Source organism: Lynx rufus, unplaced genomic scaffold (assembly GCF_022079265.1).
Source record: "Lynx rufus isolate CCGP_SWC_20201006 ecotype Redwood Valley unplaced genomic scaffold, mLynRuf1.p SCAF_11, whole genome shotgun sequence".
Taxonomy (NCBI): domain Eukaryota; kingdom Metazoa; phylum Chordata; class Mammalia; order Carnivora; family Felidae; genus Lynx; species Lynx rufus.
Genome location: NW_025814825.1, coordinates 5,211,611 through 5,355,789, shown reverse-complemented (window position 1 = coordinate 5,355,789; position 144,179 = coordinate 5,211,611). Strand labels below are relative to the sequence as shown.

The 144,179-nt window shown below is 36.5% G+C and overlaps 1 protein-coding gene across 1 annotated transcript; it reads left to right on the top strand.

Annotated features, from left to right (window-relative positions):
* The first annotated feature begins 57,734 nt into the window (after positions 1-57,734).
* On the top strand, positions 57,735-130,283 carry RTKN2 (rhotekin 2). The gene is made up of 12 exons (XM_047072825.1): positions 57,735-57,873; positions 64,727-64,923; positions 77,595-77,653; positions 82,810-82,863; positions 84,187-84,304; positions 86,427-86,621; positions 97,727-97,821; positions 108,247-108,353; positions 109,273-109,404; positions 122,097-122,262; positions 126,540-126,647; positions 127,906-130,283. Exons 1-12 carry the CDS (start codon positions 57,814-57,816, stop codon positions 128,439-128,441), a joined length of 1,827 nt encoding a protein of 608 aa, XP_046928781.1. The 5' UTR covers positions 57,735-57,813; the 3' UTR covers positions 128,442-130,283.
* Positions 130,284-144,179: the final 13,896 nt, after the last annotated feature.

The window sequence follows — 144,179 nt, the reverse complement described above, 5'->3', positions numbered from 1 at the left end:
AAGCACCTCCAAGCAAAGTGGGGAAGTCATCTCATGATGCGTAAATATGAAGAGAGACAAGTCCCAATTGCCTTTGCAAGACAGCTTCTTTTCTGCAGGACTACTCAGATTTTTTAGCACACTCATGTGCACCATGACTCTCTAGGAGACCAGGTGGAAGAGGGGTTTGAAGGACAATCTTCATTCCATACCCCTCCTCCACAGCAGTTTATAATGACTCCACCTCTGGGTCCTAGATGCTGTGGAAATATTATTTATGACTATATATTACTGGGTATAAAATCTGTAAGGTAAAAGTTTATCTATTGTTATTCATTGTACAGTTGTGTTCTATATATTTATCCTCAAGAACTTTCTTATGTGAGGACCAGAAAGGGGGTTAGGTAATGTAGTAGATTGTCTGCAAAGATAACTGTCCCTCCCACCAAGCACTTAAGACTGTTTTACTTCCCCTTGCCTCCAGTTGATCTTGGGACTTCTGTAACCTACAGAATGCATTGGGAGTGTTAGGCAGGAAGCCAGGCATTAACGACAGGAGGATGGACCTTGGACACTCTTAAAGGGAGCCCCAACCTAGGACCACCCAGGGAGCCTCCCATTCCACCCATCTACCAGTCGGTCCGGTCCGTGGTTACAGCATTCTGGCAGCGGAAGAGTTAAGTTTGTTGTGCGCGTTGCACTGGTGCAGAAAGCAGCCGCTTGTCCTTACCTGACCTCTGCCTCTAGAATAGAAATAATGTTGCGGTTTCCTACCCCTGCAGGCATTTCGAATACGTCTTGGGAAAGGACATGCGTAGTTGGTTAATTATTATATAATCCAGGCCTGTCACTCAAATGTTGCAACCCAAGGACCCACCCAAAAGAAAAAAGTGACTCAAGCCCACATCCTGGACTTTCTGGGGCCTTTGTCTCTTTTGGAGACCTGCTCCTCCCTTGAAGCGTACTTTAATAACACTTTGCTCTGCTTTGTTTTCGTTTCACTGTCCTGCGATTCTTTACTGTGGCAGTGAAAAGAACCTTGGCTTTTTTCTTTTTCCATTTCACTCGTGGTAAAGGAAGCGACATTGGGCAAGTTCTAGTGCCAGCCCCTAAGCGCTCTGGAAGTTTCTGCCTTCCCTTGTTTATCAGATGAAATAAGAGTTGAACCACAATGTAAAAGAGAGAGAGAGAGACGACCCAGTCTGCTCCTGGCCATGCTGACCACCTAGCTGAGGTGCCTGGCTTGTTGTAGGCAAAGCCATTTTGGACACCCCAGGTCACATACAGCTTCCAGCTGACCGCAGTCACAGGAGGGATCCTAGTTAATGCCAAGTGAAAAGAACCACCAGCTGAGCTCAGCTAACTCTCAGAATCATTAAAATTAAATAGATAATTGAAACCACAGTAGAGACTAAAAGAGAACCTGGAGAGAGAAAATCGTGTGAAATACAAAATGAAAACCAATTGTCAGGACAACGGTGCTGGGAATAGATGGATGGGGAAGGCCCCAGGCCAATAGGAGAGTACAAAACTCCTATCCTGAGTCCTATCCTGAGTTACGGTGCAATTGCTAGGACTGTATATTGCAGATGGAAACATTGATTTGTGGCTATAGGGCACCTGAACTATGGCTAGTACTGGGGTGCCTGGGTGGCTCAGTCAGTTAAGCATCTGACTTCAGCTCAAGTAACAATCTCAAGGTCTGTGAGTTCCAGCCCCACAATGGGCTCTACCCTGACAGCTCAGAGCCTGGAACATGCTTCGAATGCTGTGTCTCCCTCTCTCTCTGCTCCCTCCTACCCCACTCATGCTCGTTCTCTCTCTCCTCTCTCTCTCAAAAATAAACATAAAAAAATATGGCTAGTGGAGCTGGGTTTTAAATTCTGTGTAATTTTAATAAATTGTATTGAAATTTAAATAGCCCTATATGGCTAGTGACTACCATACTATAGTGCAGCTACTGTATCACACGTCAAACTTTACCCTGATGAAGGGGTGAAAATCAATAACTTGCCCCCAAATTGTGCCTTTTCATCTGCTTCTTTTTCAGAATTCTGATAGGAACCTAATTACTTACACTGTGATCTGCTTGAGTCCCAGAGAACTGCTTAGAATGACCACATATCTGTCAACATTTCCATTTGCAGAACAAGAATCAGAAGTGGGTTCCCCCTTGTAGTGGTTTCTGAGTGAGCAGAGATGAGACTGGGAATAACAACTTAAAAAAAAAATCTGTCTATGTTTATAAGTAGTCTTGAGGTGAAAGTACCTATTATGAAGGACATTTCTAAGAACTTTAAGGTACTGAAATTCAAACCCATACATACACACACACACACACACACACACATATATGGCTGTGTTTCCCAAACTTCTTTTAATATAGAAATATTTTGTGTGTATGCCTTCCATTAACCTTTTACAGCAGCAATAGGACACATTTTGGGAATGCTTTTTTAGAAAATGGCAGAATTTTTATTAAACTGGGCTAAATGTCATTATGAAATATTGAACCCTTCAACCATGAATACTACATGATAACTTTCCAAAATCAATTCCATTTCCTTAATTAGAAAATTAATCATTTGAGATTATTAAACAAATATGAGGCAAGATTAAAATGATGATTTTCATTTCCTTATGGGTTAATTTTTAAATATTTAACAAAAATAGGATAATACCCTTCTCAGGGAAGGCAAGATTTTAGCTGAGATTTAGTTTAATTATATGGTAACTAGACTCCAAAATTTTAAAACACTGTCTTTAACATTCCTACCTCCTGAAGGCAATATTGACATTCACATGAACAAAATCGTCTTTCTTTTATACCCACCACTTGGCAATAGGCCATGATTTTCCAAGGAGCCAAGGACAAACGATTATTTCAAGGACAGTTTTTGCTAGAGAAAAATTCTTGCTTTCTTAAAGAGAGAATAGAATTTGTTCTGCTTCACTGTCTGATTTAACACCCCTGAAATTGAAAATGTATTATTTCTACTTCTGTGAGTCCTCAAAAGACTCTCCTACCCTCTGGAGCTTGTCCTAACTGGATTGTCAAATTAAGGTACTCCTCCCTAAATTCCTATTCATGTGAATTTTATTGTTGGTAGCAGTCCTCAAAGATCATCTTCCTTGATGGTTCTCACGTTGGCTGCATATTGGGGGGGGGCAGCTTTAAAAATATGGATTTCTGTGCCCTACTTCAGACTAATCTCAGTGGGGAGTTGGGGAGGGTGTAGGGAGCCAGCATAGACATCCTTAAAGCCACTTGGGAGATTTAATGATAATTACACTATTGAGCTAGTCCATCCTGTTCACCTAACAGATGTGGGGACTGAGGACTAGCCACCTAAGTGAGATGTTGCCATTTTGTTTCTTATTTATGAGGCTATTAGGACTGAAGCAGCCTGAACAATCATTGGCTTCCAGCTTGTGCACAAGTTACCAGGGTTACAACTGGGTATCTCTAGGGCCACCTTGGGGGTAAAAGGGGACAGTGAGGGAAGGGGAGACTCTGATCTCCCACCAGAACATCTCTCTTAGCTGCTTGTTCATATTTTGTTTGAAGAGACGGTTCCACTGCTAAAGTATGCCCAGTCTGAAAAATCACCCCTCAAAAAATGTGAACATTGTGTGTTCATTTCTGAGATTTTTATCAAAATATCTCTGGAGCCAGACACCAGTTCAACTGTTAATGAAATGTAAAAACACTTAACAAAACAGAGGACTGTTTATTCTTAAGTCACATTTCCCCCCAAGTGTTTGATGAGCAATAAAGGGCCGTCTAAGCTCAAATATTTGCATCCATGAAAAATATGTGTACCAGGTAAGAATGTCAGGACACAAGTGCAAATTTTTAAAATGCATTTCATTTTTTTGCAACTAACTTAATTTCTATTTTATGTCCTATTACTTTGATACCTGATGCAGCCTGCTCCTGCCTGTGGTTGTGTCTAATCCAGGGGATGTCGGGAATTCCAGAGCCTCATGGAAGAGGTCTGGTCCCTGGTCCTCTTCTGTCCTGGATGGCATCCTCTGAAATATACTCTTTTCTATCTGGCCTCAGGTCATGGGTACATGTGGTTTCTATTTACTCCTCACCACAAAGTCACTTGCATCCGGCTCTATCAACAGCCTTTGTCCATACGTGGTCTCTCAGGAAAGCATTCTGTTGCTCCCCCAGTCCTCCTGGGTTTGGAGAACCATGTCAGCAAGTCTCAGGCTCCTCTATGCAAGACCCCTCCCCCACATCTACTCCATCGCTTCCCCCATCATGATGCTGAAAGGGAACCCATGAATCTTGCTGCGTTTCCTTGCTTCAGGAGGAGCTGTCCCAGCAGTGGGGACCAAGGCACAGGGTCGGTGTCCTGAAAACAAATGTCTAAGTGTGCTCTGATTCCTCTTTCTTATGGGTACTGTGGTTGAAAGGATGGGAACATTGTCTTGAACTGAGAACACTTTCTTCTGAAACCATTATTCTATACTAAAGCCTTCAGAATCCAGGCTCTGGCAACTCAAAACACCTTTCCTTCAAGACTGTTATTTCTGCTATCATTCCAAAGGTCTATTTTAATACTCAAGCACAGAGAATCGCCTACTTATTCTTCCTTTCTCTTGTGTCATCTCGTCCAAGAAGCCGCCCCTGTGGTGGTGAGGAGAGTCACAAGAGGCAAAGGAGGATGGTGGGGGTGGGCATGGGGGGGAGGGGCGTACACACACACACACACACACACACCAGTTAATACACCAATATCGTATCTTTCTACATATGCGTAAGGGGGAAAATATTGATCAGGTTTTGATCAATTTCTTGACCTCCCTTCAATGCTCATCACCATTTCATCCTTTTCCCCTTGTTCCCTATATTTTCTAATGCTTAGTAATAGGGATTCATAATATAAATTTCAGAATTTCCATATAATGGACAACTATGTAGTTATTTATAAACATATTAAGTTGATATTAAATTGCACGAAAAAACTGCCATGATTCTGGCCATTGGAAATGTTAGTGTGCCCGCCCTGACCACACCCAGTAGTAAGGGAAACAGCCCCACCCTCTCCTCTGACAGCAGGGAGTGGGAGGGGAGCTTGTTTGACCACGTGGTCTTCCTTCCAGTGTCTCTGATTGGCTAAGGAGTGAGTAACAGATGCAAGGAGTAACCAAACAGTAAACTTACCAACAACACAGCCTCTGTGCGGACTTGACGGAAAAATGAGCAGGGCAGAATTTGAAATTTGCACTAAAACCCCAGAAAATCATGAGGCAATACGGGTGAGGGCTCAGGTAAAAGGTCATAAGGTAAAATGGACACTAGAGGAGACAATGTGAGAAGTAGGAAGCTGAAAGTATGGGGGAGCAGACATGAAGAACGAGTAGAGAGAGTGGTTGAAAGAGTGAGCGGTTGAAAGCAGAGCGAAAAAGACAGAGATGGAGGGCAGCCACTAAACTCCAGCTCCCAGGGCTGAGGTCTTGGCAGCTGCTTGGGGTACAGAACTTTACTCCAGCTCGTTCCACACGGGACGTGCCCTAACCCGACCCCAGCTCTTAGATTTCCGAGACAATGTCCTCGGCATTCTTTGTAAATCATTTCAGTAAGCCCTTTACGTGGTCTATGCTCAGTGGGTCCCTAGCTTGCAACTGTTACAAGAGTATATAAACTATGAGCCCAAGTATGTTTCTTTAATGTGTGCTTACAAGTATGTGTGGATATGAAGCAGAGTCACAAACTTACTAACAATATTCTTAGATGTACCAAGACATGTGGCTCCTTTATTTCTTCATTAACTAATTTGATCACCTAAAAGGTGATAATCACTGGGTGCATCTCGGCAATGTTCCAGTATTCTGTGGCACAATGTCTCCATCCAGTTTACATATTCATTTAAAGTTCAATTACCTAGGTTTTTGTTAAAGATATATCTCGTGTAGACAAAAATGACATATTTACAAGGTCATTCATTGCACTACTGTTTGTAATAGCAAAATTTTATCTATGTCCATCCATAAGGAAAGAGTTGAATAAGTTATGAAGCATCCTTACAATGGAAGACTTTCCAAAAAGCAGTGACTACATTATATACCATACAGATATGAAAATACCACTGATGTATTTTAAATGAGAAAAAAATAGTTATGTTCCCTTTGATTTAAGAAAATGAAAAACAAGATTAAGACTATATATTCACATTTGCTAGTAATAGCATAAACTCTGGAAAGATATATCAGAAGCCAATTAAAATAATGCACTTCGGAAGGAGTGCTCTTAGGGGACTAGGAATAGGGTGGAGGGAAGCAGGTCTTTTTCCTGTAAGTCTCCATACAATTGTATCAGTTTATGGACCATGTAAATTACACTGTTATAAAAATGAGGCCTGTTTTGGGGCACCTGGGTGGCTCAGTGGGCTAAGCGTTTAACTCTTGGTTTTGGCTCAGGTCCTGATCTCATGGTTCATGGGATCAAGCCAACCCCTGTGTTGGGCTCTGCGCTGACAGCATGGAGCCTGCTTGGGCTTCTCTGTCTCCCTCTCTCTCTCGGCCCCTCATCCCTCTCAAAAATAAATCAATAAAATTTAAAAAATAAAAATAAAAATGAAGCATATTTTAAAAAGCAATTAACATCCAACCTATGAAAGTGATTTAAATAGTATCTTTGTGTGACTCTGGGTAAGAAGACTGGTTCCCTCAGACTTACCCTAATTCTCTGATTAGGCATAAATGAAGTCATCTCCCCGGGGTGGAGTGAGGGGAACTTAGATCCCTGCGGGTGATCTCTCTTTTCTGCCTGGTCATGCTTTCCTTGCTGGCATCTGCAGCTGAAGTTGGCATTTGCTGTCCTCTACTGTCTGTACTTTCTTAATGGGTCTGGCTGAGTGGTGCTACCAGGCTGACTTGGTCTTATCTTAGCACTTGCTGGTGCTCAAGACTTCCCGGGCCTCCCCCATATCCTCCCTCTGGCTCTACTTGAGTCTGATCCCACAGCCTCTGCCATAAGACCATCCTGCCCAGGCCTGCCGACTTCTGTGGAGCAATCTTCATATTTGACCCCTATCCCCTACCGCATTCCCCACCTTTACGTTCAGGAAACCCTGGGCCCAATCAGTGGCGCACAGGAACTGGAAGAGTTCTGGAAAGCTATACTTCTGTTCTCTCTGTATCTACCATGGAGAGAACTTCCCAATTGACATTGATGTGGCCTACTCCCAGGTTGGTATGTGGAAAACTTGCAAAACTATGTCCCCCAGGGACCCAAATGTGAACCTGGACAAGAGCAGCTGCCTTAGTATTCCCTTCCACTTTTCTTACACAATTGGCTTTGGCCCAGAGAGGGATTTTGTTTTATAATTTTCATTTTGAAAATGTTTTTAAATGTTAATTTTCTGTTATTATTGGAGAGAACATGAGAACTTAATGTATTATCCTTTGTACTCTCCTGAGTTTGTTTTCTTCTTCTTCTTCTTCTTCTTCTTCTTCTTCTTCTTCTTCTTCTTCTTTAATTTGAAGACAAAATATTCATTTGAGCCCTAGGTTTAATGATGTTTGGGAATCATGTTTAGAGCTATTTCTTGGGAGATAAGCTAGGATTTGATTTAGCATAATGACTGGTTTGTGAACTGCACAGGTGAGATGGGGAGGGATTTAGAAAATTAAAAATGGAAGATAACACCCCCCACACACACACCACAACATACACACACACAAAATACATCAGTCATTGTTGTTGTTGTTGTAGTTGCTGTTTTACTATCCAGAAAATTGTCTCAAATCACTAGTTATTTGACTAATTCAAATGCAGCCTAGGAAACAGATAAGGCAAGATCACTCACATGGCTCTTCCATAACTATCTTTTCTCAGGTCTCAAAATGTGGTGTTTGAAGTCCATCTGTTTGGTCAAGAGAATGCTGACTGTGTTCCTTAGTAATAGCAGATTTTATTTAAGGTAAAAATGTACTCAGAAAAACACTACCTCTTTCGAAATCTTGCAAGTCTGCCTTCAGATTTCTTTAATGTAGAAAATAACTCTTGTGTTTTTAAGCCACTGCAGTTGGGTTTCTTTTAATACCAACCCAACTTTTTTTTTTTTTTTTTTTTTTTTTTATGAAGTTTATTGACAAATTGGTTTCCATACAACACCCAGTGCTCATCCCAAAAGGTGCCCTCCTCAATACCCATCACCCACCCGCCCCTCCCTCCCACCCCCCATCAACCCTCAGTTTGTTCTCAGTTTTTAACAGTCTCTTATGCTTTGGCTCTCTCCCACTCTAACGTCTTTTTTTTTTTCTCCCTTCCCCTCCCCCATGGGTTCCTGTTGAGTTTCTCAGGATCCACATAAGAGTGAAACCATATGGTATCTGTCTTTCTCTGTATGGCTTATTTCACTTAGCATCACACTCTCCAGTTCCATCCACGTTGCTACAAAAGGCCATATTTCATTTTTTCTCATTGCCACGTAGTATTCCATTGTGTATATAAACCACAATTTCTTTATCCATTCATCAGTTGATGGACATTTAGGCTCTTTCCATAATTTGGCTATTGTTGAGAGTGCTGCTATGAACATTGGGGTACAAGTGCCCCTATGCATCAGTACTCCTGTATCCCTTGGGTAGATTCCTAGCAGTGCTATTGCTGGGTCATAGGGTAGGTCTATTTTTGATTTTCTGAGGAACCTCCACACTGTTTTCCAGAGCGGCTGCACCAATTTGCATTCCCACCAACAGTGCAAGAGGGTTCCCGTTTCTCCACATCCTCTCCAGCATCTATAGTCTCCTGATTTGTTCATTTTGGCCACTCTGACTGGCGTGAGGTGATACCTGAGTGTGGTTTTGATTTGTATTTCCCTGATAAGGAGCGACGCTGAACATCTTTTCATGTGCCTGTTGGCCATCTGGATGTCTTCTTTAGAGAAGTGTCTATTCATGTTTTCTGCCCATTTCTTCACTGGGTTATTTGTTTTTCGGGTGTGGAGTTTGGTGAGCTCTTTATAGATTTTAGATACTAGCCCTTTGTCCGATATGTCATTTGCAAATATCTTTTCCCATTCCGTTGGTTGTCTTTTAGTTTTGTTGGTTGTTTCCTTTGCTGTGCAGAAGCTTTTTATCTTCATAAGGTCCCAGTAATTCACTTTTGCTTTTAATTCCCTTGCCTTTGGGGATGTGTCGAGTAAGAGATTGCTACGGCTGAGGTCAGAGAGGTCTTTTCCTGCTTTCTCCTCTAAGGTTCTGATGGTTTCCTGTCTCACATTTAGGTCCTTTATCCATTTTGAGTTTATTTTTGTAAATGGTGTGAGAAAGTGGTCTAGTTTCAACCTTCTGCATGTTGCTGTCCAGTTCTCCCAGCACCATTTGTTAAAGAGGCTGTCTTTTTTCCATTGGATGTTCTTTCCTGCTTTGTCAAAGATGAGTTGGCCATATGTTTGTGGGTCTAGTTCTGGGGTTTCTATTCTATTCCATTGGTCTGTGTGTCTGTTTTTGTGCCAATATACCAACCCAACTTAATGCCTAACTGAAACAATCATGGGTAGGAATTTGTTCATTCCTTTATTCATTTATTCAACAGATTGTAATTGAGCATCCCGATTCCAGGTACTGTATTAAGTATTGGGTATTCTGTTACCAGATACTGGAATAATGGAGATTTAAAAAGAATAATGGTAACAATTAACGATATTATGTTGAGTCGCTTTTCTATTTGCCCCTCCAAATCCATTCTTCATGCAGCCTGCATTGTGCCCCTGGGGCAGGGGTGGCTGACCCATGTGGATGTTGTCAGTGGACTCCCTAACTCTTTGGGTCTAGATGGATTATTTTCCCCCAGCTCCCTCCGTGTGGGATTTTCATAAACTGGCTTCATCTCTCTCCTGAAAGTCACAGCTCCTGTCAGGCAGGCCTCTCCAACTATTTCGTCTTCAGGTTCTGACGAGTGTCCTTTTCTTGTTAATTTAGGCCTCAGGTGGTCATACTGTCCTGTTATACCCAGCTTGCAGTCTCACTACATTCTTCCCACGCCTTTATAAAGAGCTCCTTTCCAAACCTCTTCTCAAATCAATCAATAGGAATGTCTGTTTCTTTTTGGGAACTTAATAACACAGCCCTCATTTATCAAGAACTCCTTGTGTGCTACCCACTGCTAGGTACGCCGTTTTGTTGAATCTTGTCCACACTTTATCATGGTAGGCTGACAAATAGAGGTTCAGTTAACTATGACCAAGTTGTTGGCTAGATTCTTTTATTTTCCTAACCAGGACACTTGCAGACATAGGCTCACCCTTATATGAAACAGTATAATCAACAGTCAGCATGGGTGAACCCCTCCGTCTTGTTCCCCACCCCAGCTCCTCTTTCTGTGTCTCTTGCTCACAGTATCGTGTGCTCCCTCTTGGGATTCACTTTTGTGGTGTCTCTCTCTGGTCTGTCACACTGGCAATTCTCCTTGCTCCGACCACAGTTACCTTCCCTGTGGAAGGAGTGGCAGATAATTATTATTACCTCTCTGGGTTGGGAGGGGAGGGTAGCAAGAAGCTTAGTTGACCCATTACCTTAATTTAAACAAAGGGCTTAAACTGTACTGGTAGTTTTAGAGACCGCTGTGATGATTTAAAGACACATTTTGATGGTTATGTTCTTATTGGCTGCACACCCAGGAGTACAAGGGGGTCTTATGAGAAGACACTAGAAAAACTCTCATATTTGGTTTTGTGAAAAAATTCTGTGGCAAATCTCCATGAAAGTAACTTGATTCCTGAAATTGTCTTCCCATATGTGTCTTCAGAAATTCTGAGTTACATATTCTACATTAGGGGAGGAATTCTCCAGGCAACATGTGGATTAACAGAGGTAAAAGAGAAAATCATTTTTGGTGGTGGAACGATACTCCCTGTTACCTTTAATTTGTGTAGAAAAGCCCAGCCAAGTCCATTTATTGTTATCAAGGACAATAAGTAATTTCACTTCCAAAACACTTTCACATTCTCTTTCCGCAATTGTAATACAATTTTTAAAAAGAGCTTGTCCAAAAGTACATTCAGTATGTTTCCCCAGACAACGTACATTCTATAGTTTCAACTTATTTGTTTCTAGTTTTACTGGGAGGCAGAGGGGAAAAATCCAAATGGTTTGAATTGCATAACAAAACCTACAGGCTGAGAACTCTTTGAGTCACAATTCCAAAAGCAGCCCTCCAAATATATATGTCATGTTTCCATTATCCAAACAATTTTTGAGTGGTTTAGTGTATCCTAACTACAGAAGCCTTGTTTGTAAAGAATGATAGTGATGGCAAAGAATTCTGCCAAAAACATTCTGTAGCACAGGTATGAGGCTTGCCTGGAACATAGAACTCAAGAAACCCAGTAGTCATTGGTGAAGTTTGGAACATTTAATCCCAATATAAAATTTTCAAGGATACATGGAATCCCTTGCCATATTCTCTCCCTATGACAGTGGAGAGAAATGTACTACTCACTCCTACTTTTCCTTGACGACTGCAGTAACAAGACAGACACTGAAGAGCAGAAAGGCTTCGGCAGTTTTAAGACATGGCTGCAAATTCTTTGACACTCCCATTGAGAGATGGGAGCTCAGCCCTTCCCCTTGAATTTGAAAAGCTTGTGACAGTTTTGACCAAGAGAGTATGGCAGAAGGAATGTTATGTGATTTAGAAGTCTGGATCATAAAAGGCCATGCGAGGAAGCCTTCTTTGCTGGAACATTCTTCTTAGAGCCGTGAGTCACCATGTAAGAATCAGACTGCCTTGAGTCTGTCGTGCTGGGAAAGTTGGAGTAGGCATTCCAGTTGACTGAGTCCAGGCTCCCAGCCTATGCATCCCTGCTAAGGACACCTGAATGAAGCTGACTTGGACACTCCAGACCAGCCCACATTTTCTAGCCGAATACCATCAAGCAAACAGAAATTTCCCTAGACAAGTTCTGCCTGAAATCCTGAACCACAAAATCATGAGATGATATTTTGACCACCAAAATTTTGGGAAGTTTGTTTTATAGCAATAGATAACTAAATTATCTAGTCACTGGTCAGCACACCTATATTTAGTAGAATAGTAGAATATCTACTATAGTAGTATAGTAGAATATCTCATAGGCAAAAATCTGAACCACAATGTCATGCAGTGCCGCAGGGCTGGCGCATCATTTCAGTGATTCCTGAGAACTGTGTGTTCTTCCTTCACTATGGCATCTCTTCATGTTGGTTATAAAAATTTCAAAGTAGAATATTAAAAACAATTAAGTCCATTGGCTTTCAAATTGTGTTTTCTGGAGCCTTAGTGTTCCAATAAAGGTGACTCAAGGATAGAATTGCCAAGAAAGGGAGGTTCTGGCTCTATTTCAAACCAAATTTACTCTGCTTTCAGTAGCTGTATAAAACATACTCATATTCCACTTAAGAGATCTTTAAAAAATGTTTCATTGCTAAAACTATCAAACAAAAAAGTCTTCAGAGTAGTGATCTCATCTGAAATTCTCACTTTACAATTAAAAAGCCAAGTCTTGGGGCGCCTGGGTGGCTCAGTCGGTTAAGTGACCGACTTCAGCTCAGGTCATGATCTCGCAGATCGTGGGTTCGAGGCCCACATTGGGCTCTGTGCTGACAGCACAGAGCCTGGAGCTTGCTTTGGATTCTGTGTCTCCCTCTCTCTCTGCCCCTACCCCACTCGCACTCTGTCTCTCTCTCCCTCAAAAACTAAACATTAAAAAAAAAAAAGCCAAGTCTTGTGATTACATTTATCGTGGTGAACACTGAGTAATGTATGGAATTGTTGAATCAATATGTTGTATGCTTGAAACTAATATAACATTGTACGTTAGTTATACTTCAATAAAATAATAAAAAGCCATATCCTGAGAAACAAATATTTTATTCAGTATTATATCTAGTTATGGGCTAGTCAAATTCTTATTCCTATCATAGTGATTTTACCATGATTATACAATTAGCCTATGTCGTGAATATTAGCAAGACCAAAGATTAAGATGAGTTCATTTATCCAATTAATATTTAACTGAACACTTGTCAGGTACCAGCTCCCATACCAGGTGGAGATGAGGTGTTGAACGCGATGGGTGTGGTCATTGCTCAGAATGGGGTTACCACTTGACAGGATAGAATTATCAACCAGTAATCCATGAGCTTCTTTTCTGTAAATGGCTTTGGTTTCTGTCACCATCTTACTCATAACAAGAGACAGCAATAGGAAAATGTTAAAAGTTGTAGCATTTAGTATCTTGCTGAGGAAAAATGCTGAGTTGTGAGAGAAAGAAAACGAAGGATGCAGGGAACTATAATAATCCAGAAAGAGTAATAATTGGGTCCCAATTAAGCAGAGAGGGCCATATGTATAAGAGTACAAGGCAGTCTGGAATTCTTAAATCATTATAAAATTACCAAAATGAATTTTCAAGAAGTGTTACCCACTTCATTGAGTTGTTTATTCAATTTTGTTTGAGAATATGTCCTTAATTGTTCCAAGAATTTTTTTTAAGTACTACATGATTCAGGTAGCATTTACATAGCCTGCTCTATAAAGATTAAACTAAACTTAAGTAGGAATGTGAGACGGCTTTGAAAAAGGAATAGGCCACTTGAGAGGTATGTGAACGTCGGTAATTTCTGAGCCGCTCCAGGTACAGAGATAACATATCAAAATAGCTCGTTAATTGAGTGATAAACATTCAATCTCTTTAGGCAAACCCATTATAGAACTTATGAACCAAGTAACTCTTAATGACTAAGTTAACACCATGGACTCTTCATTTTTAAAGGTGCAAAAGAGGGGCGCCTGGGTGGCGCAGTCGGTTAAGCGTCCGACTTCAGCCAGGTCACGATCTCACGGTCCGTGAGTTTGAGCCCCGCGTCAGGCTCTGGACTGATGGCTTGGAGCCTGTTTCCGATTCTGTGTCTCCCTCTCTCTCTGCACCTCCCCTGTTCATGCTCTCTCTCTGTCCCAAAAAAAAAAAAAAAAAAAAAAAAAAAAAAAAAAAAGTGCAAAAGAGATATTTTAAACTTTGTATTTTAATTTTAATTTTAATTTTAATTTAAATAGGCAAGGGCTCTGGTTGAACTCTTGAGAAAATCTAGTTGTAGGAACAATCTTTCCAACACATTTTCTTCCTTAAAGACTCCAATTTTGGCAAAATCACCTTCACTTCATCCACAAATCTTTTACTTTGCATAACTTATCCACAACTTAAACTGAAAGTATTTTCCCTTTATAATAGAAAAAGTTCATTTTTCTGGCATCATCAACATCATAGTGTGTTACTGCAAACTAAAATTCCAGAGAGTGATTTTTTTTTTAGTTTATATAAATTATTGGTTTTCATATTTATAAAATAGAAACAAAAATATCTCACGCAAATGTATTTTTTCTTTTTAAAAATTGCTATTTTATTTGTTTTTATTGGTGTATAATTGACATATAACAGTACATTAGTTTCAGGTGTACAACATAATGATTTGACATTTGTATACATTAAGAAATGATCATTACAAGAAGTCTAATTAACATCTGTCTACCGTATATAGTTACAAAAATTTTGTCTTTTTTTTCTTTATGATGAGGACTTTTAAGATCTACTTTCTTAGCAACTTTCAACTCTGCAATACAGTCTTATTAAATATAGTCACTATGCAGTACACTACATGACCATGAACTCATTTATTTTATAGCTGAAAGTTTGTACCCTTTCACCACCATCACCCATTTTGCTCCTCCCCTCCCTCATCCTGGCAACCACCAATCTGTTTTCTGTATCTATCATCTTGTTTTTTTTTTTAATTTGTTTGTTTTGTTTATTAGAATCCACCTATAAGCAAGGTAATACAGTATCTGCTTTTCTTTGTCTGACTTATTTCACTTAGCATAATGCCCTCAAATTCTATCCATATTGTCACAAATGGCAACATTTCATTATTTTTTATGGCTGAATAGTATTACAATACATTCCTCTGTGTATAAATATCACATCTTCTTTATTCATTCATCCATATATGGACACTTAGGTTGTTTTCGTATCTTAGGTATTATAAATAATGCTTCAGTGAACAGAGGCGTGCGTATATCTTTTTGAATTAGTATTTTCTTTTTCTTTAAATAAATATCCCAAAGTGGAATTGCTGGATATGGTAGTTCTATTTTTAATTTTTTAAGGAACCTCCACACTGTTTTCCATAGTGGCTACACCAGTTTGCAATCCCAGCCAGCAATACACGATGGTTCCCTTTTCTCCATACCCTTGCCAACACTTGCTATCTCTTGTCTTTTTGATAACAGCCATTTTAACAGGTGTGAGGTGATAACTCACTGTGGTTTTGATTTGCATTTCCCTGATGATTAAGGATGTTGAGCATCTCTTCATGTACCTGTTAACCACTCGTATGTCTTCTTTGGAAAAATGTCTACTCAGATCTTCTGCCCACTTTTAATTGAATTTCTTAGTTTTCTGCTAGGAGTAGTATAAATTCTTTCTATGTTTTGAATATTAACGCTTTATCATATATATGATTTGCAAATATCTTCTATTCAGTAGATTGAATTTTAATTTCATTGCTGATATCCTTTGCTATGAAGAAACCTTTGAGTTTAATGTAGTTCTGCTTGTTTAATTTTGCTTTTTCTGCATTTTCTTTTGCAGTCAGATCCAAAAAATCGTCACTAAGACTCATGTCAAGGACCTTATGCCTGTGTTTTCTTCTAGGAGTTTTATGGCTTCAGGTCTTACATTCAAGTCTTCCAGTTTTGAGTTCATTTATGTGTATGGTGTAAGGCAATAGTCTAGTTTCATTCTTTTGCATGTGCTGTTCATCTTTTCCAACACCATTTATTGAAGAAGCTGTCCTTTCCCCATTACACATTCTTGATTTCCTCATTGTAAATTAATTGACCATATGTGCATGGGCTTCTCACACAAATTTATGCTGATGATTATTTAATAATTGATGATTCACATGGCACAACAAAAATTAAGCCTCAGTATCACATTGCAAACATTTATTCTCACTGTTTATGATAATGTAAATGATGACCAATATCAAGCCGGGTCTCTAGTAACGCATGAGTAAAACTTTGAAAAGGCCTTTAAAATAAATCTTGTATGTGAGCTTTTTACCTCCATTTGTTTAAAAAGCATCCCTAAAAATAAAAAAATAAACGTCAAACATATACACAAACACACACATAGTTACATATATTTACCTATCTCCCTGAATCAGAGGGAGATTTTTGACTACAGCCTTTTTTCTTGAAGCTTTATATATCATGCTGTTAATACAGAAGCCCATCCCAAAGACAATACTCAATAAATGTTTGTTGACAGAATAGGTAATAAATAGTACTTTCCAGCATCTCACTTACATTGATTAATTTTGTTTTGTTTTTCGCAGCAACATTATGACAAAAGAAGGCCAACACAAAAAATGAGGCATAGAATGTTTGTCACTTTTACACTCATAGTATTATTATGTGGTGGAACCAGAAGTAGACTTTCCCGACAGAATCCTAGCTCCTTTCCGTCCCTGGATACTAGTTTCTCTTGTAGAAGGAAGAAATAAAAACTTTACGTTTTTTAATTATTTTTTATTTTTTTTAATTTTTATTTATTTTTGAGACAGAGAGAGACAGAGCATGAATGGGGGAGGGTCAGAGAGAGGGGGAGACACAGAATCCCAAACAGGCTACAGGCTCTGAGCTGTCAGCACAGAGCCCGATGCGGGGCTCGAACTCACGAACTGTGAGATCATGACCTGAGCCGAAGTCGGACGCTTAACCGACTGAGCCACCCAGGCGCCCCTCAGGTTTTTAATTGTTATTGTTGTTATTCCACAAAAATGAATGTGTTAGTTCATTCATTCATTCGTTCTCTAGCACTGTGCTTTTCTCATTTGTTTCACCGCACTTACACAATTTGTAATTCTCTGTATGAGTGTGTATTTGCTTGTTTATTGCCTGTCTTCCTACTAAACTAAGTTCCACAAGAGCAGGAAGAGGGTGGTTTTCATTACCCAGAGCCCAGCCCAATGCCTTTTGCATAGCAGGCATACAAAACACACATAGGCATTCCAAAGACACTTGCTGACTGTTCAAAGTTACAGAATTGTTTCCATTCTGTCTTGAATCCCTAACTACAACGGCGTTAGGAAGCACGTTTCGGATAGGCGGCAAGTGGCACTGAGGAAATGACGGCACAGCCAGCACGAGAACCAAGCACTTAAGATCCCATCTTTGTGAACGGGTCACACTCTCAGAGCTGAGTAACTGACATTTATTCTCAAATATTAGCTTTTTGTCTCATTCAGATGTCGATTCCAATAGAATCTGACATTTTTGCCTGAGATTTATTTCCTACATAGGAAAAAAAGTTCAGAACCCTTATAACTTGGTAAGTACCTCCTGTAAATGTTGTAAGCTTTTTTAATTTTGAAAGTAAAACACACACTTGATACAAAATTCAAACAAACAATATATTAAAAATAACTCTTCCACAAAACCTGGTGTCATTTCCAGAGAATACTTCCTGTGTAGTTCCCTAGGTTTGATTAATTTACTCCTGTAAAGCATGTGGGGACATGCTTGTAAGAGTGTATGTGTGTGATTTTACAGTTTATCCACATCAGGACACTTTTTAGGGTGAAAGAAGGTGCTGTTAATAATTATGTAGGGGCAGGAAGCATAAACCAAGATTGTCCTTAGCAAACCTTGACATGTGGTCACCCAACCTTGACGTGTTACCCAAATCTTGGTAGTGCGCAACAAGGTCACAGCTGGTTCAGGGCCTGGTTTGCTGAGCTGTCCAGCTCTTCTGCCCCTTTGCTTTAGAGCTTAGCCTGTGATGAAGATTTCACTGGTCCATAGGGAAGAAAGAAGAATTAAAATCCAGTTCTTAGATTTTCTTTATAAGGCTAAAGTGATTGAATTTAAAAATTTATATCCTATTCTGAGATGATGCTCTTCCCACTCTTTTTTGGTACTTAAATGTCATTTTTTGGTTACTTTTTTTTTTGGTACTTTTTGGTACTTAAATGTCATTTCAAGTGTGTAACGGTTGTCTCTTTCATTCTTTCTTTCTCTCCTTTATTCTTTCTTTTTTTCAATGTCAATTCCAGCTTGGAATTCAATTGCAAGAAACAATAACCCATTAAAATAGGTCTAACAAAAGTTTGGAGGTAGGTAGTCATGAGCTACTATAAAGGATCAGTGGTGTCACCAAAGACCCAGGCCCCTTCTATATCTCTGCTCCACCATCCTTACCAGGAAACCTCCTCATTCATGGTAGTAAGGCAGCCGCTGTATTTCCAGGCATCACATTCAAATTCCAGGCAGAAAAAATAAAGGGACGGGCTTTCTGCTCACAATGCTTAGCTTATTAAAAATTTGGCAATAGATGCCTAGTAGTTGTTCCTTAACACCCTTTAGATGAGTCACTGACCATCAACACAGCTAGAGAAGGGACATCAGGGGACATCAAGACAGCTAGAGAGCTGTGTAAAAGCAAATCCCAGATCATGTGATGCCTCTGCTCAAACCTCCAGTGGACTCCCCATTGTGCTCAGGGTAGAAGTCAAAGTCTACCTGACCCTATGCTGTCTGACTTTCACCGCTATATTCCCTCTCTGGTCTTTTCCCTCACCCATTCTGTTCCAAATGCCCTGGCCTTTTTGCTGTTCTTTGACATCCAGCATGTCTCCTCAGGGCTGCCACGCTTGCAGTGTCTCTGCCTCAGATGCCAGTACGACTCGCTCCCCTTTCACCGAGGCTACCATCCTCCACCTCAACCTATCACGTCTTTTCTCATCTTGCTCAATTTTTCTCCCTAGCCCACCATTTCATGTACTGTATTTGCTTATGTATTTAGTAGCTGTGTCTCCTCCCACTAGAATAGAAGTTCCTTGAGGGTAGGAGCTTTGTTTTGTTCACTGCTGTATGCCTAATGCTGAGAACTGTGCCTGGTTCATAGTAGGTGTTCGACGACACATTGAATCAATGGGTGAATGAATGACCACATGGTCTAGAGTCTCATTATTCACCCTTAGGCCTGAAGGTGAGGCCTACCTTTCCTAACGGCAAGAGATCTCCCTCTCTAACTGAACAGGTGTGACTTAAGCAGGGAAGAAAATGCTGCTGAGAAGGTAACAGGCAGTGTCTGCTACAAGGCTCTTACTTAGGGAACTGAAACACTGAAAACCATCTTTGGTTCCACCCAATTAAAAAAAAACCAAAATTATAGTATCTAGAAACCTTCCTGGGCACTGACACTATTGCCTCGCTGGCTCATCTTTGTGCTGCCCTATCTACAGTGCTGGTGACCTTGGTCCTTCCCCTTCGGAGTTGGATGACACTTCTGGGACCCTTCTTAACTGTTGGCCTTCTCTGCCTTGAACCCTGACAGTCACCAGTCCCCAGGGCTTCCCTGTGAGTAGCTCCTTCTCTGCACTCCAATCTGTTGAAATTGGGACCCAAACAAACGAACCACTCTTCTTTTTGTCTTAAACATAAATTCCTAAGAAGCAAACCAACAATAAACCCTAAAGACTATATTAGTTAAAACTGAAACAAAATCTATTAGATACATTGAAACAAAATATATTAGAAGGCACAGGCAATAAAACATTTAGTAGTGAAATAATTTCAAAATTATTTAAGTTGAATTTCTGAAAGACACACTCTCATGCTCTTTGTTACGGATCCGAATCAAGATTTTAGTCCTTGGTCATTGATTGACATTGGAAATGTAATTAGATTCAAAATAACATGTTCCAAATTGTTTTTTTAACCCTCACAAATTGTTTTCTGGCTCTAAACTTTACCCCTCAGCCTCCACTCCTCCCCCCTTCCCCCCCCCCCCAGGCTGTTACTAACTTGTGTGAACAAATCACCACTATTATTAGTCTAAAATTGTTTTTTAGTAAAATGATGATCAAATGTCAGGAAATTGGTGGCATTCTGCTTAATACCGTATTGCAAAATTTGGAGAGAGGATGTATCTACGATGTGGACAACAGCCAGTGGGGTTGTGGGTGGGAGATAAGAAAAAGGAGGGCAGATTTCCCCCCATCCCTAGAGTGCACAGAACATCTGTTCCTTTATGTTAAATGGAAAATCAGGCTCACCACAGCATGATAAACCAACTTCTGAGGTATAATTGGGTATTTAATATTCAAAAGAAATAGTGTGCTCTATAAAAACAATTTTCTCTTGGCAAGTAGGACTTTACTTTTGAAATTTCATGTAAGATGAAACAAGCCTTTATCACCATTTCAACACTGGATTTCAAAACAAACCTAAAAGTGTTTTGTACTCATTTGGTCTTAAGATGATAAACAGATTGATGGGCCCATTGAGGAGAAACAATGTGTATCTTCTCATAGAATAAGGTGATGGCACCATTCAGTTGAATGTCTCCAACCCCTTGCTTTGTTCCCTGGGTGCACATGTGTATGTATGGGCACTTGTGGGGGACGTACATTCCGTTTGGTTAAATATCTACATATTCGAACAATGACAAAGAACTGATTGGAGCAAAATTTATGCACTGACCAGTCTTAACAGAACTTCCCTGAATGGTGTGGAATTCAGAGGATGGGAGATCCCTTTTGTTCAGAGTGGGAAATTATGGTGAGTTCTTTTATCCCAATATATATTAAATTGTAGTATTTTTTCTCTGTCTTGGGTGCTCCGCAAGCTGAATATCCAGTTAGCTCCATACAACCTAAGAACACTGTGTCTTAATTTTTTTTAAGTTTATTTATTTATTTATTTTGAGAAAGAGACAGAGAGAGAGAGAGAGAGAGAGAGAGAGAGAGAGAGAGAGAGAATTCCAAGCAGGTTCTGCACTCACGAAACTGTGAGATCATGACCTGAGCTGAAATCAAGAGTTGGATGCTTAACTGACTGAGCCACCCAGGTTCCCTGAGAACACTGTTTTCTAAAATAATTACCTGGGTTCATATACAAAAGGTTGAAGCTTTCCAATAAAAGCAAATATGAAGACATGGTTTAGGTAAGCTAGGTGTGCCCTCCCATAGTTTTCTATGTCAAACTCACAGAGAAAAGCCCATTATTCCTCCAAATGAGTTTTCTGATTACTTAAACAAATAGAGCATTCTGTTACTCTCATTACTTGTCATAAAGAATTTTTTCAAGCTAATGTACCACAAGGTGAATATGTATGACGTTGTTTTCTTACAGATTTGCTGTCAAACTTTGAAATAAACAGGTCTATAGTCACAAGATAGATCTATACGGTTTCAAATATTTTCAAGGCTCATTTCTAGTCCTTCTATTCTAATGTCAGAATAACAGAAGCATAATAAGTGCTTCCTTTCTTGAATATAACTTCATGAATCTAGTGAGAAATATAGGACGCTAAAAATGCTAAGCCTCATGTCTGGAATCTTCCGATATTTGTTAACAGATACTAGCTTCTCTCTCATGTTCAGAAGTTGGCTTTCACAGATAGAATTTTCTATTGCTGTTGATGTGGTTTAGAGAAGTGAGATGGAGAGGGAAAAGAGTTGAGGATCTTCTTCATTTCTGTAGGAGAAGATGCTTTCTAAGATGAAGTTCAAGATGTATATAAATGTAGGTCCATTTCAAGTTAATATGGACATTAGGACACATTTTAGGATTATGTAAGTTTAAAAGGGGAAGATTTATTTTGATAGATAAAGTCAAAAGTCAAGGAGAATAAGTATGTATTTATTAAACAAAAGACCAGAAGATATTAAGAAATAAAGTGGTGCCTTTTTTTTTTTAAGAATAGGTGTCAAGTTCAGGATGATCAGTAATCTGACTCAGATTTTCTTACACTCTTATCATAGGACCTGTCCCACGAAAATTTTCTTTTCTCAATTTTACCCTCCCTAGGTAATTTCTGTTCCCTTACTTTCTCCTTTTCATTTTCAGAACTGTACTATACTGTTCAGTGGGGTGCAATGGGGGTTTAGTAATTCAGATTTTCACAGTAATTACATGTGAAAAATGTGTGTGAATGGGTCTTTGAAGCCTCAAAGGAGGCCAAGAGAACTCCAACCTAAAAAGAAATAAGTATTGGGGCACCTGGGTGGCCCAGTTGATTGAGCCTCTGACTCTTGATTTTGCCTCAGGTCATGATCCCGGGGTTGTGGGATCGAGCCCTATGTCAGAGCCTGCTTGAGATTATCTGTCTCCCTCTGCCCCTCTCCCTAGCTTGTGCATGTCTCTCTCTCTCTCTCTGTCTCTGTCTCTCTCTCTCTCTATATATATATATAAGAAAAAAGAAAAAAGAAAAAAAAAGAAATGAATAGCGACAAAACAAAACAACTCAGGAAATGAACACCAAATGAACACCAAATACAAGAAAAAAGAAAAAAAAAAAGAAAAAAGAGATGAATAGTAACAAAACAAAACAACTCAGGAAAGCACCAAATAAGCTTTTAACTTTAAAAAGAGCTTTGTTGGTGAACTCATTGAAAGAAAAAAGTTAAATGTATCCCTAGAAAGTGGGTTGTTAACTATAAGGCAGTTAATTTTAGGGGAACATTTTCCAAACATGATGACTTTGGTTATCTGTTACTCAGTATTAAACTAAAGCCTTTTTCTGCCAGTAATTAGAAAACTGGGTCAGTTGTCAATTTCATGATGGATCAAAATTAAAAACTGTTTTTAGGCTTTTTTCACATCCACAGAGATATTTGTAACAAGACAGAATAATCATATTTTATGTCTGTCAAGAATCATGGGAAAGTCCTCCCCTATCCTCTCTTTCCCTACTTCTCAACGCACTTTCTGCTTATTTACTGATGAGAAAACATAGAGGCCAGAAAACTTGTGGAAGGCCACCAGCAGAGTTGGAAATAGCCTGGAATCAACCACAGGCAGCACAGAAGTTCAGGAAGTTCCTGATTTTGCTCAGGAAGTTCTCACCATCTCAACTTTCTAAAACTCAGCTGCCATCTTACGAACTCTTGGAATGTCTTATGGAAACCTTCACCTCACCCTTCCTCTGACATTCCTGGGCAAAACCATGACACACAGTACACGGCATCCATCTGCTATTTTGTAATCACTGATTTCCCTCTATCTCCTTCATTAGACTGTGAGGACAGATATTGTGTGTCTGACTTTCTGTATGGTCATATATTAGGATATATTAGGAGCTTAATGATCTATGTATTTAAAAGATTCAATCAGTAGAATTATAGCCTCCTTATTTCTAAGGCTACCTTTTTCTCTATACATTCTATACTTAGGCAATGTAAACATTTATTTTTATTATTGCACCAAACATTTGGATTTTTTGTTGCTTATCTATTTTGTCTACATAGCATCCATTTCCATTTTTCAGTTAGCAATATTGGGAAATAGCTCATTCTGTGTGTGGTTGGGTAGGATGGACCTCAGCTCCAGGGGTCTCAGGAGACCTGATCACTATGTTTTATGTCTTTGGCTAGAGAAATTGTTCCATGGAAGAGTACGGAACTCAAGCCATATGGATCTCACTAAATCCTAGGATGCTTTGGGAACTCTTTTGGAGGAAATTCTCCTTAAGCTAAAACTGATTATCAGTTTTAACCACCTGGGGCCACTACCTGGAGCCTGACAATGAAGCCAACAGTGAGGAAAAAACAGTTGTGAGAAAAACAGATAAAGATTTGATAATATCCTTTAAGCTTTTGAACCTAACCGTACCAGAAATCAGTAATAGCAGTTACAATGGCTTTAGCTGCAAATAACAAAACCCTTCCATTAGATGTGAGCATTTCATTTCATATAACAAAACATTTACGGGTAGATTGTTCCAGCACTGATTCGGTAGACCAAATTAGAGCTTTGGCCCCACACTTCATCTAACTACTACAGCACCACATCTCACACAACCATGACTAAAGACAGGAAAGAAAATTCTTTTATGAGGGTTCCCAGTTGACTTCTTATATCTCATTGGCCAGGATTAGGTCATAGGCCAAACTCTAGCTACAAGGAAAGCTTGCAGATCTGTTTTTTCTCACTTCCACAGAGACAGGCCTTTCCGGAAAGGAAAAAAGTGGTATGGGGTGGGGGATGGGGGAAGAGAACCACTACTAGTTGGGTCCACCATGTTGATTTTCCATGGGATTTTCAAGTATCTGAGGAAAAACAGTTTATTTATTTAAGTTACTTTGAATCAGTTTCTGTCCTTTGCAACCAATCATGTTTCATTTCAATATATCATTTTAAAACTTTATCTTTTTGCTATAAATTTTAAAATATTTAAGAGAAATTTCTTATAAATTAGTACAATATTACCAAAGAAATAAAAAATTATAAAGGTTATTTCTTTTTAGAATATGGGTTTGCCATCCATATTTTCAGACAGATGACCCAAACATTCATGTGTATTAAGTAGACCACTCATGCACTCACTGAGAAGATAGCTGAGTCATTATCTTACAAGTAGAGCTTTGGTAAAATTTCAACATAAAATCAGTTAGTATTTCATAGGGTTCTTCATCTTTATCTTGTTTTCAATCTCTGAGATAAAAATATTTTCAGAGGTTAAGATTACCGTGTTCTTTTATCTACCACACATTCTGTAAATGTCTGTCATTCCATTGTTCACTGCTTACAATTTTTTTTATAGAAAAAGACCAGAGAGCATAAAAACATAAAAGCTTAACTCAGACGACTGGCAGAATTGGACCTTAAAAATTTTCTTCTCTTCACACACGCAAACAAACAAAACAAAAAACAAAAAACAACCAAAAGCAAAACGAGGCTACTTCCAGTGAAAATTTTATTTCTTTAGTGCATTTTTTGGTGATTAACTTTTAAAGACTTGAATCATAGTAAATTAGATATTCTTTTCAATTTTTTTTCTAAGTGATGTTGCTTTATTTTTTTCAAAAGCCAGGACCAGATGGCTTGTTTATTTTCAAATTCAATTATAGCTATACATAGGGGAAACAAAATTGTTACTGCCTTTTGTATTAATTTTCTCAAAAATTTTTGGACAATTTAGGAAATACTAAATTTCCTCAGTTTTCATAATGGGTCTGGAAAATAGATATCATGTCAGCAGGGCAGCTGGACTAATTTGGAATGACTATTGTAAGTAAAAACGAATGGGGTGTTAGAGTGGCTCAGTCAGTTAAACGTCTGACTTTAGTTCAGGTCATGATCTCATGATTCTTGAGTTGGAACCCCAGGCTCTGTGATGATGGTGTGGAGCCTGCTTGGGATTCTCTCTCTCCCTCTTTCTCTGCCCCTCCCCAGCTCTCTCTCTCTTTCTCTCAAAGAGCAAATAAACTTAAAAAAATTAGCTTTGTACCCCAACTACAATTGTAGTGAGATATCAAACTCTTTTGAATATAACTATAGATTAGTGAATAAAACTATAATCTGACGAGGGAACCAAAATGAATGCTAATTCTAACTGTAGTTTAGAACTCTCTCTAAAGTCATTCTGATTTTTTTTAACTTATGGTATATTTCAACTTATGTGTTAGAAATAATTACTATTTATTTAGTGCAAACCATTAGTACCTAAAAGATGAAGATGATAAAAATAGACACACTGAGAAAAGTTGGGGATAAAAATCAAACTTGAATGTGACCTTGCCTCTAGAGTTTCTCAACCTTGGCACTATTGACAGGTGAGCCAGATAATCCTTGTTGGGGGAAAGGGGCTGTCCCATGTGCTGGAGGATGTTTAGCGGCATCCCTGGCCTCTTCCCCTTAGATGCCAGTAGTACCCCCATTCACTATGACAACCAAAAATGTCTCCAGACATTGACAAATGTCCTCTGGGGTCAAAACCGCCTGGATGGAGAACTGCTACTCTAGATCCTACTACCAATTTGCAAGAATCTCAGAGGGCAGAGGTATAGGACATGCAGTCAATAAAGCCTACAGTATGGGAAATTATAAAGATCAAATGACCTGGATTTTTCTACAAATAAATAGTAAGAAAGAGAAAAAAAAAAGGATTAGAAGAGACTTAAGAGGCCTATCAACCAAATGCTATGTATTGATCATATTTTGACCCTGATTCATACAAAAAAAGTATAAAAATGTTAGGCAATGGTAATAGAACTATGAACACACTGGCTGGATATTTGATGACAGTAAGGAATTGTTTAAATTATGGGACTGCAGTTATGTTCCTAGAAAGAGATCTTGTCTTTTAGAGAGCCTCCTGAAATACTTTCAGAAGAAGTGAGATGTATATTGATATTTGCTTCCAGTGAATCAGGGCTGGGGCTGGAAGGAGGGGAGCAACTTAAATAAAAAAAGATTGACTATGATTTGATAGTGTTGGACCCAAGTGATAGGTTCATGAGAATTCATGAAATTACTCCTCTCTCTTAGGATTATGTTTAATATGTGTCATAACAAAGAATTTAAAAACATAAGGGCGCCTGGGTGGCTCAGTCAGTTAAGCAACAGACCTCAGCTCAGGTCATGATCTCACAGTTCGTGGGTTTGAGCCCCACGGCGGGCTCTGTGCTGACAGCTCAGAGCCTGGAGCCTGCTTGGGATTCTGTGTCTCCCTCTCTCTCTGCCCCTCCCCCATTCACGCTCTGTTTCTCTCTCCTTCAAAAGTGAATAAACATTTAAAAAAATTATAAATAAACCAAAACATTCATGACTAAATTAATATATATACAGACATCTTTTTAAAACAGTTTTAAAGCATTTTTTTTAAGTTTATTTATTTTTGAGACAGAGAGAGAGAGACAGAGCATGAACGGGGGAGGGGCAGAGAGAGACAGAGACACAGAATCGGAAGCAGGCTCCAGGCTCTGAGCCATCAGCAAAGAGCCCTACGCAGGGCTCGAACTCACGGACCTCGAGATCGTGACCTGAGCTGAAGTCGGACGCTTAACCGACTGAGCCACCCAGGCACCCCTTCAAAACAGTTTTAGCCTCATACACTATCCTTGTACTAGCAGCTGAATTTTTTTACTCAGTGATTTAAGTTAATTACTAAGTGAATTGCCAAGAGAAAAACACAGTGCATTTGCTTTAATCTAAATTTTTGGCTCAATTGATCAGCTTAGGTATCGCTAAGTCACTCTCTTATCTTAAATAGAGCAAAATCTGACACAAGGCCCAGTAGGGTAGTTTTCAGGTGGTGCCCTTCATCAGTCCTAGGTTTCTACAGAAGTACTTCCAGAAAGACTTGATTCCAATTTCACCGTTTAAACATTTCCAAGTTTGTTTGTTTGTTTATTTATTTATTTATAATTTCTTTTTAATATATATATTTTTTATTTAGTTTTGAGAGAAGAGAGAGAGAGTGTGAGCAGGGAAGGGGCAGACAGAGAAGGGGACAGAGGATATGAGGCAGGCTGTGTGCTGACAGCAGAACCCTGATGCGGGGCTCAAACTCATGAACCGTGAGATCATGACCTGAACCAAAGTCAGATTGCTTAACCGACGGAGTCATCCAGGTGCCTCTCCAATTACTTTTAAAAACTGTCATTAAAAAAAATCTCAGTAGGGAGATCTATCTATCTGTTAACATGTGGGCACGTTAATTCAATTTTTCTAAGGCCAAGAGCAAAGTTACTTCTGCCATCACTGTTTTATTGAATGAAGAACACCCTAAGAGTACAAGGTGAGTGGTTGAAAAGTAGTATAATTTCCATTACTGTTTGTGTGATTCCAAGTTTTTTCAGCGTTTTGTAACCTGCCTCCAAAATGTGAATGTTTAAAATACTTTATGACTGCAACTTGCAATCATAATACCCAATATTAACATTTTGTTTATTGTTATTTTTAATCAATGTACTATTATAGAAATGTTTGTATATATAATAAAACAATTTTATGCTAATCAAGTCCTGAGTTGTTTCTATGTTTGAAAAAATGGTTGTGCTACAGCAAGAAGTTTGAATATCAATGTCCATGTGGAAAGAAAGTCCTTTCTCCGTAATATTTTCTGATTCTCTATATCAAATTAATTTTTAGCTTTTATGTAAAAAAAAATAATGGAAAACTCTTTCTCCGTAATATTTTCTGATTCTCTATATCAAATTAATTTTTAGCTTTTATGTAAAAAAAAAAAAAAAAAAAAAGAAAGTCAGGGCACCCGATGAAGCCTTGGGCATCAGCTTTGAACATTCCAGGTACACCTGAGGCAGGACCACATCTTGAGAAATGAGGCCTTATACGTTAGAAAATTCATTCCATCTAGAATCCCTGTTGGGTCAAGAATCCTATCTGGTTTATTCACAACCATATGCCCAGACTGTTAGTAAGGTTGTGGCATATGAAAGCTTTAGTTCCTGCCTGAATCTCTATTAGTTCTCACCAAGACACTGAACTCAAAATTTTAAATATATCAGTCAGGATACCTGGAGGGAAGAGAATTCAACTCAGAAGATTCAAGAGTTTCTGATGAAGGACTTCTGCCCTGAGATGTGAGCTGAGTGAAGGGAAACAAGGCATGATGAGGTACCTAGGGTCCAGGAACCAGGGAGGCCATTGATGCTTCTGTGCCTAAAATGGTAAAGAGAGGAAGTGATACATACCCCTGAAACACAATGGCAGCTGGAGCCGTGAAGTAGAGGCAAAGCCTGGGAAGACATACAGCCACTACTCAAAGCAGGAGGGAATGAGGAAGAAACACAGACCCCTCCCTCTCTTCCCCCATCCTTCAACCACTGCCAGTGCCTCCCACTGGCTGAACCAACCAGAAAACAGTAGCAAAGGAGCCTGGAGATGCGGGTCGCAGGGGTCAGGCTCCACAGCACAACCCAGGGCAAACGCAGTGTGAATGGATGATGGCCGTGGACGAACAGAGAATTATCAGAAACCATCTCCCTCCCCATAAAACTGGCAAAATGAATATTTAAAATCCTCAGGCTGATGATGTCATGTATTAAATAACAAAAGAATGAAATCAAGTAAATTCTTCCATGTAGGGTGACACTTGGGTGACCAGTGGGGATTAATGGCGGTCCTTGTTTCAGCTTCTAAAGATTTCGTTTATGTCGACAGGGTCTACGTATTTCTAATATGTTCAAAAATTTCTTTTTGTGGTGATCTGTCAATTGAGCGTTGTTCTCTCCCTGGTGTGACAATCTTGTATGGTGTGACTGCCTCTGCGAGGGGTTCCTGGAGCCAGTGACATCTGCTGATGCGGCGCCTGCCTTGCTTTCTCCTTCATTGGAGGTCCACTAGCTGCTGAGATGTGCCTTCACTGCAAGGTCCTTTCGGGTTCAGTTCTCTCTGCAATGTCAGTGCCCCTCTCAAAATGTTCAGGGATCTGCCTGCTGCTCCCAAGCTATGCCGGGCTCTGGGAGGGCTGTCAAAAACCTTTTCCCCTGGGCGTGGGAACACTTCTCTGTTCCAACAAAGAGGCAAGGGAAACTTTGGAGCCTTTTTCCAGGGCATCTACCTACCTAGACACCTCACAAATCTTCCTCCTCTGAGGCCTCACTGCTTCTCCAGTCTCTATCCAGGAGTGAGGCCACATCCTCTTTATCTTGGACCCCCATCCTGTCTTGGGTGTCTCTTTTCCAGGGACACACAGTTTCTAAGCTCTCTTAACTTCTCATACTTTTCTTTCTTTCTTTCTTTCTTTCTTTCTTTCTTTCTTCCTCCCTTCCTTTCTTCCTCCCTTTCTTTTTCTTTCTCTTTCTTTCTTTCTTTCTTTCTTTCTTTCTTTCTTTCTTTCTTTCTTCTTTTAATTTTAGAGACAGAGAAAGAGGGGGAGAGAGGGAGAGGGGCAGAGAGCTAGATAATCCTAACATGGATGCGAGGCTTGATCCTACAGCCATGAGATGATGACCTGAGCTGAGACTGAGTGGGATGTTTCACCAACTAAGCCACCCAGGTGCCCCAGCTTCTCCTCATACTTTTCACCTCCCCTAACCAGTTGAATCTTACCAAGTTTGAGAGTGGTTTCTATGGTAGAAACCAGAGTCTTGACTTTTTTTTTTTTAACAGCAGAAAACATATGGTTCTAACCCTATCAGATCCAGGCTCTCCTATTATACTGTATTCTATTCTATTCTATTCTATTCTATTCTATTCTATTGCAAGTAGAAAGGTAGTGTAGTAGGCTCTAAAATCAAACAGATCTGGTTTAAGTCCCAACCAGGTGGCCACTTATTGTGTGAATTAAGCAAGTTACTTAATTTGTGACTCTTCCTCCCTTCTCCTGTGTTCACCTTCCTCAGGCAGTGAGGATTTAATAAGATAACATATAAAGCACCAAGTATCATCACTACAGAACAAAAATGCCAAGTAAATATTAGCTACTGCTGCTGTTATTATCATGTGTAAAATCTCCAATTCATACTTATCATGGGGCTACTGAAAGGATTAAGTTAGTATCTAAGCAAACAGACTGCAAACCCATTTTTAAATAGAGAGAATATTTGGAAGGCATAGAAAACAGTCAGGAAAATGGAATGCTTTCCTAAGTACATCACTTAGTTAGCATACTAAGGTCCATAGAAGTAATTTAAGAGTAGGTATGTATGCTATGAAATTAAAGCCATTAGGAAAATATATACTACTATCCAGTAATGTAGGTAAGAAAGGAACTGACCCCAATTAAGTTAAATCATAAGCTTAACATTAAGAATAATTGGTTAGTAGGACTATCAAGAATTGTGTTTTCTGGATAGTGATTCTGCTTATCTTTATTCTGCAGTTATTTTTACATTTTTTCCATTTTAATATTCATCTATAATTCAGCAATTGCTAAATGAAGTGGTAAATTCTATGGATACATAGAGGGAATGACCTTTCTCAAATATAATAATCATAGAAGAGCTTAACCTTTGTCAGAAACCCAGCATCTCTTCAACCTGCCCAAGATTCAAAGATTTAATTCCTACTCAACATTTCAGATCTGTATTCTTTACCATAACTTGCTAGGTAATTCTTGCTAACGTATCTTTTGCTAAAAGATAAGTCACAGTTAAATTCTTAACCTCTTGGGTTTTAGCTTAAATTAATAAGAGATTTGTGTAACATAGAGTCACAAAAATCCAAACCAGGGTACAAAATAATTAAAAAAATGAAAGCTATTAATGTACCCTTTTATACCTTTAGCTAAACACCTTGAAAATAATTTTCTCCTGATCAATAGTGTAAAAATGAGAGGAAGGTTTGTACTGTGAAGTCAAATATAATTAATTATAGAACAAATCAATTTTTACAAAATGTATTAGAAGTAGAACTAATAAAATTACTACAGTAGTACCACATTAGTATACAATAATTAAAGAGAAAATGAGCACATCAAATTTAAGGGATGAAAACATGATTTATAATATCCATAAGGATTAATAACTTGCAAGAGAATTACTTATTTCTGTAAACAGTTTTGGTTTAGTAAAAAATAGAAGTGTGAAATGACTAAGACTCATTGCAAACTGACCTATTTTAGAAAAAAAGCAAGTTGATTATTAGGAAAGCAATTGAGAGCCAAGAGAAATAATCTATCCTAATTGATCATTAATTAATTTTGACTGGTTATTCTTGCTAGACATTTGTATGAAATTATTAATATTGAAAGTACTTCAATAATTTAGCCAAGTATTGACATAAGTTATTTTAATGATACATGAAAGATATCTTGTTAACATTCTGGAATGAGTAACTTTATTCATACCATCATAAATATGATGATCATAATAATAGATTCAAATTTGTAGTCTCATTTTTTTAATTAATTACTATGGCATCAGACTGACATTTTACCTAGTATTGTATAAACTTTTGATATTAATCTTGTTAATTTGAGGTTTGATATGTAGCCACAGAAATAAATAATAATGATCCTGAAGAATTATTTAATGTTACAAAGTATATGAAAATAACGAGGCTGAGGGTGGAGGCGGCAAGGCTCTTTGTTGTATTTTTCATCTGAAAAATTAAAGACTTAATATTCAACAGATGAAATCCTATGTTTGGTTATATTTCCAACTATAACTTTTCTCCAATAAAAACTGTAAATAAATTTAACATTGAGGCTTACTCTGGCTTTAGAACCCTATCTTAAAAGCTAGATTTTGTTTTATATTTGAAGAGAAAAATTGCTGCTACTACAAGGAAGAAAGAAAATGAATTTCTCAGTGGACGAATGACTGTATTTATTCTGTGGCGGGTGCAGCTGTACCAGAATGCAATCAAGGAAGGATTTTATTTAAAAGACATTGCAACTGTCACGGCCATTGAGCTCTTGGATGATTAATGTCATGTCTGATATAAACTATGCCAACTGGATCTGGAAGCCAGGAAAACAAGTATCATGGCAGGCTCTTCAGTGGTGGGCACCTTTTCTTTCTCATTCTCTCTCTTTCTCTCCAGTTAACTGTCACATCCAACAGCCCTTACAGCTCTTTAGGCTCACAGCTGGAAAGACAAGCCATAGCAGGAGACTTGCACATATTACTTTAGTCCTGGGGAGGTGAACATAAGGAGATGGCCCTTGGGGAAATCATGTATCGCTACCTAGGTGAAACCCTTGCAAATACTGTAAGCAGTCATTTTTAAAAGATGGAAAAAGTATTGTGGTAGTTTATCATTAACAACCAATTCATGTCCTTAAGTAAATGTTGTCACAGAAAAGACCATCTCAGAAAACCACTCTGTGAAATGTCTTTTTTAATCATATATTGAAATTGTACCTCATGCCATATAATATATATCAATGTTTATATAAATACATAATAAATTAAAGCTGGCAATTTATCATATTGCTAAGATATTTTGGAAGAGCTTGCCAAGATGCCCAGTGGTATATTAAAGGTACTTAATAAGTAGTAAATTTTTTCATTATTTTTATAATGTTTTATAATGATTACATTATTTCTACTTTCTTCTGCAAAATTATAGAATAGAGCTGGATAGATACCCTCTAAAGCCCGTTCTAATTTCTAAAATTCTATGATTGAATCTTTACTCTGAAAATCCTATGATACATTTTGCCAATAGTCATAAAAATTCTGACCTGATTAAGCTATAAAGAATTGACATCAACCCAGATCTTTTTGTGCTAACATTGTTACATGATAGATTTTATTCTGTACCTTAGAAAACCATAGCATAGCATCTGCCTCGTACACGTGGTGATAATTACCAAACCATTCTCATATTTAAAATACATATTTATTTAACATATCTAACCAGTCTTTCTATTAAAATGAATTTTCTGGAACAATCAAAATTTTTTTCAGGAGATAATGTCTTTTTTTGAATAATAAAAGGTGGTTAAATGCTTAATCAATAATTTATTTCCTCTAATAATGAATTAAGATATAGAAAAATTCAATAAGATACACAGAGGACTTTTAAGCATTTTTTGCTCATCTCCACAGACATTTTCAACTTACAAAACTCATGTTTGTTAATGCATTATATTAAAAAGTAATTTATGATAATCCAGATTTCCATAGTCTTTCTTTTTATTTTATTAATTTTATGAATTTGAAGCACAGTTAATAGAGGCAAATTTAGTTTGAGTAAATAAGTAATGTCCAAAGTTGAAACAAATTTCACTTTAAATAACAAAATACATATAATTTTGTATGTAATTCCTATAATTCGCTTGAACATAAGAAACCATTAAGCAAAGAAGCAAAGTACAGTTCATCAGGGCACAACAATATTTTTATTTTAATGTTCATTTATTTTTGAAAGAGAGAGGGACAGAGCAAGAGGGAGGAGGGCAGAGAGAGAGGGAGACATAGAACCCAAAGCAGGCTCCAGGCTCTGAGCTGTCAGCACAGAGCTCAACGCAGAGCCCAAACCCATGAACCATGAGACCATGACCTGAGCTGAAGTCAGATGATCAACAGACTAAACCACCCCAGGCATCCCTCTGGGCACAACAGTATTTTGAAAGAATATTTGGTTAGACACTTTTCAAATATGAATCCAGTGTTATGATTAGTATATAGAATTCTTCAAGGTATTTAGAGTTACACATTGAGGAAGACACATTAAACCTACAGATAAAGTTTCAGATTTTATTTATACCATGCTAGGAATAAAAAGTGACATTGTTATAACAACATTTACAAAGCAAAGGAATGAAAATCCAAAAGATGAAGATATTATTAGGACATAAATAATTTAGATGTATATCTGATGACTGTATTCTGTAACATACACAAATGTCCTTTCAAGAAGTCAGAGCCACATTATTTGAGTCACAAGTGACAAAAAGTTTCTTATTGATACTATATACTATCTTACACTTTATTTACTTCAACTAAAGAATTTAGTGCATGTTTTATAAATGAATGATTTCTGGGGCACCTGGGTGGCTCAGTCAGTTAAGTGTCCAACTTAGGCTCAGGTCATGATCTCACAGTTTGTGAGTTCAAGCCTCACGTTGGGCTCTGTGTTGATGGCTCAGAGTCTGGAGACTGCTTCGGATTCCTTGTCTCCCCCTCTCTCTGCCCCTTCCCTGCTTGTGCTCTGTCTCTCTCTCCATCAAAATAAATAAACATTAAAAAATAAAATTCATAAATGAATGACTTCTGTAACTAATAAAGAAATGGTTTGAAGAAATGAAATTATTTTCATGGCAGAGTTAACAAATGGAAAAAAATTAGAGCAGTGATCAGCAAAAAGCAAGCTTTCATTTAGCATTAGCTATTATCTAACATTTAATTTGAGCATAATTAATCAGTTAAGCTTATACAGCTCGAAGTGAAACCTAAATCTTTAAGATTTCCCATTGCAAAACTAGAAAGGACAGAGATAAATAATCCAATCCAGGTGTCTTATAAAAGAGAAAGAGCTCAGATTTTCATATATAATTACTCATCACACATCATCATCATTACTATGATAGCACCAGTCAACATAGCACTTTACAGAATTAACATGGAGCCCGCCCTACCTGCCTGGCCATTCATAACAGCAAATGTCAAGCCAAAACTAACAATCCTGGAGACCGAAAGTTCCTGCTCATGGACAGCTTTAGTGTTCAGTTTATGGTCTTTGTTAACCAGTGCAGAACTGCTAAACAGGCTGACACATTCTGGAAGGTGGTCATAGGATTTTTTCCTGTTTCCTGTGCTGCCTTTACATTTTCAGACAATGATAGAAAGGGCATTTCTTATAAGACTCTATGACATTCTTTCTAGTGTGGTGATCTCAATGGAAGACAGGGGTCAACTACTGAGAACTCAGAATTTTGTGGTGAAGAAAAGGCTGATTAAATTTGAAAACAAAGCAGTTTCATAAACTTGGCTCTGGAATTCATGGTAAGCAAGTGAATTCAATGCTCACCTTGATATCACACATGCACAAAACTTCATTTAAAGGCCAAAACAACTTTCTTCCTTCCAAAATTACCTTTGGTTTTATTTTTTTCAGTTATAACTCTTTGACTCACAATAACATTTCAAAAGTATTTAAGACTCTTTAAAGAAGTGCATGTTTACAAAAGAAGGTGTGTGTAATTATTTAGATATTTTAGATGGATGTATCGCTGCTTCATGCTGAAATTATCAAGTCATTCATTACACCATTATCTGATTTAAGTCTCAAGTTTTCATAACCTCCTTAATGCTTTCTTCTTGGGACTGGCATTATATAGATGGGAATAGACCAATTCAATGCTGTTAATGATACTACTGGTACATATTTGTGCCTCCTTGGCATTTTTCAAACACCTTTACAATTGCTGGGTGCCAAAACCAAGCCAGTGAAGCAGACAGGGGAAGAATTATTAGTCCCACTTCACAGGTGAAGAAACTTGGGTTCAGAGACACCAACTGACTTGGCAGGTGGATACTAGGTGGCAGGGCTAAGACCACACTTTAAGTCCTGCCTCTCACTTTTGTACTTGCATCAGTCAGGATGGCCTACGTGATGCTGTAGCGACAAGTAATCTCCAGATCCAGAGACTCAAAACAGCAAAGATATATTTCTTGCTCTTTTTAAAAATTTATTATTTTGAAAATTTTATTTTTTAAAATTTACATCCAAATTAGTTAGCATATAGTGCAACAATGATTTCAGGAGTAGATTCCTTAGTGTCTCTTACCCATTTAGCCCATTCCCCTTCCCACAACCCCTCTAGTAACCCTCAGTTTGTTCTCCATATTTATGAGTCTCTTTTGTTTTGTCCCCCTCCCCGTTTTTATATTTTTGTTTCCCTTGCCTTATGTTCATCTGTTTTGTCTCTTAAAGTCCTCATATGAGTGAAGTCATATGATCTTTCTTTCTCTGACTAATTTCACTTAGCATAATACCCTCCAGTTCCATCCACGTAGTTGCAAATGGCAAGGTTTCATTCTTTTTGATTGCTGAGTAATACTCCCTTGTATATATATACCACATCTTCTTTATCCATTCATCCATTGATGGACATTTGGGCTCTTTCCATACTTTGGCTATCGTTGATAGTGCTGCTATAAACATGGGGGTGCATATGTCCCTTCGAAGCACCACACCTGTATCCCTTGGATAAATGCCTAGTAGTGCAATTGCTGGGTTGTAGGGTAGTCCTAGTTTTAATTTTTTGAGGAACCTCCATACTGTTTTCCAGAGTGCCTGCACCAGCTTGCATTCCCCCCAACAATGCAAAAGATATCCTCTTTCTCCGCACCCTTGCCAACATCTGTTGTTGCCTGAGTTGTTAATGTTAGCCATTTTGACAGGTGTAAGGTGGTATCTCATTGTGGTTTTGATTTGTATTTCCCTGATGATGAGTGATGTTGAGCATTTTTTCATGTGTTGCTTGGCCATCTGGATGTCTTCTTTGGAGAAGTGTCTATTCATGTCTTTTGCCCATTTCTTCACTGGATTATTTGTTTTTTGGGTGTTGAGTTTGATAAGTTCTTTATAGATTTTGGATACTAACCCTTTATCAGATATGTCATTTGCAAATATCTTCTCCCATTCTGTCGGTTGACTTTTAGTTTTGCTGATTGTTTCCTTCACTGTGCAGAAGCTTTTTATCTTGATGAGGTCCCAGTAGTTCATTTTTACTTTTGTTTCCCTTGCCTCCAGAGATGTGTTGAGTAAGAAGTTGCTGCGGCCAAGATCAAAGAGGGTTTTGCCTGCTTTTTCCTCGAGGATTTTGATGGCTTCCTGTCTTACATTGAGATCTTTCATCCATTTTCAGTTTATTTTTGTGTATGGTGTAAGAAAGTGGTCCAGGTTCATTCTTCTGCATGTCGCTGTCCAGTTTTCCCAGCACCACTTGCTGAAGAGACTGTCTTTATTTCATTGGATATTCTTTCCTGCTTTGTCAAATATTAGCTGGCCATATGTTTGTGGGTCCATTTCTGGGTTCTCTATTCTGTTCCATTGATCTGAGTGTCTGTTTTTGTGTCAGTACCATACTGTCTTCATGATTACAGCTTTGTAATTCATCTTGAAGTCTGGGATTGTGATGCCTACTGCTTTGGTTTTCTTTTTCAAGATTGCTTTGGCTATTTGGGGTATTTCTGTCTCCATACAAATTTTAGGATTATTTGTTCTAGCTCTGTGAAGAATGCTGATGTTATTTAGCTAGGGATTGCACTGAATATGTAGATTGCTTTGGGTAGTATCGACATTTTACCAATATTTGTTCTTCCTATCCAGGAGCATGGACTCTTTTTCCATATTTTTGTGTCTTCTTCAATTTCTTTCATAAGCTTTCTATAGTTTTCAGTATATAGATTTTTCACCTCTTTGGTTAGATTTATTCCTAGGTATTTTATGGGTTTTGGTGCAACTGTAAATAGGATCTATTCCTTGATTTCTCTTTCTGTTGCTTCATTGTTGGTGTATAGGAATGCAACCAATTTCTGTGCATTGATTTTATATCCTGCAACTTTGCTGAATTCATGAATCAATTCTAGCAGTTTTTTGGTGGAATCTTTTGGGTTTTCCATATAGAGTATCATGTCATCTGCAAACAGTGAAAGTTTGACCTCCTCCTGGCCGATTTGGATGCCTTTTATTTCTTTGTGTTTGATTGCAGAGGCTAAGACTTCCAATACTATGTTGAATAACAGTGGTGAGAGTGGACACCCCTGCCTTGTTCCTGACCTTAGGGGAAAAGCTGTCAGGTTTTCCCCATTGAGGATGATATTAGCATTGGGTCATTCATATATGGCTTTTATGATCTCGAGGTATGCTCCTTCTATCCCTACTTTCTTGAGAGTTTTTATCAAGAAAGGATGCTGTATTTTGTCAAATGCTTTCTCTGCATCTATAGAGAGGATCATATGGTTCTTGTCCTTTCTTTAATTGATGTGATGAATCACGTTAATTGTTTTGTGGATATTGAACCCTGCATCCCGAGTATAAATCCCACTTGGTCATGGTGGATAATTTTTTTAATGTATTGTTGGATCCGTTTGGCTAATATCTTGTTGAGGATTTTTGCATCCATGTTCATCAGGGAAATTGGTCTATAGTTCTCCTTTTTAGTGGGGTCTGTGTCTGGTTTTGGAATCAAGGTAATGCTGGCTTCATAGAAAGAGTTTGGAAGTTTTCCTTCCATTTCTATTTTTTGGAACAGCTTCAAGAGAATAGGTGTTAACTCTTACTCAAATGTTTGGTGGAATTCCCCTGGAAATCCATCTGGGTCTGGACTCTTGTTTTTTAGCAGATTTTTGATTACTAATTCGATTTCCTTACTGGTTATGGTTCTGTTCAAATTTTTTATTTCTTCCTGTTTCAGTTTTGGTAATGTGTATGTTTCTAGGAATTTGTCCATTTCTTCCAGATTGCCCATTTTATTGGCATAGAATTGCTCATAATATTCTCTTATTTTTTTTTTTTTTTATTTCTGCTGTGTTGGTTGTGATCTCTCCTCTTTCATTCTTGATTTTATTTATTTGGGTCCTTTCCTATTTCTTTTTGATCAAACTGGCTAGTGGTTTATCAATTGTGTTAATTCTTTCAAAGAACCATCTTCTGATTTTATTGACTTATTCTTTTTTTTTTTTTTTTTGGTTTCAATAGCATTAATTTCCACTCTAATCTTTATTATTTCCTGCCTTCTGCTGGCTTTGGGTTTTATTTGCTGCTCTTTTTCCAGCTCTTTAAGGCATAAGGTTAGGTTGTGTATCTGAGATCCTTCTTCCTTCTTTAGGAAGGCCTGGATTACTATATACTTTCCTCTTATGACCGCCTTTGCTGCATCCCAGAGGTTTTGGGTTGTGGTATTATCATTTTCATTGACTTCCATATACATTTTAATTTCCTCTAACTTCTTGGTTAGCCCATTCATTCTTCAGTAGGATGTTCCTCAGTCTCCAAGTATTTATTACCTTTCCAAATTTTTTCTTGTGGTTGATTTCGAGTTTCATAGCATTGTGGTCTGAAAATATGAATGGTATGATCTCGGTCTTTTTGTACTTACTTAGGGGTGGTTTGTGTCCCAGTATATGGTCTATTCTGGAGAACGTTCCATATGCACTGGAGAAGAATGTATATTCTGCTGCTTTAGGATGAAATGTTCTGAATATACCTGTTAAGTCCATCTGGTCCAGTGTGTCATTCAAAGCCATTTTTTCCTTATTGATTTTTTGATTAGATGATCTGTCCATTGCTGTGAGTGGGGTGTTGAAGTCTCCTACTATTATGGTATCACTATTGATGAGTTTCTTTATGTTTGTGATTAATTGATTTATATATTTGGGTGCTTTCATATTTGGTGCATAAATGTTTACAATTGTTAGGTCTTCTTGGTGGATAGACCCCTTGATTATGATATAATGACCTTCTGCATCTCTTGGTACAGTCTTTATTTTAAAGTCTAGATTGTCTGATATCACTATGGCTACTTCAGCTTTCTTTTGTTGATCATTAGCATGATAGATGGTTCTCCATCCCCTTATTTTCAATCTGAAGGTGTCTTTAGGTCTGAAGTGGGTCTCTTGTAAACAACATATAGATGGATCTTGTTTCCTTATCCATTCTGTTACCCTATGTGTTTTGATTGGAGTACTGAGTCCATTGACGTTTAGAGTGAGTACTGAAAGATATGAATTTGTTGCCATTATGATGGTTGTAGAGTTGGGAGTTTCTGGTAGTGTTCCCTGGTTGTTTCTAATCTTTGTTGCTTTTGATTATACATATATATACATATATATGTATATATATATATATATATATATATATATATATATATATACATTTTTTTTTTCATCTTTTCTCCCCTCCAAGAGTCCCTCTTAAAATTTCTTGCAGGGCTGGTTTAGGGGTCACAAACTCCTTTAATTTTTGTTTGTCTGGGAAACTTTTTATCTCTCCTATTTTGAATGACAGCCTTGCTGGATAAAGAATCTTGGCTGCATATTTTTCTGATTCAACACATTGAATATATCTTGCCACTCCTTTTGGCCTGCCAAGTTTCTGTGGATAGGTCTGCTGCAAACCTGATCTGTCTTCCCTTGTAGGTTAGGGACCTTTTTTCCCTTGCTGCTTTCCTGATTCCCTCCCTGCCTGAGTATTTTGTGAATTTGACTATGATATGCCTTGTTGATGGTCTGTTTTTGTTGAATCTAATGGGGGTCCTCTGTGCTTCCTGGACTTTGATGTCTGTGTCTTTCCCCAGGTTAGGAAAGTTTTCTGCTATGATTTGCTCACATAACCCTTCTACCCCTATTTCCCTCTCTTCCTCTTCTGGGACCCCTATGATTCTGATGTTGTTCCTTTTTAATGAATCACTGATTTCTCTAATTCTTAAATCGTGCTCTTTTGTCTTAATCTCCCTCTTTTTTTCTGCTTCATTATTCTCTGTAAGTTTGTCCTCTATATTGCTGATTCTCTGTTCTGCCTCATCCATACTTGCTGCCGCTGCATCCATCCATGATTGCGGCTTATAACATTTTTAATTTCATTCTATTTTTTTCTTCTTTTATCTCTGCAGAAAGAGATTCTAATCCATTTTCGACTCCAGCTAGTATTGTTATTATCGTGATTCTAAATTCTGGTTCAGACATCTTGCTTGTATCTGTGTTGGTTAAATCCCTGGCTGTTGTTTCTTAGTGCTCTTTCTTTTGGGGTGAATTCCTTTGTTTTGTCATTTTGAAGGGAGAAAAGAAATTAATGAGGTAGAAAAATTAAAATTAAAAAATTAAATTAAAAACATATTAAAATTAAAAAGTTAAACACACACACACACACGCACACAGACACAAAATCTAATAAATGATGCTAGATTCTAGGTTTTGGTCTGGGTGTTTAAAGCGGTGTGGCAGATTAGAGAAAAAAAAAGGGGGGGAATAAATAGTTTGAGAATTTGAAAAAATGAATACACTGAAGTAGACTAAAATGAGATGATGGGAGCAAGATAGAATTTGAAAAAAGTTACACAAAAGTAAAGAATATAGTAGAAAAAATTAAAGAAAAATATTTTTAATAAAAATTAAAAATTAAAATGAATTTTTTCTTTCTGCATTCAAACAAAAGAAAAGAAGTAAAAAACAAAGAAGAAAAAAGGAATCGTTTGAAAATTTGAAAAAGTGAATACACTGTAGTAGACTAAAATAAAATGATGGAAGTTAAGGAGAATTTGAAAAGAATTACATAAAAGCAAAAAAATATAGTAAAAAAATTAAAGAAAAATATTTTTAATAGAAATTGAAAGTAAATGAAGTTTTTCACTTTCTGCATTCAAGAAAAAGAGGAAAAAAAGAAAACAAGGAAATCGTGAAAATTTGAAAAGGTGAATACACTGAAGTAGACTAAAATAAAATGATGGAAGTAAAATAGAATTTGAAAAAATTTACACAAAAGAAAAATACAGTAATATAAGTTAAAGAAAAATGTTTTTAATAAAAATTGAAAATAAAAATGAATTTTTTCTCTTTCTTCTGAATTCTGTGGTTCAGGTTGTGCAGATTGTTGTGTTAATCTTCCAATCAGTTTTCTAGGTGTGTAGGACGGGTTAGTGTTGGTCTGGCTGTATTTCATGGCCATGAGACACACAAAAAACTTCCATGCTGTTCCGCCATCTTGGCTTCTCCTATTTCTTGCTCTTAATACATGTCTATCACAAGATTTCTGGGGCTGTCTTTACTTCTGTCTCTCTCTGCAACCCAGGATATTGTACCATCCACTATCTGGAAAGTTGCCTGTCACTGGAACACTGAGAGAAAATTCTAGCAAATCACATGCTTGCTCTTAAAGTTGCGGGAGAAACACTTCTGTTCATGGTTCATTGGTCAAAGCATGACTCACAGTTGTGACTAACTGCAAATGGGCAAACCTATGAGGCAGTGCACCAAACCAGAGATATTTCGTGAATGTCACTGATTACAATAGTCAGTCCTTCAAGGCTCCGAATATTCAATTCATTCTCCTTCCATAGACAATATATACTCACCTGTCCCTGAAGGATAAAACTCACAAGTTTCATTTAGTGAGGACAACAAGCACAATGAGCAGGGTCTATGGATGACACAGTATAGTCTCTACATCAGGGAAAAATGTTCTTCATGTCTGGGTGTGGCTCCTCTTGAACCAAAAGACCTATGAACCAAAAAGGCAAGTCATTTGCTTGCCGAACATCTAGTACACACTGGTGAAACATGTTCAGGGTAACTTCACTAACTATTCCTATTTAGAAAAGAGGAGTATGGGAGACATAGCACTGTTGTCTCTAGCAGGTATGAAATTCCAGGGGGCAGATATTTTAAGGATCCTCTATCCCAAAGGGAGAGAAAAGTTTCTTTGATTAGACTTACAAGGGGCTTTCCAGTCCATTTATTCTCCATGGCTCTTTGTTATATTTTCTGAAAAATTCCATCTTTGTCTAAGGATGAACAATGGTGACCTTGTTGGGACACAGAACAACTTTTTTAGGTAGCTACAATTGAAGAAGAAAAAAAAAGATGCTATGGCAACTTTCCCTTAAAACCGGATGTGTGCAATTTAAGACTGCTCTTTATTTTTCAGTGAAGAATATTACAGACTTCTTATATTTTTGGTGTTAAAATACCCTTTCCTGTGGGCTTCAACGGTGGATTTCATGAACAGTGATTCCTCTCACTATTGAACAAGTTTGGGTGAAATATAAGTTTTTCATGAAGTATAACTTTCGTAGCATTGCTGAGATCTCAGTAAAGAAGAAATATCTTTAAGGGGCTAAAAATAGAATAACAACAAAACCACCAACCAAACATGAATTGAAACACATTCCCAGGCACATACACAAATGGATTTGTTCTGTCAGTGGCAAGTCGAAGGACCTGCAGCTGAGATTTTTATATTAAACCTGGGAATCTTGGCTAACGGGTCTCAGGTGATGAGAGCCTTATAGCAAATGCAAATCCTCCCTGGAAGAAAGTTGAGATTAGCTACATATGAACATCCAGTTAAACGTTACAAAACACAAGGAAACAAGTCACCATGAGTAAATGTCTGTGGAAACATCAAATTAATATCCTCAAAAGCTACAAAGAGTAGAATGACTGGATAGAATATAGAGTAACTATGAAAAAGATTTAAATTAAAATAGAATCATAGGAATTCATAGGCAACAAAAGATTACCCAACATGACAAGGAAGATACCAAAAAATAACTGAAATGGAACTGTTATAAATGAAAAATGTGATTGTTGAAATAAAGAAACTCAGTGGTTGAATTTAAGAGAAAATTAGACACTGATAAAGAAATAGCAAGATGGAAAACATACTCAGAATTCAGCACAAAGAGGAAAGAAAATGGAGAACATAAAATAAAGGCTAGGAGATAAAGACAAAAGAATAAGATTTAACCTATGTCTAATTGTAGTTCCTAAATTACAGAATACAGAAAACAGAGGAGAGGCAATTGTTAAAGAGTTAATGCTTAAGGATGAAGGGCATAAATTCAAAGTAGCAAGATACATGGGTAGTGAAATAAAGTTGTTAAATGTTAGAAACATTTCTTTTAAAATCAGAAAGAAGACAAGCATACCTTAGAAGCATGCTTCTATTTAACACTCTATTAGTGGCCTGCCCTAGCAACTGCAATAGGTCAGGAAAAGAATAACAAGAGTTAGAAACAAAAGAAACAACACTGTTAAAATGAACACTCAGTTGAATCCTGCCCACTGCCCTCTGCAAGCCTACCATTTAATTAGAACTAATGAGAGAATTTAATTTATGAAGGATAAATTGGTATTTGGATATAATACCAACAAACAAAAAAAAGCGTTATTTTTATACACTAGCCACAAACAGAAAACATATTTTTAAAGCAATTATTTAAAATAGTAAGAAGAGATACAAGAAATAAAAAAAAATATGGAACAAAGACATGCAGAGCCTATATGGAAAAAAGTATAAAACTCCTACTGAAAGACATTGAGGAAGATCTAAATTTGCAGTGTTTGTGATGTTCATGGATAGGAATCCTCAATACCCTAAACATATAAGTTCCTTCTAAATTCAATACAATGTTAAGGGGCACCTGGGTGGCTCAGGTGGTTGAAGATCAGACTCTTAAAATTTTTTTAATGTTTGTTTACTTGAGAGAGAGAGAGAGAGAGAGAGAGAGAGAGAGAGAGAATGCATGGGGGAAGGACAGAGAGAAAGGAAGACAAAGAACTTGAAGTGGGATCCAGGCTCTGTGCTATCAGCACAGAGCCAAACCTGGGGCTCGAACCCATGAACTGGGAGATCATGACGTGAGTCAAAGTCAGATGCTCAACCGACTGAGCCACCCAGGCACCCCGAGCATTAAACTCTTGATTTTGGCTCAGGTTATGATCCCAAGGTCGTGGGATCAGGCTCCAGGGAGCATGGAGCCTGTTTGAGATTCAATCTCTCTATCTCCACACCCCCCCATCCCCTGATCATGTGTGAGCTCTCTCTCTAAATAAAAAAAAAATTAAATTCAGCACAATTATGATAAAAATTCCAACAGACTTCTTTTTCGTTTCTTCAGAACTTGAGAAAATCTATGAAAACTTTTACATGAGAGATCAGAGGCCCAGTAATAGCCAAGATACTCTTGAGAAGGAGAAAACAATGGTGAACTTTTACAAAGAAAACCATTTCTAGAACCAAAGCAGGAAGAGAAAAATTTGTCCTTCATCTAATTGATGGTATTCATGCACCTAAAGAAAAAATTTCCTAGAGAAGGAGCTGAGTCTGTCTGGGAAACTTGAAGTAGGTAAGAGGGACAGTGAGGGATGGTGGGAAGCAGAGGGAGCAGCATCAGAGAAAAATTTGAGGAAGTGAATTTGCAAGGGTGCCTCTGTCAGACATAGACACATCCACGTCATGCAGTGTGATGTTATAGCATCATACTACATCAGCAGTTTGCAAAAATATTTGTGCAACACTCCTAAAAGAATTGTTAAAAACTTTTTACCCCTTAATTTTTAAGGTGGCATCTCTTATGCTTTAGCATATATTTAAATAGTTATAAAGGATGTGATTGCTGGTATATTGAAAATAATTACAGTTTAAAATTTAAATATTTATTAACTTATCTAATAGAATCCAAAATGTTAAAGATGGGATACTCAGCCACTATCATCCATTTAGAAAATACATGACAGCTTTATCTCTAAATTGGAAATTTTAACTTGTTCCTTTTCCTACTTGAACTTCTATTTGTATTCTACTTTCTTCACAGAATTTTATGCTTATATAAAACATTGTTATGCTTGAGGTCTTCATTGCTCATCCTATCATGTTTCTCTTCAGCAAGCATATAAATGTAAATTGGAATTTTATACATTTTTGCATTTCATGTGACTGAAAGACTTAATGGTCAAGAGGGTTTTTTTTTGGATTGCAATATTAAAATTAGTAGTAGTATAAAATTGATAACAAAATAAGCGCATTACAAATGATAATGGATCAACATCGAACATCAAAAGTAACATTTTCCTGGAAATGAATCTCATAATGGGACAGATGAGCCCTTTTTTCCTTCAGTTTATGTATCCATGGGCAAATGTTAAATAATGCCAAAATGAGCCCATTTTCAACATCAAATCTACATCTGCTTTTCATTTTTATACATGCAAGCACTGAGCTCCTTGTTCATTGCTTATAGCAATGTCAACATCAATGAATTTAATTGTCCCTTTGGCCCCTAGATAGTTTTTATAGTCTGGAACAATGCTGTAGGGTTGCTTAACAGTGACCTTTCTTTTGTCATTTGGGAGAAGGTAGTTGTGCAAGGGGAATCAATGTGAGGCCCAGACAACAGACACCTTACTTAAATCAATTTTAGGATGGGGAATGTAAGTTGAAGATCTTGACAGTGATTGCTTTAAAACTGCCCAAGCCCATTAAAACTTTGGAAAGCCTTTGTGTCCCGCAGCTTGAGGACCACTGATTCAAGTCATTAACTAATTCCTCTGATTGATTTGCTTTCTCAGTAAGGAGCCTTCTGATTTTAATGCCATTTGAATGTCCTTAGGCCTATGTGTAATTTGCAGTAACACATTGACAGTAAGAATGCCAATGGAACTTCACTTTGTCCCCATATGCTGACAAAGCTCTCATCCTCTACAAATTTTACCTCTCCTACCTGCCACCCAAGCTCCCAAGCAGTGGCTCTTAAGTGTTCACAGATAAATCCATGTGGCCAGTTCTCATCTCTCACTGGGCATAGCCACTAACCAATGCATTACAGCTGTATTTTCAGAGTTTCACATAGTAGAATGTACTAGAAATGAATCAAATGTAAGTCCAATTTTGGAAGCCAAAAATATATTGTTATTTTGCCAAGTAAGAATCTTCTAAAATACTGTACATTATCACCATTGTTTAACCTGTACAAGAATATTTCAAATATCTTATAATGATTTCTTATTATGACATGTTTGAGGCACACGAAAGAATATATGCAATATATATGTAAGTTTTTAAGTAAACATTAAAATAAATACCTGGGAACCCATTACCCAGCTTAAGAATTAAAACATTACTAGTAGTTTTATATCTGCATGCTCTGTCTCCATCCCATCCCCTTGCCTTTCTCCCAGAGATAGTCACTATGCTGAGTTTTGTTTTTTTTTTTATAATTTTTTTTTTCAACGTTTATTTATTTTTGGGACAGAGAGAGACAGAGCATGAACGGGGGAGGGGCAGAAAGAGAGGGAGACACACAGAATCAGAAACAGGCTCCAGGCTCTGAGCCATCAGCCCAGAGCCGGACGTGGGGCTCGAACTCACGGACCGCGAGATGGTGACCTGGCCGAAGTCGGACACTTAACCGACTGCGCCACCCAGGCGCCCCTGAGTTTTGTTTTTAGCACTCTCTTCCTTTTTAAATATAAGCTTTATCACATGAACATGTTCCTAAACAATATGTTGTTTAGATTCTCTCTTATTCAGCATTATAAAAATTATATATTCTAATACTCTTCTGCAACTTTCTTTCTTCATTCAATATTTCCAAGATTCAGCCATCATGTTATGTGTATCTATGGTTTATTCATTTTTACTGACATATTTCATTGGGTACACCACCACAATTTTTTTTATTCATTGTCCTAAAATGAACATTTGGATTGTTTTATATTTTTGCTATTACAAACAATGTTGCTGGTACATATCTGTAAGAATTTCCCTAAGGATATTTGTATATAAAAGTGGAATGGCTTGGTATATACATTTTTAACTTTACAGAATAGTTCTGAATTTTTCTCCAAAGTGATTGAGCAAATTTACATCTCCTCTATCAGTGTATAATATCCTTTTGACCTATAGCTTCACCAGTTCTTAGTATTATCACGCTCCTTAATATTTACCAATCTAGTAACCACAAAATAGATTAAGAGATTAATAGATCTTATTGGGATCTTAATCTGTAAATTGGTAATTTGCAAATGTACAGACTAAAACTGATAATAAAGTTGAGCAACTTTTCACATTTTATTTGCCATTTGGGTGTAATCTCCTACAGTATGCCTACCATAACTTTTGACCATTTTCCAGTAGGATTTTTATTGATTTGTTTTTCTTTATTTTTAATATAGGTACGAATTATTTTTCAGTGGTAGGTGATATATCTTGACTATAGCCAATCCTACTCACATAAGCTTTTCTCATTCAGTTCTCAGTGTTCTGTGGGTCCTGTATAACTGCCCATAGGTGCTGATGTTTCCTTCGTATGAGTAGCAGTTCCTCATGTTTGTGTGGGATAACCAGTTTATAAAGCACTCTCACAAATCTTATCTCATTTGAGTCTCCCAACAATTTCTAAAAAACTAGACAGAGGCCAAGATGGCAGAGCAGCATGGAAGTTTTCTGCTTCTCTTGTCCCTGAAATGGAGCTAGATCAGTACCAAATCATTTTGCACACCTATAAAATTAATATGAGGATTAACACAACAATCTGCATAACTTGAGCCATAGAACTCAGCAGGTACGTGGCATGGAGAGGTGAAGTGGGGGAGAGAGAAGCTGCGGAGGTTAGGGGGCTGTTTTTGCTTGTGGAGAGAGGACATAGACTGGGGAAGAGTACAGGAAAAGCACCTCCCCTGAAAGCAGCTGGAAAGAAAGAGAAAGAGTGAAAACACCTATAAGGGACTGAACAAAAAAGGGAGAAAGGAGAAAGGAGAGGGTTTCAATACCATTAGGACTCTACAAACGGGGACACAGAGTCAGGAGAGGGAATAAATACCATTAGGACTCTATAAGCAGGGAAGTGCAGAGTCTGAAACCCCACAGCTTGATATCTGGTGGAGCTCTGGTGGGAAGGGTGAATCCCTAGGAGCAGACAGTGAGGTCCGAGGGGTCCTCAGGCTGCATGGGGAGAGGAAGTTTCCCTACTGGGAGGGCATTTGGTAGAGGCTGTGTGGCCTCCCCACAGGCAAAGGTCCCAGCTGATCCCAGAGAACAGCCACATTTGCTGGTAATAGAACAAGGACGTTAAGGGTTCACTGAAGCCTGGCACCAGATATGTGTTGTGATTTACCATAATCCCTGAAATGCTGCTGCTACACAATCGCACAAACTTTTTCTGGGGCGGTCTAGCACCCAACCACAGTCTCTGGGCATCTGCAGCAGTGTAGTTGTGCGAACATTCCCAGGGACAGGTCAGTGCCTGGCCATTGCTTGGGTGGATCCTCCCCTAGAGGGTTGGAGCAAGCTCAAGCCACAGGGCCCTAAGAAGTGAGGGGTTTGGGGGGCGCCTGGGTGGCGCAGTCGGTTAAGCGTCCGACTTCAGCCAGGTCACGATCTCGCGGTCCGTGAGTTCGAGCCCCGCGTCGGGCTCTGGGCTGATGGCTCAGAGCCTGGAGCCTGTTTCCGATTCTGTGTCTCCCTCTCTCTCTGCCCCTCGCCCGTTCATGCTCTGTCTCTCTCTGTCCCAAAAATAAATAAACGTTGAAAAAAAAAATTTAAAAAAAAAGAAGTGAGGGGTTTGGAAACACAGCTCCATCTGAGATAAAATTCAGAAGGAAGGTTCCACCTGGCAGGCTGATGGCTTGGTGGTGGACAGTGTAGAAGTGGGGAGTGGATGGAAGCAGAAGACAAAGGAGGAGTGCTCAATTGCCATTTGGCAAAAGCACAGAATTCTCATGCTAGAGACTGGGTAGCTGGTGACGCCATTTTCACCCTTCCCATGCATGCACATACATGCGTACACATACCACAATAATCCACTCCATTAAGCTAAGCAGTGTCTTCTAGTGGAGAATGGAGCCATTATACTAAGCCCCGTCCAACTGTGTCAACCAAGTTCTAGAGGAAGAGCACAAGTCTCTCCATCTGCTTAGTTTACAGACTATAAAGTGCTTAAGAGTTTGGCTTTTAGGGGAAACTGGATGTAATTTCATTCATAGTTCACTCTATTCACTGGTTCATCTATTCAGTTTTTTTTCTTTTCTTATTCTTGAATACAGACAGAGAAAAACATTTTTATTTTCCATTTTTATAAAAAAGATTTTTATTTTTTCTACTACATTTTTTTGTAATTTTTTAATTCTATTTTACTTTCAGCATTTAATCTTATTCTATTTTATTGTGTTCATTTAAAAAAAAATTTAAACGTTTTCCTTTTTTCCCCCTTTTTTCTTCTTTTCTTTCCCTTTTTTCTCTATTCTATCAAGCTTCTTTCAACAGCCAGACCAAAATATACCTAGGATATAGCATCCTTTATTTAATTTTTTTGTGTTGTTTTTAATTTTTTTATTTTAATTTTTTATTTTGTTAATTCTTTTTCTTCCTCCTAAATGACAAAAAGAAGGAATTCACCCCAAAACAAAGAACAGGAAGAAATGACAGCCAGGGACTTAATCAACACAGAATAAGCAATATGTCTGAACCAGAATTTAGAATCATGATAATAAGAATACTCGCTGGGGTTGAAATGAGCATAGAATCAATTTATGTGGTGATAAAAGAAGTAAAATCTGTCAGGATGAAATTAAAAATGCTATAACTGAGATGCAATCTCAAATGGCTGCCATGGTGGCAAGGATGGATGAAGCAGAGCAGTGAATCAGTGATATAGAGGACAAACTTACAGAGAATAATGAAGCAGATAAAAAGAGAGAAATTAAGGCAAAAGAGTACAATATAAGAATTAGAGTACTCAGTGACTCATTAAAAAGGAATAACATCTGAATCATAGGGGGCCCAGAAGATGAAGAGAGAGAAAAAGAGGTAGAAGGTATATGTGAGCAAATAACAGTGAAAAACTTTCCTAACCCGGGGAAAGACACAGACATCAAAATCCAGGAAGCACAGAAAACTCTCATTAGATTCAACAAAAACCGACCATCAATAAGGCATATCATAGTCAAATTCACAAAATATACAGAAAGGAAAGAATTATGAAAGGAGCAAGGGAAGAAAAAGTCCTTAACCTACAAGAGAAGACAGATCAGGCTCACAGCAGAAATTTGGCATGCCAGAAAGGAGTGACAGGATAAATTCAATGTGCTGAATCAGAAAAATATGCAGGCAAGAATTCTTTATATAGCAAGGTTGTCATTCAAAACAGAAGGAGAGATACAGACTCTCCCAGACAAACAAAAACTAAAGGAGTTTGTGACCACTAAACCAGTGCTGCAAGAAATTTTAAGGGGGACTCTCGGAGGGGAGAAAAGATGAAACAAAACAAAAAGACCAAAAGCAACAAAGACTAGAAAGGACCAGAGAACACCACCAGAAACTCCAACTCTACAGGCAATACAATGGCAATAAATTAATATCTTTCAGTACTCACTCTAAAACGTCAATGGACTCAATGCTCCAATCAGAAGACACAGGGTAACAGAATGGATAAGAAAACAATATCTATCTATATGCTGTTTACAAGAGACCTATTTTAGACCTAAAGACACCTTCAGATTGAAAGTAAGGGGATGGAGAACCATCTATCATGCTAATTGTCATCAAAAGAAAGCTGGAGTAGTCATAATGATATCAGACAATCTATATTATAAAATAAAGATTGAAACAAGAGATGAAGAAGGGCATTATATCATAATTAAAGGTTCTAAACACCAGGAAGACCCAACAGTTGTAAACGTTAATGCCCCCAATGCGCAACACCCAAATATATAAATCAATTAATCACAAACATAAAGAAACTCATTGACAATAATACCATAATAATAGGGGACTTCAACACTCCACTTATAACAATGGATAGATCATCTAAGCAGAAAATCAACAAGGAAACAATGGCTTTGAATGATACACTGGACCAGATGAACTTCACAGATAAATTCAGAACATTTCATCCTAAAGCAGCAGAATACACATTCTTCTTGAGTGCACATGGAACATTCTCCAGAATAGATCACATACTGGGACACAAATCAGCCTTCAACAAGTACAAAAAGTCGAGATCATACCATGCATATTTTCAGACCATAATGCTATGAAACTCGAAATCAACCACAAGAAAAAAATTGGAAAGACAACAAATACTTGGAGACTAAAGAACATCCTACTAAAGAATGAATGGGTTAACCAAGAAATTAAAGAGGAAATTAAAAAGTACATGGGATTCAATGAAAATTATAACACCACAGGGCAAAATTTCTGGGACACAGCAAAGGTAGTTATAAGAGGGAGGTATATAGCAATCCAGGCCTTCCTAAAGAAGGAAAAAAGATCTCAGATACACAACCTAATCTTACACCTTAAAGAGCTGGAAAAAGAATAGCAAATAAACCCCAAACCAGCAGAAGACAGGAAATAATAAGGATTAGAGCAGAAATCAAGTCTATAGAAATTAAAACAAAAGAAAACAAAACTAAAACAGTAGAACAGATCAATGAAACCAGGAACTGGTTCTTTGAAAGAATTAACAAAATTGATAGACCCCTAGTGAGTTTTATCAAAAAGAAAAAGGAAAGGACCCAAATAAGTAAAATCAAGAATGAAAGAGGAGAGATCACAACAATGAAGGAATACAAACAATAATAAGAGAATATTATGAGCCAATATTATATGCCAATAAATTGGGCAATCTGGAAGAAATGGAAAAATTCCTAGATACATATAAACTACCAAAATTGAAACACGAAGACATAGAAAATTTGAACAGACTCATAACCAATAAAGAAATTGAATTAGTAATCAAAAATCTCCCAAAAAACAAGGGCTGGATGGCTTTCCAGGGGAATTCTACCAAACATGTAAAGAAGAGTTAAAACCTATTGTTTTGAAGCTATTCCAAAAATTAGAAATGAAAGGAAAACTTCCAAACTCATTTTGTGAGGCCAGAATTACCTTGATTCCAAAACCAGACAAAGACCCACTAAAAAGGAGAACTATAGAGCAATTTCCCTGATGATGATGGATGCAAAAATTCTCAAGAAGATACTAGCCAACGAGATTCAACAATAAGTTAAAAGAATTATTCACCATGATCAAGTGGGATTTATACCTGGGATGCAGGGCTGGTTTAATACCCTCAAATCTGAAAACTATAGAAAACACTGAAAACCATAGAAAGCTTATGAAAGAAATTGAAGAAGATACAAAAAAGTAAAAAAAGATTACATGCTCATGGATTGGAAGAACAAATATTGTTAAAATGTTAATACTACCCAAAGCAATCTACATATTCAATGCAGTCCCTATCAAAATAACACCAGCATTCTTCACAGAGCTAGAACAAATGATCTCAAAATTTGTATGGAAACAGAAAAGACCCTGAATCGCCAAAGCAGTCCTGAAAAAGAAAACCAAAGCTGGAGGTATCACAATCCCAGACTTCAAGATGTATTACAAAGCTGTAATCATCAAGACAGTATGGTACTGACACAAAAACAGACACTCAGATCAATGGAACAGAATAGAGAACCTAGAAATGGATCCACAAATGTATGGCTAACTAATCTTTGACAAAGCAGGAAAGAATATCCAATGGAATAAAGACAGTCTCTTCAGCAAGTGGTGCTGGGAAAACTGGACACAATGACAGGCAGAAAAATGAACCTGGACCACTTTCTTACACCACACACAAAAATAGACTCAAAATGGATGAAAGACCTAACTGTAAGACAGGAAGCCATCAAAATCCTTGAGGAGAAAGCAGGAAAAAACCTCTTTGACCTTGGCTGCAGCAACTACTCAATCGACATGTCTCTGGAGGCAAGGGAAGCAAAAACAAAAATGAACTACTGGGATCTCCTCAAGATAAAAAGCTTTTGCACAGCAAAGGAAACAATCAACAAAACTAAAAGGCAACCGACAGAATGGGAGAAGATATTTGCAGATGACATCTGATAAAGGGTTATTATCCAAAATCTATAAAGAATTTATCAAGCCAACACCCCAAAAACAAATAATCCAGTGAGGAAATGGGCAAAAGACATGAATAGACACTTTTTCCAAAGAAGACATGCAGATGGCTAACAGACACATGAAAAAATGCTCAACATCACTCATAATTAGGGAAATACAAATCAAAACCACAATGAGATACCACCTCACACCAGTCAGAATGGCTAAAATTAAGAACTCAGGCAATTACAGATGTTGACGAGGATACAGAGAAAGAGGATCTCTTTTGCACTGCTGGTGGGAATGCAAACTGGTACAGTCTCTCTGGAAAACAGTATGGAGGTTCCTCGAAAAATTAAAAATAGAACTACCCTACGACCCAGTAATTGCACTACTAGGTATTTATCCAAGGGGTACAGGTGTGCTGTTTTGAAGGGGCGCATGAACCCCAATGTTTATAGCAGCGTTATTCACAATAGCCAAAGTATGGAAAGAGCCCAAATGCTCATCGACCGATAAATGGCTAAAGAAGATATGGTGTATTTATACAATGGAGTACTACTCAGCAATCAAAAAGAATGAAATCTTGCCATTTGCAACAATGTGGATGGAACTAGAGGGTATTTTGTTAAATGAAATTAATCAGTCAGAGAAAGACAAATATATGACTTCACTCATATGTGGAATTTAAGATACCAAATAGATGAACATAAGGGAAGGGAATCAAAAATAATATAAAAACATGGAGGAGGACAAACTCTTAAATACAGAGAACAAACTGAGGGTTGCTGGAGGGCTTATAGGTGGGGGGATGGGCTAAATGGGTAAGGGGCATTAAGGAAGACACTTGTTGGGATGAGCACTGGGTGTTACACATAGGGGATGAATCACTGGAATCTACTTCTGAAATCATTGTTGCACTATATCCTAACTAACTTGGATGTAAATAAAAAAAAATAAAATGACAAAACAAAACTAGCTGGGTGGGGCACCTGGCTGGCTTAGTCGATTAAGGGTCCGACTCTTGATTTTAGCTCAGGTCATGTTCTCATGGTAGAAACCCCTGTCTGGCTCTGCACTGACAGCATGGAGCCTGCCTCAGATTCTCTATCTCCTTCTCTCTGCACTTCCCCTGGCTTTCTCTCCCTCTCTAAATAAATAAATAAATAAATAAATAAATAAATAAATAAAACTAAAAAAAAAAAAAACTAGCTGGCTATTATTATACTTGTTTTATAGATAAGGACACTGAGTGGCTTGCCCAAGGTCATATAGCTAATGAGTCCTCAGATTCTGTATTCCATTTCCTTCTTATGATTATATGATGCTTCTGCTATTTGTAGATTATGCCTATTCATTTAGACAAATGCTGCACCTCTGTTTAGCATCTTTACTTCAGTTTCTTTTCTCCCTTTTTTTTTTTGTGCGTGTGTGTGTAATTTAAAATACAGTTCTAGTCTATGAAGTTCATTTTAAATGCATTACCTACAAGATAACACATGAATAAAGGAAGCACCAAGAGGATTCTTTAATAGGATTTTTTAAAGAAAGTCTAGGAGGATATCAGAAACCACAATAGTTACCTGTTCTGGGGCAAATCACATTTTAAAAAATAATAGGTTTATTATGTAAGAGAGCTTATTTCAAGTTCATTATCTCCTTTCTTTGGCCTTTTAGAGAGTTAAAAAGGTGAATGTAGGGAATAATGAGAAGAAAAATATGTTTTAACATTTATTCATATTATCTAAATTGGCTGTCCCATGTCAAATACTGATTTTATATTTATTAATTATTAAATATTATCTGTTTATTATATTAGAGATAAGAGATACTTATAATTAGTCTTAAATGTTGAACTTATCATGGGAAGTAATATTGGTAGAACAGAAATGCCACCATTCAACCTTCAGCTGAAGCTTTTACACTTGGGCAATTAGGTGGGGATCCATCAACTGTGGGAGCCCAAGGAAGGTGGGATGTTAGCTCTTGAATGAGAGATACTCAAATATTATCTTTCAAACAGCTGAGGTGGCAAAGGGTAGTACTTCTTACTTTCTGGGAGTTTTAAAATTCATTCATTCATTCATTCATTCATTCATTCTCTAACCAAACCACTGCTTGTGAAATCTTTAACCTTTTTTAGTTTCCATCTATTTTTATGTACATCACATGCATCAGAGAAAACTATGATGAAACTACCAGAAGGACCTGGGGATAAATAAGGAAACAGCATTCCTACTCTGAGGTATTTTAATCACCATATAATAGTTATATCTTAAGAACTTCCTGGGCACATCCCTTGATGAATAATAGATAGGACTACATCATATCTTCTCCAAAGAGAAAGGTCTTTAATAGCAATTGTCAATTCTACAGACAATCGCTAAATATGACTTTTCCTAGATCTTTTTCTTCAGTATTATAAATAAATGCATCTCCAGTTAGTATTTATCAAATATTCCTACATCAGTGTCCAATTTTAAACTGGCTGGCTTGCCTCTGTTCTCATGAAGTGATGGCTTCTGTAAGTATTTTGGTCTGAGTCTAAGAGCTGTGTGTGTTACATGAGAAATAATATACGTCTGATGATGAGCTCCCTGTGTGTATTTCTTTTATGAGTCAGGTACTCTACTAGGTTCATGCCGCTCACTGTGAGTAGGGGATAATTATACCACAAAATGGTAAAGCATTAGAGAGAGGAGTGCATTGGGGGAAGGGTACCTAATGACTTTGGAATTCAGATCTGTGTTTGGAGAGAATGAGGTGAACTCATTGTGTTGGTAATTTTCAGCTCTCCATATTTTATAGTTGTGTGTAAGGATATGGGTCATCTGTAATGACCCATACATTCCTAATTGTAAGGGGATGTCATTCCTAGCTGGGCAGCTTCTATTATCATCTAGTCCAAAGGGCCACAAAGAGGCAAATTACTTATTTGAGAGGAAGGGCACTCTTCATATTTTCAGAAGTAAATCTTCAAACTAACTGCTTAAAAAAGGGCCTTGTGGATAATGTGACCATGCAACTTAATATCCACTTTGGACAAGTGCATGATTGGTGGGACGTTGGGACAACAAACCCAAACAGGGAATGTCTCAGGCAAATAAAAAACATGGTCACCCTATTTATGGAAGGAAAAGCACCCAAGGCCTTCTTCTGTGAGGTTGCGGGTACAAGAGTTGATTTGGTTGATTTTTCCTGTAGGAGAAAAAAACGTCAGAAGCCAAAGCAGTGTCCTGTTGCCTTTTCAAGGGTAAGTCAGGATAGGCCAGGATAGTGGATTATAAGGACCTTACAGGGTCCTGAAATCTGTAGCACTTCAACTTTGATTTTTAAAGATTCCATTCTTTCCCATTATGATTAATAATAAAACTCTTCAAAAAAGTCTTTGTATGGGTCTTTAGGGACAGCAAAAAATGGGGCTTTGGGAAAATAATACCTTATTCTTCCATCAGAATGGGAAAGAGTAATGGGAAACAGTAATGAAGAAGTATTTTGCAAGAAAAGAATAGACTACTTTCAAGAAAGAAGTCTTTGTAAGAACAGACTACTTACGTGTTTGCGGTGGGGGTATCTGGAATTACAAAGAAACACTGGGGACAAAAGAAAAGACCTTGTGAAACGTCTGACATAGTATCTCTCCAGCTTGATCAACAGGGCCGTGGGCTTCCAGTGACCCTGAGTGACAATGCTTTGCTGTGTGGGAGCGCTTGGGAGCAGTGTCCCTTGGTTCTCTGGGACTGAGGCCACGGGCTCCTGGTGACACCGCGTGTCCCTGAGTCGTCCGCAGGAACGCAGGGACCGCAGCCTTGAGTCAGCCAGCCGCGAAGGGCCTTGGCGGGGATGCAGGTAAAATGCACTGGGGCGTGCCTCGAAAACCACCTGCCTAAACCCTGTGCCCGGCCAGGTGCGCTCAGTGGCCAATGTACTCCCCACGGCCCTGCCCACTCTTGTCCCAGGCCCGCCCACTCCTCAGTCAGTGCCTTAAACCTGCCCGCCGCGCCCCACTCACTTCGCGGCCGCACTGAGGGATCGGGTCTCGGCGCGCTTCCGTGCGGGAGGCCCGGGCGCTGCCACTGCGCGTGCGCCCTCGGGCTGGAGGCCCCCTGCGCCCCTCCCCCTGCGGCCGGACTTGGTACGGCCGGGCCGGCGGTTGGCGTCCTCCGCGGCTCAAGCGAGCGGCGGGCTTTTCAAATCTTAGGAGGAGCGGCGGCGGGCCTGGCAGTGGTGCTGAGATGGAGGCGCAGACCGTGAGGGGTCCCGAGCTCCGCCTGGCGGGCCTTCCCGCCCAGCAGGTGAGTGAGGAAGGGCCGGACTTCCAAGTCTTCAAGCCACCGTTTTGCCTCGTCGTCGAGAAAGCCCCCACTCCGCGTCTCGTATTCAGCCGTGTCCAGAAACAAAGGGACGGACTAGGAGACCGCACTTTGCAGGCTCCAGTGGAGCTAGGAAATCTCCTCATCCCCCTCCGGCCCCCGATTTCTTTTGGAGGAGACAGACCCGAATGGGGAAGCGATGCCGGAGTTCTTCCGTGCGTTCCCGGGCGCACCTGCCGGCTGCTTCCTTCCACACCTCCCCGCCCCCCCCCCCCGAGACACACACACACACACACACACACACACACACACACACACACACGGTTTAGATCCCAGTGTAGGTGACGCAGGGGAAATGGGGGTCCCGGGATTTCCAAGAAGCCCACCCGAGGCCAAGGGAGGACGGTTTGCTTATTACTCGATTTGACGGAAAGCACAATTACTGGAGCGATGTCCACACACGACATAAACTCGATGGGGGCAGGGTGGAGAAGCAAACTGCAAACTTAGAACTTTAGAAAAATTTGGTTTGATAGTGGATTCTTTTCGAATCGGATAAGAGAGAAGTTTGATGTTTTGCTATTTCGCCATGTAAAGTATGTGTTTTTTTTTACTGAATAGAGACCAATCAATTATTAAAGTGTTATATTTTCCCCTGACCTCTAACTTTAGAGTCTTAAAACTGATGTCTTTATGCTTGATCTTCCCTTTAATCTCCACCTTCTTTTACCTAGTTCTGAAATAGATTAAACCATGTGAAAATACCAGTTTTGTAGGTCAAAATTAGTAGACTATTAGCACTTTTATATGGTCCAACCTATTTTTTTTTTTATTAGAAACCTGGGTAAACCTAACCTTCTAACCTTTGCTTAGAAACCTGTTATTTTGTTTAGAAACCTCAGCAGATACAAAATTGTTAGAAATTCTTCAATAATACTGAGGGAAATAAAGCAAGACAGTAAGAACTATTATGCAAACCAAAGTCCAACTCCTTTATTAGTAATGCTGTTTTATGCCAGCATTTTCAAAAATTTCAGACATTTTGATGTAAAATGCTTTTCTGTCCTATCTGTTAAGTACTTTGTTCTGATAACAGAATCTTGATTTCTAGTGAATGGGCAATCTGTTGAGGTTCTCGTATTTATTACATAGGTGTTGGTGTAGCCGTGTATTTATTTAGCTGTGTGCAGCAGTAATTTTTAGGAATTTTACAAAAGAGACAAGAAGATAAGGTCATGAAAGAACTTTAGCTACGTGGAATGAAAGTAAATAAATATACATAAGAACTGGGTTATTTACATGTGAGATGGTACAGTAATATTTAATGATTTCATAGGCAGTAAGAAAACCAAGTAATTGAGTTGTGGAAATTGCTTGTGTTTGGATCTTGGATAAAAATTGCAAAATAGTAATAGGTTTCAATTTAACAGGAATATTGAGGCTAAGAGAATTTTATACTTGACTAACAGTGATTTCTTATTTGCTGTATTTCCTCTGATATTAGTGAAACTGCCACCTAATAGGGATAGGACCAAAGATTCTGAGGTGGTCATAACACTAGTGAAACATCTACTGAAACCTTGGAGTCAGCTGTGAGTACTCGCAGCGTAAAGCATTGGCTTTGGAGTCAGATTAAGGTCAAATCCAATTCTGCTTGTTGAACAATCTCAAATAAGTTAACCTGTCTTTTCTAAATCCTTGGTTTCCACAGTTGTAAAATGGGTAAAATGCTTATCCTAGAAAGTTGCTGGGAGTTGAGAACCTTTTTAAAGTACTTAGCATAGTACCTGACACTCAGAATGTGCTTGAGGGAAAACTTTTTCTTACTATCTTTTGTCCCATTCATCTGTTGGGGCAGCCACCTAACCTTTCTTACAAACTTTCAAGCTTTTGAAATCTTAATAAAAAAGAAATTCAAGAAGTAATGCCATTGATGCCGGCAGGCTGGTTCAGGGATCCAGAAGGGGTCCCACAGGACCAGTCCTTGGCTTCCTGCAGGATGGAAATTACATGTGAGTCAGCAGGAGGTGAGTTTATTGAAGATACAGAGAAAGCAGTTACAGACAAAAGTTCAGGAGACTCCGAAAGGAGAGGAGCACGAGTCTTGTCTTCATTCGGGGTCTGGGGGTTTTTACTGAGGACGATGGTCTAGTGTACGTGTCCTCTCAGGCATCTAGGAACCTGTTAGAACAAAGATGAGGGCCCAGGTATTATTGCTTGGAGCCAGGGGGTCTTGGCATTGAGATGTCTAGTGCCAGTGGTCTGGAATACACATATAGTAGCTTCTTCCAGTCATTCTCATCTGGTTCATCCTTAGATGTTATCTATTCTAGACAAATCATTAACTCCTTGTCCCTTACAAGGAGGACATACACTATTTTCATTATAAGACATGTGTAAAGTGGAGTGTAGGGGCAGGTTGTAGCAAGGATAGAAGCAGGAAAAGGAGCAAAAAGCATATTTTAATGGAGTTCTTCAGTTTCCCTGTCTCACTATCTCATTGTAGTAAACATATACAGAAACATGGATTTAAGAATTCTTTCTGTAATACCATTCCACAGAATAACCACTATTAACAGTTTCCAGACTTTTTCTGTACATAAACAATTCCTTTTTTTTAAAGTTTTTTTTTTAAGTTTATTTATTTACTTTTGAGGGGGTGGGCAGAGAGAGAGAGAGGGAGCAATAGAATCCCAAGCAGACTCTGCATTGTCAGCATGGAGCCCAATGTGGGGCTTGAACTCATAAACCGTGAGATCATGACCTGAGCCGAAACCAAGAGTCAGAAGCTTAACCGACTGAGCCACCCAGGCACCCCTGTACATAAACAATTCTTAAAATACATACAATTTCTTTTAGAAGGATGTATGCTATATATACTATTTTGCAGTCTTTCACCATGGTCTCTTAACTAACATGGTTTAACTATATCCATTAGGTGGGTGATATTTTCTATCTGGATTACTACAGTTGTCTTGCAGCAGCCCAGCTTCATTTATTTTTAAGTCAGTGCTTAATTTCAAAATTAAGTCCATTTTCAGGGGAGCGTGGGTGGCTTAGTCAGTTGAGCATTTAACTCTTGACCTCAGGAATGTGAGTTCAAGCCCTGCATTGGGCTCCATGCCCAGTGCGGAGCCTACTTAAAAAAAATATTAAGGCCATTTTTTTTTGCACTTCCTTTGTCCCATTATGCTCTTAAAACCTGGTATCTTTCTGTTGTCTACATAATCTAGATTTGCACTTTTAAGTCATTTCCCTGTTTCGTTTCATTTTTAGCCTTGCCCTGTCCATTTTTATCAGCCTGACTAGGTATCTACATGATCAGGACAGTACCATAGGCTTCTGTTTGACTTGATTACAAGGTAGCTCATATTTAGAAAATTGAAGGAGAAATGGCAAGAGGAAGGTTTCCCCCCACCCCATTCTTCCCCACCCCATTTGCTCTTTCTGGAGACTTGCTTTCAGACACTTCTAAGAGGGATGAATACATGCTTTGTCATGGGTCCTAGTCAGTGTTTACTCTGCCATTATGGTTGAGGCAGCAGCAGTCATGATTTTAGCTCCCTGCCATACCACTTTGGGGTTAGTAAGCACCATCACTGAATGCTCTATGCATGCCCTCATTACGTGATCATTGTTCTCACTGTGCATGGCACATCAGCTCTTAACCCCAGGAGCACTTTGCACCCCTTACTAACTAAAATTAAGTTCTTCCACTCTGAAAAGACTTTCTTGGCTGCAGTAGTTATCACTTGACCAGATGGGTTTCCCTGTATGTGAAGTATAGATGTGTACTAAAAGAAGTTGCATGGAGAACAAAAAACGGGTAACACCATACCTCTTTTTTTTTTTTAAACCCCAGTACATTCAAAAGCATACATATGCTTAACAATTCACCCCACTCATGTCAGCCCTCCCAGATCCACATCTGCTCACTGTAGAATAGGGGAGGTAAGGTCATAGTTTACTATGTATGTTAATTTGGCTGAATTAAGGATCAGCAAACTATTTCTGTAAAAAGGCAGATAGTAAACATTTTCAGCTTTGTGGGCCACATGGTCTTTCTCGAAATTACTCAACTTTGCCATTGTAGTTTGAAAGTAGCCTTAGATAATACAAATGGGCGTGATTGTGCCCTTGTACAACTTTATTTACAAAAACAGGCATTGGCTAGGCTATAGTTTGCTGACCCCCATGGTATTAGAATTCTAATACTAATATCTGTTAGATATATCTTATTTCCTTAATGAATATTTAATCTTACAAATAAGGTGATTTAAAAAACAAGCCTTAACTTTGCATTTCATTTTTGCACTATTTCCCAAGCCTCTATAATTTTATAGTCTTTATCAAGTGATGAAGAGAAGACAGTCTTCATTTACAAGATGGAAACCCTAGAAGCCCAAACTGATTCTTTAATGTTTTTGTGGCCACCTACTGGTTTCTTAAGGTTGTTGCAACTTTCCAGGTCACTGTGGAATTTCAAGTACTACCGCATATCTCTACCCTGGCTCTACGTTGAGTCACCGGAGGAACTTAAAAACAAAACAAAACCAAACAAAAAAACCTCAGGCTCCACCTCCAGAGAGCCTAATTGTTTTGGGGTGGGTCGTAAGTTCAGGTGCTTTTATAAAAGGCTCTTCCTCTACCAGAGGTGATTCTCATGTGTAGCCAGCTTTAAGAACCACCGTGCTGGTTCAGCTGGCTGCCTCACTGTAACATTTAAAAAGCAAAATTGAATTTAATGGCACCAAATGGTATTTGTTTATATTTGGGTTGTGGGGTAAAACTATTCATCTTGCTTCAGGTTGCCTCCTATGTGTGTGTGCTCCCCAAATCTAACCAGCTTGACAGAGCTTAATCTTATAGACATGTAGGTCACATAGATAATTCTCAAAATTCGTTATTAATTACATTAAAGAAGAATTTACTTTGGGGCTGACAAAGTCATACAAAGATGAAATGGAGTTGTTGAGATTCAGCCATGTGTAAAGAAGGAAAACTAGCAAATGACTACATTTATGTAGTGTACCAGTTTTGAGTTCTACCACTAAAGAAGGTTTTTATGTGGTAATTACGTGATGTAATTACAGAAGGTAATTAAACAGATCTGTTTTCTGCATGTGAATAGTATATTTGATTGATTTGGATAGTCAAATCATCTACTATAGCTTCTCTTAAAAAAATTTTTTTTTAAATGTTTATTTATTTTTGAGAGACAGAGAGACAGAGTGTGAGCAGGGGAGGGGCAGAGAGAGAGGAAGACACAGAATCTGAAGGAGACTCCAGGCTCTGAGCTGTCAGCACAGAGCCCGACACCGGTCTTGAACCCATGAACTGTGAGATTATGACCCGAGCTGAAGTTGGGCTCTTAACCAACTGAGCCACCCAGGCACCCTTATAGCTTCTCTTTTAGCGTAATTTTCATTGACTTACCCTCCTAACTTTTAGGTTTTCTTTTTGAAAAGATTGTCTTTTTAATACCTGGAACTTTTGTTATTAGGTTCCAGTTACATTTTTTATATAGATTTTGATTCAATTAAATGGTAAATTATAGCATTCATTTTTTTTTTTTTTTTACCACAGAAGCCAGGATAATGGTCACTTTACTTTTAAAAATAGACGTCCCAGAGCATTATTGTGTTTGTAGTTTAGTAAAGAGTATATCTAATGATTTATAATTGTTTAAAAAGCCACTGTGAATTAAATCAGAACAGTACGTTTCAGCTTCTAGAATTCTGTTGTTACATGTGTAACTTGTATATAGAGCAGGCCACTACAAGATCATTGTATGGAATAAAAGACTTTCAGAACTAAAATGATTTAGTAGTTTCATGGTGACTCTTTAAAATAAACAAAAATCCAAAAATATATTCTACATCTCTGTTCCATCTGATAGCTAAAGCTTTGGACATTTTTTAACACAGTGCTTTCCCTCTGTAGCTTCTGAGATTTTATTGACTTTGTTTACCATAGCTGCTAAACCTCAGTCCCTTTTCCAGCATCTGCTCCTTTCCAACATCTGTTTTTCCTTGGTTAATTCAGTGTCATCAACCACATCTTGCTATCCCATAATACAACTTAAATAATATGTACATGTGCTATAATATTCACATTAGTTACTATACATATTATTGTATTCATTTCCTGGACTGTCCCTTAACAAATTACCAAAACTAGGTGGCTTAAAACAATGGAAATTTATTCTCTCATCGTTCTGGGGTCCAGAAGTACGAAATCAAGGTATCTGCAGGCCCATACTCCTGCTGAAGGCTGTAGGAAGAATCTTCCCTGCCTTTTCCAGCTTCTGGTGGTTGCTTGGTAGTCCTTGGCTTATAGACTCATTACTCTCATCTCTGTTTCAGTCTTTACATGGAGTTATCTCTGTATGTCTCTCTGTCTTCACATGGCTTTCCTATAAGGACACTAGTCATTGGGTTTAGGGCCCACACTATTCCAGTATGACCTCATCTTAACTAATTACATCTACAAAACCCTGTATCTGAATAAGGTCACATTCTGAGGTTCTGGGAGGACAGGAATATTTGGGGGACACTATTCAAACTTGCGAAGCTATGCAAAGAATATGTAATGTTTCTCACCCTTGTTTCTGTTGTGTTTCTCCACTAGATTGTAGACTTCCTAATAAAGCAAGAAATTAAGGTTTTGCAAAGAACATTTTTGAATAGCTATATTTTTTGTACTATCATACTTCAAAACTTTGTTACTTTCCCAATATGTTATAAAATCACTAGCACATTTTTACTAATAAAAAGAAATGTTATAATTTTGGATTTTTGCTATCTTTAAAAAATGCTTTTCTCTTTTTTTTAAGGACTGCAGCATTCAAGAAAAAATAGATTTAGAAATTCGAATGCGAGAAGGAATATGGAAACTCCTTTCTCTGAGTACTCAGAAAGACCAGATCTTGCATGCAGTTAAGAATCTCATGGTATGCAATGCTCGAATAATGGCTTACACATTGGAGCTACAGAAATTAGAAGAACAGGTTGCAAATCAAACTGGAAGATGGTTAGTAGTATAGTTTTCCTATGGATTTTAATGTACTGAAGTGTTTGAATTAAGAACACAATATAAGTTAACTTTAATGGCAAATATCAAATCACCAAAGCTTTTTAAAAAATAAATACACTGAAATAGACTCTGATACTATAAACATTTTGATAGTAGAGCTCATAGTAAAGTTACTATTAAAGTAGCAGTTTTCACCAGGCGATTTTGTTGTGTTCCAGATTGTAAAATGAAGTGGTTAAGAATCAAGAACTGAGGGAATATTTTAAAGAGGACCAAGACTGATAATTAGTATATAGAAATGTGAATTTTTTAAAAAACGAGTTGCTTAAAAAATGCTAACAAAGAGGTACTAGCTGAGAGTAACGGAAACAGGTATAGAAATTGAAATGCACACCCCTTTCACACGGTGAACATAAATCCTAGAGAGGCAAGCAACTTAACTCAAGGACTTGTAACTGGCTAGTGACAGAAGTTAACAGGAGGTTGCTTAGGATTTGCCAAATAATGTTACTCTGTGCTGCCATTTTGGATTGGGTCTAGAATGTGTGTATGAAATTTACATCCTATCCTATTTACAATGCCCAGTCTTGTGCTCGCTTTGGCAGCACATATACAATGCCAGGTCTTACTTGAACCCAAGAATTAGCTCAACTTAGTGGCTAGATGGGGATTTCTTTTCTAATATAAGTGGTCTTACATCACCCATCATTGATTGGTCTTAAAACTGTACTGCTAGTGAAGAGTTTCTTTTGATACGTTAGTGGCTATGTGCTGTTCATAGCACATCTGCATTAAATTCTTGAAAAGTGAGATTTTTGTAAAAATAAAATGTTGATGAGATTGTGATATAATAAAGACTTGTGTACAACGTAACTAATATTTATTAGCTATATTGCCTTTGGATAGCTATTTAATCTCTTTGTGTCTCAGTTCCTTAATTACTGTTGGTAAGATAATATTTACATTTTGAAAATTAAGATTATATATATTAAAAACCTAATTTAATACTTTTTACATATTTATTATTCAACACATTACAAATAATTTTCATTATTATTTATCCCTGATGTTATAAAATGAAATTATTCTTACGTCACAATTCAGGAAAATATTTTTCACATGGGCATACACTGGTTTAAGTCAGTGCTTCTCAAACTGGGTCATATAAATCACTAAGAGTACATAAGTATGTGTCAGGAGATATAAAAAGCCATAGAATAAATATGACACACCTTCTTTATTAACCGTGAATTTTTAAGAAAAAATGAGAAATTTATAATTGTGGCATAATTTGGGCTGTTCTACTCATGGAGAGAGATATATGTTCTCTTATCCTTTTTAAGGATATTCGGTCAGGAGGGGGCTGTTTCAGTGGAAGAGTTTGAGAAACACTGATTGAAGTACAGTGTGGGACTAAACACTTGCTATTATATCATCTCTCACAGTTACATGAAATGCTCCTCTGGAAATCATATCTGTCCTCCACATTTATGTTCTTTAAATACTTACAGTGAATTGTGAATTGACTATTTTCTTAATTTGGCAGTGTAACTTTTCTAAAGTTACTGATTTGTAAAAATGCTTAAATAAACTTAATCCTTATGGGATTTATATAAAAAAGATAGGAAAAAATATCTGAAACTCTCAACTGGAAATGTGCATGTTTTTCAGTTTCTTTAGAGATTATCTTCATTAGATAAAAATAGCTTTGCTGCTATACATACATTTATATTCATTATTCCTATAAAAAATTGTCTCCCTTAATTATAAAATTATTTCTTTAAAGAAACCTGAATATTCTCTATGAATTCTTTTGTTTATAATTCCATATTGTTATGTGCAGATAGAACCTGATGTTACTGATCATATAAATATAACTGGAAATTATAATACTTACCTTCTTATTACATAAAAATGACCTAAATATTTTTTTATTTCTATTTTTTAAATTTTAAAAAATATTTATTTATTTTTGAGAGAGAGAGAGAGAGAGACAGCATGAGCAGGGGAGGGGCAGTGAGAGAGGGAGACATAATCTGAAGCAGGCTCCAGGTACTGAGCTGTCAGCACAGAGCCCTACACGGGGCTTGAACTCACCAACTATGGGATCATGACCTGAGCCAAAGTCAGAAGCTTAAACAACTGAGCCACCCAGGTGCCCCCAAATGATCTAAATAGTAAGGCAAGTCTTATGATAAGTTTTTTCAGTATCTTGAAGAAAGTTATGTAAATTATGCCATTTGATGAATCAATCAAATATTTACCAAATATCTACTACTTGTAGAACAATTAATAAGTACCGTGCTAGTGTGTACAAATTCAAAGAACAGAATATGTCAAAATATGAGAATATTTGTATATTCAGAAGCCAAAAATTTTACCTTTAGAGATACAGTAGTCTGTTCCTTAGCTTGGTTTTGATAGTCTTTGAGGTAGAAAAATGGTTTGCTTTTACATTGCTGCCAGAGTTAAAATAGCATTTTAATGAGTCTACTGCTTACTATTAGTCTACCTTCTCTAAAATTTTACTATAAAATATAAACAAATTAATATAATTTTTAGCTTTGTTAAAGAAGAATCAAATCAGGATGAAATGATAGAATTGAAGAAGATCTAGTGGAAGAATTGGGTCTTCATGATCTTCGAGATCATGAAGGATGATCTAGTTTGGTTGGGTGAGTAGGAAGAAAGTAGCATTTCAAGAAAGAAAAATAGCAAAATAAAAGCTCAGGGTGAAAGATGACCATGAATTATTTTTTTTTAACGTTTATTTATTTTTGAGAGGGAGAGACAGAGTGTGAGCAGGGGAGGAACAGAGAAACAGAGTCCGAAGCAGGCTCCAGGCTCCGAGCTGTCAGCACAGAGCCAGATGTGGGCTGGAACTCACAAGGGTGAGATCATGACCTGAGCTGAAGTCCGACGCTTACCCGACTGAGCCACCCAGGCACCCCTGACCATTTATTATTTAAGAGCAGTGAAGAGATGTGTTTGGTTGAGGCTGAAGATGAAGCCAAAGTTGAAAAGCAAAGGGATAGCAAGATTCAAGAAAGTTTAGAAGGCTAGCTAGCACGTTAACAGTTGTTAACTGACAGACTTCTAGGTGCCAGGTATGCTAAGGGTGCATAAATATCACATTATAAACTGAAAGAGGTATAAACCTTGGTTTTAATTTCCTAACATTCTTTTTGTCAATTTCTTTGTATATTCTTAGGTTCTGACTTTTGTTGTCCTCTATGCTTGCTATGTTACGGATTTTCATTTCTTATTCCCTACTTTGTTCAGTTTTTTAATCAACTTTTTATTACGAAATTTCATATGTAAAAAAAAATAAGAATAGTATGATAAAAATTGTAAGAATAGTATATTCTCTACCTTGGCAGACCGTTAATAGTTTACCATATAGTTCATCTACTCACCCTCTGTCTTTGTGCTACATGCACACACATACCTTTTTCCTTTTTTGTGTTGGTCCATTTGAAAACAAGATGCAAACAGCATGGCATATACATCTCAGTGGTTCTAAAAGGAGGAACATTCTACTACATAACCAAAATATGATTATCATGTAAATTATTAACAATAATTCCATAGTAATAATCTAACATTCAGTCTCAATTCACTTTCAACTAGTTGTTAAAAGAAAATCCTTTCTGGTTGTTTTTCTAAAACCAGAATTCAGTCAAGGTTCATATAATACATTTGGGTATGTCTCTTTAATTTCTTTTAATCATTTTACTTTTTTATAAAGACTCCTTGCCATTAATGCCTTGAAGAGTCTGCACTTCTGACAAATATCCTTTATGAATGTCCTGCATTTTGTATTTATTTAATTGTTTCTTATGGTATCATTGACCTTTTATCCTTTTTCCTGTTTTAGCTGTACCTGGAATTTGCATCTAATGGCTTATTAATAAGACTCAGGTTAAACATTTTTGGGGCAAGAATTGTTTTAGGGCAGATTGAGCAAGATACATGCTGCCAGTGTAATGTGAAGAGATAATTGGTTTTACCACCCTGTGTGATGCAGTTTGATCCCTTGGTTTGGATGGAAGTTGCCTGATTTCTCCTTTGTGGTATAATGGTTTTTCCTTTGCAATTCACAAGTAATCTGTGGGACATTATATTCTGTTATCTGTTATATTCTGTTATCTAACTAGCTTTTACTTAGCAGTTTTATCCATTTATGATCCTTGCCTACATCATTACAATGAGGTTTGCAGATAGTAATTATCTAACCCTATTATTTTTTCTATACTTTTTAGCTAATCTTCTGTAAGAAAGGGCATTTCTCTCCTTTCTCTCCCACTGCTTCATGGATTGTTATTTATTCAGTGTATTATATCATTTATAGTCATTAATCTTTTTGATAGATAAATTGTCCCAAATTTGTTTGATGGAAGTTCCTTCAAAATGGCTTCTTTATTCTTTTGACTTGCCTCTATTAGTCTTTAAGAACTTCCTTACTTTCTAGCATGAAAAGATGACCTAGGCTTGTCTTGCATTTTCTGTGCCATATACCTGGAATCAGCCATTTGTCTAATGAGTTCTGGTTCCCTTTAATGGTAAATGATACTTTGAAATCAAGATCTGGGCACTGGGTGTGCTCATTGCTACCGGGGATCACTGCTTTTAGACCTTTTTAGTAGACATAGCTATGGGAGAGACTTTTTAAAAAATTAGGAGTTTGTGGGGTGCCTGGATAGCTCAGTCAGTTAAACATCTGTCTTGATCTTGGCTCAGGTCATGATCTCATGGTTTGTGGGTTCAAGCCCCCCTGTTGGGCTCTGCACTGTGTCACAATGGAGCCTGCTTGGAATTTTCTCTCCCTCTCTCTGCCCCTCACCTCACGCATGTGTGCTCTCTCTCAAAATAAATAAACTTAAAAAATTGTTTTAAATTATGAGTGTATATTGATATTTTTAGGTTTTTGTTTTCTTCAATTATTTTATATTTGCGTCTCTTTGTTATTCTGAAAATCTTAATTCATAATAACAGTAATCCTATTTCCTTATTTAATAATGTGATTATGTAAAGTAGTTTCATAATTTTAGTATCAATATGATTACTGACCTAGGCCAGTTCAAGATTTCTTTGCATTTTTTTCCAGCTTACAGAAGTTAGAAAAAATTTCCAGTATACAAAAAGATTGAAAGACTTGTACAATGAAGACTCATATACCCACCACCTAGATTCTACAATTAATATTTTAATTATATTTTCTTTATTCTAAATTCATCTGTTTATCAATTCATCTTATTTTTTGTGATGCAATTCGAAGAAAGGTCTTTTTGTACATGTGTCTATGTATGCGCAAACATGTATACATTCCTGTGGATAGACAGGAGACCATGATTAAAAGTTCCTTAAAGTGATCTTTTTCTTTCAGTTTCATAAACAGGGTCATCTAGTGTTTCAATTTGAGTTTCCCTTTTTACCCTTGGACTAAACTGAACTTCTTGGATATGTCATGTTTCTTTTTCCCCAACTCCCAATTAGTATTACCTAACTCTGCCCCTACTCTAAGGGGCAACCATTGTTAACTGATTTTTTTTTTCCACCATAGGTTTTGCTTATTCTAGAACTTAATGTAAATGCAATTGTCCAGTATGTACTCTCTTTTTTCCTTTGTCATACGTAATACTTTTGAGATTCATTATGTAACTAGCATGTATCAGTGATTTTCTCCTCTTTATTGGTAAGTAGTATTCCATTGTATGAGTATACTTCCTTCTAGTGTTGACTCTTCTCTGACTTCTTCTTACTTTTGGTTGCTTGCCAGTCCCTTCAGGTAGTTGTTTTTTAAGTAGTTTTTCCAGACTTTATATTGTTTTCTATGGAAAACATAAGAGGGGGAGGTAGAGTTTTTCTAATATGAGCTACTCTGACATACTAAAAGAGGAATGCATTTTTTATCTTGATCAGATTTTTATTTTTTCTATCTTAAGAAATATAATTTCTTTCTGACTTAATATAGTTAATTTTCATAACTTTCACAGCCTTTTAAAGTTCTCACATTTCTTTTTATCAGGGTACAAACTTTCATATTTGTTCAAAAGATATATGTTATTGTTTTTAAAATCTTCTACAGCCTGGCTTATTTTTGGGCCACTTGAACTGTCTTGGACTGAAAGATAGGTTGAGATTTTTGTTACCAAAGTTTTTCTGTCTTACCCCTTGTATATCTCCTACTTTCCGTTTTATGAAACGGTTGGTATCTTAGTGCTTGTTACACACATGTTGTCAATTGCGGCCTTTAGCATTGTTATCAAGTGTTCTTTTGTTACTGTTGTCACATAGTGCTTGTCACATAGACTCCAATTCAGGGGTTGCCTGATAACAAGATCATAATCCCAGGCATTTTTAGTGTTTGCATTTGTTTGGTTTACCTCTGCCCATCTCTTTATTTTAGCCTTTATGAATCACTTTGTTGAAGGTGTATTTCTTGTATTCATCCAGAGTTGGGTTTAAATTGTGAACCTATCTGAAAATCCTTTAACTAGGGGATTTAATAAGCCTATTTACATTTATATTACTGATATATTTAGCTTTGACTTTGTTATATTCTTTTATGCTATGTTAACTTATGTATGTTATAATTGCAGTTTGTCTTACAGTATGTCGCCTATCTTCTCTGCTTTTTAAAATTTTATTTAATTTAAAAAGAGTTATTGGTTATAGTAGTTACTAGAACTTTATATTAAAAAACTATATACTGGTAATTTTATAATCACTTTAATTCTTTTTTATTCCTCCCCTTAGGCTTCTACTATTTTGTTTTTCTACTTTGAATGATATCATTTTATTTTCACTTTTCATCTATGTGGAGATCAATGAACTCATTTTATTTTTCCATTTTTTCCTTCTGTACCTTTCTATTTTATTTTATTTTAGTTTAGTATTATCTTTTTCTAGGTTGTGGTCAGTTCTCCTGTGATGGAGTAGATAATACATACTAATCTTGTACTTGTGTCTCCACTTTTGTTTTAGTCTTTGATCCACTTTTAAACATGTATAATGTTCACTACCTGACCTTTTGTTGTACTTTCCAAAATCATATCTTGTTTGAGGGAAGTTTATGATCTAGTAGATTTCTCAATGTGAGTATAGCTTTCTTCATATTCTTTTATCTTTAAAGTGCTTTTCTTTAGTGTTGATCTTTAAAAGGACAGCTTGGGTGTATACAAAAATCCTTGGCCAATGCTTTCTTTCCTGGAGTTTCTTGAAAACCTCACATCCCTGTTTTCTTATAAAAAAATCTAATGTCTAATTTTCCTTGCTTTGTAAATGACTTGGTCTTTTTGTCTAGAGGCTGAAAATAGTTTTTGCTATCCAAAGTCTGATAATTTTAGTGGAGTATGTTTAAAGGCTGACCATTTTGGCTCACTTAGAACCCTTTCAGTATGTAGATTCAGTTCTTTTATTTTCAGACAGTTTTCTTGGAGTTAAAGCCTCTAGAATAAAGCACTTAAGTGTCTCCTTACTTTGTTTTTCAAATCTAAGGACTTCAATTACACATAAGTTGGATCTTCTTTGCCTGTCTTCTATGTCTATCACTTTCCTTTGATATTTTTAAAATCTTTATCTAATTTTGCTCTTTTTGCTCTTTTCATTCTCATCCATTATGTCCCTTAATATACTTTCAGTTTTATGTCTTCATTCTTGGGCACTGTATTTTACCCTTCATTTCAGAAATGATTTTATTTTTCTTTTTCCAGTTTGTTTCCTGTTCCTACCTCTCATTTTTTAATATTCTTTCTTTTTCTTTTTTTTTGCATATTTACCTATTGTTTGTCCTTTACTAGTCTGAGGCTTTAGATTTCAGATTCCCCACTTCTTTCACATTTGCAATAGCTTATTTAACTGCACTCAGTTCATTTTGGAGTATTATATTTTTGTTATTTTATATTTTTTGGAGAGTGGTTTGTGGAATGTTGAAGCATTTTGACGACTCCTACTTTTGTTTTATTGTAGCTTTCTATGGATGTTTGGGTCCTTTTCTTTGTCCCTAGTTAAATATGTAGCATGTAGAGTTTTCTTGGGCCAAGTGATGACAGGTGCGCAGAAGAGCTTACTTGTTTTTTTGACCAAGAGTGTTTTCTATTATTTGAACTGTGAAGACAAATTTCTTTAATAAATGATGACTTAGGGATGTTGGTTAGTTGGTTTCCTGATTTTTTGGTATGATTTTGTTTCTTGGGGTTTTTAACTTCAGTTGCTTTCTTCTTCTTCTTCTTCTTCTTCTTCTTCTTCTTCTTCTTCTTCCTGTTTTTTTTTTTTTTGTGGTTTTTTTTTTTTGGCATGTCCAGACTTTCAAAGGATACCTCCCTCATTGTGTGTCTCCCTTCTCCACAAGACTAACGACTTCGGAACCAGAATTCTTTTGGAGTCCTTCCCTTTCAACTCCCCAGGAACCAGTGCTATGGTATCCACCAGGTCTTTTATCAGTTTTCTTTTCTTCTAGGGGACATCAAAAGTTGATATTGTGTTTTGCAATGGGTATCTGACTCTACTTGGGTAAGGCCTCCAGGAGCTGGCTTTGATGGTTTCAGTTGTTAATTTCTCCTATTTACATGTAAATGTAAATTTTTTATAGTCTCTGTTTTCTAGTTACACTGTAAGTATGGGCTATAGGTGATTTTATTTGCTTTCCTTGTTAATCTGAAAACTTTTATAAGATACCTGAAGAAATTCAAATTTAACTACCATTATCTTACAGGAACTGGAACTGGGACTCTGATCACTTTAACAAATGCTTTAGTGCCTCTTCCATGTAAGCTCCATGTTAAATACTGAGGCCAAAAATATAAATACACAGTAATCCTCAGTAATCTTTGTATTTGTGTAACATTTCTAAGAATGATATAGATTCATTGAAAATATTATTTCATTCAGTACCTATGAGGTAGATGGATACTTCTGTTTTACAGGTGATGATACTGAGGCCAAGAGGTTAATGGCAATTCTTTCACATAACTAGTTATTTATTGATGGTAAGATTCAAACCTAAGACTTCAGTCTGAATCTACTAAATGTTCCCTGCTCCATCAAAATGACCATATATATTTCACTTCATTTAGTATTCACTAAACATTTATTGAGTGTCTTGAAGGTACTGGTGATTCAGCAGTGAACAAAATAGGCCAAAAAAATCCATATGCTTACAGAGCTTACATTTTAGCAATAATATTCCCTCCTACCCAAACCTGCCAATATATCTCTTAAATTCTGAAATACTTTATTTGGTTTTGTAAAAACAATATTAGTCAAAGCAATTTGTAGCACCTAATTATGTATATCATTCAACATAATTGTGATTTTAATAATGCCACAATAACCAGTTTCTTATACTCCAGTTGCCTAATTTATTACTTATGTACTATAACTAAAAAAAAGAAAAAGTATAGGTGGCAAATGAAAATTGTGTACTCCTGGTATTTCTATAATAAAACATGGTATATTAAAGACATTGCTGATTTTATTTTTTAAACTTTATATTGTTTGGGTGTCTGTTGAAAGAGTCTTTTATATCAAAGTTTGAAATAGAAACCTCATCTTTCCAATTTTAAGATACTTATGAAGTTATTAATTTTATACCACATAATTTTAGGATGGTTTAAAATTCCATAATAAAGCACTTCTGAATATTTTAGTTTTCACTTATTTGCATAAGAGGTGAAGGATTTTATAACCTGCTTCCAAATAATGGAATCCCAGTTAGAATTCTTTTAGTGCTTCATTAAGAAAATATAAAATACTTTCATCAATTTCTCATTATACCTTGTTAACTTTGGCAAATAAATGCTATTTTAAATTCCCATATTGAATAATATAAAATAGGATAATCTGTATTTACTCAATACAGATTTTTGAGCAACAAAGTGGTTGATTGGCACCCTCTGTTGGTCATTTTATTTACCTACAGGCAGAAATTAATAAAGCAAAGTTAAAAGTTTGTCTTTCATATTTTTATCTCTTTTAAATTAGCTTTTACAAGTCTTACCAAAATAATGCTCTAAACTAGGTCTATAAGAATAAGGTGTGCTATTATTTAGCTGTGCTTCTGTTTAGATAATTTTGTGGTTATTTGCTTTTCCCTCAAGCTGGCTCTCTAATTGTAGCATTTAGAATTGGCATTAACATTGCAGATTTTCAAACAAGTATTTATTTAACTGTAGCAAACTATTAGCTACAGTAGCACATTATTAAACAGAGAATGTTTAACAATTTTATTGTCAATTTGGATTAATTAGAAAAACATCACATTTTAGCACCCTAAATAACAGTTTGAGGAGTTATTTGAATTGAAAATAATTCAAGCTTCAGCAAAATGAGGCTTAATTGCTTCAGTTTGTCTCATTTTTTAAAACATAGACTTAATTTTTCTATAAGAGAATATGGTTAAATGGATCTATATTATAGTTTGATAATATTTGATGTAATAACTTTGTTGGCTGGCCCTGGAAATGCCTGTGTAAGCGATTTGTAATTACAGGGAAGAAAGCTATACTCTGCCAGGTGATTGAAGAGTTTGGAGGGGAAAAAATTTTTTTTTGATAAATATTCAGCCATTTTGCTTTTGGTGGTTCTAATATTTCAGAATTTCACTTACCTGCTAAAGCATTAAGTTTAATCAAATTTAGAAATACCTAATGGATCTCAACTTTAGTGTAATCTATGACCTACATTCTATAATACTCAAGTTACTTACCAATATTAGAGCTTTCTTGTATTTTCTCACTGAAATAAGTATTTTAGGAATTTATATTATGCATTGCTCATATAGAAGGTGTTTTTAGAAATATTGCTTAAAAATGCCAGCCAACTGTATTTATATTGTACATCTTACACCAACCTGAGGAAATTGAGATTTGTGTTTGATTTGTAGTGTGCCTTATTCAATTGAACTTTTCACTTTGTGATGAACTAATAAGCAAGCTAATGTTCTCCAGTGTGACAAACTAAACTTGAGTATAAAATACTGAACTTGATTCTTTTTAAACTTATGATTCAGTGAAACATTATCTTGAAATAATCAATGAGTACTTTTATTTTTTACTTAATGAATTCCCTATTTTAACTTAAATACTAGTGCGACCATAAAGTAATTAGATAGTATCCTGAGAGTTTATGGCTTTAAATCTACTACACTACTTTAGTTATACCTCATGTAGTTCTAAAAATAATTATATACTTGTCTTATGTAAGTTTATCAACTTAAGTACATCAGTGTATTATTTCAGTGCATTTGGAATATATTTTGCCTAAAATGCTTATGTGCTTAATTCAGTAAGAGAGTAAGAGAAGTAGACTTACATATTTTGTTTTCAAGTTTTGGCATATGATAATGAATATCTTTGCAATCTTTTTAACAAGCCTACTGAAATGCAATGAGATGGTGTCATACTCTTCTGAAAGTTAGTTATAGTTCAAAATCCCACCCAATCTCCAAAAGCTGTCTTAGAACGAAACAGTAGTCAAATGGAAAGTTTTTATCTTATCACATATTTGAAGTACCTAATTAAATTAGCCAGTAGTTAATTAGCTAACCAAATTAAGTGGAGACCAAAAAAAAAAAAAAAACATGCAAAGAATACTCTTAGAAATATTGTCCCAGAAATGGAATGCTAATTTCTTCTTCTTTTTTTTTTTAGGTTTATTTATTTTGAGAGAAAGCAAGAAAGTGCTAGTGGGGGAGGGGCAGAGACAGGGAGGGAGAATCCCAAGCAGGCTCCACAATGTCAGCACGGAGCCTGATGTGGGGCTTGAGCCCAGAACCTTGAGATCATGACCTGAACCAAAGCTGGATGGTTAACTGACTGAGCCACCCAGGGGCCCCTGAATGCTAATTTCTAAGTGCAGAATATTAGGAAATAGAAAATTAGAAAATATTCAAGGGATTGATTTGATTTAGCAGGAGATAACTATTTTGAAATTTTTTTTTAATCGTAATAGTGTATTCTAAAGTCAGATCTGGGAGTTTCTTGTATACCTAGAGATTTTTTACTTGAGATTTTTTACTTAAGATTTTTTTCTATTGTCATGATAATGTTTTCCTCTCCCCATTTTATTCTCTCTGCAGAGCCACTCCCTTCCTTTAGCACCTGAGTTAATTTATTGTTTTAGTATGTAGTTTTTTTGAATTTCAAGGAAATGATATATGATATTGCATATAAATGTATAGCGGAGAATAATTTTTTTGATATTTGTTAGGTTTTTATAAGGATAAAGTACTCCTGAGCAGCAAGTTCATGGTTGGGAAGCTCTTTAACTTTTTCAGGCAACTATAATGTAGTAAGTTAGAAATATAATTTGTGAAGTGGTGATCCAAGGTATTACACTTCCTAGGACACTTCCAAATATTGTACATCTTGCTTATAAATAAATGTTCACAGAAGACTTTCATTGTAGAGTAACCCAGTATATAATCATCAGGAAATGTAAAGCTTACAAGAAAAATCAAAGAGAGTGTCTGTATGTATTTCTCTTAAAGCCAGCTAGCTGTTGACTAAACATCTTGAAGTTTGAATCAAGTAGTTTATATTAACTGGAAGTCATTATTATGCATGGATATATGTCAGGTTTTAATATTTAGGCATTTGTGAAAGGTTATTAAAACATTGCTTATTAGAAAAGATCTTTTTTTCATTAGGTTTTTTTCCTTTTGACAGTGATGCAAATTTTGAAAGTAAAGAACGAGCGGCATGTAAAGGAAAGATTGCCATATCAGGTATGCTGTAGATGGGTTGTTTTCGTATTGCTGAATAAATTGTATAAAGTATCTTTCTAGAACTGGTGGGATTTCAATTCCCTGTGCCCATTCTTTTCTTTCATTTTATTTTGCATACCTCTATCTATATTTGTTCTAAAATCTATCTTTTCTTTCATTTTATTTTGCATACCTCTATCTATATTTGTTCTAAATTTGTTTTTATCATTTGCTGTACTTTTGTGTAAGATTTTACAGTTTGGAAAAGCTGTTCCATATGTACTACGTATATTATGCGGTTTTCTGTTCAGCGTAGTTTTGTGAAATAGGTAGGATAGTTCTCTTTTCTTAGACTTGAAGATTAAATAACTTCCTGTAAGTCATTGAGCTGGACTACAAACTCAAATCTTTGACTCTCTGTTCCTTTTCTGCTCAGAAGTTTCAATAATATTTTTAATGTTTGTCCAGGCTAGAAGCTCCTGGGTTGGAACAATGTTTGTCTTGCCCATCACTATATACCCTGAAGCCAGCATGGTGCTTATGCATAGTAATTGCTCATTGATGTTGATTGGATGGATGACTGTTTCTTGTTTTCCATAGGATAAAAACCAAACTCCCCTCTTCCCCAGAGTTTTCCCTTCTGACCCAACTCTTTTTCTAGCCATATCTTCTACTCCTGTACATAAACTGTCTGCTTTAGCCAGACATTTCTCTCCCTGTTCCATCAATACACTGCCTGCTTCTGACAGCCAATTAGCTCTTGAAATAACTATATTATCTTCGCGATCTGTTTGCTCATCTATAAAGCCTTCCCTGTTATCATTCCAGCTGGAAATGATGTTTTCTTTCTTTGAATTCCTAATGCAGATAGAAGACCCTTTACCACTAGATGGCACTTAATGCTCTGTTGTCTCAGTTTCTCCAAAGTGTTAAGGAAACTAGACAGTGGCTTGGAGATGCCACAGATTGAAATGAACACAAGGCTGACTCGTGTACACTAGTTAGATAATGTGCCTTTTACAAATATTATCTCATCAATACATTTTGGGTACAGCAGACCTCCATCACCCCTTGAGTAATAACTAGCTTGTTTCATTGGCCCGAAGCCTTGTTCTCTTAGCTCCAGGGAACATGCTGCTGCATTTCAGGCTCTCTCACCCAAGGAACTGTTTTTAGAAATGTCTTTATGGATAAACAAAATTCTCATGCAGGAAGGATAGATTTGGATTTTACAGGATGTAATTGTCCTAAATCATAGGAATTGCCCCTCAGCAAAAATTCTTCAGAAAAATAACTGTATAAAAATCTGTTGCTTGTTTTATGGTTATTTATATTCATGTTTTCATCTTTCCAATTATAAGACTGGAATAAAACATGTTTTATACCTCCTTATATGCTTTTGATGCCAAACACAGTACCTTTACATAGTTGTGCACTATGTTCAATACATTTTAATGTGAATAAATAAAGTATTATTGATCTTTAAGGGAGATTTTCTAAAAATACTTTAAACATAATCTTCTATTTCTTGCTTCTGATTTAGTGCCAGTAAGTACACAAATGAGATATGTTAAATTGCTCTTGAAGATTCAAATGACATGATAGACTTAACATCTATTGACATCTTATAATAGTTTATTGGCTACAGCAATTTGTGAAAATAGCATTTACTGTACATTTAGAAGAGTCATAAAGTAAAATCAGTTAAAATAAGAAAAAAAAAACTATTTTCCTGACCACAAATACTTCAGTGTAGAAATTAAACTTATTTCTGTATGTGTTCCTTCTTTCCAAAAGATAATTTTAAATTAACTTAAGGAACTGGAAGTCTCAGAAAATTACATATGTAATTTCTTTTCATCTTTGCTTTGTCTTAATTATATCTTATCTGTATATTTGTAAAAAATTTGTAAAAAAATAAATGAAGAAAATTAAAAACGAATTCACCTTAAAACGAAGCACATTTTCTTTTGACATTGGGATGAAAATGTGACTTTGGTTTTCATCAAAATGAATATTTGCTACAAAGTTTCATAATGTTCTGAGTTTTCTCTGATTACCAGGTGAAACCTGGGTTTTCCATTTTCAGCTTTACCACTCATGGCCAGATCATTACAAAATTAAAAAGAATAATTCAGGTATATCCTGATCATTCCTACTAAGCACCAAATAATTGTATTGTAGCAATTGTCTTAGCTTATTCACTGACTACTAATTCAATATCTAAAGCCAAGTCAGTTCACAAAGTTCAAAAACAAAAGTTTTTACTTTTAAAAATAATAGAAAGACTTCTAGGACTTGTTAGCATCAAGTTAGCCATTGTATTGCATATGTCTCTTTCATTTTATAATACAAGTGTCAATGAAGACATAAAAAGAGACAAAAGCAAGAGTACTGTAAACTAAAACTGAGTCAACCATTTGCAAGAATCTGTAAGGAATTTCTACTATATGAAGCTGAATTAAAACACATATTGGTAGGTTACACATCCTTTGTCATCTGAACAGTAAATAGACCACCTGGTAAATAGATAAGAAATGTGTGCCTTCTCTCAAGGATTTGACTTAGCTAGGCATGGGAAAAGGCAAGACTGCTATATGCCATAGACTATTGGTGTATAGCAGAGAAAGTCAGGGTTCATGTTCCTCCCAAGATAGTGTAAATGGTTAATACCACCCTAATAGGACAAGAACAGCTGTGAACAAGAACAGTTGTGAAATGAAATGAGTCAGCAACTGTGGTCAAGCAAGAAGCAGGCTCTTTGACAGGGTAGCAGCCAAGTCATAATTATAAAACAATAAAGACAATCCCATTAAAATGAAGAACAAAGTAAAAATGTCTATTATATCAATATAATTTTAACACAGTTTTAGAAATTGCAGCTAAAATAGCAAGAATGAAAGATGAAACTACTAAAAAGAAATAGAGAAACTGAATACTATTTTAAAATAAGAAATTGCATACTTAGAAAATCTAAGGAAAGTTACTGAAACACTATTTGAACTAATAAAGAATTCAGTAAAAGTGGCTAGATTCAAGATAAATATACAAAAAGTGGTAATCTCTCAAAACCAGCAATAACCAGTTAGAAAATATGGCAAAAGGGTCTCTTTTACAATAAAAATAGCAAAAAACCAAAAACATCAAATACCCCAAGCATAACCTTAATAAAAATGTAAGGATGACTGTATCATGCTACTGTATATATTGACAGAATATTATAAAGTTAATGGCTCTCAAATTAATTTGGACAGTAGAATTCTAATGAAACATTTTGGAGGGGGAGTTTTGACAATATATTTCTAAAATTCACATAAAGAAATTAGCAATTGGGAATAAGATGTTTTGGAAGGATATATTTCTAACCGATGACAAAGTATATTATAAAGATTCAGTAGTCATAATAGTATGGTATTGGTACTAGGATAGACAGTAATTAATAAATGATTCAATTAGATCTGTAAAGCATATAGCCAAAGAAGAGATACTTAGTCAGAATGGCATATATGATAAAGAGCCATTTAATCATTAAATCAGCAAGGAAGAGAAGTCCTATTAGGTATATAAATGGAGTTGGAACAATTATTGTTATAAGAAGAATCTTTATATTTTTATTACATATACCCAATATTCTCATATAGATTAAATAATTAACTTTTAAAAGTATAAACCATAAACTATGTAAAGAAAAAAGTGGGTCACGGATACAAATATTCACTGAACTGACTAATAAATGTGTTGACATTCTTCTTGTTAATCAAGAAAATACAAATCTAAACAAATCTTATCAATTGACTATTAAATTAGTAAATATATTTTTAAAATTATAGTTGGATGAGATGTATATAAAGTATTTAGCTTGGTACATGGAGAGAGCCCAATAAGTAATATTTTTTATTAAAACTGCTAAGGCAGCAGTGGTAAGGGCACTCATACATACCTACCTGGTTGGATAGGGTAGGGATGAAGGAGTATTGTAAAGCTTTTCTAGAAAGGAAATTAGAAATAGGCATTAAGAACCTTAAAAAGAATTCTAAACAAATGAAATTGTGGACAAAGGATCATAGGATTTAAAGTGAAGTACAACAGAAATGTAGCCCAATAGCTTATGTTCATAAAGAGTTGAAGGTATTTGAAAGTGGCATAATTAATAGGTATAAAAACATGCATATAAATGTCCTAAGTGTAATTGGGAAATGTCTTAAACAGAGAAATTTTCCACAAAGGTTTGAGGTATTTATACTCTGAGTAATTAAAACAAATTTCACTTTACCATTGAGCTTTCTACTGTCCTGTGTTATGCTGTAATTCATACATCTTAATCTATTTGGTAGAACTTTGATTCTCTTTGAAGGTATATAGATAACATAGGAATGTCAGGGGAAAATTGTTAATTGAGTATTAAAAGTAAAGGGAAGGATGGAGGAAGCTAAGAAGGAAAAATTTTGACTGTGACAAAAGTCTAGATTAACAAATGAAATAAGGATCATTAACACAATTACTTTCAAATTTGAAGCATGTGTGAACGAGAGAAAATGTATTTCCATCACTTTTAGAATATATACCTTTTTCCTGGTCTGAAAGAAGGAATGCATTGCTCTTTTTAGTTTTCTTAAGGGAAATGCTGTAGTTTGTGTAGTTTATAACATGAATATACAAAGATCTTGCAAATTCTTTTGTAGACAGGTTAATGGAATGGAATGAATTTGGTCTGTATGTCACAAACAATGATCTTAGACAAGTCATGGAGTTTTCATCTTTCAAGTTTGCATAGTAGAAGCCCTGAAGTCCTTTCTATCTACTATTTTATGGTTTTGAAATGTTTTTAGCTATGTTTGTTGCTACTGCTTACCCAAAGGAGAAATTCAACTATTTCAAAAACATAAATCACAAAATGAAAATGTTATGGCATAAGCGTATTACAGATCTTACTTGATTTCTTGAGTCATAATTGGTAGGATTTTTTAGTAAATTATTTAAATAAATAGAACAGATTTTATATTCCTAGTCTAAGCTATTTTTGAGAAAATATTGCCTGTGTTAGAATATTTAAATAATAAATTTTATATTGGCTTTAATGGTCAGAATCTATTATGGAATTCAGAGGTTTGTTTCACTCTAAGAAATGAAATTTATCAAGACTATTACTTGTCATTTCTTTTTCCCCTCCTTTGTAGATATTCGAATACCACTAATGTGGAAAGACTCTGATCACTTCAGCAACAAAGAACGTATGTATGATTTTAATTTATAATTGGAATGTATTCTTTAGGGTATAGTAAATTTGTGATTATTGAGAGAAGAGCTGCTTCCATGGTGAAATAAATTGATGTCATTTGACAGAATAAGCAGTATCTTGCTGAACTGTGTTTTTTCCTAGTTTTAGTAAATATGTTGTAATTGCTTGATACTAAGATAATGCCTATCTGATGTACTTGTAGTTGTTGATTGGAACCTAGGCAAGGACAGTAACAGGTTGTGGGGAAGAGAAATGTGTAACAAAGGAAAATGTTTAAGGAGAAAAGGTAAAGGCAGCATTTCTATCTGACCAGAATCTGGGAGATCTTTTCTGCCTTGTTTTGTTACTTCAGATTATTTAATAGGATGTAAAAGGGAAAGATTTTTAGCTTGATCTGATTTTTCCCCCTTCAGCATTTTATGGCTTTATATAGTCTTCACAAATCCATGTATTGCTAAGGTCATAGAAATTAACCTCAAATGATTTCTAGCTGTTAGAGGCAAAGCGGAAAAGATATGATAATCCTTTATCTTTCTTGTCTATTGTGATAGCTTTGTTCTTCATACTTTAAAAACTGAATCATATTGAGCATAATTAGTTTTATATGAAGAATCCAAAATCAGGTTAGTATTTTTGTTATTCAATTAGGAAATATAATTTACTTTAAAATGGAATGCATATGGGGATTAAGCGTATCTTTCTGATTACTATGGAGAATAAGTTTTTCTGAAGAGCTACATTTTCTCAATAATGAGGTTTTGGCCCTTTAATCACCTAGTACTTTTAAAAAACATCACCAAATTAAGAGGCTTAGCAGCTATGTTTTTTGGACTCACATGTCTACTTTTTATTGTTTGTGGTTTCCTCCCTTGCTGTCAGTTTGGTGGAAAATGTTTTGCTGTTGTTAACATGCCTGCTTTTGGTCTCTTACAATAGAGAACTTCTTAAATAGACTTGGATGCCAAATGACAGAGGTCGTAGTAGTATATATACAATAATTAATTTGCTATTAATTAAAGCTTAAAGAGTTTTCTAGGAATAAAATTTATGAATGTGGTGGTTACAGTAGGCTGCTGAGAGGCCTATATTTTCGGTTTTAATTTTTGATACTTCCTGGCTTAGTTGCTTTGTTCTGGCTGGGTAAGGTATTAACGTGTACTGACAGAGCAGTCACTATAAAAAGTTAAGGTTACAGTGTACAATGTATGAAAATAAGAGTCTATTAATAAATATTTGAGATAACTTTGTCATTTTCAAGGAGCTTTTAACGTAATATAGGTATGATACATCTCATGGGGCACTGTTTTTTCCCTAGGATCACAGCACTATGCCATTTTCTGTTTATTCAAAATGGGAGCTGAAGTTTTTGATACTGACATGGTGATTGTGGATAAAACAACCACAGATATATGTTTTGAAAATGTAACTATATTGTAAGTATATTTAAATCTTCAAAGAATGAGAATAATTTAAAATTCTAAAATTCTAAAATTTTAAATTCTTTAAAGGAAGACAAAATTTTTGGGTCTTTGGATTATTTTTGAAGCATTAAGATGTTTAAATGTTAAATTGATTTTGAAAATTATTCAAAAGAAGTCCATTTTTGCATTTGAAACTTTTCAACGTAAAATGAAGTGGAAATCATGTAGTATTAGTAAATATTTGACTCATTGGATATGGTAAATTTTTATTAATTTTTATTAATATTTATAGTGTTATTATTAACCAAGCTATGAATACAACGGAGTCTCATTATACCAGTATTTTCTAGAGAGTGAATTTGGTGCATGAAACAGGTTATTACATTTCTTACAGGATGTTTAGGTATAGCAATACTAAAATAGTTATAACAACTTTACTTATAAGATAGTCCTGAAATATGTACCATAGGAAAAGCACTTTGGTAAAATTTCAAGATGTTCTTTTTCTTATGGAGTGCTCCTTTCATGTACTTCAAAACAATAAAAGATTGGGTGATCCTCAGGGTTGTTTTTATTGCCCCTGCTCTTTTACAGGCTCATTTTATTGTGGTCATAATACAGAGCCAGAAGGAACTCCTCAGGTAGCCATAGAAATCATTTTTAACTAACATAAGTTTTTCCTGGCCCTTTCAGAGGTGCTATTGGCCTAAATCAGTGTGTGATTTGTATTTCTTTCAGGGTTTCAAAAACACCATCTTTGTATCTAGATATTAATAGCTACTTAACTAATAGTTAAGTAAAATTGAATGTCCACGTCTTTTGCCATTTTCAGCTATGGAGGTAAACAGTTGAGATTTGAGAGTAGTTTTGCCACTCACGTAACATTAGAAAAACTATTGCAAGCCATGTTTTGTGGCTTCTGTCCAGTGTCCCATAAATAACTGTGTAGCATGGAAAAATAACATGTACTGTTCTGAGTTATTAGTAGTTGTGCAGGCCTTCTTACAAACTCTTTTGAACCAAAGGAATAAGGAATTTATTTAGGATCCCCAAAATATCACCAAATGTTTACAGAATTGAGACTAAAAGGATAAATTTCCTTAGTTATCTAAATACATTTATTTCCATTATCAACTTTGGTAGTGCATTTTTTTCTACCAAAATTGTCCTTTTAATGATCTCTTTACTTCACATCACTTTGTTATTATTTGTTTTTACCACAAAGGCAAAATTATGATTTTTTTCATTGAAAGAATGATGTGAGTTACTTGGGAAGACAACACGTGATTTATAATTTTTAAAAAAATTCTGTAAATATTTTAAATTGTTCCAAAAATAACTGCTGACAAATGTTCTAAATGTTGTTTAAAAATGTGCCTTTGTTATGATTGCTTTTAATAAGTATTCAATATTTATGAGTCTCTGGTTTTTCTCTAAATATTGACATTTGTTAGTCATTACCAGGAATACTGTATGTTTAAAAGTTGCCAAGTAAACTATAAAAATATCTGGGAGTTACTCCTTGGGTGTATCCAAACTATAGATTGGCCATTTTTATTCTCTAAGACTGATGGATCTTCCATCTAAGGCAACATCTACCGCTGATGGCCCTCTCTTGGGGTTTTAAGTAAATTTTATTGTTAGTAACACCACCGCAATCTTTTATAGCAAAGGTAGTTCACTGTGTCTGGAAAAGGGTAAAGCCAATCTTAGCATTTGCTAAAATTGCAGAATTTTTGCATATGGGTATAATAATGCATTGAGTACCTTTTATGCCAAGTTAAGAATACAGAGATTACCCAGGCAGCACTCTCCCTCAAGGAGTTCCTGCCTTGTAGTATAGCACTTTATACTGTTTCTTGCTTGCTTGTTATCCTTTTTCTTTAGTACTATGCCTGTATACATAGATTGAATTGAGTTAACTTTGTCCTATTTTAGAAGCTCTGGAAGTTGCAGTGACTCTCTCAGGTCATTTAGATACTAAATAAACACGGAGATTCTGCCTCATTAACATATATTAACATAAACTCATTTCAAATTGTGATTTCAAATGTTATGAAAACATCAAAGGGTGTTAACGATTTTATTTTCTACCAAGTTAAATTTCTAACATTATGAATGCTCTTGATTTTAGTAATGAAGCAGGGCCAGACTTTCAGATAAAGGTAGAAGTATATAGCTGCTGTACAGAAGAATCTTCTATAACCAACACACCAAAGAAACTAGCCAAGAAGCTGAAGACATCTATAAGTAAAGCTACAGGGAAGAAAATAAATTCGGTGCTTCAAGAAGATCATGAAACATGCTTGTCCTACAGTTGTGCTATTTCGTAAGTTTTTTCATACAGTATTTATAGTGACATAGTATTACTATATATTTGTGACATTTTGAAGTATTGTATGTGGAGTAGAAATTTACATGTTAAATGGAAATAACATCCTGAAGCAAAAACAAAACTGACACTCACCCAGTTGGGGTATCCTTAATACCTTCCTTTGAAAGTAGGAAGTTGGGTAACCGTGTTTTTTAGTGATTTGGAATTCCAGTATCTACCACAAAAGCAGAGACGTTTTCCTTTCTTTCTTTTTTTAAAGTTTATTTATTTATTTATTTTGAGAGAGAGAGAGAGAGGGAGGGAGGGGGAGAGAGAGAGAGAGAGAGAGAGAGAGAGAGAGAAAGAAAGAAAGAATTCCAAGCAGGCTCCATGCTGCCAGCGCAGAGTCTAACACAGGGTTCGATTTCACAAACTGAAATGGTGACCTGAGCCAAAATCAAGAGTTGGATGCTCAGCCTACTGAGCCAGCCAGTCACCCCTGAAATGTTTTTCTCAAAAATGGACTATCTTTATGTCAGAGTGTTTGCTGTGTGTCAGTCTAACTGGATTTCTATATATGTCATGCATCATTCTTACAGATTTTTAACAATATTTTATCTCTTGATAACAGAATCTCATTACCATAATCACATCTAACAAAATAAAAAATAAATCCTTAATATCATCTGATATCCAGTCTGTATTCAAATTGCCCCAATTGTGAAAATGTCCTCTTATAATTTGTGCAAATCAGGATCCAGATAAGTTCTACAATGTTCCATTTGAGTGATTAAGTTTCTTTTAGTCTTTGATTATTCCCTGTCTACTTTTTTCTTGCCATTGTTTATTGAAGAAATCAGATCTTGTAGAATTTCCCATATTTTGAATTTAGCTAATTGCATCTTTGTGGTCTTTTTAAATACTTTTTCTATCCCTGTGTTTGGTAGTTAGATCTAGAGGACTGATTTGATTCAGGTTCTTTCTGGGTAATAATACTTCATATTGATTATAGGTACTTCCTACTGTCTCCCATTAGGAGGACTTGTCCTACTTACAGTTATGTTCAGATTGACCAGTGGGTTCAGGTGTTGCCAGCTTAATCCATCCTTTATAAAGTTCCCTATCAATTTTTTATCTAATGGTTTTAGCAGCTATTGCTGATTATTTCATTAAGGATTATAATTTGCTGACTTTCTAAATTTATCATGCCTTTTTTTTTAAACTTGGAATTTTCTCAAGAATTTTCCTTCATGAATTCTCTGGGTATAAGTGCAAAAAATTGATGGAGGAAAGGGAGAAAAAAATACTTGATTCTTTTATTTACCCAATTTTAGAATAATAAATTGATGTCCTAGCAACCATGGAGGTAATCAGTGTTTGATTTTATTTGAACTCTTGAATTGTTGTATATATTTGTGTTTCAATCTGTTACAGTTGTTATTCTCTTTGAAGCCAAGTTGTCCCATCTTTGATTAGTGGGAAATCTTCAGCGACTCCTGCAGCTTTTGACACAACCTAGTCTCTGATAGCTTCTTTGTTTTTCTGACACAAGGTGTTCGATATTCATCTTGTATTTTTCTGCCCAGACTTGGTTTCTTCAAGGAGCCCTGGTTTGTTTCAGATACTTTCTTCAAACATTGTGTTTATTACTTCACAAACAGTTTTATGTTATGTTTCTTTTCTTTTTAAAAAATGTTTATTTTACTTTGAGAGAGAGAGAGAGCGAGAGCGAGTGAGCATGAGTGGGGGAGGGGCAGAGAGAGAGGGAGAGAGAGAGAATCCCAAGCGGACTCTAGGCTCAGCACCCAGCCTGAAGTGGGGCTCGATCTCATGACCGTAAGATCATGACCTGAGCCAAAATCAAGAGTCAGTATGCTTAACTGCCCGAGTCACCCAGGCTCCCCTGTGTTTATGTTACTTGAGAAAACTGTTGATCAGTCTACATTCCCTGAATTTCTTTGCATGTCTCTATAGAGTTGGCTCTTCAGCATGTCAATAATTTTACTATGATTACAAAAAGCAAAATATTTCAGGTATGGAAAATGTTTTGGGATTCTAGCATTGTAGCTTTCAGTCTATTTTGCTTGAGTCCCATGCTAAGAAATACCCTCATGACTGAGTGTACAGCAGAATAAGCGGGTAGATTTCGTGAGGCAGTACTTAGCCCTACCTATTTATAACACCGTGATCAGACTTTTCTGTTCTATATTTAGTTTTTTAAAAATGCTGTTTATGAATCATAAATTGATGTCATGATTCAGTGAATGGGTCCTATCCACTGAAAAACAGTCATAGAAGATGTAAGTCTTTTCTCATAAAAATGTCATTAAAAAGTATTGTAGTATTTAGTAATACTATATTGTATTGAATATTTAATATATATTAACTATATTTAATACAACATATTAAATACAAATGTATTATAGTACAAGTACAAATGTGTTATAGTACAAATATTAATACAATGTTAATTAAATACAATATTAATTCAAATATTAACATAATAACAATATTGACTGTAGATACCATGCTGTAAATTATATCCTCTTGACTTATTTATAACTGGAAGCTTGTACCTCTTGACTCCCTTTCACCCATTTTGCCCATTTGCCAACACATCTGCCCTCTCACAAACACCAGTCTGTTCTCTGTATTTATTAGTTTTCTTGTATCTATTTGTTTTGTTTTTAAGTTCTACATAGAAGTGAAGTCATATGGTATATATGGTGTTTGTCTTTTTCTGTCTGACTTATTAGCATAATATCCTCAAGGTTCAACCATGTTGTTGCAAAGGGCAAGATTTCATTCTTTTTTATGGCTGAGTAGTCGTCCATTATATAAATATACAACATCTTCTTTATTCATCCATTGATGGACACTTAGGTTGCTTCCATATCTTGGTTATTTTATTTTTATTATTATTTTTTCAATGTCTATTTTTCAGAGAGAGAGAGAGACAGAGACAGAGCACGAGCAGGGGAGGGGCAGAGAGAGGGGGAAACACAAAAATCTGAAGCAGGCTCCAGTCTCCAAGCTTCAGCACAGAGCCCAACGTGGGGCTCGAACTCACGAGCCATGAGATCATGACCTGAGCCAAAGTCAGTCGCTTAACCGACTGAGCCACCTAGGCGCCCCACTTATTTTAAATAACGCTACATTGAACATCTGGATGCATACACATTTTTGAATTACTGTTTTCATTTTCTTCAGATAAATACCCAGGAGTGGAATTGTAACATTAAACTCAAAAACTTCTACACAGTGAGGGTAATCATCAACAAAGTGAACAGGCAGCCAACTAAATGAGACAAGATATTTGCAAATCATGTATCTGCTAGGGGTTAGAACTTAAGAGCCAAAAAAAAAAAAAAAAATCCAATTAAAATATGGGCAGAGGATCGAATAGGCACTTTTCCAAAGAAGACATATGAATGGCCAACAGGCACATGAATATATGCTCAACATCAAAAATCATCAGGGAAATGCTTATCAAAACCACAATGAGATATCACCTCATACCTGTTAGAATAGCTGTTATCAAAAAAGATAAGAAATAACTATTGGTGAGAAAATGGGGACCCTGGTTCACTGTTGGTGAGAATGTAAATTGGTGTAACCATTATGGAAAACAGTATGGAGGTTCCTCAAAAATTAATGATTGAAAAAAATAAAAATATAGTAAACATTTAAGAATTGTAGCTCTTTCCATTATTATTATTTTTACTGTTGTGAGACTAGTGCTTTTTCTGAATTATTTTCTTCAAACTTATGCTGAAGCATTGCAGTTTAAAAACAACATAGGATTATAAAATGTAAACAGATACTTTCAAATTTAAAACCATTGTTTATAATTTCATGGAAGATAACCTAAGTGATATTAGAACTTGCATTTAACCTCTATTTTTCTTTGAAGTCTGGCAGAAGTTTTGAGAGTGATTGGTGTTAAGTTCTTTTAAAATAGTGACTGACATTATTTGTCTTGAAGTGTTCATTCTCCTACTAGATTTGTTATTTTACTTGTTTTATACCTGAATCCAAACACTAATTTTCTTTGTGAACACACTCCCATGTAACTTGCATGCCATTTGCTTATTTATACCAATTAAAGTTGGTCAAACAAAAAGTAAATCTTTTACATTTCACTGACTCATGTTCTGCTAATACCTGTATTCTACTGAGTTTCTGATGTGAATCCAGAGTATACTAGTTAAAGTCATAGCCCAGGACCACTCTTAAGTGATAATTCCTTAACTGACCGCTTGAGCACCATATAGGAGTTTGAGACTAGCACTAGTGATCAGAATGTATAAAGGAATCAGTTTTGTTTCTTTAATAGTAATCTAGTTCAATGAGAAGATTCCCAATATGGCTATTAATTTTTAACCAAAATGGACATAAAAGATCAAATTTGGGCTGTATAGATCTTCTCTAGTAATATGGCATATAACCACCAAATATAGCTGTTCTTTTTGCGTTTTTAGACTACCATTTAGACTAGTCATTTATTTTTTCATAGCATTTTTGAACCAATCTCTCCCCCCCCCATAAATGTTATAACAATTGGTCTATTTGATTAAAAAATGTAGCTGATTAAACTTTTGGGAACTCGGTATTAGGGTTGGCTAAAAGGAATGAGTGTAATGTTTTAGTAAGAAAATGTTATCCTGACAGGAATGTTTTAAAAGTGAGATCATTGTTGGTTTTGGAAGCATTGGCGTTGTAATTAGTCATGGTTTAAAAATGAAGTAACTTGAAATATCATCATAAAGTATTGTTTGATCTGAAAGAAGACAGTGAACATTTTTGGTAATTTTTAGCATGCTCCCTGATGTGATTCATTTATTCATTTTATTTGTGGAATCTCACTTACTGAAATTCCTTTAGCTGGATTTTCCCAGTGTCTCTAATAGCTGAGTTCACTATTTTATAACCCCTTGAGAACTATTTCGAACATTATTCGTCACTGTATAAATATACATCATTTTAAACAATCATTTTGTGAAAACTGGTAAAATTGAGAGTGATTATTTACTTGACAAAAAGGTGTATTAACTTAAAAAAATAAGCCACTATACTACATTTTAAATTAAATTGAAGTTGTAAAACAAGTATCTTAACACTTGTCCAGAATAAATGGATTATTTATGTTTTGAGGAACAATGATGTTAATGTTTTGGTCATTTGAAAGACAATGCAGAGTTCAAATATAATTAAGGAGTACTCAGCCATTGGGTGTAATTTCTTCATTTACTCATCTTAGAAATGATTATTCAGCAGTTATATCATATGGCACATTGGATCCCAAGGTCAATGAGTCATGCTCCCTGCACTCAAAATTCTTGCAGTGGTGAAATATAGTTGCTTGTATCTGTTTTAACAGAAAAAGTACCAAAATTTTAAACCATTTCTTAATGAAGTATAAAGGTAGTAAATGTAGTATAGTGGGGTTCTCTTTCCATTATACTACTTGCTAGGTATAGGCAAATCAGTGATATTCTCTGAGCTTCAGTTTCTTCATCTGAAAATATGGACCAAACTGTCTGCCCTGCCTACCTCGAGTAGTTACTGTGAATCTTTAGAAAGATATTGTTTGTCAAAATGCCTTAGGCTGTACCTATGTGCTATTATAATTCTTCGCATGTCTCTGATTTTTATGGGAGATTTCCAATGTACTACCACATTTATTATTTGATTATAAAAACAATCAAATAGAATCTAGAAGAGAAAAAAGTTATTCACACGCCATTCTAAATCAAATACTTTTTATAATTTTGAACTGATAATTTTCAGGTTTTTAAATACCTAGCTTTGGGAGATACTTAGATATTCATAATTACACATTTGGCTCTTTCTCTGCGCTCATTACAGAATCTTCACATAATCATTTTAATGACCATATTATCTAGCAGTTGGCTCTTAGTTTATTTAACCAGTCTTAGAAGTTGTCAACAATCTTTCTCACATTGTTATTTTCAGATGCATCATTCATTGGAAATAGAGGCAGATGTGTTCTATGTTGAGGAAAAGTTGTCTTAGTTACAATTATTTCTTAAGGCCTGAGAAAAAATATAAACGTATACTTGGGTGATCACATAATTTCAGCCTACTCTGCCACACAGGTTGCTTTCTGAGCTTCCTGCCTCTCCAGGGCCCTGGTGCAGGTGCGCAGCCTATAACCCAGCTGCTTCCTGTGCACACTCATAGCACTAGCATTTTGTATTATACAATGTATTGAAATGATGCTGTTCCTCAGGTGAAGAATACTCAGATGTTTTCAGTGGTTAGTAAGAATAAATTACAATGTCACTCTGAAAAATAAACCCAAAAAGTATCTTCATCTCTTTCTCTCCCTCTCCCTGCCTCCCACCATTTCAGATGTTTCTCTTGATGGACTTAAAATGACATGTAGACTATCCATCTAATACCTTGACCTCTCAGTTCCATGACCTCCTGCCTGCAGTGATCTTGTCCTTTTGCCTGTTTCAGTCGTCCACCCCATTGTTGTTACTATGTTACTTGTTACTAATAATTGTATATGCTCTGTGATCTTCATAGAAAGTATCTTGCTGCATCCACCTCCCACATTTCCAGCTTGTTCCCTTCAGTGCTCTGCCTTGAACTTAGCGTAGACTCCATGATTTACCACTTTATTTTTTTCTTAGCCTTTTTCTCCTTATGTCATACTTACCTTGGAAAAACTCCAGCCTTGGTTGAATCTCCTTTTAGATCCTCTGCAGCTGTGTTCATGAGAAATAGATGAGGAAGCTGGAGAAAAACAGTCCAAAGGGCTGGTCTCACTTTAAACACATGATCAGTAACTTTAGGTGAGTTCTCAGTATGACTGAGCAATCCTACTAAGTTTCCATGCCTTTCCACTTTGCCTCTCTTCAGGGGAAGTATATCCCATCACATTGCTCTCTCTTCCGAAGCCTCCGATTCCCTTCCTCTCTGCTCATTCAAAGCTGATGACTTTGTCTCACATGTCACTGACTCTGCTGAAACAATCAGGAGAGAACTTGCATATCCTTTATCTGCCAAATCTACCAGCCTATCTGCATCTGTGTCTTTATTTGCTGCTTTCCTTCCTTGGGAATTCTTTCCCTCATCTAAGGCCGCCTTCTTGCACACTGGATCCCATCTTCTGAGCCACTCAGAAGTCAGGTCCTGCACACGTACCCCACTCCCCCACATTATCAATTTTTCTTTTACTGCATCATTGCTACAAACATATACCTACTGCCACATTTCATAGCTATCCTTTACAGAAAAGAGTTTTCTATATACGTTATCTCCACTTCTTCACCTCTTACTCTCCCTTAGACCACTGTAGTCAATTTTCATCATGTTACCTCTGTTAACTTGCCTTCCAGGATACCATTTCCCTGGTTTTTCTTCCACCTGTGACTGTTTCTCACCTGTCTCCTTTGTTCATTGCTCTTGAACTTAATCTGAAATTATGAACTGTGTCTCGGTATTCAGTCCTTGGACTTCACTTGACTTTCTAACTTTAATTAAATTGCATTTGTATACTGGTAACTCCCAAGTTTAATTCTTCAATACCTTTTTCCCTCCTAACTCCAGATTTGTATAGCCAGCTGCCTACCTTGTAGCCCATCTAGATATCTAAAACTATTTTAAACTTGACTCATCCACAACTCAACTCTTACTTGTCTAGTCTTCTCTCAGTCAGCCTCACTGCAGTTTCCAACAGTTCCAGTTTTGTTCTCGGGCCAAAAGCCTTGGAAGTGTTTTCAGCTCTTTTTTTCTTTCACATCCCATGTCCACATTGGGTCAACTTTAAGAATATATCAAGAATATTGCCACTTCTCACCAGCTCACCCGCTACCATCCTATTCCAGGCCTGCATCAGCTCTTTTGACCTCCAATCAGGCTCATTGCAGAAGCTTTCTAGTTGGCATTTCCATTTTCACTGTTGGCCCCTGTGGTGTGTTCTCCACATAGCAGCCAGAGGGATCATTTCAAAATGCAAGTCAGATCATAGCACATGCCTCTGCTCAAAACCTACCATTTGCTTCCCATCTCACTCAGAATAAAATCCAGTGTCCTTCTGACGCCGTACAAAGCACTGTCATGTACAGTGTCTGCCCCCTACTTACCTTTTGGACATCACCTCTCCTCCTTCACTACTCCAGCCACTCTGGGCATGTTTGCCCATCACACCTGGCATCTCTCTCTCTCTCTCATCACGTACCTACTTATTGACAGCTGTTCCTGAAGATAACACACTGCACTAAAATGCTACTGGGGAGTCTATTTCCCTCTATTCTAGGTGGGAGTCATTAAAATGCAGTTCTGTAAACCTTCTATATCAGTGACAAATTATCACATTGAGATAATTCTTAATATATTGGACCCTGATCACCAGACAATTAGGGATTGTTAGTAGGCCATTTGTGCATAGTAATGTTTGCTCTTCCGTTGTAACTGCTCTTCTCAAATGCTTTCCACAGTTTTCTTTAATACTTTCTCAACTTTTTTGGGGGGGAATTCATTGTGTAACACTAGGGAAAAATAAGAGCTAACTATGGAAGGACTAGAAACCCAGGCTAAGTGGGTAATAGCAGAGAATGGCCCACACTGAGTATGAGGCTGGTGCCATTTAGCTCTTGCAACAGTGGAGATTTTTTGGTGCTTAGTGAACGTTTCCAGGAGTTTCCATATGAGTCTGACATCATACCGATTGTATTCAGAATGTACCTTGAAATTGTAGTCCTGCGTCGTTTCGTTAAAAAATTTTTGTTGAGTTTTAGAGACAGAAACATAAATTTTCTTTTATAAACACTGACAAAAGACATTGGATATTGAGAGATATTTCTAGTCTTTGGTGGTTGTATATTAAAAATAAAGATAAATCAAGCCGCCATGCTGTACTTAGTAAAGTATTTCAATTATTTCTCAATAAAACTGGACAAAAAATAGACCAAGAGCTCTTCTCCAAGGGAGTAACGTTCTTGGGGTATGCTTTACACACCTACATATATACATTTTCTCTGTAGTAGAGATTCTATTAAAGATTTAGTAAGAGATGAAGAAGGTTTATGAAACATATCACCTGATACAATAAAAATTCCCATCAGAAGTTTCTCTTCTATGAAGTTTGTGTACATTTCTGTCTGTCTGTCTCATTTTAACATGCTTTCTGATGTTTTGAATGTTGAGGTTTTACTGTTTTGGAAAATAAATAAAATTAAGAGAAGTCTTGAAATAAGATTGCTAGCACAGAAAATATAATTATTGAATAAAAATTCACTTTTTATCACCACAGGTTACCAGGATATGAAATTTAGCATCAGAATTTTTAGATACTTTGGCAAGAGTGCTATTTTAACACAAGTAGTGTAAAGGGAACTATAATGGAAAAAAAATGGAATTGGTAATGAAGTCCTCCATTTTCCCATATGATGGGTGAAAACCCCAAAGCTTTGAAGTTGGTAAACTCCAGGAAGTAAATGCGAATCCAATCCCATCACTCCCTTCTTCTTAACCTTCTCCAGTGACTTCCTGTTCTACTTGGAATCAAATCCGCCCTTCCTCCAAGCCTCACAGCAAAGTCCCAGGGATCTAATCCTTGCCTGTACCTCTGACCTTGGGTCAAGTAGGGTGGTGTTTCCTGCAGGCTCCTTATGCTTCAGCCACACTGCTCTTCTTTCAGCCCTCTCTGTTTGGAATGTTTTCCCACATTCTTAGCCTGGATCCATCATTTTATGAGGTTATAACCATTACCCCTTAGAGAGTCCTTTCCTGCTTCTCCTTCTTAAAAGACCCCTCAGTTTTCTTACCCCTTCGTTTCATAGAAAAAGTTGCATTATAACTTACAAATGCCAATGTCTTATTTATCCCTCTGCTTATTCTTTTTTTCCCCTCCCCCTTGCATCAGAATGTAATACTGAGTCCTGTTTGTCATTAGTGTCCCATCACCTGGCATAGGACTTGGCACATATTAGGTATTCAGTTAATATTTTTGAATGAATGGAGATCTTCCGGAGAAACATTAGTGAGTTGAACCAAATAACTTGAAGGTTTTCATAAGATAAAATAGCGTAAAGAGATAAACATGCCAAGTTGATAATTCATTTATGTTTATAATCTATCATCTATAACATCTAAATATATTTTACATTTTTTATCGTGGTTAAATATATATAGCATAAAATTTACCATTTTAACCATTTTCAAGTGTGTAGTTCGATGACATTAAGTGTGTTCACAATGTTGTACAACCATCCCACCATCTATCTCCAGAACTTTTTATCTTTCCAAACTGAAATTCTACACCCAATAAACAATCACACCCTGATCCCCCCTCCATCCAGCCACTGTCAACTTCCACCTCTACTTTTTGTTTCTATGAATTGGCCTGTTCTATGGGCTTTACATGTGGAATCAAGCAGTATTTGTCCTTTTGTGATTGGCTTATTTCACTTAGCATAATGTCTTTAAGGTTAATCCGTGTTGTAGAATGTGTCAGAATTTCCTTCCCTTTTTAAGGCTGAATAATATTGCATTGAATGTATGTATCACATTTTGTTTATTCTTTCATCCTTTGAATGGACAGTTGGCCTTCTTCTACTATTTGGCTATTGTGAGTAATGCTGCTATTTATACAGGTGTACCTATATCCGTTTGAGTCCCTACTTTTAAGTTCTTTTGGGTATATACCCAGAAGTGTAATTCCTGAATCATATGGTAATTCTATTTCTAATTTTTTGAGGAAACACTGTACCATTTTCCATAGTGGCTACAGCATTTTTACTTTCTCATTAGGAATATACAAAGGTTCCAGTTTGTCTACATTCTACCCAACACTTAACTATTTTCTGTTTTGTTTTGTTATTTTTAATAGAACACATCCTAATGGATGTGAAGTGGAATCTCATTGTGGGTTTTAATTTGCATTTTCCTAATAATTCATGATCTTGAGCATATTTTCATGTTTTTATAGGCCATTTGTATATCTTCTTTGGAGAAATGTCTATTCAAGATCTTTGCCTGGTTTTTAGTCAGGTTGTTTATTTTCTGTTGTTGAACATCTAACTATTTTATGTAGTAGAAAATATACTAAAATACTTAAGGTATGTCTTATTTCTCTCTATTCTTAGGGGTACAAAATATAATTTGCTAGCTCATACTACTCTGACCTTGGAAAGTGCTGAGGATAGCTTCAAGACCCATAATCTGTCCATTAATGGAAATGGTGAGTACAGTCTATATTTTACTTACTATGTATGTTATGTCAATAGATAACATTGTGGCAGTAGTAATTTCTAATTTTAGTATGCCCCTCTGAAGCAGATGTTGGCTTAAATAATGTAGGCATGCATGATTCTGTAGGTTCTTTCTAATATGTCCATCTCCTCCCCCCAAAGAGAAAAAAATGTTATGTTTCCCTCATGCCATTTGCCAGAGATTTGTTTGTGAGGCTACTAGCTCAGTGAGAACAGAAAGGGTTTTGTGTATTCCTAATCCTTGTCTTGGACTTGAAATTGATTACTTCAACACCCTTCTAGTTGGCAATCAAAGACCTATCTTATTTTTATTTTTATTTTTTTATTTTATCTTATTTTTTTAATATGAAATTTATTGTCAAATTGGTTTCCATACAACACCCAGTGCTCATCCCAAAAGGTGCCTTCCTCAATACTCATCACCCACCCTCCTCTCCCTCCCACCCACCTATCTTATTTTTTTTTTTTTCAACGTTTATTTATTTTTTTTGGGACAGAGAGAGACAGAGCATGAATGGGGGAGGGGCAGAGAGAGAGGGAGACACAGAATCGGAAACAGGCTCCAGGCTCTGAGCCATCAGCCCAGAGCCCGATGCGGGGCTCGAACTCACGGACCACGAGATCGTGACCTGGCTGAAGTCGGACGCTTAACCGACTGCGCCACCCAGGCGCCCCCCACCTATCTTATTTTTAAAGTTGAATTTGAGGAAGCCAACCCTTATGTTGGTAGAAACAGGATTGGGGAAGGTAGGACCAAATTAATCTTAACTGTTTTATCTCTGGATAATATTGGTAGTTGTAGTGTGTCCCCCGCCAAAAAATAATAATAATAATACAGCAAGGTGAAAAAAGGACTTAAGAAATTAGGAAGGTTCATAAAATTTAGCATAAGCATTCTCCATTCTCCCAGATTATTTTACCTATGAGGAATCATACAGAGTGGTGATGGTAAAGTAGTTTGGAAATATAACTTGGCCACTTATTCTTGTCCATTTTCTGAAGCAGAATATATAAAATTACGTACTACCCTACTTGTACTTATTGTTGTAAGGATGCGTGGCTCTGTACTGATGAGATAGATGTTTTTACAACAATATTTTTTAAGTTTTGTGCTAAAACTTACGTTAGGGGTGGCTGGGTGGCTCAGTCGGTTGAGTGTCCAACTTCGGCTCAGGTCATGATCTCGCGGCTCGTGAGTTCGAGCCCTGTGTCGGGCTCTGTGCTGACAGCTCAGAGCCTGGAGCCTGCCTCTGCTTCTGTGTCTCCCTCTCTCTCTGCCCTTAACCCACTCGCATTCTGTCTCTGTCTCTCTCAAAAATAAATAAACATTAAAAAAAATTAAAAAAATATATATATAATTTACTAAAACTGATCCAAGAAACCATAAACCTAAAGAACCCTACAACTATTAAAAATCACTAAATAAGTTACATACTGATATAATCATACAATGAAATACTTTAAGCAATAAGATATATACATACTGAATGAACAAAAACCAAGTCACTAAGAAAACATAATGTGATTTTTATCCATATAAAGTTCAAACCAGAAAAAAACTAAATTGTGTTATTTAGAGAAGCACACATAGGTGGTAAAACCAAAAATAAATGCAAGGAAGTGAATACCATAAAAATTGGGCCACATTTACATCTAGAATAATTAAGAAATAATGTTGGCAATGTTCTTTCTGGACATGGGAGTAGTTATGCATAAATTCATCTCATAGTTATTTGTTACATTGTACATTTACATTTTAAGAACTTTTCTCTATTTTTTAGTGTAAGTTTTATTTTAAAATTTTTTTAATATTTATTTTTGAGAGAGAGAGAGACAGAGACAGACAGAGCACGAGTGGGGGAGGGGCAGAGAGAGAGAGGGAGATGCAGAAGCAGAAGCAGGCTCCAGGCTCCGAGCTGTGAGCACAGACCCCGTTGTACGGCTCGAACCCACGAGCGTGAGATCATGACCTGAGCCGAAGTTGGACACTTAATCAGCTGAGCCACCCAGGTGCCCCAGTAAGTTATATTTTTATACATATGTGTGTATTCTAAAATTTCGGGTTCATAAGCATTAACTTCTTCACAATAGCTTTATTGAATTTCTCCAGTACCTGTAGTGATGTTTCTCCTTTCCAACTGATAGTGGCTTTTTGTATGTTCTCTTTTTATTATCATTCTTGCAGTAGGTTTGTCAGTTTTTTTTATTCAGTAGTCTGTTCTATATATTCTAATTATTTGTTAGAAATAACTGTTGTAGTCTATGTATTACTATGAGAGGTCTGATAAAATCTGTGATTGTGGATTTTTCTAGTTCTCATAGCCATGTCTATTTTTGTTTTATAATATTTGAGCCTTTACTGTTTGATACACACAATTTTTAAATTGTGCACTTTCTTCTACTCTTTTAGCCTCAAACTGTTCTTATTTTTATATTGTAGATATGCCTCTTCAAGCAGGATTATATACTGGATTTTAATTTTTATCCAGTTTGACAATCTTTGTGTTTTTTAATGGAGCAGTCATTTTGCATTTGATACCAAATAGTTTATAACCCATATTATATGATATTAAATATTTATGTTTAAATCTGCCATCATATCCTGTGTTTGCTGCTGGTCTTATATATTTCATGATCGTTTTTCTGTTGTTTCTTGCCTTTTTAAGAATTGATAGTTTCATCATTTCAGTTTTTCCTTGTTCCAACTTAAGTTGTAATTCTTTTTCTCATCTTTTAGAAATTACTTCTGGAAATGCCATTAATCATATATGTTAAAGTCTAAAATTAAAAGATAGTTTTACAGGGTGCCTGGGTGGCTCAGTCGATTATGTGTCCAACTGTTGATTTTGGCTCAGGTCATGATCTCACAGTTCACAGGATCAAGCCCTACATCTCTCTCTCTGTCTCTGTCTCTGTCTCTGCCTCTATCTCTCAAAATAAATAAATAAACTTAAAAAAAGAGATAGTTTTACCTTTTTTTAGGCAATGCAAGGACTTTAGAACAGAAACTCCATTTCTCTGACCTGTGTGCTATTATTATATATTATAATTCTATTTGATTTTTAATTTCACAAGATGTTTTATACATTTTATATTTATTTAAGTTTACCTAAAGTTTCTGTGCACCACTTGTATCTAATACAGTCCTTATGCTTGAAGTATAATCCTTAAGAATTTCTTTTAGTATGTTCCACTGATATCATACACCTTTGTTCTTGTGTTTGAAGATAACTGTTTTTTGCTTCATTCTTGGAAGATATTTTTATAGGATACAGAATTTTGGTAGTTCCCATTTTTTTCTTTTTGAATATTACAGATATAATTCTATCTTCTGGCTTTTTTTACCAGCTACTGAAAATCATGTCAGTGTGTCACTTCTGTGACAGTAGCTTTCTTTTCCCTTTAGCTTTGGTTTTCTGAAGTTTCATTATGATAAAGTACATAATTTAATTTTATTTATGATGCTTTTGGAACTCTAACTTCTTTAAATTATTGATTGGTGTCTTTCATTAGTTCTGGACAAAATCTCAATTTTCCATTCAGAGAGCCTCTGCTCCTCCATTCTCTTTCTTTTCCCCCAGCATGCCTGTTAAACCCGTGTCAGTTGTCCTCACTTTATCCTCTCTGTGTGTTACCCTTTATGATGTGTTTCCTGCATGCATTCTCAATGTTATTTCTTAGGTTTTTGGTGAAAGAGCATGCATTGCTGTTTTATAGCCTGTGACTAATAATTCAGATGTATAACGTCTTTCTGGGTATATTTCTATTGTTTTTTCCTACAGGTCGTGATGTCTCAATTCCTTGCATATTGGGTTATCTTCATATAGTTGTCATTAAAATCGAAAGTTTATGTACAGGAATAAATTGATGCAGGCACCTGGAGGGACTATCATTAGGGGCCCACTTTATTCAAAGATCATGTCTGAGTTTTTCCGGACTCCTTGTATCCCCATCTCTAGGCACTGAGAGTCCTAGGCAGCAAGGCTGGTTTATTTCTGGTTCACTGCCTACCCTGTCGGTGGTTCCTCTGGGATGTCAGCCTAGCATGGGGAGGATCTCCCATTAACCTAGTTACATAGTTCAGGCCCTAGACTTTGATTTCTGTTCTGCTTCCTCATCTTGCAGGATCATTAAATCATAACCTCAGCCTTGCTGGGATTGGCAAATGCTCTCAGGACAAACACAGCATCTGTGCTCACTTAACTCACTGGTTCTCATCAAATTTGTACTGGTAATTTCTTATGGTCTTGTTACCTTTTTGTCGCTCTTGGAAGAAATTTTAAATATATTTGATACAGCATTTTCAATAGTTGTCAGTGGGAAGATTGATCTGCACAATCTACCCTTCTTGCCCAAGATTTGAAGTCCGCAATATTATTAGCATTATCAATTTTATCACAAAATCTAGCAGATGAAGTTTATTGTCATTTCATTTGTGTCAGTTCTTTGATTATCAATATTGCCATCATATGTTGAGTGTCTATTGTGTATCAGACACTGTTCTATGAAATATTATTCAGCCTTAAAGAAGAAGGAAATTCTGCAATATGTGACAGCATGAACGCCCCTTGACAACATCACACTAACTGGAATAGCCAGTCGCAGAAGGACAGACCCTGCGTGGTTCCACTCACATGAGGTATCTACAATAGGCAAATTCAAAGAAGCACAAGAGTAGAATGGCAGTTACCAGGGGAAAGAAGGAGTTGCTAATTAACAGGTATAAAATTTCAGCTATGCAAGATGAATAGGTTCTAGAGACCCACTGTATGATGTAGAGCCTATTGTTAGCAATACTGTATTGTGCATTTAAAAATCTATTAAGAGGCGGGGTGCCTGGCTTAGTTGGTTGAGTGTCTGACTCTTGATTTTGGCTCAGGTCATGATCTCACAGTTTGTGAGTTCGAGTGCCACGTTGGACTCTGTGCTGACAGTGCAGAGCCTGCTTGGGATTCTCTCTGCCTCTCCCTCTGCCCGTCCCCCCCATCCCCACCCCCCCCCCCCCGCTCTTGGGCACACACGCTCTCTCTCTCTAAATAAATAAATAAACTTAAAAAAAAATCTCTTAAGAGGATAAATCTTCTGTTAGGTGTTTTTACCACAATAAAATGTAAATAAATAAATAAGTAAACAAACAACCAAAGAAACAAACAAACACTTTTAAGCAATTTTCATTCCTAGTGTCTGTGGGATGTGTCTATAAAGAAGCATTACCATGAAGTGATTAATGGTGTGGACTGTGGCACCAATCAGCCTTGGACTCATATTCTAGTTCTAGCACTGGCTAGTTCTGTGACCTTCACAAGTTCTTCATTTTATTGTCATTTACATTTTACAGATGGGTAAATTGCAGCCTAGAGAACATAACATGCTAGGTCATGTAGCTAGGAAGTGGGTGAGCCAGACTTTAAATAATCCAGGACAGGCTGTACTCTCTCTGCTATGCTTTCTGGTCAGGGAAGATGACTATTAAAGCACCTAAAGACTCAAAATACCATCCATGTGTGAATAATGGAATTGATGATGAAAGGCCCCATTCTTTCAACCAAATCATCCGAAAAGTTGAGGAAAAGAATACAATTCATAAAGGAAGCATTAATTTTAGCAGTGATTCCTCAGTTGTCTTCAGTGTTCTGTAAGATATTACTAGACTCTTGTTCAATAAAATACTCATGGGTAGATCAGCATGGGCACTGTGTGGTATGGCTCTTTTTTAGAGAAATGCAATACAGACTCACACACTGTGAGAAGTCTGAGACTGTGCTTAAACCAGTAACACCCAAAACTGTGGGCACTGGAGTTTGTGGACTCCACAGAAGAAAGTTAAAGAAACAATAACCCATATGCCTAACTCTTCGTAGGAGGTATATTCCTAGAATGTGTATGAATTAAAATCTTGTAAATCAATCCTATTTGGAAAAAGAAGAAATATTCTAATTTAAAGGAAACAGAATTTTATACCGAAAAAAAGCCACCCTCAAATTTATTCATTAATATAAATCTATGTTAATACATTGGGTTTTCCTGAATAAAGTTATGTCAGTGTCTGTAAAATCAAGAGGAAATAACTATATTTTCTAAAATTTATAACTCAGTTTTATTATTCTTGATAATTGAAAGGAAAAGCTAAAATGGTATCTTCATCATCAAGAAATTTTTATTCTTTTTATGAAACAATGAAACCACATTGTGAAGATTGACTCACAGGGAACTAAGATGTTATCTGGATTCTTTCCCTTGCCTGTGTTGTGTTTTTGTTGTTGCTGTCATTTTTAAACACCATTTTGTTCTCCATTTGAAAATATAAATGAATTAGATAAAATCTTTAAGTAGTGAAAAGTTAAATTGCTTTTTCACTTCCTGTTTCATTTCATTTTGTCCTAATGTCGCCCTTGGTTAGAAAAGAAGAATTAAGCATTTGGATTAGATAATTTGTGCAGGGATGGAGGCAGCACTGAAAATGGAAAGGGCGTGGTCTGGGGAGTGAGACTGCCCTAGATATGAAATAACAGGAAGCTGCTATGTGACAGACACAATGATAGATGCCATTTCCACATTATTTGATTTTCACAACAGCCCTCCTTCTGAAGATGGGTAGTATTTTTAAACATGAAGACTTGGTCCTCAGCTGGGTTAAGTGACTAGATGGATGCCATGTTTCCTGTCAGAAGTAGAGAGAAGAAGCTGTGACTCTGCACTTCATCCACGGTGGTCCTCAGCTGTGAAGAGACCCTGGTCAGAAGGGATAGGTGATTGCAGAGTATATGGCAAGGGGTCTGCAGAAAAAGGAATTCTACATCCAATATTGCTTTCCAAGGACCATAATCAGGAGGAAATTATTTTTCTCTGCATGCTATGAAATCTAAACTTCTTTTACTGGAGAAGCACATTTGTTACGAGTGGTAGTTTCCAGGATACATTAGTGATTGAACAAACTTTATGAACTCGTATGAAAAGCTAATCATCATTTATGGTTCTATTTTTTTAACAAAGTGTATCCTAACTTAAAAATAACTAGCCTACAGATATTTAGAACATAAGCCATCCATAAATCTAGGATTGCTACATAAAGAAATTTGCTTTCAAAGTTTAAATTCATAAATCACAAAGTTGATTTCAGATGTTTTACTCAGATGCCTGCTTTTATCGAATTTTTATTTCATTTCCTGCCTATTTTAGAAAAGGAGTTTCTCCTGTATCTATTTATTTATGCCTGTGTTTTGGAATCATTGCCTGTGTTCTATTTATGCATTTATTTTTCCGAGGTCAAACCCTTTATTTCTGAAAGGTAGCAGCTTTACCAAGATATTAGTAAAAAAGATCTGAATAGTCCCAGACAATTTGTTGTGCTCTATTCTTAATAATGAGCAGGCAGGTTGTTAAAAACTTTTTTGTTTTCCTTTGTGTACTTTATTCAGGCACATCTTTTTCATGTAACTGATGTACCAAACCTTGGCATGGCATCTATATATAATTGTACTTTTACCAAAAAATGTTTTATTTTCCGGAGTTATTTTCCAGAGTTTCCAGATTATTGACTTTGGGGTCAAAAATCGTAACAACCAATGGCTAGCAATTTTAGAGGCACAACCAACAGCGATGCACTGAAAACTTTGAAAATCAGTTTTGTGTGGTCCATTGTGGGCAAAGGGCCACATATTGGGAATCAATTACACAATGCTTTCTTTCCATACAGATGTGAAGGCTGTATGTCTATCTACACACTACATTAAGGGAATATCTTAATGTTTTTTGAAAGAACTTTTTTAAACAATTGCAAACTTACAGAAAAGTTACAAGTTAAATGTCAAGATCTTTTTCCCAAAAGAATTTATGAGAGCAAGTTTACGTCATTCTCCACTGCCTGCAAATATGTTATTATATATTTCCTACTAATAGGACATCGGTTACATCACTACCACTATTCCAAGTCAGTAAATGAATATTAATACATTACTACCATTTAATCATCAAACTGTATTAAATAAAGTATTGCTCCTTGTCCCAATAATGTCTTTTATGACAGAAGGATCCAGTGCAGAATCCTTCATTGCATTTAATTATCATGCTTCTTTTAGTTTCTTTCAAACCGGACCATTTCTTCTGTCTTTTCTTGGCATTCATAACATTGACATTTAAAAAAAAAAATTATGTGATGTTTATTTATTTATTTTGAGAGAGATAAAAAGAGCAGAGGAGGGGCAGAGAAAGAGAGAGAGAGAGTCCCAAGCAGGCTCCATGCTGTCAGTGCAGAGCCTGACATGGGGCTTGAACCCATGAACCACAACATCAGGACTTGAGCCGAAATCAAGAGTCAGATGCTTAGCCAACTGAGCCCCCAGGCAGCCCAATAACCTTGATATTTTTAAACATCATAGTCAGTTACTTTGCAGAAGGTCCCTAAATTTAGGGTTGTCTGATGTTTTCTTGGGATAAGACTTAGGATATGCATCTTTGGCAGGAATATCACAGAAATGATCCTGAGTTCTTATTGAGTTCTGTCAAGTGGCATGTAATTTTGATTCATCTTAATACTGATAATTTTTACTTTGATCACTTGATTAGTGTGGTGTCCGCCCAGCTTCTCTACTGTAAAGTTACTCTTTTGTTTCCCCTTTGAAAGAACTTTTAATATGTATTTTGTGTGGAAGAGGGCGGTGGCTTGAAACTATGTAAGTGTATGTCTTACTGGTCTTTCAATTTATTCATTTGTTTATATCAATATGGACTCATGTTTTCCTGTTTTATTCAGTGCATCATAATCTGTTAATATCATTGCTTATTTTAAGGTTCAAGTTGTCTCCAATCTGGCCAGTGGGAACACATTCAAGAAGGGTTCTGTTGTCTTTTTGACAGTGTTCTCATCATGAGTACTTCCTTGCTTTATGGCATAACAAGGTATTTCAGGCTCATCCTGTACTTTCCTTGCCCCAGTCATGGAATCGGTCATTTCTCCAAGGAATGCTGGTTCTTTGTAATGGAAATAATATTTAGAAGACATGAGCTGGGCTCTAGATATATTAGAGTGGTACTGTTAGAGTGTGGCTTTCCACGGGCGCTCTCAGTGGACACAGCTGCACACATGCTTACGTGTTTTGTCCTGTATTTCCTAATCTCTGTATGTTGGAAATCATGAGTCCATACCAGTGCATCCAGTTCTAATCTAACAGCACAGAGTTCATTCTACACATTTGTAACTCCTTTTTCTGACAGAAAGAAACCCGTCTTTTGTACCTTTAATGCATTTTCTTCTTTGATCAGCCTTCCTGAAAGCAACCATTCTTTTATCTCCCTTGAATAGATACTCTCTTCTCCTTGTTGGAGCTCTGACTCCTCATTCTAGGCTGCTCCTTGCCCCATGTAGACTCTCCTTACCTTGCTGAGGCTCACACAGGCCTGGCCACCCCAGGCTTAAAGTTCCCCTGCCTGGCTGCCCTCTCCCTTACCTCAAGTGGACACCCTCCTCAGCTGGCCTGTGCTCTGACACCCCACGCCCACTGCCTCTGTTCTCAGATGTCCCCCTCACTGGGCTCTGACACACTTTTCTGGGTCACTGAATGTGACCTTGCTGCTCTCAGACTCCGACTGCCATGGCTGAGTCACCTGCCAAATATGCACACTCTCCTTACTCTTTGGATTCTGACACCTCACACTGGGCAGCCACACCATGTAGACATCACTCTGCTTGGGCCTTGACTCCCCACACCAGGCCACCCCCTGAGGAGAAATCCCCCATGGGCTGTGTCCCACGTGGTCCATCTTCCTCAGCCCATTCAGGCTCTGACACCTGGTGCTTGACAGCTTGACAGCTTGACAGCTCTCCTACTCACCATCCCCATCCTTCCTGGCTCCAGCACCTGGCATAGGTGCCCGTGGGGGTGGGCTCTACCTAGTGACTTACAACTGAATTGTGCAGTAAGGGAAGGGAAAGAAGAAGGGCCAAGAGGCTTATACAAGCATTATCTTGAAATCGTCCTCTGAAATGTTATGTTCAGATCACTTTGTTAGATATTACAATGAAAATCAGAACACGAAGTAGAATTTGACATGTAAAAATCATTTTATTAGAATGTTTTTTATTTTAAATGAGTTTACTTATATGCCCTGAACTACCTTCATTGGTTAAATACTTTAAGATCAAACCAGAGATCAAGAGACTAAAAGCTCCACGTCTGTTTTGGGTAAAAGCATTATCAGTTTAACATCATCCTGTCCTATTTTCTCATATTTGATTTTTTCGTTAACAATGGCATTGCTGTTTGAGTATGATGAGCCTCTACGTATGTTCTTATACACAGCAAAGAAAATTGCAAAATAGAAAAAAAATGAAAATGTATAATGACCTTAAATACACATGTTTGTAACTTGCTTTTTTTTCTATCTTGTTTAACTAGAGGAGTCTTCATTTTGGCTTCCCTTATACGGCAACATGTGCTGCCGCCTAGTTGCCCAGCCAGCGTGCGTGGCTAAGGATGCATTTGCAGGATTTCTACATCAGCAGGTTGGAGGACTTTGAATATCCTACAATTATAGCTACAGTCTAGATCTTAACGTACTGGCAGTTTGGTCTTCTGATAATGAAAAGTATTATTTTTAAAGTGTTCCTTTAAATGGCCATTTTCCCAATGTTAGGCATAGAATGGGGGTGAGAAGGTGGGAAGGGGAGGGGTCTAATGCAGGCTTGATGGCTAAGGAGCCACTTCCAGGTCCCTCTGCTTCATAATGGCTGTAGCAGGACAATCAGCAGCAGGGACCCCTCGTGGAAGCAGATTAGGGCTGTTCCCCACCCTTCAGAGAAGGCCTTCCTGGCAGACAGCTTTTGGCACACTTAAGGCCTCTGGGCTTCCAAAGTTGCTTCTGTGGCACCTACTCCTGATTTATTTATAACCACAGTTATTTACATGCAGTAAATAATTAATTACGGGCTTCAGTGAATCAATACCTTTTTAAAAAAGATTCCATTAAGAGGAAAGAAAATTTGCATTCTTACAGGGTAGTCAACATTTTCCAGTATTCTGAGAACAGTAAGGGAAAATTATATTTTGAGTATTGAGTTATTTTTATAATTTTTTTGAGTTATTAGATGGATTGCTGTGGAATTTGAAGCACTAATTTTTAATAGACTAGCTTTTCTAAAACTGCATTGATTTATGATCCTATATGTGTAAAAGTTATGTGGTAATCATTACCTCCATTTGCTTAATGCTTTTGAGAATTCCAAACCTTTCTTCTGTGATATTAACTTACTCTTTCATTTTGGACTATTGACTTATTGTACATTAAATTAATGGGTAACTCTATCACATTAAAAAAATTTTTTTTAAACTAACATAACTTTGGTAGTTTAAGTATTTTGTTGAATTTAATGTTAAGATGATAAATAATGATTAAGGTTGATGGCTTCTTGAATTTTTTTTCAGCAAATGGTAGAAAGCCTGATTAGTTGGAGAAGGTTGTACTGTGTTTTAAGAGGGGGTAAACTCTATTGTTTTTATACACCAGAAGAAATTGAAGCCAAAGTGGAGCCAACTTTGGTAGTGTCCATTAACAAGGTAAATAAAACGCTGTTTTGAAAATAAAGACATAACATTTTATAGTTTGTTCTTTTCCATGCAATTCACATTATTGCCACCTTATGAAGAAAAGGGAAGGACTGCTGAAAATAGGTTAGTTCACAAAGATAAATTAATCTTCTCTTTTTCTTCTATTACAGTGCTTATCCAGTAAAGGAAATACTGTATATTTCCTAAGAAAACATAGTAATTGGAAATCTATACCAGTAAATAGATTTTAAAGCAGAGAATGTAACTCCACATTAACAGGATATTTAAATTTTTCATGAATTTATTTAAGAGATAATATAAACATAAACTGATAGCTCATGTTACAGTGATGCTTTTTCTAGAAAGTTAGTATTCAAATGAACCCATAAAAAGATATTCCCGGGTGTACTGCCTGATTTCTTAGGGGATTGATGGGCAGTTGTCCAACCTTCTGTCAGAAAAGGAAAGCCTGATTCTCTCTCTCCCCCTCCCCCCCGCCCTCTCTCTCTCTCTCTCTCTCTCTCTCTCTCTCTCTCTCTCACACACACACACACACACACACACACACACACACACACACACACACTCTCTTATCGCAGGATCTTAAATTTATCTTCATCTGTTACCTAAATCTAGTGTTTATTAGAGGGTTCCTCCCCTTTTGGCATTCCTACTCTAGGGCACTTCTTGGCATTTCTAGAGCAGAGTATCATGTTTTCTGTCCATAGACTATACTTACTTGTTTCTAGTTGTTTTACTTTGCTTGTTTTTGCTTTTGGAGTGGTTGAATTGAAGTATCTGTTAACTGTACATGTTCTGCTTGACTTGAAATTATCTTTTGAAAAAACATAAAGTTGTATGTCTTGAAAAACATGTGGATACTGTTTTACTAATCTATAAAGACTTGAGTTAATTTCTATGATCATTTCCAATAATGACATTTAGTCCATTTCTATCCTGCTTTTAGAAATTATACTGCTTTTTCTTAAAGGAACTTCTTCAGTGAGACCTTTTACATTAAGGTTCACTTAATTGATCTGTGTTGTGTTTTAGAAAGATTAGTGTTGCTCTTAAATAATATACCTCAATATTAAAACATGGTGAATTTATTTTAGTTTAGATAATTAGGTTGGTTTGTGAAAAGTATATATTTTTTAAAAAATTTTTTTTTTCCAACGTTTATTTATTTTTAAGACAGAGAGAGACAGAGCATGAACGGGGAGGGGCAGAGAGAGAGGGAGACACAGAATCGGAAGCAGGCTCCAGGCTCTGAGCCATCAGCCCAGAGCCTGACGCGGGGCTCGAACTCACGGACCGCGAGATCGTGACCTGGCTGAAGTCGGACGCTTAACCGACTGCGCTACCCAGGCACCCCGAAAAGTATATTTTTTATTGGAAAATTGATATATTTTTTCATTACTTGCCAATGTTTTGTTTCGTCTTGTCTTGTTTATGCAGTGTCCACTTTTGCCTGGTCTTTTGAAAATTGCAGATGTGCAGAAAAGTTGAAAGAATAGAATAACAAACACCTATATACTTTTCAACCTAGAGTCTTTGGCTGTTGTTAATATGTTGCCATATTTGCTTTCTCTTCACATAGTTTGAGGATTTTTTCAGAACCATTTGAAAGTAAGTAGCCCACAGCATAACATTTCATCCCTGGAATATTTCAGTATGTTTCAGCTAAAAACAAGGACATTTCCTTCATGACCATATTATTTACCACAGTCATGAAATTTACTGTTGATAAAATATTATCTAATATATAGAGAGCAAATTGTCCCTAAAATGTTCTAATTTTTCTTTATTGTTTGATTAAGACCCCCATCAAGGATCACAAACTGCAGCTGGTCACCAGGTCTTTTGATTGTTTCCTTTTTACCTAAATTGGACCCATCACTCATTGCCTCTTTTTTCTTTTTTTGTCTTTTACTGTATTGACATTTTGTAAAAATCCAGGCTAGTCCCTAAATCTGTTTTTGACTAATTGTTTCACTAGATTCGAGTAAATATTTTTGGCAAGAGTTCTGCATAGATGATTTTATCTAACCTGGTTTTCACTAGGTAGCTAGGTAGTGAAAAATGGAATTCTACCGATTTTTTTCTTACATGTTGTGCAATGAAATATGGATAGTCAGACAACAAATTAAAATGTAATCTAGACAGATGATATTTTAAATTCATTTATTTTATTTGAAAACAGTCTTCAAGGTATTCATTTTACCTTATCAGTCCTTTATGGTAGACAGAGCAGGTAAGTCAGCCCTGTTTTATAGGTATGTTATTTCTGTTTTACAAGTGAAGAAACAGACTCACAGATCAGATAGAACTTGTCTAGCTAGTAAGTAAAATTATATGGCTCACTGTTTTTCTGTTTCCTTACAGACATACTGCTAGACTAGATTTGGAAGGCAAAATTAGACTTTTTCCCATCTCTGTACCCACTCTGAATAAGTTATGAGAGTAAAAACAGCTCTGAAGTGACGTTTTGAGTCTGAGGCCACAGTTACTACCTACCTATAGGCAATGGCTTAGACACGTATTGAATCTTTACCATTTAAATTTAAGAGGCAGTTATAATGGAACCCCTTTGTTACTGTAACCAGTGTATTTTCTTGTCTGATGACAAGGGTGTAATTCCAAAAAAGCAGTTAACAGTGTTTACATGGTCTGGCTGAATTAATCTTTTTTCAATTGACTCATTTTTCCGTGTAGTAATAAAAGCTGGTGGCCTGGTGACTGATAGGATTCTGTAGTCAATCAGCTCCATTATTAAGATGACTAAAATCACCATACTTAGAAATCCCAGTGGTGGTTCCACAATTGACCATTACAAATTCACAGGAAAATGATTAATCTAGTAATTTGTATAACCTCAGCCTTAGACTTGGGGCAGTATGGGCTGTATTTGACCCTGACGACCGATGACATAAATTGTCATTGCACATGACTTTTGTCTAAAGTACAAAAGAGAATTTTAAGATTAAACCATGAGGTAAGGGTTAGGTCAAGAAGATTAATATAATTTAGTTGCTGATCTCAAAGATTAAACTGATAACACAGTCTTCCATTCTCTAGCTTTTTGACATTGCTGTCTTAATTTTCTCCAGGACTGATTCCTGCCCTTTCTCTGTAGCAGCTTTTCTCTTTGCAGTTCCTACTTCTACCTCAGGCTTCTTTTGAACCCTTCCATTTACCTGAAAACTTCACTTTTAACAGTAAATGCCCTGGTCTTCTTGTTTAAATATGACTATCTCGGTCAAGAAATGTATTTGTTACTTCTGTAAACCTGGCTGTTATGTAATTACATCTCCTATTAGGGTAATTTTTACTTATTTTTTTCTCAACTTAGAAAATTATTCAAATTTATAGAAAAGTTGTAACAATACTATAGTTACTTTCATACCACCTAGCTTTAACAGTTACCATTGTTGTCATCTTTGCTTTATCTCTTTTTTTCTTTTGGGGGGGAGTTTAAATGTTTTTTAAAATTTTTTTTAGTGTTTATTTATTTTTGAGAAAGAGAGAGAGAGAAAGAGAGAGTGTGTGTGAGCAAGCAAGGGGCAGAGAGAGAGGGAGACACAGAATGGAAGCAGCATCCAGGTTCTGAGCTGTCAGCACAGAGCCCTACGTGGGGCTCAAACTCACAAACTGCGAGATGCTGACCTAAGCCCAAGTCAGAGGCCTAATTGACTGAGCCACCCAGGTGCCCCAAAACAAAAGTATTAAAAAAATTTTTTTTAATGTTTATCCATTTTTGAGAGAGATAGAGAGAGAGAGAGAGAGAGAGAGGAGGAGGGCCAGAGAGAGAGGGAGACACCGAATCGGAGGCAGGCTCCAGGCTCTGAGCTCTCAGCACAGAGCCCAATGCAGGGCTCAAACCACGAACCATGAGAACATGACCTGAGCCAAAATCAGACACTTAACTGACTGAACCACCCAGGCGCCCCATAAACTCTTTGTATTTAGTTTTAATTTGCTTTATGATGGTATAGTTGACATAAAATAAAATTCACCAATTATAAATGTACAATTTGATAATTTTGACAAATAATATACAGTTGTGTAATCATTACTACAATCAGTATTGGATTATAGGTTTTTTAAAGCTTTCTTGTGACAACATATAAGTTCTACTCTCTCAGTAAATTTTAAGAATACAGTAGTGTTATCAGCTATAGTCACCCTCAGATCTTATTTATGTTACAGCTATAAGTCTGTAAAGTCTCTTATCTATATTTTTTGCTGACCATTTGAACATAAGTCTCCAACATTGATACTTTATCCCTGAATACTTCAACATGCAACTCTTAAAAATAGGAGCCTCTAAAAAAAAGTGTGTTGTGTAGATGAAATTACAATACCATCATCACAGCTAGCCAAACTGACAATAATTCTCTTATAACTTCTAATATCCAGTCCATATTCAAATTTCCCCATTTTCCCTAAAGTGTCCTTTTAGCTTTTACTTTCAATCTAGGAACATTCAAGGATTGTGCATTCTTCTCAACTGTAAATTAGGTCTAGAGGTTTGCTTAGATTCATTCTAAACATTATTTACAAGAATATTTCATGCATAATGACAAATACTTTACAGGGCATTCTGTTCAGAGGTACATGATGCTGGGTTGTCTCATTTTGGCAATGCCACATTTAATGACTTGGTTAAGGTGGTGACCACTAACTCTCTCCTGCATAACGGTAAGCCATCCTCTTTACTATTAGCAAGTAATCAGTGAGGTGATAGTTTGGCACTGTTTGTATATCTTTGTTGTCCAGTAGTCTTTCACATAATGGTTTTAGCGACCGGATTGCCCTTGTCTGAATTGGTTATCACACTGGAGATTGCATATGTTGTTCTCACAATACCGTTCATTCTACATGTATTAGCTGGCATTCTTTATAAAGAAGGACTTTTTCTCATCAAGTAACAATGAATTCCAGTCTCTCCTGAAATGGCAGGATAAAAGCTTACTGTTTTAATTACCAATTTTCAGAGTAAGGAGTTGGTATTTTGGTCTTGTATTGATATTGGCAGTATGTATTGGAGCAGCATTACTCCCTCCAGAAGAAGCAAATGAATGTTGTGTCTATTGTGTTCCCCCCCAGATTAATGGTAAACTCATAGATTTTTATTTATTCAGTGCTTTAAATTACTTGATCTTAAAATATAAGGTAGGTATTTTAATTGTTTGACTTTGGAAATTTCTATGGGATACATGCTAAACAGGATCTTTGATAAATGCCAACTTGGTATTTTCTGATATGTAGAGCAGGTAAGCACCAAATAAACCTTTTTTTAAAAAATTTTTTGCTTTTAATGTTTATTTTTTATTTTGGAGACAGAGAGACAGAGCATGAGCAGGGGGAGGGCCAGAGAGAGAGGGAGACACAGAATCTGAAGCAGGCTCCAGGCTCTGAGCTGTCAGCACAGAGCCCGACGTCGGACTCAAACCCATAAACATGTGATCATGACCTGAGCTGAAGTCAGACGCTTAACTGACTGGGTCCCCCAGGTGCCCCCAAATAAAACTTTTAAGAATGGTTTTGTTTCAGTTTTTAGTATATTTTCAATTCTGGGTCTCTAACATCTTTTTATGCTTAATACTGTTAAATATTAAGTACAAATCAGAGTTCTTTTCTCTTTGCTGTCTTTCTTATCTCATGATTTAGAAAATAATAATTTTGCTTAATGCTACTATAAAAATTATGTGAAATCATAAATTTTGCAGTTGCTAAGGTGTATAAACAATAATTCTGTTATTTTGATCACAGGATCTGTTCTCTAACTGTAATTTTTTCTAAATGGCATTTCCTGTAAAGCTAAGTCAGTTTATTAATTTTCATAGGGAGCCATCTGTGGAAATAGTCACATTAAGGCAAGAAAAGCCTGAGCTATTCCCCTCCTGTTTTCAATCCAAATTTGAAAGGATGGTTTACTTCAAAGTGATTGCTTCAACTTCAAAAAACTTCACTATTAATGTTGTTGAGCAAGACATTCCCAATAAGGGATACTTAACAGAGCCATTGAATCTTCTATATATTGTAGAAAACATTTTATTAGCCAGTTTTATCCATTGCCAGTGGGGTGAGTAGTGGAATGGAAAAGTGGTGTGGGTCTTTGAGATCAAAAGTTTTTTCTTGATTTAGATACTGTACATCATTTCAATAATGAATAATAAAATTTGTACTAACCAAATCAATATTACTACTTGGTCTGATAGATCTTTGTTAAATTATCTTGAAATTGCTTTAACCATTATGTTTGTCATGGACCCTAACAAGCAAAATTATTATGAAGCACATGGGATTTTTTTTCTGATTATGTTAGTCCTTTAATGTCTCAATCCTATCAACTATTTAGATTGTCGTTTATTAAATACAGCAAAAATAGTTACTTAAACCTTTTCCTTTAGGAGTTTACATCTGATTTCATTGACATAAATTGAAAATAATTATATCACACTAATACTAATCCTTCCTACTGCTTGGTTTGATTTATGGTTATGGTTTATGTATTTCCAACATTCCTTGCCAAATATTGTGAAAGTATGCTTTCTTTGTTACTAGAGTGTGTATGAGGTCTAAAGCTTGTTTTTCGTCAGCAACATTTTGTCTTCATTCCTGATTAACAAGACTTTAGACCAAACACCTTTCAAAGAACTCATTTATTCTTAACAACATGTTCATGAGGAAGCTGTGAGTGAAATAATATTATCTCAGCATTGTAGGTAGGAAAGCAGGCACTTAGTTCTTTGTACTTGTAGCTTATTTTTAATTTGGGGAGGGGACATTTAAAGATAATCTTTAAAGAGAATGATAGAAATAAACCTGTCTGTAGCCTTGTACATTGTCCATCATAAAATTATTTTGAAGCAAATCCTGGAGGCTATATGATTTTACTTATAATTATTACAATTATCATACTTAACGAAAATTTATAGTCATATATATAGTCAATATATCATCAAAAATTCAGTGTTCAAATTTTCCAGCCTTGTAATTTTTTAAATAGCTTTTGAATCAGGATTTTAAAATAATTGTTATATATTGCATTTAATTGATTTGATCTCTTAAATCTGTAACTCTGTTGGAGTTGTCTCTTGGTCTCATGCACACACACTCTCTCTCTCTCTCACACACACACACACAATTTATTGAAGAAATTGAGTCGTTTATCCACAGAGTTTTCCATACTCTGAATTTTGCTGATTGCATCTTTGAGTTGTCTTTTTTTCTCCTATTTTTGGATCAGATTTTTGTTTGTTGGTTGATTGGTTAGCAACAATATATCTTAGGAAATATTGTGTACTTTTATTGGGAGACATTTAATTGCCTGGGTCTTCTTTTTTTTTTTTTTTTTTTAAATTTTTTTTTTTTTCAACGTTTATGTATTTTTGGGACAGAGAGAGACACAGCATGAACGGGGGAGGGGCAGAGAGAGAGGGAGGCACAGAATCGGAAACAGGCTCCAGGCTCTGAGCCATCAGCCCAGAGCCTGATGCGGGGCTCGAACTCACGGACCGTGAGATCGTGACCTGGCTGATGTCGGATGCTTAACCGACTGCGCCACCCAGGCGCCCCAATTGCCTGGGTCTTCTAATAATGTTAACATCCATAGGTGAGTATTGATCGCATCCTTTATTTCATTAGGGATTGAAAATTGGTGGTATTTTAACATTCTTTCTTCATTTATTAGCTGGGATACCTCTATATTATCAGCCATTTGGTTGAGGTACAATTTTTATAGGAAAGACAGAATAAAGACTTTAAGATTTAACTAGTTGCCAAAACAATGAGGTGGTTCCTTAGCATCCTTCAAAAGTGACAAGTGAATCCATTTTGTTTTTAAATTTTGAGAAAGTGAGTGAGTGGGGGGAGGGGCAGAGAGACAGACAGGGTGAAAGAGAATCCCAAGCAGGCTCCACACTCAGCACAGAGCCTGACATGGGGCTTGATCTCACAATCGTGAGATCCTGACCTGAGCCGAAATGAAGAGTTGGATGCTTAGTTGACTGAGCTATCCAGTTACCCCCAAATGAGTTCATTTTTAAATATCATTAAGAATTTATGGGTTTAAAGACATTTCATGCATTAATCCATTACCATTGGATTCTTATTGACATTTAGATAGTCCCATCTTTGGCTACTGGAAGCCTCTTCAGTTTGGCTCTCGAGTCCTTTTGATACAATCCTATTGATCTTTGATTTTTGGTAGGATAAGAAGTTCAGGGATTATCCTATATATTTTCTGGCCCAAGCTAAGAATTAGCCATGTCTATAAAGAGCTGATTCCTTTTAGTAAGAAATAATATTTAGAACCCATAATCTGGGTACGGAGTAGACTTTTTAAAGATCGTATAGTCAAAAGTAAGGTAAGAAACAGTGCATAAATCTAGTCCCAATTTAGTAATTTTCCATTACCACAGAAATAGGGAGGTTGAAGTACAGTTTTAATTTAAAATAATGAACAGCCTAAAAGAAACTTTCCTTTGATTTCAGAGTTAATTATATTTTGTTACAAAATTGACTTCTCAGATTATATCTGTTATTGACTTCAGTTGGCCTTCTCTGGGTACCCACCATCTCATTCAGTATGTGTTGACTGATAAAAGGAGATCCAGCCAAGGATTAAAATTTCACAATGAAGTCTCAAATTTATCCGCAGAGCAGTAAAATTTGACTGTAAAACCTCCCTAATCAACTAAATGGTTTGGGATTAGCAAAAAGCAAGACAGGAAACTCTGATTTTAGATAGAAAACTTATTTTGGGACATAAGTTTCCTCATCTATAAAGTGTTGGATTAGGACTATTTCTGCGATCCTCGTATGTCAACCTAAAACTGTCATTATCTGAGTTGTTCTTCTCTTATCTCATTAATTTATTCTTCATATATTTTTCAATCACTTAGTGAGTGCCAGGCAGTATTTTAGGTGGGAGAAATAGTGGGAGCAGAAATGCCTGTTTCTTGCTTTCAAACCCTGCTAAGAGGAGACACTGCCCTCATCTAAGCGTCATGTGAGCCCATAATGATAACAGTCCTAAAATTCACCTTGTGTTTTCTAATCCATTCCTCATTGAAGTTTTAAGAACTCTTATTGATACTTTGCCCAGAATGAAAAACAGCTTGCATGGACTTTCTGACATTATCAGAAACTTTATTTAATAACTTTTTCTTTGACATCCAGTTTTTGGTTGAAAAAATTCCCATTAGTTAAATTATTTGGGGTGATAAAATATAGAAGTTAATTCAGATGATCTATTCTGCGTTTCATTTGCACCTTTTAAAAGCTTCTCATGTTTTAAAAATTTAGTGGTATTTATGGTCCTCAGAGCTAATGGAGTGTATAGTGTACAGTATTTATATATCATTGCATTATATTCTCTTAGAAAGATATAAATGATCCAGTTCATCAGATTTTCTACATAGCTATTTTCATTTGTAATGATATCTTGGTATTATTAAAAATGTACATATTCATCTATAAAAATCACACTTTCCATATTTAAAAGTTGAATCCATTTTAATCCTACATACAAAAGGTAGTCAGAAATTTGTATTCTGATAGATTTGAATGGAGAGAAAAGCACAATTTCAACAACAAGAATAATTCATATTTTATTGTTTTTTTTTTTAATACTGAGAGAATAGAGGGTTCTCCTGCCTTCCTCCCCCACTGAGTCAGCCTTCAGTAAGTCTTACTGAGAGCATATTAAAGATTCTTTCTGGAGCTTCAGTCATTCTCTGCTGGTGATAATAAGCGTTATACTTAAAGAGGTTGATTACATGCATTTTCAGCCTGCAAGGATATCAATTAGGGTACCATTTTGTTTTTATATTGTATAAATAATTGCTCAAAAGAGTTAATTCACAAAGTTTATTACCATGGCATAGGAATGTAAAAAGACCGTTATGTTAAATTACAATGTTGACCATAAGTCCATTACAATCCTCTGAAGACACTTACCCCTACATTTTAAAAATGACAGTGTCTCTAAGATGGTTACTAATCCTTATGTTTTGTGATACTTCAGACTTTCAAAGTTAGGTTGCTACTTCATGCAGCATACATTTTTTTCTCATGTGATTTTTGGATAAGAATTCCTTCCTTCAGGAAAGAACTTCTGTCATCCACAGTAGTCCCTTCTTAACTGCAGGGCATATGTTCCAAGACCCCCAGTGGATGCCTGATACTGTGGACAGTACCTAACCCTATATATACTGTGTTTTCCTATACATACATACATACATACATACATACATACATACCTGTGGTAATTTGGTTTGTAAATTAGGCACAGTGAGAGATTAACAACAATAACTAATAGTAGAATAGAATAGTTATAACAATGTACTGTAATGAAAGTTACATGAATGTGGCCTCTCTGCCTCTCAGAATATCTTATTATGCCACACTCACCCTTCTTGTGATGGATGTGAGACCATAGGATGCCTGTGTGATGAGATGCAGTGAGGTGGGTGACGTAGGCATTATGATGACGTAGAAGCATTAGGCTCTGCTGACCTGATGACGTGTCAGGAGGAGCATCATCTGCTTGTGGACCACAGTTGACTGGGGCAACTGAAATTGCAGAAAACACAGACTGAGGATAAGGGGGAACTAGTGTTTATATGGTGCTCACCTGTCTGTATTTTCCCATGCTTCAGGGAATGGATAGCTTTTCTTTGTAAGTCTTTGCTCCTGTCCATAGACATCATTATATGTATATGTTAGTTTTGGTATGTGAGAATACATGCAATTTCTCTTCACTCAGTACTGAAAGAAGTGAGGAATTTCTTCTCACTCCTAATCAGCTTTTGTAACTGCCAACTAAATCCTCTTCTGCACACACTACAGTAGGTTTAAACGTATTCCTCTAGAACTCTTCTACCCAGGACAGTAGACACTCGCTACCAGTGGCTGTTACTTATAATGTGACTGGTCCAAATGGAGATGTGCTTTAAGTATAAAATAGACACTGGATTTGGGAGACTTAGAATGAAAAAGTGTAAAATATCTCAAAAAAAAGTTTTTCAATCACACATTAATATTTTGGATGCATTGGGTTGCAGAAGAACATTTTATTTTTTTAATTATTTTTTTAATGTTTATTTTTGAGAGAGAGAGAGAGGGAGACACAGAATTCAAAGCAGGCTGCACACTCTGAGCTGTCAGCATAGAGCTTGACGCAGGGCTCGAAGTCACCGCGAGATCGTGACCTGAGCTGAAGTTGGACGCTCAACCTACTGAGCCATCCAGGCGCCCCTTTTATTTTATTGTTTTTAAGTTTTTAAAAAGGTGTTTATTTATTTAGAGAGAGACAGAGAGTGTGAGCGGGGGAGGGGCAGAGAGAGGGGGAGAGAGAATCCCAAGCAGGCTCTGTGCTGAGGCTTGAACCCACCAACTGGAAGATCATGATGACCTGAGCTGAAATCAGGAGTTGGACGCTCAGCTGCCTAAACCACCCAGGCGCCCATAAAAACGTTATTTCAAAATATTGTAATAATTATTACATAATTATTTTCACCAGTTTTCATTTTACCTTCTAATGTGATACTAGAAAATCTTCAATTACACATGTGTCTCATTTATTTATTTTTTTAATATTTACTTTTGAGAGAAAGAGACAAAGAGGGTGAGCAGGGGAGGGACAGAGAGAGACAGGGAGACATAGAATCCGAAGCAAGCCCCAGGCCGAGCTGTCCGCACAGAGCCCGACATGGGGCTGGAACTCACAAACCATGACGAGATCATGACCTGAGCCAAAGTCAGATGCTTAACCAACTGAGCCACCCAGGCACCCCAGATGTGGCTCACTTGTGCAGGACAGCACTGCTCTAGAATAATATCACTCATTATCCAGGCAGCCAAATCCCCATTGTTTCCCCAAAACTCCTTGGAAACTACTTGTAGTTGCTAGCTTGTCATGTGGCATGGTGGTGCCTGTGTCACTTGGGAACAGACTTTCTACATGTAGACACAGTAAGCACCATAATGTCGTACCTAGTACCACTCAGAAAAAAAGCTTAAGACTATCAACATGAATGAAACCATTGCCTTTGTTGTAGAGTGTTGCATTCAGCATTTAAAAAAATAATTGTTACCATCATGAAGGTTATAGTACTTCGTGGATCTTTAGCTATGAGCTTTGTAAATGAATGTTACACATGAAATAAATGTTAATGGGAAAAACCTAACTGCTTTGCTGCAGTAAACACTAAGTTATGGTTTTACTGCTTTAAGTGATAACACTGTATGTAATGCCTGAATATTAGAATAACAAACATTCTTTACTGATTCTTTTATTTTATTACTGTTGGAAATGTAGTTAATATAATTCACATTACAGTTATGACATGCCATACTTGTTTTATTGCAAATTTTAAGATGTATATAAAAGACAGCATACTCCTACTTAAAAGGATCAAAACAGGTTATGTTTTAATCTCATGTAATTTAATGTAAGTTCTATATGTAGCATGCTTTGAAACATTGTTCAGTATTTTTACTACAAAGCATTTTTTAACTCGGTGATCTGAGTCTGAATTTTGAAAATTCTCAAAGTTCCATATTTTAAATGATCAGCAGCAAGATTTATAAATGTATCTGCTCTAAGTGTGGTAGTGAGCAGTAAAATACTTATTTGTTAATTACAAAAACATTCTCTTGTAAAACATTAATTTTGTCTTAATTTTTAGGAAACCAGAATTCGCGCAATGGATAAGGATGCCAAGAAAAAAATTCATAATTTTTCTGTTATCAACCCTGTTGCTGGACAGTCTGTAACTCATATTTTTGCAGTGGACAGTAGAGAAGATCTCCAGAAATGGATGGAAGCCTTCTGGCAGCATTTTTTTGATCTTAGTAAGTTAACTTTTGGATTTGCCAGTATTATATTCATGTATCATGAAAGGATGCACAAAGCAATCTAAATATTAAAATTATAATGTTATAATTTGTACCAAGAATTTTTTTATGCTCTTGAATAAAATGATAGTATATCATCAATGCATTGATCACTTTTTCTCTCAACTTTTCCCCAATGCCTGACTTTAACTATAGTTTATTATACCTTTGAATTCCTAGTATCTCTACCTGTTACTTTTTAAGTTCCTCTGGTCCCTAAAACAAGTAGACCACATTTTTTCAAAATATTAGGTTTTAATTGGTTAAAGCAGTGTGTTTAATCAAAGGGATAACAATCCATTTGAGGAGTGAAACACTTCTCTAGGTTAGTGATGATTCTAAAATGTTGAAATGTTCAGAAGGAAATTCATTTTTATGTAACCTTCTGTTAACTCCAGATTCGTTATAATATCATTTTGGACATCACCCAAAAAATTTTTTTAAACCATACATGTGGTTTTTCAGCTTCAATAGTACAGCCCATGATTTTAAAAACAATGTGATAGTAATATAACAAGAGTTTTACTATGTAAAATATGTGATCTAGTATTCTCAAGTTAAGGAGGAATTTTATCAACAAGAAAATATTGAAATGATATATTGAGATAGGAGGGAGGGAGATGGGGGATGGGCTAGATGGGTGATGGGTATTAAGGAGGGCACTTGTGTAAATGTGAACTATTGATAAGGGCTATTTCTAGTCAAACTAAGCCTACTGTTAGATTCAACCAGCATTTTATATCTTTAGAATGCTTTTTTATAGAATTACAAAGGATAGCCATTTCCAAACAATCAAAGTTATTTCTTCAACCCCTAGAAATAATCCAACAGAAATTTTAGGACTTCTTAATGAGCTATTTTGGGGAACTTTATAAAAGAGTTAATACCTCCTGTCCCCAGTGTGATCCATGGCCTGGTCAAGTATTATAGTGATGGTTGGGGAGGACGCAAAAAGGGAACTGAACGTATTGATTACCTTCAACATACCATATGGCTTCATTTATTTCTCACAACAGCCCAGCAGGGCAGAAATTATTTCCCTCTGCTCTAAAGTTGAGAAAATTGAGGCCTGAAGAGATGTCTGGTTTACTGCAGAAAACTAGAGGACTCCCTCTATAGCCTTCTGGAGTTCTTTAGGACTTGTTTTCCTTAAGTACTATCCCTAGGCACTCAATAGGCATTTGAATATTTGTTCCATGCTTATCAGCATGCACTACATTTTTTTTTTAACTTCAGCTGATCTTAGATGTGTAACTTAAAAGACAACAACTTCCTTTCGTTTGCTGATCACATCTGAAATTTTAACTGCTTTCCTAAATGCTCTGCTTTAGAGAGTTTGTCTTACAAAGACTATATTATTTTTAGAAGTGATTCTATAAAAATGTTTATGTGTATAAAAACAGGAATAGGGTAAGAGGAGGTAAAAATGCAGAATATTATAGTCTGGATATCAACTACTACTAGATGATCTCATGTTTTTATTGTCCAGATTACATAAAGTAATTTATCATGCTAAAATAGGAAGTTGGAGGGATATAAATCTCGTGATACAATTGTCGAAATAAGAAAGCGATGACAACTAGGTTCTTAGATCTGGCTATTTCTTTAGTATTTAATGATTTGGGATAAAAACTGCCAATCTATCTAGTTTTTGAAGTATAAATTCTTTTAGATTCACATTTTACAATACATTGTGTATGGGGCACCTGGATGGCTCAGTCAGTTGAACATCTGACTTGATTTCAGCTCGGGTCATGATCTCACAGTTCCATGGGTGGGTTCAAGCCCCGCATCAGGCTTCAGGCTCTGTGCTGACACTATGGAGCCTGCCTGGGATTCTCTCTCTCTCTCTCTCTCTCTCTCTCTCCCTCCCTCTCTTGCTCTCTCTCCCAAAATAAATACATAAACATTTTTTAAAAAGAATTCATTGTGTATGAAGATATGAAGCAAAGATGGAAATCCTAAAGATTGACTTGTACTTTAAATGTTTTATCTTCCTCATGGTAAGTGTAGCCTGTTGTGATCTTAGGTGAAATGTGATATGTAGAACATAGTAGAGGATGGATATTCAAGGCAGAATAAACTAAGAGTAATTTAATATTTAGAGCAAATTTCAATTATTTGACTCTGTGTAAGAGTAGAAAATTGAAAGAGTGAGATTAAAAATCACAAGAAAACATTAATGGCACTAAGCCTGCAGAAGAACAGAGACGAATGAAGAGTGGAGGTTGGAAGCCAAGGGGGATGTGATAGCTAATTTTTAATATTTGAGAGCTGAAAAACACGTAAAAGGAATGACACTGTTCTGATAATCAAAAGGGGTAGGAGTGGTGGGTCAAAGATAAATTTGTTTCAAGTATTTAATAATATACATATTGAGTCAACACAAGCAGCTTAGCATAACAGATCATTTGACTGGGAACATTATAACAAATATTATTGTGGTAAACACCTCCAGTAGACAGATTTTATGTGAAGACAACATAGCCATTTAATATTTCATACTGGGGCCTTTTTTTTATGTTAACATGTTGGTATCATGTATAACTTTGCATACTAATTTATTCACTGGTAAAATAAATGTTTCCATTGTAAAATTGACCAGTGAACATTCCACACTTGTACCTCTGACTTCAGTTACACATGGATAACATGGCTTTATATTCCAGTTTTCAACATGATTAATATTCTCCTACCACTTTAACAATGAACAGCTTTAATCTATCAATATAGAGAAAATACGGCACTTTGTAATTTCCCTAAGATTTGGCAGAGAAATGTTTGCTAGCTTAAAGTATTTCATTATTTTTCCAGTAGATAAGACCTTAATTTTTTTTCTGCCCCAAGAAGGAAAAGCTGGCTTTTATATATTTATCTAAAAAAGGAAGTGGAGGGGAGGAATAAGTTATCAGATCTCAGATCCTACTAGATTTAAATTCTGCAGAGCAACCTTTGAAGCCTCAAACTCAAGATTTTGTTCTCTCTCTGAGATGCTATGTGGGCTACTTTGAAATTTTTGCCATATTCTATACTTAGCATTGTAATAAAACACACTAAAAGGTTTTTTATGTTTCTTAACTATTTAAAGTGATGGATTTAAAATTTATGCATATTACCATATAGCCATGGCTGTATATTAGATTTAAAACAACAGAAATGAATAGATGATTTGACTAAACGTGAAATGTCTTTCATTTTTAAGCTATCGAAAATAACTAAATTGGATATTGAGAATATAATAAAAAGGAAGAGAAATATAGATCATAAATCATTCCAAAAAGACACATACGTGTATGACATTTACTTTTCTACAGATGTAAGATAGAGTATAAGCATAGCGAACCCCAGTAACCTGCTTTTATAATATGAACAGAGAGACGCATGGTTTCTAGCACAGCTGTTACACAGCGCGTAGGTGCACAATAAATATGGAAAGGTTAAGTTGTTTATATCCACCACTCAGAAGAGATTAATCTGAGAATTTTAAGATGAAAATAATAAAACATAATTAAAAGAAAAATTAATGCTCACACTTCAAAATTTTAACTTAAAAATTGAAACAACTTATTTAAGAGTACTTTTTATTCCTAGTAACTACTGGCTTTATTTAAAGTGTCCTTCCTGAATAAATTAGATCCAGTTAGAATTTGGAGTAATGTGTTTTTATTGTAATGGGCTTTTATATACCTTTTACTTGACTGAAAATGCAGCATTTTTCTAGTTATGTGATTTTTGAAAAGCATAATCATTTGAAGAAATAATTGTTAAATAAACAATTCTTATTTCTTAGAATTTTCAAAATTAAAGCCATTTTTGAGAAGCATTATTTCTAACTATATTTTGGTTGATTTTTACCTTTCAAATGTCTTAAATACTGGGTATTTTTATTTAATATTTAACAGAGGAGAACTTGTGCCAACTTTTGCCATGAATAGAAATTTCAGTTATTGATCATTACTGTGCCAGTGAAATAGTACAGTATTTAATAGCCTAGAGATCTTAGCTTCTTATATCTGTGCACAGAACTTATTCTTAAAATAGATTACTTTTGTGCTCTGACGTGGACTGTAAAATCATTGGTAGTATTAGGTTTTTGTGGCTTCCTTAAGGCAATGCTTTATAAATCCACTGTTATTTTTCACAGCAAAAAAAAATATGTTGATATCTATTGAAAATGAAGTATACGTCTTCACATTTATGTTTTAAACTAGCCTGCCTTTTTCTGTCTTTCTTAGGCCAATGGAAGCATTGTTGTGAAGAACTTATGAAAATTGAGATTATGTCACCACGGAAACCACCTTTGTTCTTGACAAAAGAGGCGACCTCAGTCTACCATGATATGAGTAAGTGGGGTTTGTCTTTTCTAAGCTTCGGGGTAACAAAAACAACATTGTCCATACTCAAGCAGCTTATTCTATTGACATTAAAATGCTAAAATTTTCAGGGTGCCGTCAAAACGAATGAAAAAAGACTATGATTATAGACTGAGGAACTCATGTTTAATAGATGAATTAATACAAAATTAATGAATACACATTTTTCATAGTTTGAATGCTTAAGATCAAACAAAAATGTTAAGGCTTCAAAATGAATAAAGGTGCACTGAAAATAAATATTAGCTGAGTAGCTGATGAAAATTCTGAAAATGTGAACTTGCAGATTCTAAAATATAATCACGTTCTATAATTTTTTCTGTATTTTATTAAATTTGTCTTAAAGTAATGTTGATAAATGAATACTAGTAAATGGAAGTGTTCTTTCATCTCAGGTCAAAAATTTGGTTAAGTTTAATGCTTTGGAAAATTTTAAATTTCTAGACTCATTAATATTCCATTTTCCCACACTTTGAAGGGTAATTATTTATCTTTGTAGGATTGCCTGAGTGAACAGTGCTGTGAACACAGGTCAACACTAAATTCTAGTCTGTTTTGCCACCAATATATACTTTACACTTAACTTTAAAATGTTAGATTAAAAATGATAGATTTGGGTTTACACATTTGAAAATACCAGTGATTCATTTAATAGACATTATCTCTATTCTCTTATTTTTCCCAAGGAAAAATTCATCCAGAACCCTTATCACCAAAATGTTTCCTTGGGTTTCTGGTTTTGGAATTTTTTCTCTATGAACAGAGACTTTTGCTAGTCTACAGGAAAGGATACTAATCCAGTTACATTTGTCCCAGTTTACATATCAGGCTTTTATAAAAAGGGAATCCACTCTAACCTAGAAATCAGAATAGAAGAAAAGTTATTTAATAAGTACTTAATCTACAGAATTGAAAAAAAAATCCTGATGTAACTCTACTCCTTTGAAAGCTGAGTTTTACGCGTTTATTTAGGAACATTTACGCGTGTGCGTGCATGTGTGGCGCACAGTGAATGAGCTCCTTAGTTTTTGGTTCTGTTGGTAGGGGAAGGGTTATTTTTACAAGCAAATGCTTAAAAAAAAGAAAAAGAAAAACAACTCCAAATCACTTGCTTATCCAGTGTGTTTTGATGACCGTTATAGATGTTGGTTTAGAAAACAATAACTGACTCAAAGTGCACACAGCTTCTGAATTTTCCCCATGCATTTTCTTCTCAAAATCATTACAGGCATTGATTCACCTATAAAACTTGAAAGTTTAACTGAGACCATACAAAAAAAACTTGAAGAGACAAATGGACAGTTTCTTATTGGTCAGCATGAAGAACCCTCACCACCTCTTTGGGCCAGCCTCTTTGATGGTAATCATGAAGTGGTTATCCAGAAAAAGGTGTTATCTCCTGCAAGCAAGCAGTTACATGACGGGAAAGGGAAAAAGAGACGTGCTCCCCTTCCTCCTTCTGATAAAGCTCCATTCAGCTTAAAAACACAGAGCAACACAGATCAATTGGTTAAGGACAACTGGGAAAAAACAAGTGTATCTTGGGCCTCGCCTTTGGATACCAAATTATCAACCCTAATGCATCACTTACAGAAACCAATGGCTGCTCCTCGAAAACTTCTCCCTGCCAGGAAAAATAATTTAACTGATGGCGAACTCACAGACACTAAAACCAATTTTGAAGCCAAGCCAGTGCCAGCTCCGAGGCAGAAATCTATCAAAGACATTTTGGATCCTCGATCATGGTTGCAAGCACAAGTATAGAAAACCCTTAATGTATAAAACATTTAAGAAAATCTATAACTGTTAGGCTTAATTCAGAAGCACTGGTGATATAGTAATACATAATTATGTTGGTAAATATGATAGTGATTTACATCAATAATTAATAAGCTATTAGGTATAAAAAATGTTTTATAATGAAGAAATGGATTTCTCTTTTACTTCTGATTTTCAGAATGTAAGTGATTTCCCCAGTAGAGTGCAAGAGGCAGTTTCTAGACAATATCCTAATTGTTGGAAGGGTTAATTTATTCCTAAATTAGTACCAGCAGTGAGCAAGCACTAGGCAGTTCAGAAGGCATTAAAATTTCTTTGGGGAGAGACTGTCTAGTAACTTAAAATGTGTTAAATCTGAGCCATATTCTCATTGTGAGAATTTTAATACTAATGGAATGTTTCAAAAGTTTTATTCAAACCACAAATTATAGAATCCACCCAAGAAAATTTCTTCTTAGCATTCTGGAATTCTCATCTAATGGTTCACTGGTTCTCATCTATTGTTTAACTCACTAGTTAACTCACTGACCTTTCAAATTCCTGGGATAAATTTTGGAATATTAAATTCTTCATCTTTAAAGGGGATTTATAATGTGCTATTCAAAGTTGTTTCCTTGATGAGCCCTGAAATCCTGTTGACATTAACTCATAAAGTGAAGCATAACATTTATTAGTTTAGAGAAAAGGTAAATGAAATGTTCTTTATTTCCACTTTTCTATGCATGGTGCTAATTTCCATTGTGACATTGGAATTTGGGGAAGTGAGTAGCTGATTAACACCTTAAAATTCATTTAATGCTTATTTAAAAAGCAGATGGCCGATTGAAAAATATCAGAAAAGTTGGCCATGATAATAATTTTCAGAATTAATCCTTTTAAAACATTTTAATTAAATTTCCTTTTTTCTAGTAAGGGTTGATGTCTGCTATTGATATTATTCATTAAAAGTCATATTCTTACAACAATGACATCGGAATCATTTCCATAGGAGGTAATTTCCATAGCAACTAATCACAGTGACCCAAACAGGATTATGAAATCAACAGCAAGAGGATGCATACCTTAAGGAACAAAAAAATCCATTTTTTAAATAATAATGATTCCTCTAAACAAGAACTGAACAGTTTTAAAAATCAAGTCAGAATTTTCAAATAAAACAGTTTCCATAAGGTGTCAGCAACAGCACCAAAAAATGTGAAATCACACTGAACCCTAAATGTCATTGCAAGAAATAAAAATTCAAGAATTAAATTACTGGCCTGCGTATAATCTCTAGAGATCTTTTTAAAGCTCATGAGAACTCTATTTGGATCAGAACTACATTATTACAAAGTAAAATGAACACTTGACAAAAAATAACATTAATTTAAATGGAGCCTTTCATTATTTTTAGATAGCAGTCTTTTTTCATTTATAGAGAATGATGTAACTGCCAGGTTACTTTTGTGTTTGCCCGGGCCTCCTAGTCAGAATTGCAACTCGAGGGAGTAATGATACAAAAGGTCTCTTGTGACCACGAACACCAGGACAGACATAGTATTTGATGAGAAGGAAGCCCCGTATACATGCCTTAGAGGGTGTAGAGACAGTCACGTGTATGAAAACCTGCAAAGGTAGGATTAATTTGTTTTTTCTAACTAGGAGGCTCTCCTCAATGTCTGTTGTGGTTGCCAAATCAGTAAAGGACATATTAAAAATCTACAGGATATTATGGTTTGAATTTTTGTTTATTTTTTAAACCTCACTGCTGTTTTTGACAGCATTTGTGACTGTCATTGCCACTAAATTATTGAGCTAGAAGGTGCTGCAGGCAAAATTGTTTCTGAAACTGGCATCTAAGCATTTTTTTTTTTTTTTTTTTTTTAGTGGAAGCCTTCCTTATAACAACCGGTGTTAAAACTTCCAAATTATATTCTTGTCATTTCCTCATGCATATTATATCAAGAAAGATTTAAGGTGTACTGGAAAGAGAATGTACTCCTAGAGAACCTACGTGCCCTCCGTGGGGCGCTTTGAAACAAGGCTGAAGCCCTTCCTGCTAGAACCGTCTATGTGAAGCCTGACCAAGGGCCACCTCCCTCCCGCAATTATTCAGGCCGTTTCTGGGGGCCCGTCTCACTGTACGCTATGCAGCCTTTGCACTCAGGCTGAAGTTTCCAGCTTCACTTCCTTTAACGTTGTGCTCATTAAATGTTCATTCACTTCCCCCCAAAAGGTATAATACAGAGTTGGGGCTCCCTCCCTTCCTTCTTTCCATCTTACTCCCTTCCTTCCTTCCTTCCTTCCACAGTTAAAAAAAATCTAAAAATACTTAAACACTTTGTCAAGGAGTTCGTCAAAAGAAGTATTTGTTTTCGCATTTCCTAAACCGGAAGTTTATGACATATAAAAATATGCCGTGTAATGAAAGACATTTCAGCTTTTTATGAGCTGGCTTTTCACATTCTTTGTCCTTTTAATTTGTTTCTTGATAGATGAAGACCATAAACTTGAAAACAAAGAGTTAGCTGTCAGATCTTGATAATAATATTATAATTAGAGAAAAAAGAATATTTTATGATATTATGATAATTCTGGTGATCTGAAGATAATGTCTTAGAAAATTACATTTACATTTCAAACTCTGGGATATAAATTACAACAGCATTAAGATAGTATTATTTTTACTTGCTACAAAGTGGTGAGCTTTTTATTTAAACATCTTGCCAAGGACAAAGAAGGCATCTTGTTACTGGAAACACACACCTCCTAAGGTAAACAGTCTTTCAAAATATCAGGCATGCCAACTCTTGGGGAGTTTGGTTAAATCCTCCTTAACTGTCTTCAGTGCCCCCTGACTTCTTTTAAATGGATGTGCATGTATGTGGAAAACTGATTCCATTTATTATAAATGCCTTATCTTTACCCTTTAAGATCCTACTAAATACATTTTTCTAGTATTTATTAAAAATGGAAGCTGCCTTGAGTTACAGACAATTCATCTAAGGTAGGTTAAGCAGTCAAGTATTTCCTTAGGCTTATGTTCAGCACCTTAGTCACCTACTGAGAAGTTAATTAATTCAGTCCAAAATGAAATTATAGGGCAGTTTGATGCAATTTATGTTAAATGCCAGTTGAATGTAATCACCTGTGTTACCATGAATGAGGGGCAACTGTACTAGATAAAGTGCTATACCATGAACAAGAAGAGAAATGCTTTGGCAGGAAAATATCTGTCCCTGTGGTCAGAATTTATCAAAATCCTTGTCTTTTTAAAGAGTGAATTATTGAACAGTAATTAAACTTTAACTGATGACCATTTACACAGGGATCTATTAGTCTTAAACTATAAAGTAGACAGAGTTGACTTTGTGCACTTGGATTTCAAAAGCATCACTATTTTTAAATGTTTACATGTTTAATGTAACTCTGCTAATAATAGTCATGAAAAAGCAGTTTATCTGGGATCATGCATATTTTTAGTTAACACTAGAAAGGGTATTACCTTTGAAGTTTTAAAAGACTTCATTTGAAAATATGGTAGTGTGTGTTATTTTCTATGACACGCTTGTATAATTGGCATTTTTGTAATGTTTATTTTTTTAAAGTATTTATTTTGAGTGAGAGCTCGTGCAAGCGGGGGAGGGGCAGAGAGAGAGAAAAAGAGTATCTTGAGCAGGCCCTACACTATCAGCGTAGAGCCCCACATGGCACTTGATCTCAAAACTGTGAGATCATGACCTGAGCAGAAATCAAGAGTAGGAGGTTTAACCGACTGAGCTACCCAAGTGCCCCTGTAATTTTTATTTTTTATTAATTTTTTTTATGTTTTATTTATTTTTGAGAGAGTATGAGCTGGGGAGGGACAGAGGGAGAAGGGGACAGAAGATCAGAAGGGGGCTATTATGCACTGAGAGCAGCAAGCCTGATGTGGGGCTCAAACTCACAAACTGCAAGATCATGACCTGAGCCGAAGTTGGGTGCTCAATGGACTGAGCCACCCAGGTGCTTCTCATTTTTACTTTTTAATTAAATGTAGGTCAAGTATCTGGATTAAGACATATTCTATTATGGTTATCTATATATATGGTTATCTATATATATGGATATATATATATATATATATATGGATATATATATATATATACACACATATATACACACACACACACACACACACATATATATATATATATATATATATATATATATATACACCAGTGATTGGTAAGCAAGCCAAGGTCATGTGATTAAAACTTCTATACATTAAAAGAACTGATTTATGAAGACATTTGCTTGATTTTTCTTTAGATACCCCTCTGTGCTACATTGATAGAAGTAAACTCTTGTGAAGTCAGTTTAATCAGAGAAAGACATACCCAGTAGCTGGTGCTTCTTATTATAAGACTAATATTTGATATCCTACATATAACTAACAATTATTAAAATGTTTGTATATAATCCTTCTTATAGGATACTCTTTTAAAAATCTACTCATATAACCTTAGCTTTAGGCTACTGATGCAGAATTTGTCCAGAGCTTTAGGTCACTCTAATGATAAATTAGGGACCTGGGATACTCAGTTGCTGTAGCCACAAGGAGACTCCTTATTGTAATGTACCTCCCTCAGTGCTTAATTTATTCCCATGGAGCTCCTCAAGGGAGGGGGAGAGAAATGAACAATCCTGGCTCAATTATATTATTTCAACATTTTATTTTGAAATTGTGAAGCGTGACCAGAAATACTTAAAATTTCATTTTAGGAAAAGCTTCTCTTTCTCTGAGGAGATTTATTACAGAGGTATTTTTATTAATCTGAATATCGGAAAATACCAATCCTGGCATGTTTGATCATTAGAAAATTAGGCAAGATCATTCCAAATCTTACTGAAAATTGTGTTTTAAATCATAGCAGTTTGCTTTCGGAGATATGGTAATCTCTTATTGTAACTACTAAAGGAGAGAGGGATTGAAAAGACCTTGTATGTACATAATTGTGCCATGTCATAAACATGTTTCAAGATTATCAAAATAGAATGTCTTAAACAAAAAGCAGAATCAGACCTATAAATACAAAGGACAAACTGATGGTTGCCAGAGGGAAGGGGGCTGGGGGCATGGACTGAATGGGTGAAGGGGACTGGAAGACACAGGCTTCCAGTTATGGGATGAGTAAGTCACGGGAGTGAAAGGCATGGCATAGAGAGGACAGTCAGTGATACTGTCATAGCCATGCATGGGGACAGGTGGTGGCTACACCTGTGGTGAGCACAGCATAGCGTATAGGCGTGTCGCATCACTGTGTTGTACACCTGAAACTGACTAACGCCGTGTGTCAGCTATACTCAAAAACATTTTTAATAGATTTTTTGTTGTTGTTGAAAATGGGTACTTTCCTGAGTGTTATATTTTTAGGTTTGTTAACTCAAAACAAATTTTCTCTCTGTATGTGGATATATTTTTGTTGAATTTAGCCATCTTAATAAATGCTTCTTAATTGGTTGTTGGCAATTTTAGTTTTATATTAAAGAGGAGAGAGTGTTAAGAGTTATCCATCCTCTTAGCTCGAGCATTAAAACATGTTTATTTGTATAAAATGTAAACTATAGATACATACATATACTCTGTTAAGTCTTCAATCCAGATATTTTCAATTAGTTTGAAGATGCTTTTAAAAGTACGTCCAGTGCTGGCGGAATGGAAGTCCAGACCTCTCCACAGCCGACAGAAAGCGTCCCAGCCCCACTCCAACCTCCCCCACCCTGCTCGGCCCATTCCTCTGCTGCTCTCAGCACGTGGACTTGCCTCAACAAGTTTCTGCTTGCTCATCATTTTCTTGTGCTAGCCCCTCTGCCTAGAATATCTTTCCTCCCTGTCTTCTCCATGAAATCTTCCCTCAACCCACAGCCAGCAAGTTTCATTCATTCTTCAAAATGGTAGCACCTCTAAATTCCCCAAGACTTCATGCCCTCTTCAGTCTCTCCACCTAGGTAGTTCCACTCCCTTTGTGCTTTATATCTATGTCTGCGGCCTAAGCCCTTGTTCATAGTGTTGTGTCCCCCTGCATAACAAAGTACCATGAACTTATCAATTTAAAACAACATCCATTCATTATCTCACTTTTCCTTAGATCAGAGGTCTAAATGGGCTCCACTGGTTTCTCTGCTTGGGATCCCACAAGGCCGACATCAAGGTGTCCACTGGGCTGAGCTCCAATCTGAAGCCTCTGGGGAAGATCTGCTTCTAGCCTTATTATTTCTGCTGACACCAGAATTGTGTATTGGTCAGGGGTCACTCTCAGCAACTGGAGATCACTCTTCAGTTTTTGCATCTGGCCCCCTCAATCTAACTTCAGCTCATTAAATTTGCTCACAGAGGAGTTGAACCCATTGGATTCAAGTCTGTCTTACTTTTCCATCCACTACCAGCTGGGGAGAACTGCTCTTTACAGGCTTATGTGAGTATATGCAGCCCACCGGGATAATTTCCCTTTTGATAATTCACGGCCCACTGATTAGTAACCTTAAGTACATCTGGAAAAATCTCTTTTGCATTTAATATTGCATAATCATGCGTATGCTATATTCATAGGGCAGGAAGTCTTGGAGTGCCATTTTAGAATTATGCCTACCATAAATTAGGTTTTTCAAGGACAGGAAGCATGTCTTATTGACCTTTTAACCCTGTCATGGTGAAATGATAAGGAAGGAATATTACTGGGTAATTATGTGTAGGGCATTGTGCTAAGTACATGAATTAACTTCCTAGCCCACTAAGCAAATGTCGAAGACTTGCCCTGGGTCACACTGCATGGTAGCTGAGAGTATAGACTCTGGAATTAGACGCGGATTAACTTGAGTCTACATGACCTCGTTGTATGATTTGGGCTTTTTTTTTTTTTTAAACCTCATCTAAGGTTTTTTGTTTGTTTGTTTGTTTTTTATCCTTTAATGTAAAAATAGTATTTGCCTCATAGGATAGTCATGATTATTAAATTAGATAATACATGTAACACAAAGCCCAGGGCCTGGCATATAAATTCTTACCTTGTTTCTGTAGTGTGCCATATAACATTGTAACATACATAAAGAAAGGAATGAGAAGATATAGCTGATATACACACATGCATTCATATATTCTTTTTGTTTTTAATGTTTATTTTTTTATTTTCGAGAGAGAGAGACAGTGTGAGCAGGGCAGGGGCAGAGAGAGAGGGAGACACAGAATCCAAAGCAGGCTTCAGGCTCTGAGCTGTCAGCACAGAGCCTGATGCGGAGCTTGAATTCACAAACTGTGAGATCATGACCTGAGCCGAAGTCGGATGCTCAACCAACTGAGCCACCCAGGTGCCCCTGCATTCATATATTCTTAAAAGAACTTTAACCCAGCCCCATGTTTCACTTCATGTGAACATGCTGGACTTACAGTACCCAAAAATGTGTTCAGATACTTGTTGTCCCTGTATTAGATCCCTATGTAAGGCACTATTGGGACTTACAAAATTAAAAAGAATACTTATTCTAGAGAAGTTCATGTTCTAGTTTGTAGGACAAACCATAAGGTGAATTACTGTTTGAACTTGCATTCCATATATCTAACATTAATATGTCTGTAGAAAGACCTTTAAAACAATCCCTATCTATCATCAGTGAACTGGAGAAATTAGTTGAAAAGATAATTCATAAAACAAAAATAGGCGATAAAAAGAGAATTCAGTATAACACATCTAATTTTGTTATGAGAGATCAGAGAGGGGTATGAGAACTTCCACAAAGCAATTTTCAACAAGTGTAAAAGCCCTTGTATCTTTACCACTAAACTGAGGTAAGCAGTGCAAAATTATACTCTGAATATCATGGGGCAATGTGAGAGCAAGTCATAATGGGAAGATTGTTCAAATCTAGGAGAAATAAGGAAAATAGGAGTTAGTTTACCTAGTAGGTTCCCGGAGGAGTTTAATTTTACAGCACTCAAAGTTAAGGGGGAGTGTAGTCATGGAAGTTGTGGAAAGGAATGAATCGGATAAGGCAGTGAGTCTATTTTTAAGGTAAAAATCTACAGAACGTGATAAAGAGTAAAAATGGCAATAGGGGAAAGGTAGGATATGTTGGACCACAGGCCACGAACTTGAATGTCAGTTCAAGAAAACAAGACAAACTTAAGAACAGTTGACATCAGGAATAGAGTTGGCAGAGTTAGTGGAAAGAGAATGTGGTTTATAGGTTGGGAGAATTGGATTTTAGTCTTTGGTTTACCATTAACCAGCCATGTTGCCTGGGCAAGCTATTTACTAATCTGCTCAGCTTTCCTATCAGCAAAACCACTGAACTGACTGTTGGTATTTGTCTCATACGAATCCAGAGAGCCCCAGGCTCCTGAGTTGGTACCCTTAGAGGTAGCAACCAGAGAGGGTGATGCCAAGAGAGTGAGCCTCTGGTTCTCCCTTGTCTAATTCAGCTAGAGCAGCTCCAAGTTGATCTGTCTTCTGTTTTAACCCTTCAGGGTGGTATCATAAGAGTCACCATTTTACAAATGAGCAATTTAAGGCACAGAACAATTAAGTAACTTGCCTAAGGTCTTGTGGTGAGTGAGATAGGATTTGAACGTCACCATTCATGATCCAAAGTGAGTGTTCAATATCCTCATTGTACTACCAGCCTCTAACAAATGTGAAATACAAAAAAACAAACAAAACAAACAAACAAACAAAAAAACATTAGGAAGTTTTGCTAGAGTGGCCTCCAAACTTTTTCCCTAGTGATGTGGTCACTTGGTATATCCCTTTGTGTTAAAGCCCCAAATGAATATCCATTTCATTCACAATAAGATCTGGCCTGTACTATTCTGGACATGATGCTTGGCCCTGGGAGGCCTTCAGGAGGGACCTGGTTTAGGTATATGTGAACCTTGAACCTACTACTAAGCTGTGGAACTCATTTTAATGGACATATGAAGGGTAATAAAAGATAAATTCCATGTAAGGAAATCAGGGAGAAGAAGTAGTATTTGAGCCAGGCCTTGAACAACAACAACAACAACAACAACAAACTGGGGCAATTTATTGAAAGGCCACTGGAATCTGGAGTGAAGGAAGCCTTAGAAAGATTGGGCAGAACAAGTCAGGGTCTTCAGCAGCATGAAGACTGAAAGAAGAAAGTCATGTTCTTCTATACTGTTAGAGTAGTCTTTTAGAGTAGTGACTACACCAGCATATTAAACTGTTTAATATTGGGGTTACAGATAAATACAAATAAAAATTCCCCTCCCCTTGAATATGGACTTAGTGATTCACTCCTAACTAACAGAATATGATAGAAGATGATGTCAATGTGACTTGTGAGGCTGGGTCATAATAAGGATAGCTTACACCTGAGCACTCTCTCTTGGATAACACGCTCTGAGGGATGCCAGCAGCCACACTCACACAGTCCTGGAAGAGACCCACGTGAAGAGGAACCAAGACTTCCTCCCAACAACAAGCACCGCCTTTTGAGTGAGCCACCTCAGGAGCAGATCCTCAAGCCCAGGCATGACCACAGCCTCCTGAGAAATTCCAAGCCGGAACCAGCCAGCGACTCGCTTCCTAAATTCTTGACCCCACAAGCTTACAGTAAGATAATAAATACTTCTTGTTTTAACCAGTAACTTTTTTTTTTTGGGGGGGGGGTCATCTGTTTCCATAGGAATAGATGACCTTAAAAAACATGAAACTATAGGGTATGCCAAGGGCTGGCAATGGTTTAATTGCACATGGTTGGGGATTAGTGAGAAGGAGTCAGATGATCAATGGCCCTGAATGTCAGACAGACGTGCCTTCCATTTAGTTTCTGGAGAAGTCTGCCATGTGGGCTTAATACATCCAGATCACATCTGACTTAGTCTCTGTTAGAGCAGTGAGGGCAGGAGTGGCTACAGTTGGTATTGGGGAGCATGCTCACCATGTCTCTAGAAGAAAAGAAACAGTAGCCGGTAGGTGCCTCCACTACATGTTAAGTCCATGGGTAGCAGGGACTATTTTTTAGTCATGCTTTGTTAATACAAAGGTGCTGGGAGGATCAAGCATCCCCTGGCTTTATAAAAAAAAATTTTCCTTTGAGAAAAAAACTTCTACCATGTATCCAGGTCACTAATGTGACACCATTGACTTGATTCTTCTTACCTACCAGCCTCCTTTCGAGGAGAAGGTGATACTTTAAATTGCTTCCACCTGTGACATCTTAGCATGACTGAGTTTATCAAATTCTCTTTTCAGTAGGCAAGAGGGAAGGAGAAACCTGAAGGGTGTGAAGAGTGACACAGAGAGGTGAACAGATTAAAGGGGGGAAACATTCAGGGGCCCAGGGCAAACCTCATTTACATGTGTCCACACCAAGGGTTCTGAATGGAATCCATGATTCCTACTCCTCTCAGTGGGAAATTCAACTGTACTTTTTTTTTTTTTTTTTTGGTTTGGGTGGTTTTTTTTTTTCATGATTTGTATTACCAAAAGTGTTTTTCAAATAGTCAATTATGAGAGCAAAGCTGACATCATTCCCAAATGAGTCACTCAAAGTTTCTTCAGGAAATTATAATAGTGTGCCCAGTATCCTTCAACACCTTTGCTATATCATTCAGCAAGGCATCCCAAGATATTAAACTCAATAAAAATTCAGAGATATGATTTCACTTTAGATTGATTTCAACCCAAATCAATTACTAAAATAAAATGCTTAGAGTGGAGAGCCCAGAAAATGTTGGACTAAATGTACCACAAGTCTTATCAACACCAGTGAAAATACTCTGTTGTTTAATTTTCTGCCATGAACTTCCTGGGAAGTAGTGGATAGCTAGGACTATTAATGGAATCGGGAAAACACAACGTGCATTTGGCCAACACTTTACTAGTCCCCATCCTATGTGGGACTCTGCCAGCTGCCTGGGCATGTGAAGACGAGGATGAAGGCTGTCCTCCCGGAGGATACAGACATTGATATCTCTCCTCCTGGAGATTATAGACTAGTTAGATTGATTCATGGGATTTTCATTGCAGTGTCAGAAAAAGACACAAGTAAGTTTCTGCTAGGTAACCAGAATTAAAATGACAAGTATACAATACTATGCTTTTGTTTCAGCAGCAGAACCCCTTTTCCAAACCAAATCTCACATAGGCCTTTTAATACACATAACAGATCACAGCGCAAGTACTCTGGAGTGGAAAGGGAGTGAGGAGCATGTGGCCTCTGCAACCTGCTTCCTACCCATCCCCCTAGCAGTCCCAGAAACTTCTCTGTAGGACCTGGGGGTTTCCCACACCAGTTTGAAAACTGCTGGTCTAAGGCACTCCTGGAGTCCTAGGTGTTGCTAGATAGTCTAATTTAGAAGCTGATGAGCTTTAAATTTTTAAAAAATGTTTATTTTTGAGAGAAAGAACAAGCAGGAGAGGGGTAGAGAGAGAGGGAGACACAGAATCCAAAGAAGGCTCCAGGCTCTGAGCTGTCAGCACAGAGCCTGAAGTGGGGCTCGAACTCACAGACCATGAGATCATGACCTGAGCTGAAGTTGGACGCTTAACCGACTGAGCCACCCAGGCGCCCAAAGTTGATGAGCTTTAGATTAACTCCTCTTTTTCCTTTTTTCAATTAATTGGCCTTCTAGAAACTTATATTTTGACTTCTCAGTACTAGATTACTCAATAGACAGCACTAAGCAAATCTCAGTCCAACAACACATACGAGAGAGAGAGAGAGAGAGAGAGAAAGGGAGAGAGAGAAAGTCCAGATTTTTCAATAAGAAAAAAAGAAACTATATTAATTCCAGCATGCATGTTAAGATTTATATTTTATGGGTTGGTATCATACTACCGTTTTTAAATTATATAAGGTAGAGGGAAGAGGGCACCAAAATCTCCAGTATCTCCCAAAGGCTTAAATCCTCACCAATTAGCCCTGAACTGATTCCTGGGACTATGAATTGAGGAGAGAACATATCTTATTAACCCATGCATGTTTTTCTCTCACAGGGCTAACAGCCATGTCCCCTATGGTGCCAACTCCCCATTCCAGTTAAGAGACAGAAGAATGCCAACATGTTCACTGTGCTCTTTTCCTCCATGGTCACAAAGTCTCCACACTTGTCCCCTTTAAATCCAGAGAATGTTCCCTCATCAATTCTGTTTCTAGTAAATCGTTCACTTGACTCGTCCTTCTTTGGCAACGCTTTACATAGATATGTAGAGAGGAAATCTTTTTGGAACCTCACAATATCCAAATGCATTAAGTAGAAGCTTTAGCTGAAATTTAGACTGTTCCCCTAAGTGAAACAAGACAAGTACAAAACACACACATGTTAAGAGTAGGTGAGAATGAGATCCCCGAGGAAGGGGAGTTAGGCACAGAGAAGAGAAAGGGGAAGGGGCAATGGCCTGGCTCCCTCCCTCAGTCAGTGCTATCTCACAGTCTCCATCCATGAACCTTGGGTTGACTCTCAGTGGTGCTGTCCTCACTGACTGGCCTGAGGCCAGTCAATATAACTCTGCTACGCCCCAGACCCATAGGACCTTCTTCAGAGGGTCATTACAAGGATTTGGTGAGAAACTTTCCATAAAGCTATCTGTAAGGTTCCAAGAAAATAGTAAGTGTCCAATAAGCATTAGGTACTAAGGCTATTATTATTGTCCCACCACCTGAAGTTGTTCTAATCACGAAAAACTTCTGGCGCTATTTAGGAGAGAGCCCAAAATGGCATGGCTGCAAGGTGAGGATCCAGTGGTCATATGCATCTGCAACATGAATTCTGATATTAGGTTAACCTGGACTCTTCCTAAAGGAACCAAACCAGGAGCTCCTCCTTTGAGGTCTTCCTGCCATTTGACAATGAGACAATGTCTTTGTCAGGAGCATTTTTTGAATCAGAGTCAGAGGAATTGATGCAATCAAATGCTCACTTGCTTAGTACGCAGCACCCAAGTGCCAGTCAACTTGGAGGGGCTGCCAATCAAAAATGTGAGTTTTTATTTTTACGATGAAGGTCTTATTTAAGAATAATTATAGATGCGAGGGATGGCAAGCTAAATTATATGATGAAGCAAGAGTCATCTGAAGTTGGCACCAAAATCAGAATCGTGGGTGGAAAGTTAATTAGAACCAGGAGGCAAAAGCAAGAGGAAAGACATTAGCAAGATTTCTGGGAGAGTTGGGGATGCTGGTGGTGACGGATGGCCCTGGGCTGAGCGTTGGCCAGTTAGTGGTGTACTGGTTAAATTTGACAGATGTTTGGCCTGTGAATTGTAAGATTGCCAATGAACTTAAGGCATATGAATACCTGGTCAAACCTATACTTTCATTTAACTCTCTTCAGTAATTAACAAAGCCTGTTTGTTTTCTTTAGCTCCATCTCTGGTTTGAGATCATTGTTAAATATAAAATATAAATAGAATATTAGCATCTTGGGTGTATTTGATTGTTGAGAAATCTTTCTCTAGAGAAAATATAACTTCACAATTGTACTTCAGGCTCTGAAGGAAGTTCAAAGGAACTCTGAACCACCTTCCAGGGGCAGGAAGTCTTTCACCACCTTCCAGGGACAGAAGGTGCTCCCTGAAGTCCATATCTATGGATATCTAGCCTCCATTTGACATAGGTTTTGTTTGGGTGTTTTAATAAAAAATTTACATTGTTTTTTAGAACCTCAGCCTGATTTCTTGTAAGCTCTGGTTCTAAGAAAGGTCTTACATATAGAGATGGCTCATCTTTCCTGAGACTCGCAAGTTTTTCCACTGACAGCACTTTGTGATTCTGCTTGGTGGTGATTTTCTGGGTTTCTCCTTACCTTTGTGGGACTAAAAGTGATTTTTTCAAAATAATAGTCATCAACTACGTAATTTCCAGAAACGGATATAACCAGTGACTTCCAAATTCCTCTTCACATCTTCTCCAGCATCTCAGATACTTCATTAAAACAGTTACGCCAAACTTAAAATACAAGGTGGCATTTCTGTGGCAGAGTGTAAGCTTCATGAGGGAAAAGACATGTGTTTTCTTCTTGTATTAGTAGCACCTAATACAGTACCTGACACATAATAATGGCCTTAGAAGAATTCTTAAGAGACATCGAATGAACGTTTGTTAGAGCTGTCATTGTTTATTATTTTTCATTCAGCGTGTACCAGTAACTTTCTTTTAAAGATGCCTGCTATTTAGACAGTCGCTTCATTGTTCATTAGTACATGACTTTGGTAAGTATATCTCCTGTGAAGAGAAATAATTTAACAAACTATTATGGCATTCAACACTGATATTTCAGTTACTCAACTAATCCACCCACTGATAGAGTGAACTTTGAATTAAATGCTTTGAAGAATAAAGTCAAGTAAATCTTGATAAAAATCAAAGGCTGCGGAAATCTTGTTTGACAGAAGGCATGAACAAAAATGCTAAAATGAATACTGTTTGGGGAGAAACACTCATTCTACGGCAGGCTAAATGAAGAGTAATAGTTCAAGAGTATCAAAATGCCTGTGTGATCAAAAGGCAGAAACAGCTTCTTTTTACTATGTCTTAATATTCCAAGACTCATAATATCCTGCCTACATGAGCACCTGTCTTTGTGGTAACTCAAAAGTATTTGAACACCTTATCTCATCCAACCTCATATTTCCTGTGAGGTAGGTAAGTGCTGAGAGCTCTTGGTGCTGTTTTCAAGATGAGGCAAGTGAATTAGAGAGGCTGTTTGCACACTCCAAATTTCACAGAGGCCTGAGGAGGAAGTGAAGGTAAGAATTAGCAGTTCATTCACAGTTACAGAAATCAGCATCAGAGCTTGAAAGGACATTGCCAAGACCCTGGTCCAACCAGGGCTTTTCTGATAAGATCTATTTGTGATGACTTGGTTCATTTCACCAACCACTCAAATTTTATGTAGTTTTCTAGTTACAAAAGTAATACAGGATGTAGTAATACATACATACATACATATATATAAAACATGGTACCGAAGGGTATTAGATTTAAAAAGAAACAAAAGATGTGTATTACTCTCTCCTTTTATATCCCAGTGCCATTCTTGAAGATTCCCATCACCCTGAGGGAACCACTGTTAACAGTTTTTAATGTGTATTTCCAAAAATTTCCCATGTATCTAAAAGCGTGTGCATGTATACATGTACACACATGTATATGCAATTACAAGTCTCACTTATTAAATAGCTGCACTTGAAAGTTCACTAACAATTCCAAACTTAACATGACCTTCTACTCTTCTCTCCCGATCCTGATCTTCTCAGTTCATCTGCTGAATGCTGGCTCCATCCTTCCAGTTGCTCAGGTCAAAAATCTTGACATCATCCTTGGCTTCTCTATCTCCTCCTCACTCTGTGTCCAATTCATCAGTAAATCTTGTTGGATTTGTGTTCAAAGTATGTCCAGAATCCAACCACTTACCACCCCTCCACTGCCTCCATCCTAATCCAAGCCACCATCATCTATTGCCTGGATTATTACAAGAGATGGTTTCCCTACTAGTATTTAGTTTCCTATTGTCTATCCTCAGTATAACAGATAGAGGGATCCCATGAAAAGACAATTTAAAATACAACATGTGTTCTGTTGGTGGGAATGCAAACTGGTGCAGCCACTCTGGAGAACAGTATGGAGGTTCCTCAGAAAGTTAAAGGTAGAACTATCCTATGACCCAGAAATTGTACTACCAGGTACTTATCTGAAGGATGCAAAAATGCTGATTCAAAGGGGCACATGTACCCCAATGTT

Excerpts from the sequence above, each read along its gene's own strand:
- RTKN2 (XM_047072825.1), top strand. The coding sequence starts at position 57,814 with ATGGAGGCGCAGACCGTGAGGGGTCCCGAGCTCCGCCTGGCGGGCCTT. Across the intron at positions 108,354-109,272 it reads CAGGATTTCTACATCAGCAG|CAAATGGTAGAAAGCCTGAT; the intron begins GTTGGAGGACTT and ends ATTTTTTTTCAG. Across the intron at positions 122,263-126,539 it reads GCAGCATTTTTTTGATCTTA|GCCAATGGAAGCATTGTTGT; the intron begins GTAAGTTAACTT and ends TGTCTTTCTTAG.